This window comes from Euprymna scolopes, chromosome 5, assembly GCF_053919585.1.
Source record: "Euprymna scolopes isolate OS-2025 chromosome 5, ASM5391958v1, whole genome shotgun sequence".
Lineage (NCBI taxonomy): Eukaryota > Metazoa > Mollusca > Cephalopoda > Sepiida > Sepiolidae > Euprymna > Euprymna scolopes.
Genome location: NC_136486.1, coordinates 76,369,280 through 76,513,458, shown reverse-complemented (window position 1 = coordinate 76,513,458; position 144,179 = coordinate 76,369,280). Strand labels below are relative to the sequence as shown.

At 31.3% G+C, this 144,179-nt stretch overlaps 1 protein-coding gene and 3 pseudogenes across 1 annotated transcript; all 4 read left to right on the top strand.

Annotated features, from left to right (window-relative positions):
* Positions 1-38,055: 38,055 nt before the first annotated feature.
* Positions 38,056-38,189, top strand: LOC145277259 (U2 spliceosomal RNA; annotated as a pseudogene).
* Positions 38,190-47,988: 9,799 nt separating this feature from the next.
* LOC145277258 (U2 spliceosomal RNA) lies at positions 47,989-48,122 on the top strand (annotated as a pseudogene).
* A 13,287-nt stretch (positions 48,123-61,409) lies between these two features.
* On the top strand, positions 61,410-61,543 carry LOC145277277 (U2 spliceosomal RNA; annotated as a pseudogene).
* A 2,746-nt stretch (positions 61,544-64,289) lies between these two features.
* On the top strand, positions 64,290-97,399 carry LOC145276865 (protein Wnt-16-like). The gene is made up of 2 exons (XM_080128264.1): positions 64,290-65,780; positions 95,146-97,399. The coding sequence occupies exons 1-2, from the start codon at positions 65,772-65,774 to the stop codon at positions 95,608-95,610; spliced, it is 474 nt and encodes a 157-aa protein (XP_079984390.1). The 5' UTR covers positions 64,290-65,771; the 3' UTR covers positions 95,611-97,399.
* Positions 97,400-144,179: the final 46,780 nt, after the last annotated feature.

Below are 144,179 nucleotides of genomic sequence, written 5' to 3'. Positions count from 1 at the left end.
TTTGGCCTTGATAAGTGCTAATATAGAGAGAAGAGAAACAGGGGTAGAGAGAGAGAGAGAAGATAAAGAGTGTGAGAGAGAGGCAGAAGAGCACTACTGTGCACGTTTGAATTCTCATCCTCGAGTCGCTTATTGGCCTTGATAAGTGCTAATATAGATAGAAGGGAGAGAGGGTGAGAGAGTAGATAAAGAGGGTGAGAGAGAGAAAGAGAAGAGAAAGAGGTCTAGAGAGAGAGAGAGAGAAGAGAGTTAGAGAGAGAGAGAAATATGGTGATAGAGAGAGAGTTAGGAAAGAGGACGCAAGCGGTTCTAATAAAATGTGCATCTATAGGAGATAATGCCTGGGAATGTTTTTGTTGGTTTGAAGCTGCCTCTTCCCCCCCCTTCCCCCACAGTTTAACAGTGGTGTGACGTCAAGAGAAAGAGGGTGAGAGAGAGGGAAGAGTAAGTGGGTGAGAGAGAGAGAGAGAGAGAGAAAGAGAGAGAAAAAAAAGAAAGACGGTGTTGGTTTTGTGAAAAAAGTTGTTATTTACAATTGTTCGCCATTAGTGGATGTTGACGTCACGTCACGTGACATGACTAAGCGTTTTTTTTTTTAAGTATGAATAACATTTTTTGTTTTAATTATAAAGTCTACACTTAATTTTATAGAAAATAATGTATATATAATAGAAAAAAAAATTTACTGGTTTTGTTGGATTCAAGTGGATCCCCCCTCCAGTTTAAGAGATAGGAGGTCACGTGGTAATATACAAAATGGCTAGCGTAAATATAAAGATCGGTTTTATTATCGACGAATATTTTGAAAGCTGTAATTTTTTATTCCTGTACATTTTTTCCTGACATTTTTCGTTAAAACTCTTGTATAAATACTATTTTTAACCAGTTAATTACGTTGGAGACATTGTCATGAAGTTTAATAATATATAGAACGAAGGAGAAGAGAAATTACAAAAGTATCGCAAAAAGAAAGTTGTTATTTACATTTGTTCGCCATTACTGGATGTTGACGTCACGTCACGTCACATGACTAAGCGTTTTTGGATTACGTAATAAAAACATTAAAATGACAGGTTTTTTTGGGGCCCCCCTAGGAGAAAAACGATCAGTTGACCCCTTTCTACTGGTCCGTTTGACGTGAAATTTCGATATTTGTCATCCGGGTGATCAAGGTGCAATATGATACCAAATTTGTCAACTCTGGTTCCGTCTTTTAAAAGTTTTAGCGTTACAAACAAACATACATACACACAGACGTTTCGCTTTTATATATTACTAGCAGGGCTACCCGGCGTTGCTCGGGACCGTATAAACAATGAAAAAACAAAAGCAGATATTGAATATATGTTTTATTCTTAGGGGAGAGGAATCTTTCATCTCTATGTATTATTTGTTTTATCTACCCTAGGACTGGTATTGTTCATGTTTTATCCCTAGCGTAGGTAATTTACAGCATGTATATGAAATTGTTTTACCTTAGGGAGAAGAGAACAGGTAATATACAACATAATGTGTCTATATTACATCCCTGGCAACGCCTAGAAACCAGCTAGAACATGTATTTCAGTCAATCTTTATTACATCCTAGGCTATGCCGGGAAACCAGCTAATCTCTATTTAGTGACTTGACCACCAAAATACCTCCCTAAGTGTGTCCTTTCTTTTGAACTTATTAGATATAGGTATCTAGAAATGTGTATGAAATTTTGTTGAATGCATTGTTCACTATGATTTTCTTATTGTTCTACACAATATCAACTGTAGCGAAATAAAACAGTAAACTTAGTGTAGTGTTAGAATAAAGAGCAAAGGAAAAAATTAGAATCATATTCTGTAATTGCAAATCTAAATTTGCTAGCGTGTACCAGTATTTGCCAGGTTGTGGAAATTTGGAATTTATAACATATGTAGTGGCCTTTTCCTAGATACCTATTGCTAAAAATTATACTTTCATTTTGTTAGAAACATCTCTCTCCGGATGCCCTGCATCATCCAAAATAAAAACAAATATTTTTATAATTGTTTCAGTACATTGCTACACAATGTGAAATTTGTTGACGTTTGTAAAAAAAAAAATCATGAATGTGCTTATATTCCAAAAAAGAAAATATCAGTGCTCAGTATTGAAAATGTTTGAGATTCAAAAGTCTGTAACATTTCTACTAACTTCATAAGATGTCATGTGAGAAACTGAATTGAATATCAAGACATTATCTGAAGCGTTTTTATTTTGGTGTAACATATGTGTTTACAGTGAACCTTAACTTTTAATAAACAGCTTGGTATGCAATGACATAGGCTAAGAATCTTAGACAAAATATATATAAATTGGAAAAATGTGTGAACAAATGAAAAAAAAAATGATCTGCTCCACTTGATGACATCAAGCACAGTAATATTTTTGCGAAGAAAATATGAAATTGATGTTCAGTGATTAGTTTGGATGAATTAGAAAATGTAATTGTTTGATGCATAAAAAATAACTCATTTGCTGTATTTGATATTAAGCAGCAAAATATAGTGATTTGAATATTTAGGAAAACATCAAACCAGATTATGTAAAAAAAAAAAAAAAAAAAAAAAAAAAAAGATGAAATTAGAAAATATATATTTTCTGTTTATGAGTTTTGCCAATCAAAATTTTGTGGCAGAAATTGGGTGATTACCATGTAATTTTATTTTTGTTAAAATTCTTAAATTATTTGAATGTTTATTATAATTTCTAATTAGTGACTTGTTATCATCAAAATCCGCCCCAAAGAGTGTCCTTTCTTTTATTAGGTATCAGAATAGGTATTTCTATCTATATTAGCACTTATCAAGGCTAATAGGCAACTCGAGGATGAGAGTTCAAACGCGCACAGTAGTCAAATTTGGGAAAGAGGATGGAACAACTTTCTCTTCTGCCTCTCTCTCACCCTGTTTCTCTTCTCTCTATATTAGCACTTATCAAGTCCATTGAAAACAAATCGTTGGTCAAAGAAATATAATGAAAATTCTCAGAGTGAAAAAAAAAATGGGATTTTTACAAATCTGGTTTCCAAGTAATAGGAAACATGTACAGCTTCATTTTAACGACAAAATGTAAACTGTACTAATTGTAATGAGAATGTTGAAGGAAATTGGCAAAAAATTGTTAGTCAAATGTTGATCAAATATTATAAGTTTGTGTGATATGCATGAAACGTTTAGAATATGATCTGCTCTCATGCTGAAAGCAAGTAGAGAAACATTGTGAAAAAATGATGTAAAGCTAAGCTAAGCAAACGACCAGTGAATGGAAATGTTTATTATAATGTATCAAGATGAACATATTATCATGAAAAAGCAAATCGAAATAGTGATAGTTATTTGGTGCTTATACGAAACAGGTATCAAGTATTGTCACCAGTGATTTTATTGATGTTAACAGTGCATGTCACTAAAAAATAATGATGGTAGCGAAATTAAGTTTTGTTAATTCTACCCAATATAAAATATATACGCAAAACAAAGTAAACAAAGTTACGGGTTAGTTAATGATAAGTTTAGGTTCGAGAAATAAGCAAAGGAAAAGAAAAAAAAAAGGTACATGTGTTTATATTGTGTAAAATGTTAGTCTGTAAATATTTCAAACTATCAACACTGGTATGTGTAAATCCTAGATACCTATTGTCATAAAGTACCACTTCTTGTTTGATATATCACTCTACATGTTCCCTGCAGCATCCCAGAGAGGTAAATGAGTGTCCACAAAATGAAATAAAACATAGTACTGGAAATAAAATAAAATAAGAATATGTCTGAAAAGAAATAAATGCTGTTTACTATATAAAAAGTTGTTTTCAAGTGTCAAATGGAATTGAATCTTATACAATGTTGGTGGATTATGAAATTGCATGAATGAAATAACATTGGAGAAATAAGAAAAAAGTTTATATATACAATATTTACAAATGTAAGATAAAAGGTGAAGAAGGGCCAAATCCGAGATCTATAAATCGTAAATTTTCAAAGTGAAAACAGTTATTTTTTTTTTTTTTTAGATCTGCTTTCCAAGTAATAGTAACCATGTACAGCTTCATTTTAAATGAAAACTGTACTAATGATAATGTTCATGGTGAAAGGAAATTGGAAAAAAATTAAAAATGTCAGAGGTAAAATGTTTGTGTGGTATGCATGAAACACGTGTAGAAAATGATCTCATGCTGAAAGTAAGAGAAACATAGCTAAAAAATTATGTAAACGCAATAGTAAAATCCTCATTTTTAGGAACATAGTGTGGGGTATGTTGTTTGTTTCAATTGAGAAAGGAAAGTTTAATTTTTAGAATTGGATGTTATAGATCACAAGTTTTATTACAATAAACATTGTGTTCTCTAATTATCAACCAAGTATATTTATTGATAAAAAAAGAAAAGTAATGGACATGTTTATTATAATTTATCAATATTAAATTGTTATCATGAAAAACCAATGGAAAGCGTGTTGGTTATTTCGTGTTCATAAGAAAAAACATCATGGGTTGTCACCAGTGATTTTATGTATGCTAACATTTCGCTGCAAATGTGGTAGCTAAATGTCTTTTTGGTTATTCTACACAAAATAAAATATATACACAAAACAAAGTAAAAGAAATGTCAGGGTTAGTTAATGATAAGCTTAGTACCAAGAAATAAGCACAGAATAAGGAAAAGAAAGATACATTTGTTGATATTGTGTCGATTGGTGAATTTGTTGGTTCATTTTGTTTTATGACATATCAACACTATATCAGGTTATTTCATGCCCAATCTAGTGACATTTTTTTTTCCTAGAATATATTTGTTTATTTAATGTTGGTTTCTATTTAACTCATAATTGGGACCCTAACAGGTACTACTACTCCAGATCAGAGTGGACCTGGTAGCAATAGCAATTAAATGGTGGCTTCACACTTCACAAAGCCCCATGTTTGGATACAGTTTATGGTCATATCTAGGACCTGGTGAATTTGTAAATAATTGAAACGATCAACACTGGCGAGTTAGAATTCTACATACCTATTGTTATATAGTACCAATTTATGTTTTACATATCACTCCACAACGTTGCTGCAGAATCCAGACAGTTGAAAGAGTCTCAAGAAACTGAAAAGCTATTTAGTACTCTTAAATAAAATAACATGCATAAAGAAATCCTAATATAAGACAATAGATGAAAAAGCAATAAAAATTTTGTGTGGAATCAAGTGAAAACAGTTTCTTTGTCAAAGAAATTGCATGAAGATTCTCAGAGACTTTTCCTTCCTCGTTCCCTTCCCTTTTGGTGGAAGGAAACTTTCACAGTGGCTCAGAAGGTGGGCTGAGCACACTTCGTACAAAGGTGGGATGGGTAAATTTCTTTTTCATTTGGTTGCCTGGAGGACAGGCTTAGGCCCCCCCCCCCAAAAAAAAGGTTGGAGCCAGGGAACTTCTCCTCCCAGAAGGGGGAGGGGGGGCCCGGGAAGGCTTCTCTTCCCATATTTTTTGTTTTGTGTAAGGTTGATCTCTTTCCAAAGGGAGTAAGAGGATATCCCTCTCTTAGGAGGAGAGCGAAGGCTCCCTGGGCCTCCCATCCTCCTTCTGAGAGAAGTTCCCCGGCTTCCACATTCATTGCTCAGCCCGCCGTCCAGGCAATCAGAGTCTGATTGTCTGCCGTATATAAAAAGGCGATTTTAGCTTGTCAGGCGGTATGCTCTGCCTAGACCATTTTTCTTCCACCTGTTGACCTTCCCTCCCTGTCATACAATACGCTTAAACAGGATATTTTAATTTATGCAGATTCCATATAGACTTTTAGTTTCCCAGGGTGTATACCGTCCGTTGACCATTTATGTTTAAGAGTTTTCCTTGCCCCTTCTCTGCCCCAGAATGGGAAGGGAGCTCTTTCCCACTGTATGGGGGGGGCGCGGCTTTCTTTTATGGTTATGTGGGGAGCCTTACCTTTACCCCCCTTAAGGTGGTAGGTCTTTTTTGTAAAATTGTTAGTCAAATGTTGATCAAATATTATAAGTTTTTGTGATATGCATGAAACATGTGCAGAATATGATCTGCTCTCATGCTGAAAGCAAGTAGAGAAACATTGTGAAAAAATGATGTAAACCTAAGCTAAGCAAACGACCAGTCAATGGAAATGTTTATTATAATGTATCAACAATAACACATTATCATAGTTATTTGGTGCTTATACGAAACAGGTATCAGGGATTGTCACCATTGATTTTATTTATGTTAACAGTGCATGTCACTACAAATAATGATGGTAGCGAAATTAAGTTTTGTTTATTCTACCTAATATAAAGTATATACACAAAACAAAGTAAACATCTGCTGAATTTGATATTAAGCAGCAAAATATTTCAAAACATAAAAATGTGAAACATAACATGAATACTCTCCATTGTCACTTGTAAACATTGGTCTTGGTAGGCAGTTTATTAGATGCTGAAATAGTGGTCTTGGTATGGTGTGCTTAATATTATTGTATGCAAAATTTAAAAACACAAAAGAGGGTACAATCAATATTGAAAAAGTAACATCTGTCACAGAAAATAGTAATTTATAAATATCAAAAGGAATATTATTCTGTACTTAAAATGTTAAACTTACTGTTAACAATAATTTAAAATGGTGATCAGGATGAGTCCAACAACTTAGTCCTTGAGCTTTCTTATTGGTCATAGTAAAAAGAAATTGTAGTCTTTCAAGTTTGTTGGTCGCATTGGGATTCTTGGAATGTATCAACAGATTCCTGCATATGAATCTTTGTTAATTTCACACAATACAAAATATATATACAAAACAAAGTAAAGCATAGTATAGGGTTAGTTGTGTCCTCTAATTATCAACCAACTATTGCTAAAAAGAGAAAAGCACTGGAAATGTTTCTTATAATGTATCAATATTGAATTGTTCTCATGAAACACAAATCGAAATAGTGATAGTTATTTGGCGCTTATAAGAAACAGGTATCAGGGATTTTGGTGTATCAGATGTTTTTACAGTGAACTTAACTTTCAAGAAACAAATTGGTATGCAATGACATAGGCTAAGAATCTTAGACAAAATATATTCAAATGAAAAAAAATGTTGAACACTTATAACTTTGTATGGACTCTCAAAAACATTTGTAAAAAATGTGTAAACAAATGTAAAAAAAAATGATCCGCTCTACTTGATGACATCAAGCACAGTAATATTTTAGTGAAGAAAATATGAAATTGATGTTCAGTGATTAGTTTGGATGAATGAGAAAATGTAATTGTTTGATGCATAAAAATAACTCATTTGCTGTATTTAATATTAAGCAGCAAAATATAGTGATTTGAATATTTAGGAAAACATCAAACCAGATTATGTAAAAAAAAAAAAGATGAAATTAGAAAATATATATTTTATGCTTATGAGTTTTGCCAATTAAAATGTTGTGGCAGAAATTGGGTGATTACCAAGTAATTTTATTTTGGTAAAATTCTTAAATTATTTCAATGTTTATTATAATTTCTAATTAGTGACTTGTTATCATCAAAATCCGCCCCAAAGAGTGTCCTTTCTTTTATTAGGTATCAGAATAGGTATCCAGATTTCTACTTCTATACAAATGTGATATTGTAGTACAGTAAATGTCAAATTGTTTTTCAAGTATTAGTTTGTAACGTTTGTACTGACTTCATCAGATGTCATGTAAGGAACTGAATTCTATTTAAGACTTTATCTGAAGTGTTTTTATTTTGGTAGATCATGTGTGATTACACTGTAGTAATTGCGCTGATAGCATGTTAACTACAAATGACAAAAGTGAAATCAATTTCTGATTCAGCTACACAATATAAACTAAAGGAAATCAAATTTGCAAAATAAAAGAAAAATGTAGTTATGGGTTAGTTTGGAGTTAGAATAAAAAGCCAACAAAACAGTTAGTTTATATTGTGTAGACTGTTTAATTAACTTTTTTCATTTCTGATAGTATTGAGAGTGGTCAATGAAAACCTTAATTTCTGACAAAATACTGTAATTTTCTTGGATACCCATTCATAAAAAGTACCTTTTTTGTGAAAAAAAAAAACACTCCCCAGATCACCTTCACCACCTAAAACACAAAAACAAAAATATCTTTATTCTTCAAATATTGTGGTTGAGTGGAGGGCGGGCTGAGCACTCCCAAAAAGGTAGGAGCCGGGGAACTTCTCCTCCCAGAAAGGGGGCCCGGGAAGGCTTCCCTGTCCCCATATTTTTTTTTTTTTTGTGTAAGGTTGATCTCTTTCCGAATGGAGTAAGCGGAACCGACAGGGGGGGGGGGTCAATCAACCATACAAAAGGATATCTATCTCTTAGTTGAAAGAGGGAAGGTCTCCCTGTCCTCCCATACCCCTTCTGAGAGAAGTTTCCCCAGCTCTCAGCTTTGGGGGGGGGTAGGAGGGCTTAGCACGCCTTCAAGGCAAATAGTCTGACTGTCTGCCTTATATAAAAAGGCGATTTTAGCTGGTCAGGTGGTATGACCTGCATTGACTATTTTTCCTCCACCTGTTGACCTTCCTTAATATTTATTTTTAATAATAAACACATTTTATTTTAATATTAATATTTATTTGTAATAATAAACACATTATATTATTTTAAATATTAATATTTATTTTTAATAATAAACACATATTATTTTAAATATTAATATTTATTTATAATAATAAACACATTTTATTCTACTTTAAATATTAATATTTATTTTTAATAATAAAAACAATTTTATTTGAATATTAATATGTATTTTTAATAATAAACACATTTTTATTTTAATATTAATATTTATTTTTAATAATGAACACATTTTATTATTTTAAATATTATTATTTATTTTTAATAATAAACACATTTTATGTTATTTTTAATATTAATACTTATTGTTAATAATAAACACCTTTTATTATTGTAAATGTTAATATTTATTTTTAATAATAAACACTTATTTTATTTTAAATATTAATATTAATTTTTAATAATAAACACATGTTATTTTATTTTAAATATTAATATTTACTTTTAATAATAAACACATGTTATTATTTTAAATATTAATATTTATTGTTAATAATAAGCACATTTTATAATTTTAAATAGTAATATTTATATTCATTAATAAACACATTTTATTTTATATTAAATATTAATATTTATTGTTATTAATGAACACATATTTTAAATATTAATAATTATTTTTAATACTAACTCATTTTATTATTGTAAATGTTAATATTTATTTTTAATAATTATTGTTATTTAATAATAATATCTTCTTTTTTTTTACTAAAAAATAAAAAAAAAAAAGACTCGCCATTAGTGGACGGTCAAAAGACAAATATATAACAAATAAATGTAAGCAAAGGCAAGATAAGTTACTTTTCTATCCAACTGGATATATTTTTTGTGTTTTTATTCAATGTAACATATTTATTCAGCTCGAAAAACATACAGTGTTTAGCGATGTATTCGAAAAATGTACATGGGGGGGGGTCGTGAATTTAAAAAAAAAAACGATAGTCTAAAATATTATTTTCGATTTATTGGAAAGAACATAAAATTTCACATTGACCCTGAAAATATCGTAAAAATAGAATCAATAGAAAAATTTTGATAGATTTTAAAATTTAAAAAATTGTAAAATATTGAGTTCGGAAAATTCATTAGTTTAAAAAAAAAATATTTGGGTTTGTATTACTGTACACGTAGATTCAAAAAAGTTGTCAAAAGACAAATATATAACAAATAAATGTTATCAAAGGCAAGATAAGTTACTTTTCTATCCAACTGGATATATTTTTTGTGTTTTTATTCAATGTAACATATTTATTCAGCTCGAAAAACATACAGTGTTTAGCGATGTATTCGAAAAATGTACATGGGGGGGGGGGGGTTCGTGAATTTAAAAAAAAAAACGATAGTCTAAAATATTATTTTCGATTTATTGGAAAGAACATAAAATTTCACATTGACCCTGAAAATATCGTAAAAATAGAATCAATAGAAAAATTTTGATAGATTTTAAAATTTAAAAAATTGTAAAATATTGAGTTCGGAAAATTCATTACTGTTTAAAAAAAAAATATTTGGGTTTGTATTACTGTACACGTAGATTCAAAAAAGTTGTCAAAAGACAAATATATAACAAATAAATGTTATCAAAGGCAACTGGATATATTTTTTGTGTTTTTATTCAATGTAACATATTTATTCAGCTCGAAAAACATACAGTGTTTACTGTTTACCGATGTATTCGAAAAATGTACATGGGGGGGGGTCGTGAATTAAAAAAAAAAACGATAGTCTAAAATATTATTTTCGATTTATTGGAAAGAACATAAAATTTCACATTGACCCTGAAAATATCGTAAAAATAGAATCAATAGAAAAATTTTGATAGATTTTAAAATTTAAAAAATTGTAAAATATTGAGTTCGGAAAATTCATTACTGTTTAAAAAAAATATATTTGGGGTTGTATTACTGTACACGTAGATTCAAAAAAGTTGTCAAAAGACAAATATATAACAAATAAATGTTATCAAAGGCAACTGGATATATTTTTTGTGTTTTTATTCAATGTAACATATTTATTCAGCTCGAAAATCATACAGTGTTTACCGATGTATTCGAAAAATGCCACCCGTTGTTTACAAAGCCATTTGCCGGAAGTGACGGTTTTTTTTTATATAAGTTTTATTCAAACAGGCTTTATTTGAACTTAATGGACTTTTTTTTGTATTTAATAACTGTTTTATTCTTTATGGACTCTTTTTCGAACATCGAAATTGTAAAATTAGTTTTATTTAAAAAAAAAAAAAAAGACGGTGTTGTTTTTTTAATTGAATTCTACACTTTTTCAACAAACTGTTACAGACATAATGGACTGTTTGTCAAACATCGAAATTTTAAAAATAAAGTTTTTAGTTTTATTTAAAAAAAAAAAAAGAAGACGGTGTTGTTTTTTTAATTGAATTCTACACTTTTTCAACAAACTGTTACAGACATAATGGACTACCCCCAACAAAAAACTGCGAATAAAATATATAAAACTCGTAATTTCTGTTTTTAAAGTGGGTTGTTTATTTTCCTTATGAAATATACTTCCAAAATAAACTATTACAGTCGTTTAAAACATAATAGAAGTATTATTTTTTATTTTTTAAAAACAATGTTTACAAAATGTCTAAGCGCGTTTCTCTCGATGGCTTTTAATAATAAAAATGTGGAAACCTTTAAACTGTCGAATATGATTTTTAGGTAAAAAAAAAAAAAAAGACGGTGTTGTTTTTTTAATCGAATTCTAAACTCAACAAACTTTTACAGACATAATGGACTGTTTGTCAAACATCGAAATTTTAAAAATAACGTTTTATGTACTATTCTAGAGTTATCGAATCTATAAAGTCTATTTTTTTATATGCTAGTGCAGAGAGTGATCCGTGCTAGATTAAGAATGGCTTTTAATAATAAAAATGTGGAAACCTTTATACTGTCGAATATGATTTTTAGCATACTGCAATTTTCGTGTACATAAGCGTCCTCATGGAAACGAAATATTTTTACAAAAAAATAGTAGCATTGAGTTAAATAAATAACTGTTGCCAGAATTTATCGAATTTTTATTTTTTAATAGCGTTTTCTTAAAACGAATAGAAAAATAATTTCCCATGAAAAAAAAAAGAAAATGCTATTATAAAGTATAAAAAAAATTTAAAAAAAAAAAAAAATTCTGTAAACATTGAAAAAAAAATATTTGTACCCAAAAAGTATTAGCATATAAGTTAAATAAATAACTGTTGCCAGAAGTTAAATAAATTTTAATAAGTTCTATAAATAAAAAGAAATAAAAATACGTACGTAAAATAAAAAACACACCGAATGGTTTTAAAATGAAAGTGTGTGAGAGAGAGGGGGGGGAGAGAGAAAGCGGTGTATATTGAAGTTAGTTCCTAACCAAAAGCGGTGCATTCGCCATTAGTGGACGTTGACGTCACGTCACGTGACATGACTAAGCGTTTTCAAACGAATAGAAAAATAGAAAGAGGGTGATAGAGAAAGTGAGAGAGAGAGAGAGAGTAAGTGTGAGAGAGAGAGAGACGGTGTTGGTGTTATTTTTAATATTAATACTTATTGTTAATAATAAACACCTTTTATTATTGTAAATGTTAATATTTATTTTTAATAATAAACACTTATTTTATTTTAAATATTAATATTAATTTTTAATAATAAACACATGTTATTTTATTTTAAATATTAATATTTACTTTTAATAATAAACACATGTTATTATTTTAAATATTAATATTTATTGTTAATAATAAGCACATTTTATAATTTTAAATAGTAATATTTATATTCATTAATAAACACATTTTATTTTATATTAAATATTAATATTTATTGTTATTAATGAACACATATTTTAAATATTAATAATTATTTTTAATACTAACTCATTTTATTATTGTAAATGTTAATATTTATTTTTAATAATTATTGTTATTTAATAATAATATCTTCTTTTTTTTTACTAAAAAATAAAAAAAAAAAAGACTCGCCATTAGTGGACGGTCAAAAGACAAATATATAACAAATAAATGTAAGCAAAGGCAAGATAAGTTACTTTTCTATCCAACTGGATATATTTTTTGTGTTTTTATTCAATGTAACATATTTATTCAGCTCGAAAAACATACAGTGTTTAGCGATGTATTCGAAAAATGTACATGGGGGGGGGGGTTCGTGAATTTAAAAAAAAAAACGATAGTCTAAAATATTATTTTCGATTTATTGGAAAGAACATAAAATTTCACATTGACCCTGAAAATATCGTAAAAATAGAATCAATAGAAAAATTTTGATAGATTTTAAAATTTAAAAAATTGTAAAATATTGAGTTCGGAAAATTCATTAGTTTAAAAAAAAAATATTTGGGTTTGTATTACTGTACACGTAGATTCAAAAAAGTTGTCAAAAGACAAATATATAACAAATAAATGTTATCAAAGGCAAGATAAGTTACTTTTCTATCCAACTGGATATATTTTTTGTGTTTTTATTCAATGTAACATATTTATTCAGCTCGAAAAACATACAGTGTTTAGCGATGTATTCGAAAAATGTACATGGGGGGGGGGGTTCGTGAATTTAAAAAAAAAACGATAGTCTAAAATATTATTTTCGATTTATTGGAAAGAACATAAAATTTCACATTGACCCTGAAAATATCGTAAAAATAGAATCAATAGAAAAATTTTGATAGATTTTAAAATTTTAAAAATTGTAAAATATTGAGTTCGGAAAATTCATTACTGTTTAAAAAAAAATATTTGGGTTTGTATTACTGTACACGTAGATTCAAAAAAGTTGTCAAAAGACAAATATATAACAAATAAATGTTATCAAAGGCAACTGGATATATTTTTTGTGTTTTTATTCAATGTAACATATTTATTCAGCTCGAAAAACATACAGTGTTTACTGTTTACCGATGTATTCGAAAAATGTACATGGGGGGGGGGGTCGTGAATTAAAAAAAAAACGATAGTCTAAAATATTATTTTCGATTTATTGGAAAGAACATAAAATTTCACATTGACCCTGAAAATATCGTAAAAATAGAATCAATAGAAAAATTTTGATAGATTTTAAAATTTAAAAAATTGTAAAATATTGAGTTCGGAAAATTCATTACTGTTTAAAAAAAATATATTTGGGGTTGTATTACTGTACACGTAGATTCAAAAAAGTTGTCAAAAGACAAATATATAACAAATAAATGTTATCAAAGGCAACTGGATATATTTTTTGTGTTTTTATTCAATGTAACATATTTATTCAGCTCGAAAATCATACAGTGTTTACCGATGTATTCGAAAAATGCCACCCGTTGTTTACAAAGCCATTTGCCGGAAGTGACGGTTTTTTTTTATATAAGTTTTATTCAAACAGGCTTTATTTGAACTTAATGGACTTTTTTTTGTATTTAATAACTGTTTTATTCTTTATGGACTCTTTTTCGAACATCGAAATTGTAAAATTAGTTTTATTTAAAAAAAAAAAAAAAAGACGGTGTTGTTTTTTTAATTGAATTCTACACTTTTTCAACAAACTGTTACAGACATAATGGACTGTTTGTCAAACATCGAAATTTTAAAAATAAAGTTTTTAGTTTTATTTAAAAAAAAAAAAAGAAGACGGTGTTGTTTTTTTAATTGAATTCTACACTTTTTCAACAAACTGTTACAGACATAATGGACTACCCCCAACAAAAAACTGCGAATAAAATATATAAAACTCGTAATTTCTGTTTTTAAAGTGGGTTGTTTATTTTCCTTATGAAATATACTTCCAAAATAAACTATTACAGTCGTTTAAAACATAATAGAAGTATTATTTTTTATTTTTTAAAAACAATGTTTACAAAATGTCTAAGCGCGTTTCTCTCGATGGCTTTTAATAATAAAAATGTGGAAACCTTTAAACTGTCGAATATGATTTTTAGGTAAAAAAAAAAAAAAAGACGGTGTTGTTTTTTTAATCGAATTCTAAACTCAACAAACTTTTACAGACATAATGGACTGTTTGTCAAACATCGAAATTTTAAAAATAACGTTTTATGTACTATTCTAGAGTTATCGAATCTATAAAGTCTATTTTTTTATATGCTAGTGCAGAGAGTGATCCGTGCTAGATTAAGAATGGCTTTTAATAATAAAAATGTGGAAACCTTTATACTGTCGAATATGATTTTTAGCATACTGCAATTTTCGTGTACATAAGCGTCCTCATGGAAACGAAATATTTTTACAAAAAAATAGTAGCATTGAGTTAAATAAATAACTGTTGCCAGAATTTATCGAATTTTTATTTTTTAATAGCGTTTTCTTAAAACGAATAGAAAAATAATTTCCCATGAAAAAAAAAAGAAAATGCTATTATAAAGTATAAAAAAAATTAAAAAAAAAAAAAAAATTCTGTAAACATTGAAAAAAAAATATTTGTACCCAAAAAGTATTAGCATATAAGTTAAATAAATAACTGTTGCCAGAAGTTAAATAAATTTTAATAAGTTCTATAAATAAAAAGAAATAAAAATACGTACGTAAAATAAAAAACACACCGAATGGTTTTAAAATGAAAGTGTGTGAGAGAGAGGGGGGGAGAGAGAAAGCGGTGTATATTGAAGTTAGTTCCTAACCAAAAGCGGTGCATTCGCCATTAGTGGACGTTGACGTCACGTCACGTGACATGACTAAGCGTTTTCAAACGAATAGAAAAATAGAAAGAGGGTGATAGAGAAAGTGAGAGAGAGAGAGAGAGTAAGTGTGAGAGAGAGAGAGACGGTGTTGGTGTTATTTTTAATATTAATACTTATTGTTAATAATAAACACCTTTTATTATTGTAAATGTTAATATTTATTTTTAATAATAAACACTTATTTTATTTTAAATATTAATATTAATTTTTAATAATAAACACATGTTATTTTATTTTAAATATTAATATTTACTTTTAATAATAAACACATGTTATTATTTTAAATATTAATATTTATTGTTAATAATAAGCACATTTTATAATTTTAAATAGTAATATTTATATTCATTAATAAACACATTTTATTTTATATTAAATATTAATATTTATTGTTATTAATGAACACATATTTTAAATATTAATAATTATTTTTAATACTAACTCATTTTATTATTGTAAATGTTAATATTTATTTTTAATAATTATTGTTATTTAATAATAATATCTTCTTTTTTTTTACTAAAAAATAAAAAAAAAAAAGACTCGCCATTAGTGGACGGTCAAAAGACAAATATATAACAAATAAATGTAAGCAAAGGCAAGATAAGTTACTTTTCTATCCAACTGGATATATTTTTTGTGTTTTTATTCAATGTAACATATTTATTCAGCTCGAAAAACATACAGTGTTTAGCGATGTATTCGAAAAATGTACATGGGGGGGGGGTTCGTGAATTTAAAAAAAAAAACGATAGTCTAAAATATTATTTTCGATTTATTGGAAAGAACATAAAATTTCACATTGACCCTGAAAATATCGTAAAAATAGAATCAATAGAAAAATTTTGATAGATTTTAAAATTTAAAAAATTGTAAAATATTGAGTTCGGAAAATTCATTAGTTTAAAAAAAAAATATTTGGGTTTGTATTACTGTACACGTAGATTCAAAAAAGTTGTCAAAAGACAAATATATAACAAATAAATGTTATCAAAGGCAAGATAAGTTACTTTTCTATCCAACTGGATATATTTTTTGTGTTTTTATTCAATGTAACATATTTATTCAGCTCGAAAAACATGCAGTGTTTAGCGATGTATTCGAAAAATGTACATGGGGGGGGGGGGTTCGTGAATTTAAAAAAAAAACGATAGTCTAAAATATTATTTTCGATTTATTGGAAAGAACATAAAATTTCACATTGACCCTGAAAATATCGTAAAAATAGAATCAATAGAAAAATTTTGATAGATTTTAAAATTTAAAAAATTGTAAAATATTGAGTTCGGAAAATTCATTACTGTTTAAAAAAAAAATATTTGGGTTTGTATTACTGTACACGTAGATTCAAAAAAGTTGTCAAAAGACAAATATATAACAAATAAATGTTATCAAAGGCAACTGGATATATTTTTTGTGTTTTTATTCAATGTAACATATTTATTCAGCTCGAAAAACATACAGTGTTTACTGTTTACCGATGTATTCGAAAAATGTACATGGGGGGGGGTCGTGAATTAAAAAAAAAACGATAGTCTAAAATATTATTTTCGATTTATTGGAAAGAACATAAAATTTCACATTGACCCTGAAAATATCGTAAAAATAGAATCAATAGAAAAATTTTGATAGATTTTAAAATTTAAAAAATTGTAAAATATTGAGTTCGGAAAATTCATTACTGTTTAAAAAAAAAATATTTGGGGTTGTATTACTGTACACGTAGATTCAAAAAAGTTGTCAAAAGACAAATATATAACAAATAAATGTTATCAAAGGCAACTGGATATATTTTTTGTGTTTTTATTCAATGTAACATATTTATTCAGCTCGAAAATCATACAGTGTTTACCGATGTATTCGAAAAATGCCACCCGTTGTTTACAAAGCCATTTGCCGGAAGTGACGGTTTTTTTTTATATAAGTTTTATTCAAACAGGCTTTATTTGAACTTAATGGACTTTTTTTTGTATTTAATAACTGTTTTATTCTTTATGGACTCTTTTTCGAACATCGAAATTGTAAAATTAGTTTTATTTAAAAAAAAAAAAAAAAGACGGTGTTGTTTTTTTAATTGAATTCTACACTTTTTCAACAAACTGTTACAGACATAATGGACTGTTTGTCAAACATCGAAATTTTAAAAATAAAGTTTTTAGTTTTATTTAAAAAAAAAAAAAGAAGACGGTGTTGTTTTTTTAATTGAATTCTACACTTTTTCAACAAACTGTTACAGACATAATGGACTACCCCCAACAAAAAACTGCGAATAAAATATATAAAACTCGTAATTTCTGTTTTTAAAGTGGGTTGTTTATTTTCCTTATGAAATATACTTCCAAAATAAACTATTACAGTCGTTTAAAACATAATAGAAGTATTATTTTTTATTTTTTAAAAACAATGTTTACAAAATGTCTAAGCGCGTTTCTCTCGATGGCTTTTAATAATAAAAATGTGGAAACCTTTAAACTGTCGAATATGATTTTTAGGTAAAAAAAAAAAAAAAGACGGTGTTGTTTTTTTAATCGAATTCTAAACTCAACAAACTTTTACAGACATAATGGACTGTTTGTCAAACATCGAAATTTTAAAAATAACGTTTTATGTACTATTCTAGAGTTATCGAATCTATAAAGTCTATTTTTTTATATGCTAGTGCAGAGAGTGATCCGTGCTAGATTAAGAATGGCTTTTAATAATAAAAATGTGGAAACCTTTATACTGTCGAATATGATTTTTAGCATACTGCAATTTTCGTGTACATAAGCGTCCTCATGGAAACGAAATATTTTTACAAAAAAATAGTAGCATTGAGTTAAATAAATAACTGTTGCCAGAATTTATCGAATTTTTATTTTTTAATAGCGTTTTCTTAAAACGAATAGAAAAATAATTTCCCATGAAAAAAAAAAGAAAATGCTATTATAAAGTATAAAAAAAATTTAAAAAAAAAAAAAAATTCTGTAAACATTGAAAAAAAAATATTTGTACCCAAAAAGTATTAGCATATAAGTTAAATAAATAACTGTTGCCAGAAGTTAAATAAATTTTAATAAGTTCTATAAATAAAAAGAAATAAAAATACGTACGTAAAATAAAAAACACACCGAATGGTTTTAAAATGAAAGTGTGTGAGAGAGAGGGGGGGGAGAGAGAAAGCGGTGTATATTGAAGTTAGTTCCTAACCAAAAGCGGTGCATTCGCCATTAGTGGACGTTGACGTCACGTCACGTGACATGACTAAGCGTTTTCAAACGAATAGAAAAATAGAAAGAGGGTGATAGAGAAAGTGAGAGAGAGAGAGAGAGTAAGTGTGAGAGAGAGAGAGACGGTGTTGGTGTTATTTTTAATATTAATACTTATTGTTAATAATAAACACCTTTTATTATTGTAAATGTTAATATTTATTTTTAATAATAAACACTTATTTTATTTTAAATATTAATATTAATTTTTAATAATAAACACATGTTATTTTATTTTAAATATTAATATTTACTTTTAATAATAAACACATGTTATTATTTTAAATATTAATATTTATTGTTAATAATAAGCACATTTTATAATTTTAAATAGTAATATTTATATTCATTAATAAACACATTTTATTTTATATTAAATATTAATATTTATTGTTATTAATGAACACATATTTTAAATATTAATAATTATTTTTAATACTAACTCATTTTATTATTGTAAATGTTAATATTTATTTTTAATAATTATTGTTATTTAATAATAATATCTTCTTTTTTTTTACTAAAAAATAAAAAAAAAAAAGACTCGCCATTAGTGGACGGTCAAAAGACAAATATATAACAAATAAATGTAAGCAAAGGCAAGATAAGTTACTTTTCTATCCAACTGGATATATTTTTTGTGTTTTTATTCAATGTAACATATTTATTCAGCTCGAAAAACATACAGTGTTTAGCGATGTATTCGAAAAATGTACATGGGGGGGGGGTTCGTGAATTTAAAAAAAAAAACGATAGTCTAAAATATTATTTTCGATTTATTGGAAAGAACATAAAATTTCACATTGACCCTGAAAATATCGTAAAAATAGAATCAATAGAAAAATTTTGATAGATTTTAAAATTTAAAAAATTGTAAAATATTGAGTTCGGAAAATTCATTAGTTTAAAAAAAAAATATTTGGGTTTGTATTACTGTACACGTAGATTCAAAAAAGTTGTCAAAAGACAAATATATAACAAATAAATGTAAGCAAAGGCAAGATAAGTTACTTTTCTATCCAACTGGATATATTTTTTGTGTTTTTATTCAATGTAACATATTTATTCAGCTCGAAAAACATACAGTGTTTAGCGATGTATTCGAAAAATGTACATGGGGGGGGGGGGGGTTCGTGAATTTAAAAAAAAACGATAGTCTAAAATATTATTTTCGATTTATTGGAAAGAACATAAAATTTCACATTGACCCTGAAAATATCGTAAAAATAGAATCAATAGAAAAATTTTGATAGATTTTAAAATTTAAAAAATTGTAAAATATTGAGTTCGGAAAATTCATTACTGTTTAAAAAAAAAATATTTGGGTTTGTATTACTGTACACGTAGATTCAAAAAAGTTGTCAAAAGACAAATATATAACAAATAAATGTTATCAAAGGCAACTGGATATATTTTTTGTGTTTTTATTCAATGTAACATATTTATTCAGCTCGAAAAACATACAGTGTTTACTGTTTACCGATGTATTCGAAAAATGTACATGGGGGGGGTCGTGAATTAAAAAAAAAACGATAGTCTAAAATATTATTTTCGATTTATTGGAAAGAACATAAAATTTCACATTGACCCTGAAAATATCGTAAAAATAGAATCAATAGAAAAATTTTGATAGATTTTAAAATTTAAAAAATTGTAAAATATTGAGTTCGGAAAATTCATTACTGTTTAAAAAAAATATATTTGGGGTTGTATTACTGTACACGTAGATTCAAAAAAGTTGTCAAAAGACAAATATATAACAAATAAATGTTATCAAAGGCAACTGGATATATTTTTTGTGTTTTTATTCAATGTAACATATTTATTCAGCTCGAAAATCATACAGTGTTTACCGATGTATTCGAAAAATGCCACCCGTTGTTTACAAAGCCATTTGCCGGAAGTGACGGTTTTTTTTTATATAAGTTTTATTCAAACAGGCTTTATTTGAACTTAATGGACTTTTTTTTGTATTTAATAACTGTTTTATTCTTTATGGACTCTTTTTCGAACATCGAAATTGTAAAATTAGTTTTATTTAAAAAAAAAAAAAAAAGACGGTGTTGTTTTTTTAATTGAATTCTACACTTTTTCAACAAACTGTTACAGACATAATGGACTGTTTGTCAAACATCGAAATTTTAAAAATAAAGTTTTTAGTTTTATTTAAAAAAAAAAAAAGAAGACGGTGTTGTTTTTTTAATTGAATTCTACACTTTTTCAACAAACTGTTACAGACATAATGGACTACCCCCAACAAAAAACTGCGAATAAAATATATAAAACTCGTAATTTCTGTTTTTAAAGTGGGTTGTTTATTTTCCTTATGAAATATACTTCCAAAATAAACTATTACAGTCGTTTAAAACATAATAGAAGTATTATTTTTTATTTTTTAAAAACAATGTTTACAAAATGTCTAAGCGCGTTTCTCTCGATGGCTTTTAATAATAAAAATGTGGAAACCTTTAAACTGTCGAATATGATTTTTAGGTAAAAAAAAAAAAAAAGACGGTGTTGTTTTTTTAATCGAATTCTAAACTCAACAAACTTTTACAGACATAATGGACTGTTTGTCAAACATCGAAATTTTAAAAATAACGTTTTATGTACTATTCTAGAGTTATCGAATCTATAAAGTCTATTTTTTTATATGCTAGTGCAGAGAGTGATCCGTGCTAGATTAAGAATGGCTTTTAATAATAAAAATGTGGAAACCTTTATACTGTCGAATATGATTTTTAGCATACTGCAATTTTCGTGTACATAAGCGTCCTCATGGAAACGAAATATTTTTACAAAAAAATAGTAGCATTGAGTTAAATAAATAACTGTTGCCAGAATTTATCGAATTTTTATTTTTTAATAGCGTTTTCTTAAAACGAATAGAAAAATAATTTCCCATGAAAAAAAAAAGAAAATGCTATTATAAAGTATAAAAAAAATTTAAAAAAAAAAAAAAATTCTGTAAACATTGAAAAAAAAATATTTGTACCCAAAAAGTATTAGCATATAAGTTAAATAAATAACTGTTGCCAGAAGTTAAATAAATTTTAATAAGTTCTATAAATAAAAAGAAATAAAAATACGTACGTAAAATAAAAAACACACCGAATGGTTTTAAAATGAAAGTGTGTGAGAGAGAGGGGGGGGAGAGAGAAAGCGGTGTATATTGAAGTTAGTTCCTAACCAAAAGCGGTGCATTCGCCATTAGTGGACGTTGACGTCACGTCACGTGACATGACTAAGCGTTTTCAAACGAATAGAAAAATAGAAAGAGGGTGATAGAGAAAGTGAGAGAGAGAGAGAGAGTAAGTGTGAGAGAGAGAGAGACGGTGTTGGTGTTATTTTTAATATTAATACTTATTGTTAATAATAAACACCTTTTATTATTGTAAATGTTAATATTTATTTTTAATAATAAACACTTATTTTATTTTAAATATTAATATTAATTTTTAATAATAAACACATGTTATTTTATTTTAAATATTAATATTTACTTTTAATAATAAACACATGTTATTATTTTAAATATTAATATTTATTGTTAATAATAAGCACATTTTATAATTTTAAATAGTAATATTTATATTCATTAATAAACACATTTTATTTTATATTAAATATTAATATTTATTGTTATTAATGAACACATATTTTAAATATTAATAATTATTTTTAATACTAACTCATTTTATTATTGTAAATGTTAATATTTATTTTTAATAATTATTGTTATTTAATAATAATATCTTCTTTTTTTTTACTAAAAAATAAAAAAAAAAAAGACTCGCCATTAGTGGACGGTCAAAAGACAAATATATAACAAATAAATGTAAGCAAAGGCAAGATAAGTTACTTTTCTATCCAACTGGATATATTTTTTGTGTTTTTATTCAATGTAACATATTTATTCAGCTCGAAAAACATACAGTGTTTAGCGATGTATTCGAAAAATGTACATGGGGGGGGGTTCGTGAATTTAAAAAAAAAAACGATAGTCTAAAATATTATTTTCGATTTATTGGAAAGAACATAAAATTTCACATTGACCCTGAAAATATCGTAAAAATAGAATCAATAGAAAAATTTTGATAGATTTTAAAATTTAAAAAATTGTAAAATATTGAGTTCGGAAAATTCATTAGTTTAAAAAAAAAATATTTGGGTTTGTATTACTGTACACGTAGATTCAAAAAAGTTGTCAAAAGACAAATATATAACAAATAAATGTTATCAAAGGCAAGATAAGTTACTTTTCTATCCAACTGGATATATTTTTTGTGTTTTTATTCAATGTAACATATTTATTCAGCTCGAAAAACATACAGTGTTTAGCGATGTATTCGAAAAATGTACATGGGGGGGGGTTCGTGAATTTAAAAAAAAAACGATAGTCTAAAATATTATTTTCGATTTATTGGAAAGAACATAAAATTTCACATTGACCCTGAAAATATCGTAAAAATAGAATCAATAGAAAAATTTTGATAGATTTTAAAATTTAAAAAATTGTAAAATATTGAGTTCGGAAAATTCATTACTGTTTAAAAAAAAAATATTTGGGTTTGTATTACTGTACACGTAGATTCAAAAAAGTTGTCAAAAGACAAATATATAACAAATAAATGTTATCAAAGGCAACTGGATATATTTTTTGTGTTTTTATTCAATGTAACATATTTATTCAGCTCGAAAAACATACAGTGTTTACTGTTTACCGATGTATTCGAAAAATGTACATGGGGGGGTCGTGAATTAAAAAAAAAACGATAGTCTAAAATATTATTTTCGATTTATTGGAAAGAACATAAAATTTCACATTGACCCTGAAAATATCGTAAAAATAGAATCAATAGAAAAATTTTGATAGATTTTAAAATTTAAAAAATTGTAAAATATTGAGTTCGGAAAATTCATTACTGTTTAAAAAAAAAATATTTGGGGTTGTATTACTGTACACGTAGATTCAAAAAAGTTGTCAAAAGACAAATATATAACAAATAAATGTTATCAAAGGCAACTGGATATATTTTTTGTGTTTTTATTCAATGTAACATATTTATTCAGCTCGAAAATCATACAGTGTTTACCGATGTATTCGAAAAATGCCACCCGTTGTTTACAAAGCCATTTGCCGGAAGTGACGGTTTTTTTTTATATAAGTTTTATTCAAACAGGCTTTATTTGAACTTAATGGACTTTTTTTTGTATTTAATAACTGTTTTATTCTTTATGGACTCTTTTTCGAACATCGAAATTGTAAAATTAGTTTTATTTAAAAAAAAAAAAAAAGACGGTGTTGTTTTTTTAATTGAATTCTACACTTTTTCAACAAACTGTTACAGACATAATGGACTGTTTGTCAAACATCGAAATTTTAAAAATAAAGTTTTTAGTTTTATTTAAAAAAAAAAAAAGAAGACGGTGTTGTTTTTTTAATTGAATTCTACACTTTTTCAACAAACTGTTACAGACATAATGGACTACCCCCAACAAAAAACTGCGAATAAAATATATAAAACTCGTAATTTCTGTTTTTAAAGTGGGTTGTTTATTTTCCTTATGAAATATACTTCCAAAATAAACTATTACAGTCGTTTAAAACATAATAGAAGTATTATTTTTTATTTTTTAAAAACAATGTTTACAAAATGTCTAAGCGCGTTTCTCTCGATGGCTTTTAATAATAAAAATGTGGAAACCTTTAAACTGTCGAATATGATTTTTAGGTAAAAAAAAAAAAAAAAGACGGTGTTGTTTTTTTAATCGAATTCTAAACTCAACAAACTTTTACAGACATAATGGACTGTTTGTCAAACATCGAAATTTTAAAAATAACGTTTTATGTACTATTCTAGAGTTATCGAATCTATAAAGTCTATTTTTTTATATGCTAGTGCAGAGAGTGATCCGTGCTAGATTAAGAATGGCTTTTAATAATAAAAATGTGGAAACCTTTATACTGTCGAATATGATTTTTAGCATACTGCAATTTTCGTGTACATAAGCGTCCTCATGGAAACGAAATATTTTTACAAAAAAATAGTAGCATTGAGTTAAATAAATAACTGTTGCCAGAATTTATCGAATTTTTATTTTTTAATAGCGTTTTCTTAAAACGAATAGAAAAATAATTTCCCATGAAAAAAAAAAGAAAATGCTATTATAAAGTATAAAAAAAATTTAAAAAAAAAAAAAAATTCTGTAAACATTGAAAAAAAAATATTTGTACCCAAAAAGTATTAGCATATAAGTTAAATAAATAACTGTTGCCAGAAGTTAAATAAATTTTAATAAGTTCTATAAATAAAAAGAAATAAAAATACGTACGTAAAATAAAAAACACACCGAATGGTTTTAAAATGAAAGTGTGTGAGAGAGAGGGGGGGGAGAGAGAAAGCGGTGTATATTGAAGTTAGTTCCTAACCAAAAGCGGTGCATTCGCCATTAGTGGACGTTGACGTCACGTCACGTGACATGACTAAGCGTTTTCAAACGAATAGAAAAATAGAAAGAGGGTGATAGAGAAAGTGAGAGAGAGAGAGAGAGTAAGTGTGAGAGAGAGAGAGACGGTGTTGGTGTTATTTTTAATATTAATACTTATTGTTAATAATAAACACCTTTTATTATTGTAAATGTTAATATTTATTTTTAATAATAAACACTTATTTTATTTTAAATATTAATATTAATTTTTAATAATAAACACATGTTATTTTATTTTAAATATTAATATTTACTTTTAATAATAAACACATGTTATTATTTTAAATATTAATATTTATTGTTAATAATAAGCACATTTTATAATTTTAAATAGTAATATTTATATTCATTAATAAACACATTTTATTTTATATTAAATATTAATATTTATTGTTATTAATGAACACATATTTTAAATATTAATAATTATTTTTAATACTAACTCATTTTATTATTGTAAATGTTAATATTTATTTTTAATAATTATTGTTATTTAATAATAATATCTTCTTTTTTTTTACTAAAAAATAAAAAAAAAAAAGACTCGCCATTAGTGGACGGTCAAAAGACAAATATATAACAAATAAATGTAAGCAAAGGCAAGATAAGTTACTTTTCTATCCAACTGGATATATTTTTTGTGTTTTTATTCAATGTAACATATTTATTCAGCTCGAAAAACATACAGTGTTTAGCGATGTATTCGAAAAATGTACATGGGGGGGGGTTCGTGAATTTAAAAAAAAAAACGATAGTCTAAAATATTATTTTCGATTTATTGGAAAGAACATAAAATTTCACATTGACCCTGAAAATATCGTAAAAATAGAATCAATAGAAAAATTTTGATAGATTTTAAAATTTAAAAAATTGTAAAATATTGAGTTCGGAAAATTCATTAGTTTAAAAAAAAAATATTTGGGTTTGTATTACTGTACACGTAGATTCAAAAAAGTTGTCAAAAGACAAATATATAACAAATAAATGTTATCAAAGGCAAGATAAGTTACTTTTCTATCCAACTGGATATATTTTTTGTGTTTTTATTCAATGTAACATATTTATTCAGCTCGAAAAACATACAGTGTTTAGCGATGTATTCGAAAAATGTACATGGGGGGGGGGTTCGTGAATTTAAAAAAAAAACGATAGTCTAAAATATTATTTTCGATTTATTGGAAAGAACATAAAATTTCACATTGACCCTGAAAATATCGTAAAAATAGAATCAATAGAAAAATTTTGATAGATTTTAAAATTTAAAAAATTGTAAAATATTGAGTTCGGAAAATTCATTACTGTTTAAAAAAAAAATATTTGGGTTTGTATTACTGTACACGTAGATTCAAAAAAGTTGTCAAAAGACAAATATATAACAAATAAATGTTATCAAAGGCAACTGGATATATTTTTTGTGTTTTTATTCAATGTAACATATTTATTCAGCTCGAAAAACATACAGTGTTTACTGTTTACCGATGTATTCGAAAAATGTACATGGGGGGGGTCGTGAATTAAAAAAAAAACGATAGTCTAAAATATTATTTTCGATTTATTGGAAAGAACATAAAATTTCACATTGACCCTGAAAATATCGTAAAAATAGAATCAATAGAAAAATTTTGATAGATTTTAAAATTTAAAAAATTGTAAAATATTGAGTTCGGAAAATTCATTACTGTTTAAAAAAAAAATATTTGGGGTTGTATTACTGTACACGTAGATTCAAAAAAGTTGTCAAAAGACAAATATATAACAAATAAATGTTATCAAAGGCAACTGGATATATTTTTTGTGTTTTTATTCAATGTAACATATTTATTCAGCTCGAAAATCATACAGTGTTTACCGATGTATTCGAAAAATGCCACCCGTTGTTTACAAAGCCATTTGCCGGAAGTGACGGTTTTTTTTTATATAAGTTTTATTCAAACAGGCTTTATTTGAACTTAATGGACTTTTTTTGTATTTAATAACTGTTTTATTCTTTATGGACTCTTTTTCGAACATCGAAATTGTAAAATTAGTTTTATTTAAAAAAAAAAAAAAAGACGGTGTTGTTTTTTTAATTGAATTCTACACTTTTTCAACAAACTGTTACAGACATAATGGACTGTTTGTCAAACATCGAAATTTTAAAAATAAAGTTTTTAGTTTTATTTAAAAAAAAAAAAAGAAGACGGTGTTGTTTTTTTAATTGAATTCTACACTTTTTCAACAAACTGTTACAGACATAATGGACTACCCCCAACAAAAAACTGCGAATAAAATATATAAAACTCGTAATTTCTGTTTTTAAAGTGGGTTGTTTATTTTCCTTATGAAATATACTTCCAAAATAAACTATTACAGTCGTTTAAAACATAATAGAAGTATTATTTTTTATTTTTTAAAAACAATGTTTACAAAATGTCTAAGCGCGTTTCTCTCGATGGCTTTTAATAATAAAAATGTGGAAACCTTTAAACTGTCGAATATGATTTTTAGGTAAAAAAAAAAAAAAGACGGTGTTGTTTTTTTAATCGAATTCTAAACTCAACAAACTTTTACAGACATAATGGACTGTTTGTCAAACATCGAAATTTTAAAAATAACGTTTTATGTACTATTCTAGAGTTATCGAATCTATAAAGTCTATTTTTTATATGCTAGTGCAGAGAGTGATCCGTGCTAGATTAAGAATGGCTTTTAATAATAAAAATGTGGAAACCTTTATACTGTCGAATATGATTTTTAGCATACTGCAATTTTCGTGTACATAAGCGTCCTCATGGAAACGAAATATTTTTACAAAAAAATAGTAGCATTGAGTTAAATAAATAACTGTTGCCAGAATTTATCGAATTTTTATTTTTTAATAGCGTTTTCTTAAAACGAATAGAAAAATAATTTCCCATGAAAAAAAAAAGAAAATGCTATTATAAAGTATAAAAAAAATTAAAAAAAAAAAAAAAATTCTGTAAACATTGAAAAAAAAATATTTGTACCCAAAAAGTATTAGCATATAAGTTAAATAAATAACTGTTGCCAGAAGTTAAATAAATTTTAATAAGTTCTATAAATAAAAAGAAATAAAAATACGTACGTAAAATAAAAAACACACCGAATGGTTTTAAAATGAAAGTGTGTGAGAGAGAGGGGGGGGGAGAGAGAAAGCGGTGTATATTGAAGTTAGTTCCTAACCAAAAGCGGTGCATTCGCCATTAGTGGACGTTGACGTCACGTCACGTGACATGACTAAGCGTTTTCAAACGAATAGAAAAATAGAAAGAGGGTGATAGAGAAAGTGAGAGAGAGAGAGAGTAAGTGTGAGAGAGAGAGAGACGGTGTTGGTGTTATTTTTAATATTAATACTTATTGTTAATAATAAACACCTTTTATTATTGTAAATGTTAATATTTATTTTTAATAATAAACACTTATTTTATTTTAAATATTAATATTAATTTTTAATAATAAACACATGTTATTTTATTTTAAATATTAATATTTACTTTTAATAATAAACACATGTTATTATTTTAAATATTAATATTTATTGTTAATAATAAGCACATTTTATAATTTTAAATAGTAATATTTATATTCATTAATAAACACATTTTATTTTATATTAAATATTAATATTTATTGTTATTAATGAACACATATTTTAAATATTAATAATTATTTTTAATACTAACTCATTTTATTATTGTAAATGTTAATATTTATTTTTAATAATTATTGTTATTTAATAATAATATCTTCTTTTTTTTTTACTAAAAAATAAAAAAAAAAGACTCGCCATTAGTGGACGGTCAAAAGACAAATATATAACAAATAAATGTAAGCAAAGGCAAGATAAGTTACTTTTCTATCCAACTGGATATATTTTTTGTGTTTTTATTCAATGTAACATATTTATTCAGCTCGAAAAACATACAGTGTTTAGCGATGTATTCGAAAAATGTACATGGGGGGGGGTTCGTGAATTTAAAAAAAAAAACGATAGTCTAAAATATTATTTTCGATTTATTGGAAAGAACATAAAATTTCACATTGACCCTGAAAATATCGTAAAAATAGAATCAATAGAAAAATTTTGATAGATTTTAAAATTTAAAAAATTGTAAAATATTGAGTTCGGAAAATTCATTAGTTTAAAAAAAAAATATTTGGGTTTGTATTACTGTACACGTAGATTCAAAAAAGTTGTCAAAAGACAAATATATAACAAATAAATGTTATCAAAGGCAAGATAAGTTACTTTTCTATCCAACTGGATATATTTTTTGTGTTTTTATTCAATGTAACATATTTATTCAGCTCGAAAAACATACAGTGTTTAGCGATGTATTCGAAAAATGTACATGGGGGGGGGTTCGTGAATTTAAAAAAAAAACGATAGTCTAAAATATTATTTTCGATTTATTGGAAAGAACATAAAATTTCACATTGACCCTGAAAATATCGTAAAAATAGAATCAATAGAAAAATTTTGATAGATTTTAAAATTTAAAAAATTGTAAAATATTGAGTTCGGAAAATTCATTACTGTTTAAAAAAAAAATATTTGGGTTTGTATTACTGTACACGTAGATTCAAAAAAGTTGTCAAAAGACAAATATATAACAAATAAATGTTATCAAAGGCAACTGGATATATTTTTTGTGTTTTTATTCAATGTAACATATTTATTCAGCTCGAAAAACATACAGTGTTTACTGTTTACCGATGTATTCGAAAAATGTACATGGGGGGGGGTCGTGAATTTAAAAAAAAACGATAGTCTAAAATATTATTTTCGATTTATTGGAAAGAACATAAAATTTCACATTGACCCTGAAAATATCGTAAAAATAGAATCAATAGAAAAATTTTGATAGATTTTAAAATTTAAAAAATTGTAAAATATTGAGTTCGGAAAATTCATTACTGTTTAAAAAAAAAATATTTGGGGTTGTATTACTGTACACGTAGATTCAAAAAAGTTGTCAAAAGACAAATATATAACAAATAAATGTTATCAAAGGCAACTGGATATATTTTTTGTGTTTTTATTCAATGTAACATATTTATTCAGCTCGAAAATCATACAGTGTTTACCGATGTATTCGAAAAATGCCACCCGTTGTTTACAAAGCCATTTGCCGGAAGTGACGGTTTTTTTTTTATATAAGTTTTATTCAAACAGGCTTTATTTGAACTTAATGGACTTTTTTTGTATTTAATAACTGTTTTATTCTTTATGGACTCTTTTTCGAACATCGAAATTGTAAAATTAGTTTTATTTAAAAAAAAAAAAAAAAGACGGTGTTGTTTTTTTAATTGAATTCTACACTTTTTCAACAAACTGTTACAGACATAATGGACTGTTTGTCAAACATCGAAATTTTAAAAATAAAGTTTTTAGTTTTATTTAAAAAAAAAAAAAGAAGACGGTGTTGTTTTTTTAATTGAATTCTACACTTTTTCAACAAACTGTTACAGACATAATGGACTACCCCCAACAAAAAACTGCGAATAAAATATATAAAACTCGTAATTTCTGTTTTTAAAGTGGGTTGTTTATTTTCCTTATGAAATATACTTCCAAAATAAACTATTACAGTCGTTTAAAACATAATAGAAGTATTATTTTTTATTTTTTAAAAACAATGTTTACAAAATGTCTAAGCGCGTTTCTCTCGATGGCTTTTAATAATAAAAATGTGGAAACCTTTAAACTGTCGAATATGATTTTTAGGTAAAAAAAAAAAAAAAGACGGTGTTGTTTTTTTAATCGAATTCTAAACTCAACAAACTTTTACAGACATAATGGACTGTTTGTCAAACATCGAAATTTTAAAAATAACGTTTTATGTACTATTCTAGAGTTATCGAATCTATAAAGTCTATTTTTTTATATGCTAGTGCAGAGAGTGATCCGTGCTAGATTAAGAATGGCTTTTAATAATAAAAATGTGGAAACCTTTATACTGTCGAATATGATTTTTAGCATACTGCAATTTTCGTGTACATAAGCGTCCTCATGGAAACGAAATATTTTTACAAAAAAATAGTAGCATTGAGTTAAATAAATAACTGTTGCCAGAATTTATCGAATTTTTATTTTTTAATAGCGTTTTCTTAAAACGAATAGAAAAATAATTTCCCATGAAAAAAAAAAGAAAATGCTATTATAAAGTATAAAAAAAATTTAAAAAAAAAAAAAAATTCTGTAAACATTGAAAAAAAAATATTTGTACCCAAAAAGTATTAGCATATAAGTTAAATAAATAACTGTTGCCAGAAGTTAAATAAATTTTAATAAGTTCTATAAATAAAAAGAAATAAAAATACGTACGTAAAATAAAAAACACACCGAATGGTTTTAAAATGAAAGTGTGTGAGAGAGAGGGGGGGGAGAGAGAAAGCGGTGTATATTGAAGTTAGTTCCTAACCAAAAGCGGTGCATTCGCCATTAGTGGACGTTGACGTCACGTCACGTGACATGACTAAGCGTTTTCAAACGAATAGAAAAATAGAAAGAGGGTGATAGAGAAAGTGAGAGAGAGAGAGAGAGTAAGTGTGAGAGAGAGAGAGACGGTGTTGGTTTTACTCCTCCCCCCTTCCAGCTTAAGAGGTATGAGGTCACGTGGTAATATACAAAATGGCTAATTATTTTATATTACATAAATATTACGATATTTTTATTATCGTCTAATATTTTGAAAGCTGAATTTTTTTATTCCTGTTCATTTTTTCCTGACATTTTTCGTTAAAACTCTTGTATAAATAATATTTTTAACCAGGTAATCACGATGGAAACATTGGCATAAAGTTAAATATTGGATATAACTAAGGCAAAGAGAAAAATGCAAAAGTATCGAAGACAGAACTTATTTACAATTGTTCGCCATTAGTGGTCGTTGACGTCACGTCACGTGACATGACTAAACGTTTTTTTTTTTTACGTATGAATTACATTGGATCATTCAAGAATTACGTAATAAAAAGCATTACAATGACAGTTTTTTTTGGGACCCCCTTGGAGATAACTGATACGTTTACCCCTTTCTCCTCGTCCGTTTGACGTGAAATTTCGATATTTGTCATCCGGGACACGGGGCTTCGATATGATACCAAATTTATCAAGTCTGGTTGTGTGTTTCAAAAGTTTTAGCGTTACATACAAACATACAAACTCACAGATTTTTGCCTTTTATATATATAGACTAGCAGGGCTACCCGGCGTTGCTCGGGACCGTATAAACAATGAAAAAACAAAAGCAGATATTGAACATATGTTTGATTCTTAGGGGAGAGGAATCTTTCATCTCTATGTATTATTTGTTTTATCTACCCTAGGACTGATATTGTTCATGTTTTATCCCTAGCATAGGTAATTTACAGCATGTATATGAAATTGTTTTACCTTAGGGAGAAGAGAACAGGTAATATACAACATAATGTGTCTATATTACATCCCTGGCAACGCCTAGAAACCAGCTAGAACATGTATTTCAGTCAATCTTTATTATATCCTGGGCTATGCCGGGAAACCAGCTAATCTCTTTTTAGTGACTTGACCACCAAAATACCTCCCTAAGTGTGTCCTTTCTTTTGAACTTATTAGATATAGGTATCTAGAAATGTGTGTGAAATTTTGTTGAATGCATTGTTCACTATGACTTTCTTATTGTTCTACACAATATCAACTGTAGCGAAATAACACAGTAAACTTAGTGTAGTGTTAGAATAAAGAGCAAAGGAAAAAATTAGAATCATATTTTGTAATTGCAAATCTAAATTTGCTAGCATGTACCAGTATTTGCCAGGTTGTGGAAATTTGGAACTTATAACATATGTAGTGGCCTTTTCCTAGATACCTATTGCTAAAAATTATACTTTCATTTTGTTAGAAAAATCTCTCTTCAGATGCCCTGCATCATTCAAAATAAAAACAAATATTTTTATAATTGTTTCAGTATATTGCTACACAATGTGAAAGTTTTTAACGTTTGTAAAAAAAATCATGAATGTGCTTATATTGCAAAAAAGAAAATATCAGTGCACAGTATTGAAAGTGTTTGAGATTCAAAAGTCTGTAACATTTCTACTAACTTCATAAGATGTCATGTGAGAAACTGAATTGAATATCAAGACATTATCTGAAGCGTTTTTATTTTGGTGTAACATATGTGTTTACAGTGAACCTTAACTTTTAATAAACAGATTGGTATGCAATGACATAGGCTAAGAATCTTTAAAATATATATAAATTGGAAAAATGTGTGAACAAATGAAAAAAAAATGATCCGCTCCACTTGATGACATCAAGCACAGTAATATTTTAGTGAAGAAAATATGAAATTGATGTTCAGTGATTAGTTTGGATGAATGAGAAAATGTAATTGTTTGATGCATAAAAATAACTCAGTTGCTGTATTTGATATTAAGCAGCAAAATATAGTGATTTGAATATTTGGGAAAACATCAAACCAGATTATGTAAAAAGAAAAAAAAAAGATGAAATTAGAAAATATATATTTTATGTTTATGAGTTCTGCCAATCAAAATTTTGTGGCAGAAATTGGGTGATTACCATGCAATTTTATTTTGGTAAAATTCTTAAATTATTAGAATGTTTATTATAATTTCTAATTAGTGACTTGTTATAATCAAAATCCGCCCTAAAGAGTGTCCTTTCTTTTATTAGGTATCAGAGTAGGTATCAAGATTTCTACTTCTATACAAATGTGATATTTCAGATCTGTACATAAAAAATTTGTTGAATATATAGGTTGAGAATTGTTCTGTGTCGCTCTCTCTCACACACACACGCATTCTCACTTTTATAGATATAATAGATAGATTACTCTAGATATATTTCCATATGTCTGAATACCCTATATACAAATTTTCAAATCTGTAGATAAAAAAATTTGTTGAGTATATAGGTTGAAAATTGTTCTCTCTCTCTCACACACACATTCTCAATTTTAGAGATATAATAGATAGATTATGCTAGATATATTTCCATATGTCTGAATACCCTATATACAAATTTTCTAATCTGTAGATCAAATATTTGTTGAATATATAGGTTGAAAATTGTTCTTACTCTCTCTCTCTCTCTCTCTGGCTACCTCACACACACATTCTAACTTTTATAGATATAATAGATAGATTATGCTAGATATATTTCCATATGTGTGAATACCCTATATACAAATTTTCTAATTTGTAGATAAAAAATTTGTAGAGTGCATAGGTTGAGAATTGTTCTCTCTATCTCTCACACACACACATTCTAACTTTTAAAGATATAATAGATTATGCTAGATATATTTCGATATTTCTGAATACCCTATATATAAAAATTTGTTGAATGTATAGGTTGAGAACTGTTCTCTCTCTCTCTCTCTCTCTCTCGCTCACACACACACACATTCTCACTTTTATAGATATAATAGAAAGATTATCCTAGATATATTTCTATTTGTATGAATACTCTATATACAAATTTTAAAATCTGTAGATAAAGAATTTGTTGAGTATATGGGTTGAGAATTGTTCTCTCTCTCTCTCTCTCTCTCTCTCTCTCTCACACACACACACACATTCTCACTTTTATAGATATAATAGATTATGCTAGATATATTTCCATATGTCTGAATACCCTATATACAAATTTTCAAATCTGTAGATAAAAAATTTGTTGAGTATATAGGTTGAGAATTGTTCTCTCTCTCTCTATCACACACATTCTCACTTTTATAGATATAATAGACAGATTATGCCAGATATATTAAAATATGTCTGAATGCCCAATATACAAATTTTGAAATCTGTAGATAAAAAATGTGTTGTATACATAGGTTGACAATTGTCCTCTCTCTCACACACACACACATTCTCACTTTTATACATATAATAGATAGATTATGCGAGATATATTTCTATATGTCTGAACACCCTATATACAAATGTTCAAATCTGTGGATAAAAAATTTGTTGAATGTATAGGTTGAGAATTTTTATCTCTCTCTTTTTCTCTCTCTCTCTCTCTCGCTATCTCACACACACGCATTCTCACTTTTATAGATAAAATAGATAGATTATGCTAGATATATTTCCATATGTCTGAATACCCTATATACAAAGTTTCAAATCTGTAGATAAAAAATTTGTTGAATATATAGGTTTAGAATTGTTCTCTCTCTCTCTCACACACACATTCTAACTTTTGTAGTTATAATAGATAGATTATGCTAGATATATTTCCATATGTCTGAATACCCTATATACAAATTTTCTAAACTGTAGGTAAAAAATTTGTTGAGTATGTAGGTTAAGAATTGTTCTCTCTCTCTCACACACACACACACACACACAAGTTCTCACTTTTATAGATATAATAGATAGATTATGCTAGATATATTTCTATATGTCTGCCTACCCTATATACAAATTTCCAAATCTGTGCCCAAAAATGTGTGGAATATATAGGTTGAGAATTGTTCTCTCTCTCTCTCTCTCACACATATTCTCACTTTTATAGGTTATATAGGTTGAGAATTTTTTGCTCTTTCCATCACTCACATTCACACTTTTATAGATATAATACATAGATTATGCCAGATATATTTACATATGTCTGAATACCCAATATACACATTTTCAAATCTGTAGATAAAAAATTAGTTGAATATATAGGTTGAGAATTGTTCTCTCTCTCTCTCTTTCTCTCTCTCACACACACATTCTCACTTTTATAGATATAATAGATAGATTATGCTAGATATATTTCCATACGTCTGAATACCCTATATCCAAATTTTCTAATATGTAGATAAAAAATTTGTTGAATATATAGGGTGAGAATTTTCCTTCCTCTCTTTCTCTCTCTCTATTTCTCACACACACACAAGCTGAAAATTGTTCTCTCTCTCTCTCTGACTCTCTCTCTCTCTCTCACACACACACACATGGTCATTTTATAGATATAATAGATAGGTTATGCTAGATATATTTCTATATGTCTGAATACCCTATATACAAATTTTTAAATCTGTAGATAAAAAATTTGTTGAGTATATAGGTTGAGAATTGTTCTTTCTCTCTCTCTCACACACACATTCTCACTTTTATAGATATAATAGATTATGCTAGATATATTTCCAAATGTCTGAATACCCTATATACAAATTTTCAAATCTGTAAAGATAGAATTTGTTGAATATATAGGTTGAGAATTGTTCTCTCTCTCTCTCTCTTTCACACACATTCTCACTTTTATAGATATAATAGATAGATTATGCTAGATATATTTCCTTATGTCTGAATACCCTATATACAAATTATCAAATCTGTAGATACAAAATTTGTTGAGTATATAGGTTGAGAATTGTTCTCTCTCTCTCTCTCTCTCTCTCTCTCTCACTCACTCACTCACTCACTCACACACACACACACACATTCTACCTTTTATAGATATAATAGATTATGCTAGATATATTTCCATATGTCTGAATACCCTGTATACAAATTTTCAGATCTGTACATAAAAATTAGTTGAATATATAGGTTGAGAATTGTTCTCTCTCTCTCTCTTCTCTCTCTCTCTTTCACACACATTCTCACTTTTCTAGATATAATAGATAGATTATGCTAGATATATTTCCATATGTCTGAATACCCTATATACAAATTTTCTAATCGGTAGATAAAAAATTTGTTGAATATATACGGTGAGAATTGTACTTACTCTCTCTCTCTCTCTCTCTCTCTCTCTCTCTCTCACGCACACATTCTCACTTTTATGGATATAATAGATAGATTATGCTGGATATATTTCCATATGTCTGAATACCCTATATACAAATGGTCAAATCTGTAGATAACAAATTTATTGAATAGATAGGTTGAGAATTGTTCTCTCTCTCTCTCTCTCGCAACCTTACACACACAACCACACGCAAACATTCTGACTTTTATAGATATAATAGATCGATTATGCTAGATATATTTCCATATGTCTGAATACCCAATATACAAATTTTCAAATCTGTAGGTAAAAAATTTGTTGAATATATAGGTTGAGAATTGTTCTCTCTCTCTCACACACTCACATTCTCACTTTTATAGATATAATGATAGATTATGCTAGATATATTTCTATATGTCTGAATACCCTATATACAAAGTTTAAAATCCGTAGATAAAAATACGTTGAGTATATAGGTTGAGAATTGTTCTCTCTCTCTCTCTTACGCACACACACACACACACACACACACACACACATTTTCACTTTTATAGATATAATAGATAGATTATGCTAGATATATTTCCATATGTCTGAATACCCTATATACAAATTTTCAAATCTGTAGATAAAAAATGTATTGAATATATAGGTTGAGAATTGTTGTCTCTCTCTCTCTCTCTCTCTCTCTCTCTCTCTCTCTGGCTACCTCACACACACACACATTTTCACTTTTATAGATATAATAGATAGATTATGCTAGATATATTTCCATATGTCTGAATACCCTATATACAAACTTTCAAATCTGTAGATATAAAATTTGTTGAGTATATAGGTTGAGAATTGTTCTCTCTCTCTCACACGAAACTGTGCGCTCGGCTTCTTCCCCCCCTTCCCACCCCAAATGCTTGGGAAACTGTGCACTGTTTTTGTTGGTTTTCAAGCTGCCTCTTCCCCCCCCCCACACACACACAGTTTAACAGTAGTAGGAGGTCAAGAGAAAGAGGGTGAGAGAGAGAGAAGAGTAAGTTGGTGAGAGAGAGAGAAAAGAGAAAGAGGGTGTTGGTTTTATATTTTTATTATCGTCTAATATTTTGAAAGCTGAATTTCTAATAAAATGTGCATCTATAGGAGATAATGCCTGGGAATGTGTTCCCCCCCCCCACAGTTTAACAGTGGTGTGACGTCAAGAGAAAGAGGGTGAAAGAGAGGGAAGAGTAAGTGGGTGAGAGAGAGAAAGAGAGAGAAAAAAAAAGAAAGACGGTGTTGGTTTTGTGAAAAAAGTTGTTATTTACAATTGTTCGCATTCTTGGCCTTTTGGTCAAGATCAAAGTGTAGTATCTGTTCTTCAGATGCTGCACTTCTATTTCTTGTTCTCTTTCGGTGGAGGAGAAATCCTCCACGACTGAGACAATTTTTATTTTTGTACCTTTTCTCCACGTTAAAAAACGACCCTGGTGTCTAACTCTGTCCCGTGGGGAGGCATAGTAAATAGGTACAATTGTTCGCCATTAGTGGATGTTGACGTCACGTCACGTGACATGACTAAGCGTTTTTTTTTTTTAGTATGAATAACATTTTTTGTTTTAATTATAAAGTCTACACTTAATTTTATAGAAAATGATGTATATATAATAGAAAAAAAAATTACTGGTTTTGTTGGATTCAAGTGGATCCCCCCCCTCCAGTTTAAGAGATAGCAGGTCACGTGGTAATATACAAAATGGCTAGCGTAAATATAAAGATCGGTTTTTTTATCGACGAATATTTTGAAAGCTGAATTTTTTTTTAATCCTGTACATTTTTTCCTGATATTTTTCGTTAAAACTCTTGTATAAATACTATTTTTAACCAGTTAAATACGTTGGAGACATTGTCATGGAGTTTAATAATCTCTAGAACAAAGCAGAAGAGAAATTACAAAAGTATCGGTAAAACAAAGTGTTTGTTTACATTTGTTCGCCATTACTGGATGTTGACGTCACGTCACGTGACATGACTAAGCGTTTTTGGATTATGTAATACTAGCAGGGCTACCCGGCGTTGCTCGGGACCGTATAAACAATGAAAAAACAAAAGCAGATATTGAACATATGTTTGATTCTTAGGGGAGAGGAATCTTTCATCTCTATGTATTATTTGTTTTATCTACCCTAGGACTGATATTGTTCATGTTTTATCCCTAGCATAGGTAATTTACAGCATGTATATGAAATTGTTTTACCTTAGGGAGAAGAGAACAGGTAATATACAACATAATGTGTCTATATTACATCCCTGGCAACGCCTAGAAACCAGCTAGAACATGTATTTCAGTCAATCTTTATTACATCCTGGGCTATGCCGGGAAACCAGCTAATCTCTATTTAGTGACTTGACCACCAAAATACCTCCCTAAGTGTGTCCTTTCTTTTGAACTTATTAGATATAGGTATCTAGAAATGTGTGTGAAATTTTGTTGAATGCATTGTTCACTATGATTTTCTTATTGTTCTACACAATATCAACTGTAGCGAAATAAAACAGTAAACTTAGTGTAGTGTTAGAATAAAGAGCAAAGGAAAAAATTAGAATCATATTCTGTAATTGCAAATCTAAATTTGCTAGCGTGTACCAGTATTTGCCAGGTTGTGGAAATTTGGAATTTATAACGTATGTAGTGGCCTTTTCCTAGATACCTATTGCTAAAAATTATACTTTCATTTTGTTAGAAAAATCTCTCTTCGGATGCCCTGCATCATCCAAAATAAAAACAAATATTTTTATAATTGTTTCAGTACATTGCTACACATTGTGAAATTTGTTGACGTTTGTAAAAAAAAATCATGAATGTGCTTATATTCCAAAAAAGAAAATATCAGTGCACAGTATTGAAAGTGTTTGAGATTCAAAAGTCTGTAACATTTCTACTAACTTCATAAGATGTCATGTGAGAAACTTAATTGAATATCAAGACATTATCTGAAGCGTTTTTATTTTGGTGTAACGTATGTGTTTACAGTGAACCGTAACTTTTAATAAACAGCTTGGTATGCAATGACATAGGCTAAGAATCTTAGACAAAATATATATAAATTGGAAAAATGTGTGAACAAATGAAAAAAAAATGATCCGCTCCACTTGATGACATCAAGCACAGTAATATTTTAGTGAAGAAAATATGAAATTGATGTTCAGTGATTAGTTTGGATGAATGAGAAAATGTAATTGTTTGATGCATAAAAAATAACTCATTTGCTGTATTTGATATTAAGCAGCAAAATATAGTGATTTGAATATTAAGGAAAACATCAAATCAGATTATATAAAAAAAAAGATGAAATTAGAAAATATATATTTTCTGTTTATGAGTTTTGCCAATCAAAATTTTGTGGCAGAAATTGGGTGATTACCATGCAATTTTATTTTGATAAAATTCTTAAATTATTTCAATGTTTATTATAATTTCTTATTAGTGACTTGTTATCATCAAAATCCGCCCCAAAGAGTGTCCTTTCTTTTATTAGGTATCAGAATAGGTATCCAGATTTCTACTTCTATACAAATGTGATATTTCGGATCTGTAGATAAACAATTTGTTGCATATATAAGCTGAGAATTGTTCTCTCTCATTCTCTCTCTCACACACCCACACATTCTCACTTTTATAGATATAATAGATAAATTATGCTAGATATATTTCCATGTGTCTGAATAATCTATATACAAATTTTCAAATCTGTAGATAAAAAATTTGTTGAGTATATAGGTTGAGAATTGTTCTCTCTCTCTCTCTCTCCTCTCACGCATGCTCACTTTTATAGATATAATAGATAGATTATGCTAGATATATTTCCATATGTCTGAATACACTATATAAAAATTTTCTAATCTGTAGATAAAAATTTGTTGAATATAAAGGGTGAGAATTGTTCTTACTCTCTCTCTCTCACACACAGACATATTCTCACTTTTATAGACATAATAGATAGATTATGCTAGATATATTTCCATATGTCTGAATACCCTATATACCAATTTTCAAATCTGTAGATAAAAAATTTGTTGAATATATAGGTTGAGAATTGTTCTCTCGCTCTGTCTCTCTCTCTCTTGCTACCTCACACACACACGCAAACATTCTCACTTTTATAGATATAATAGATAGATTATGCTAGATATATTTCCATATGTCTGAATACCCTATATACAAATTATCTAATCTGTAGATAAAAAATTTGTTGATTATATAGGTTGAGAATTGCTCTCTCTCTCACAGACACACACATTTTCACTTTTGTAGATATAATAGATAGATTATGCTAGATATATTTCCGTATGTATGAATACCCTTTATAACAAATTTAAAATCTGTAGATAAAAAATTTGTTGAATATATAGGTTAAGAATTGTTCTCTCTCTCTCTCTCTACCTCACACACACCCACACACACAAACATTCTGACTTTTATAGATATAATAGATAGATTATGCTAGATATATTCCATATGTCTGAATACCCTATATACAAATTTTCTAATCTGTAGATAAAAAATTTGTTGAATATTTTCAACCCTTATCCTCGAGTGGCGTCTGGGCCTTGATAAGTAGTAATGCGTATTTAGCAAAATATAAATATATATATATATAACAAATTTACTGAATTTCCATTACTAACGATTACTGTATTGTCCAATTGACTACTGCGCTTTTCAACCCTTATCCTCGAGTGGCCTCTGGGCCTTGAGAAGTAGTAATTACTAACGATTACTATATTGACCAATGGACTACTGCACTTTTTAACCCTTATCCTCGGGTGGCCTCTGGGCCTTATTGTCCAATTGACTACTGTGGACTTTTTAACTCTTATGCTCGAGTGGCCTCTGGGCCTTGATAAGTGGAAATGACCAAGTAACAAAAAATAGGTATATAACAAATTTACTGAATTTCCATTACTAACGATTACTATATTGTCCAATTGACTACTGTGCACTTTTCAATCCTTATCCTCGAGTGGCCTCTGGGCCTTGATAAATGGTAATGCGTATGTAACAAAATATACATATATATAACAAATTTACTGAATTTCCATTACTAACGATTACTATATTGTCCAATTGACTACTGCACTTTTAAACGCTTATCCTCGAGTGGCCTCTGGGCCTTGATAAGTGGTAATACCATCGAGTGGCCTCTGGGCCTTAATAAGTGGTTGTGCCTAAGTAACAAAAAATAGGTATATTACAAATATCCCGCATTTCCATTACAACCGACTACTACGGTGCACTTTTCAATCCTTATCCTCGAGTGGCCTGTGGGCTTTGATAAGTGGTAATGCGTATTTAACAAAATATTAATATATATATAACAAATTTACTGAATTTCCATTACTAACAATTACTATATTTTGTCCAATTGACTACTGCACTTTTCAACACTTATCCTCTAGTGGCCTCTGGGCCTTGATAAGTGGTAATGCCTATCTAAACAAAATATAAATATATATATAACAAATTTCCCGACTTTCCATTACTAACGATTACTATGTTGTCCAATTAACTACTGCCATTTTCAACTCTTATCCTCGAGTGGCCTCTGGGCCTTGATAAGCGGTCATATATATTTTTTACAAAATAAAAAAAAAGGTTGGAGTCGCTGAATAACTCATCCTCCCGTTAAAGCGGTTCCATCCTCTTTCCCCAATTTGACTACTGTGCACTTTTCAACTCTCGTCCTCGAGTGGACTATGGGCCTTGATAAGTGGTAATACATATTTTATGAAAAATATATATATATATATATATATATATATATATATATATAACAAAATAGGTTGGAGTTGCTGAATAACTCATCCTCCTGTTAAAGCGGTTCCATCCTCTTTCCCAAATTTGACTACTGTGGACTTTTTAACTCTCATCCTCGAGTGGCCTATGGGCCTTGATAAGTGGTAATACATATTTTTTTATAAATATATATATATATATACCAAAACAGGTGTGAGTCGCTGAATAATTCATCCTTCTATTAAAGCGATTAAATCCTCTTTCCCAAATTTGACTACTGTGCACTTTTAAACTCTCATCCTCGTGTGGCCTATGGGCCTTGATAAGTGGTAATATATAGTTTGTACAAAATATATATATATATATATATATATATATATATAACAAAATAGGTTGGAGTCGCTGAATCACTCATCCTCCCGTTAAAGCGGTTCCATCCTCTTTCCCGAATTTGACTAATGTGCACTTTTCAACTCTTATCCTCGAGTAGCCTATGGGCCTTGATAAGTGGTAATATATTTTTGTTATAAATATATATATATATATATATATATATATATAAAAAATAGGTTGGAGTCGCTGAATAACTCATCCTCCCGTTAAAGCGGTTCCATCCTCTTTCCCGAATTTTACTACTATGCACTTTTCAACTCTCATCCTCGAGTGGCCTATTGTCCTTGATAAGTGGTAATATATATTTTTTAATAAAAGTATATATATATATATATATATAAAAAAATAGGTTGGAGTTGCTGAATAACTCATCCTCCCGTTAAAGCGGTTCCATCCTCTTTACCGTATTTTTTATACAGTGCACTATTCAACTCTCATCCTCGAGTGGCCTATTGTCCTTGATAAGTGGTAATATATATTTTTTAATAAATATAGATATAAATATATATATAAAAAAACAGGTTGGAGTCGCTGAATAACTCATCCTCCCGTGAAAGCGGTTCCATCCTCTTTCCCGAATTTGACTACTGTGCACTTTTCAACTCTAATCCTCGAGTGTCCTATGGGCCTTGATAAGTAGTAATATATATTTTTTACAAAAATATATACATACATATATATAACAAAATAGGTTGGAGTCACTGAATAATTCATCCTCCTCTTAAAGCGGTTCCATCATCTTTGCCGAATTTGACTACTGTGCACTTTTAAACTCTCATCCTCGTGTGGCCTATGGGCCTTGATAAGTGGTAATATATATATATGTCGCTCTCTCTCACACACACACGCATTCTCACTTTTATAGATATAATAGATAGATTACTCTAGATATATTTCCATATGTCTGAATACCCTATATACAAATTTTCAAATCTGTAGATAAAAAAATTTGTTGAGTATATAGGTTGAAAATTGTTCTCTCTCTCTCACACACACATTCTCAATTTTAGAGATATAATAGATAGATTATGCTAGATATATTTCCATATGTCTGAATACCCTATATACAAATTTTCTAATCTGTAGATCAAATATTTGTTGAATATATAGGTTGAAAATTGTTCTTACTCTCTCTCTCTCTCTCTCTGGCTACCTCACACACACATTCTAACTTTTATAGATATAATAGATAGATTATGCTAGATATATTTCCATATGTGTGAATACCCTATATACAAATTTTCTAATTTGTAGATAAAAAATTTGTAGAGTGCATAGGTTGAGAATTGTTCTCTCTATCTCTCACACACACACATTCTAACTTTTAAAGATATAATAGATTATGCTAGATATATTTCGATATTTCTGAATACCCTATATATAAAAATTTGTTGAATGTATAGGTTGAGAACTGTTCTCTCTCTCTCTCTCTCTCTCTCGCTCACACACACACACATTCTCACTTTTATAGATATAATAGAAAGATTATCCTAGATATATTTCTATTTGTATGAATACTCTATATACAAATTTTAAAATCTGTAGATAAAGAATTTGTTGAGTATATGGGTTGAGAATTGTTCTCTCTCTCTCTCTCTCTCTCTCTCACACACACACACACATTCTCACTTTTATAGATATAATAGATTATGCTAGATATATTTCCATATGTCTGAATACCCTATATACAAATTTTCAAATCTGTAGATAAAAAATTTGTTGAGTATATAGGTTGAGAATTGTTCTCTCTCTCTCTATCACACACATTCTCACTTTTATAGATATAATAGACAGATTATGCCAGATATATTAAAATATGTCTGAATGCCCAATATACAAATTTTGAAATCTGTAGATAAAAAATGTGTTGTATACATAGGTTGACAATTGTCCTCTCTCTCACACACACACACATTCTCACTTTTATACATATAATAGATAGATTATGCGAGATATATTTCTATATGTCTGAACACCCTATATACAAATGTTCAAATCTGTGGATAAAAAATTTGTTGAATGTATAGGTTGAGAATTTTTATCTCTCTCTTTTTCTCTCTCTCTCTCTCGCTATCTCACACACACGCATTCTCACTTTTATAGATAAAATAGATAGATTATGCTAGATATATTTCCATATGTCTGAATACCCTATATACAAAGTTTCAAATCTGTAGATAAAAAATTTGTTGAATATATAGGTTTAGAATTGTTCTCTCTCTCTCTCACACACACATTCTAACTTTTGTAGTTATAATAGATAGATTATGCTAGATATATTTCCATATGTCTGAATACCCTATATACAAATTTTCTAAACTGTAGGTAAAAAATTTGTTGAGTATGTAGGTTAAGAATTGTTCTCTCTCTCTCACACACACACACACACACACAAGTTCTCACTTTTATAGATATAATAGATAGATTATGCTAGATATATTTCTATATGTCTGCCTACCCTATATACAAATTTCCAAATCTGTGCCCAAAAATGTGTGGAATATATAGGTTGAGAATTGTTCTCTCTCTCTCTCTCTCACACATATTCTCACTTTTATAGGTTATATAGGTTGAGAATTTTTTGCTCTTTCCATCACTCACATTCACACTTTTATAGATATAATACATAGATTATGCCAGATATATTTACATATGTCTGAATACCCAATATACACATTTTCAAATCTGTAGATAAAAAATTAGTTGAATATATAGGTTGAGAATTGTTCTCTCTCTCTCTCTTTCTCTCTCTCACACACACATTCTCACTTTTATAGATATAATAGATAGATTATGCTAGATATATTTCCATACGTCTGAATACCCTATATCCAAATTTTCTAATATGTAGATAAAAAATTTGTTGAATATATAGGGTGAGAATTTTCCTTCCTCTCTTTCTCTCTCTCTATTTCTCACACACACACAAGCTGAAAATTGTTCTCTCTCTCTCTCTCTGACTCTCTCTCTCTCTCTCACACACACACACATGGTCATTTTATAGATATAATAGATAGGTTATGCTAGATATATTTCTATATGTCTGAATACCCTATATACAAATTTTTAAATCTGTAGATAAAAAATTTGTTGAGTATATAGGTTGAGAATTGTTCTTTCTCTCTCTCTCACACACACATTCTCACTTTTATAGATATAATAGATTATGCTAGATATATTTCCAAATGTCTGAATACCCTATATACAAATTTTCAAATCTGTAAAGATAGAATTTGTTGAATATATAGGTTGAGAATTGTTCTCTCTCTCTCTCTCTTTCACACACATTCTCACTTTTATAGATATAATAGATAGATTATGCTAGATATATTTCCTTATGTCTGAATACCCTATATACAAATTATCAAATCTGTAGATACAAAATTTGTTGAGTATATAGGTTGAGAATTGTTCTCTCTCTCTCTCTCTCTCTCTCTCTCTCTCACTCACTCACTCACTCACTCACACACACACACACACATTCTACCTTTTATAGATATAATAGATTATGCTAGATATATTTCCATATGTCTGAATACCCTGTATACAAATTTTCAGATCTGTACATAAAAATTAGTTGAATATATAGGTTGAGAATTGTTCTCTCTCTCTCTCTTCTCTCTCTCTCTTTCACACACATTCTCACTTTTCTAGATATAATAGATAGATTATGCTAGATATATTTCCATATGTCTGAATACCCTATATACAAATTTTCTAATCGGTAGATAAAAAATTTGTTGAATATATACGGTGAGAATTGTACTTACTCTCTCTCTCTCTCTCTCTCTCTCTCTCTCTCTCTCTCACGCACACATTCTCACTTTTATGGATATAATAGATAGATTATGCTGGATATATTTCCATATGTCTGAATACCCTATATACAAATGGTCAAATCTGTAGATAACAAATTTATTGAATAGATAGGTTGAGAATTGTTCTCTCTCTCTCTCTCTCGCAACCTTACACACACAACCACACGCAAACATTCTGACTTTTATAGATATAATAGATCGATTATGCTAGATATATTTCCATATGTCTGAATACCCAATATACAAATTTTCAAATCTGTAGGTAAAAAATTTGTTGAATATATAGGTTGAGAATTGTTCTCTCTCTCTCACACACTCACATTCTCACTTTTATAGATATAATGATAGATTATGCTAGATATATTTCTATATGTCTGAATACCCTATATACAAAGTTTAAAATCCGTAGATAAAAATACGTTGAGTATATAGGTTGAGAATTGTTCTCTCTCTCTCTCTTACGCACACACACACACACACACACACACACACACATTTTCACTTTTATAGATATAATAGATAGATTATGCTAGATATATTTCCATATGTCTGAATACCCTATATACAAATTTTCAAATCTGTAGATAAAAAATGTATTGAATATATAGGTTGAGAATTGTTGTCTCTCTCTCTCTCTCTCTCTCTCTCTCTCTCTCTGGCTACCTCACACACACACACATTTTCACTTTTATAGATATAATAGATAGATTATGCTAGATATATTTCCATATGTCTGAATACCCTATATACAAACTTTCAAATCTGTAGATATAAAATTTGTTGAGTATATAGGTTGAGAATTGTTCTCTCTCTCTCTCACACGAAACTGTGCGCTCGGCTTCTTCCCCCCCTTCCCACCCCAAATGCTTGGGAAACTGTGCACTGTTTTTGTTGGTTTTCAAGCTGCCTCTTCCCCCCCCCACACACACACAGTTTAACAGTAGTAGGAGGTCAAGAGAAAGAGGGTGAGAGAGAGAGAAGAGTAAGTTGGTGAGAGAGAGAGAAAAGAGAAAGAGGGTGTTGGTTTTATATTTTTATTATCGTCTAATATTTTGAAAGCTGAATTTCTAATAAAATGTGCATCTATAGGAGATAATGCCTGGGAATGTGTTCCCCCCCCCCACAGTTTAACAGTGGTGTGACGTCAAGAGAAAGAGGGTGAGAGAGAGGGAAGAGTAAGTGGGTGAGAGAGAGAAAGAGAGAGAAAAAAAAAGAAAGACGGTGTTGGTTTTGTGAAAAAAGTTGTTATTTACAATTGTTCGCATTCTTGGCCTTTTGGTCAAGATCAAAGTGTAGTATCTGTTCTTCAGATGCTGCACTTCTATTTCTTGTTCTCTTTCGGTGGAGGAGAAATCCTCCACGACTGAGACAATTTTTATTTTTGTACCTTTTCTCCACGTTAAAAAACGACCCTGGTGTCTAACTCTGTCCCGTGGGGAGGCATAGTAAATAGGTACAATTGTTCGCCATTAGTGGATGTTGACGTCACGTCACGTGACATGACTAAGCGTTTTTTTTTTTTAGTATGAATAACATTTTTTGTTTTAATTATAAAGTCTACACTTAATTTTATAGAAAATGATGTATATATAATAGAAAAAAAAAATTACTGGTTTTGTTGGATTCAAGTGGATCCCCCCCCTCCAGTTTAAGAGATAGCAGGTCACGTGGTAATATACAAAATGGCTAGCGTAAATATAAAGATCGGTTTTTTTATCGACGAATATTTTGAAAGCTGAATTTTTTTTTAATCCTGTACATTTTTTCCTGATATTTTTCGTTAAAACTCTTGTATAAATACTATTTTTAACCAGTTAAATACGTTGGAGACATTGTCATGGAGTTTAATAATCTCTAGAACAAAGCAGAAGAGAAATTACAAAAGTATCGGTAAAACAAAGTGTTTGTTTACATTTGTTCGCCATTACTGGATGTTGACGTCACGTCACGTGACATGACTAAGCGTTTTTGGATTATGTAATACTAGCAGGGCTACCCGGCGTTGCTCGGGACCGTATAAACAATGAAAAAACAAAAGCAGATATTGAACATATGTTTGATTCTTAGGGGAGAGGAATCTTTCATCTCTATGTATTATTTGTTTTATCTACCCTAGGACTGATATTGTTCATGTTTTATCCCTAGCATAGGTAATTTACAGCATGTATATGAAATTGTTTTACCTTAGGGAGAAGAGAACAGGTAATATACAACATAATGTGTCTATATTACATCCCTGGCAACGCCTAGAAACCAGCTAGAACATGTATTTCAGTCAATCTTTATTACATCCTGGGCTATGCCGGGAAACCAGCTAATCTCTATTTAGTGACTTGACCACCAAAATACCTCCCTAAGTGTGTCCTTTCTTTTGAACTTATTAGATATAGGTATCTAGAAATGTGTGTGAAATTTTGTTGAATGCATTGTTCACTATGATTTTCTTATTGTTCTACACAATATCAACTGTAGCGAAATAAAACAGTAAACTTAGTGTAGTGTTAGAATAAAGAGCAAAGGAAAAAATTAGAATCATATTCTGTAATTGCAAATCTAAATTTGCTAGCGTGTACCAGTATTTGCCAGGTTGTGGAAATTTGGAATTTATAACGTATGTAGTGGCCTTTTCCTAGATACCTATTGCTAAAAATTATACTTTCATTTTGTTAGAAAAATCTCTCTTCGGATGCCCTGCATCATCCAAAATAAAAACAAATATTTTTATAATTGTTTCAGTACATTGCTACACATTGTGAAATTTGTTGACGTTTGTAAAAAAAAATCATGAATGTGCTTATATTCCAAAAAAGAAAATATCAGTGCACAGTATTGAAAGTGTTTGAGATTCAAAAGTCTGTAACATTTCTACTAACTTCATAAGATGTCATGTGAGAAACTTAATTGAATATCAAGACATTATCTGAAGCGTTTTTATTTTGGTGTAACGTATGTGTTTACAGTGAACCGTAACTTTTAATAAACAGCTTGGTATGCAATGACATAGGCTAAGAATCTTAGACAAAATATATATAAATTGGAAAAATGTGTGAACAAATGAAAAAAAAATGATCCGCTCCACTTGATGACATCAAGCACAGTAATATTTTAGTGAAGAAAATATGAAATTGATGTTCAGTGATTAGTTTGGATGAATGAGAAAATGTAATTGTTTGATGCATAAAAAATAACTCATTTGCTGTATTTGATATTAAGCAGCAAAATATAGTGATTTGAATATTAAGGAAAACATCAAATCAGATTATATAAAAAAAAAGATGAAATTAGAAAATATATATTTTCTGTTTATGAGTTTTGCCAATCAAAATTTTGTGGCAGAAATTGGGTGATTACCATGCAATTTTATTTTGATAAAATTCTTAAATTATTTCAATGTTTATTATAATTTCTTATTAGTGACTTGTTATCATCAAAATCCGCCCCAAAGAGTGTCCTTTCTTTTATTAGGTATCAGAATAGGTATCCAGATTTCTACTTCTATACAAATGTGATATTTCGGATCTGTAGATAAACAATTTGTTGCATATATAAGCTGAGAATTGTTCTCTCTCATTCTCTCTCTCACACACCCACACATTCTCACTTTTATAGATATAATAGATAAATTATGCTAGATATATTTCCATGTGTCTGAATAATCTATATACAAATTTTCAAATCTGTAGATAAAAAATTTGTTGAGTATATAGGTTGAGAATTGTTCTCTCTCTCTCTCTCTCCTCTCACGCATGCTCACTTTTATAGATATAATAGATAGATTATGCTAGATATATTTCCATATGTCTGAATACACTATATAAAAATTTTCTAATCTGTAGATAAAAATTTGTTGAATATAAAGGGTGAGAATTGTTCTTACTCTCTCTCTCTCACACACAGACATATTCTCACTTTTATAGACATAATAGATAGATTATGCTAGATATATTTCCATATGTCTGAATACCCTATATACCAATTTTCAAATCTGTAGATAAAAAATTTGTTGAATATATAGGTTGAGAATTGTTCTCTCGCTCTGTCTCTCTCTCTCTTGCTACCTCACACACACACGCAAACATTCTCACTTTTATAGATATAATAGATAGATTATGCTAGATATATTTCCATATGTCTGAATACCCTATATACAAATTATCTAATCTGTAGATAAAAAATTTGTTGATTATATAGGTTGAGAATTGCTCTCTCTCTCACAGACACACACATTTTCACTTTTGTAGATATAATAGATAGATTATGCTAGATATATTTCCGTATGTATGAATACCCTTTATAACAAATTTAAAATCTGTAGATAAAAAATTTGTTGAATATATAGGTTAAGAATTGTTCTCTCTCTCTCTCTCTACCTCACACACACCCACACACACAAACATTCTGACTTTTATAGATATAATAGATAGATTATGCTAGATATATTCCATATGTCTGAATACCCTATATACAAATTTTCTAATCTGTAGATAAAAAATTTGTTGAATATTTTCAACCCTTATCCTCGAGTGGCGTCTGGGCCTTGATAAGTAGTAATGCGTATTTAGCAAAATATAAATATATATATATATAACAAATTTACTGAATTTCCATTACTAACGATTACTGTATTGTCCAATTGACTACTGCGCTTTTCAACCCTTATCCTCGAGTGGCCTCTGGGCCTTGAGAAGTAGTAATTACTAACGATTACTATATTGACCAATGGACTACTGCACTTTTTAACCCTTATCCTCGGGTGGCCTCTGGGCCTTATTGTCCAATTGACTATTGTGGACTTTTTAACTCTTATGCTCGAGTGGCCTCTGGGCCTTGATAAGTGGAAATGACCAAGTAACAAAAAATAGGTATATAACAAATTTACTGAATTTCCATTACTAACGATTACTATATTGTCCAATTGACTACTGTGCACTTTTCAATCCTTATCCTCGAGTGGCCTCTGGGCCTTGATAAATGGTAATGCGTATGTAACAAAATATACATATATATAACAAATTTACTGAATTTCCATTACTAACGATTACTATATTGTCCAATTGACTACTGCACTTTTAAACGCTTATCCTCGAGTGGCCTCTGGGCCTTGATAAGTGGTAATACCATCGAGTGGCCTCTGGGCCTTAATAAGTGGTTGTGCCTAAGTAACAAAAAATAGGTATATTACAAATATCCCGCATTTCCATTACAACCGACTACTACGGTGCACTTTTCAATCCTTATCCTCGAGTGGCCTGTGGGCTTTGATAAGTGGTAATGCGTATTTAACAAAATATTAATATATATATAACAAATTTACTGAATTTCCATTACTAACAATTACTATATTTTGTCCAATTGACTACTGCACTTTTCAACACTTATCCTCTAGTGGCCTCTGGGCCTTGATAAGTGGTAATGCCTATCTAAACAAAATATAAATATATATATAACAAATTTCCCGACTTTCCATTACTAACGATTACTATGTTGTCCAATTAACTACTGCCATTTTCAACTCTTATCCTCGAGTGGCCTCTGGGCCTTGATAAGTGGTCATATATATTTTTTACAAAATAAAAAAAAAGGTTGGAGTCGCTGAATAACTCATCCTCCCGTTAAAGCGGTTCCATCCTCTTTCCCCAATTTGACTACTGTGCACTTTTCAACTCTCGTCCTCGAGTGGACTATGGGCCTTGATAAGTGGTAATACATATTTTATGAAAAATATATATATATATATATATATATATATATATATATATATATATATATAACAAAATAGGTTGGAGTTGCTGAATAACTCATCCTCCTGTTAAAGCGGTTCCATCCTCTTTCCCAAATTTGACTACTGTGGACTTTTTAACTCTCATCCTCGAGTGGCCTATGGGCCTTGATAAGTGGTAATACATATTTTTTTATAAATATATATATATATATACCAAAACAGGTGTGAGTCGCTGAATAATTCATCCTTCTATTAAAGCGATTAAATCCTCTTTCCCAAATTTGACTACTGTGCACTTTTAAACTCTCATCCTCGTGTGGCCTATGGGCCTTGATAAGTGGTAATATATAGTTTGTACAAAATATATATATATATATATATATATATATATATAACAAAATAGGTTGGAGTCGCTGAATCACTCATCCTCCCGTTAAAGCGGTTCCATCCTCTTTCCCGAATTTGACTAATGTGCACTTTTCAACTCTTATCCTCGAGTAGCCTATGGGCCTTGATAAGTGGTAATATATTTTTGTTATAAATATATATATATATATATATATATATATATAAAAAATAGGTTGGAGTCGCTGAATAACTCATCCTCCCGTTAAAGCGGTTCCATCCTCTTTCCCGAATTTTACTACTATGCACTTTTCAACTCTCATCCTCGAGTGGCCTATTGTCCTTGATAAGTGGTAATATATATTTTTTAATAAAAGTATATATATATATATATATATAAAAAAATAGGTTGGAGTTGCTGAATAACTCATCCTCCCGTTAAAGCGGTTCCATCCTCCTTACCGTATTTTTTATACAGTGCACTATTCAACTCTCATCCTCGAGTGGCCTATTGTCCTTGATAAGTGGTAATATATATTTTTTAATAAATATAGATATAAATATATATATAAAAAAACAGGTTGGAGTCGCTGAATAACTCATCCTCCCGTGAAAGCGGTTCCATCCTCTTTCCCGAATTTGACTACTGTGCACTTTTCAACTCTAATCCTCGAGTGTCCTATGGGCCTTGATAAGTAGTAATATATATTTTTTACAAAAATATATACATACATATATATAACAAAATAGGTTGGAGTCACTGAATAATTCATCCTCCTCTTAAAGCGGTTCCATCATCTTTGCCGAATTTGACTACTGTGCACTTTTAAACTCTCATCCTCGTGTGGCCTATGGGCCTTGATAAGTGGTAATATATATTTAAAAATAAATATAGATATAAATATATATATACCAAAATAGGTTGGAGTCGCTGAATAACTCATCCTCCCGTTAAAGCGGTTCCATCCTCTTTCCCAGATTTGACTGCTGTGCACTTTTCAACTCTAATCCTCGAGTGTCCTATGGGCCTTGATAAGTAGTAATATATATTTTTTACAAAAATATATACATACATATATGTAACAAAATAGGTTGGAGTCACTGAATAATTCATCCTCCTCTTAAAGCGGTTCCGTCATCTTTGCCGAATTTGACTACTGTGCACTTTTAAACTTTCATCCTCGAGTGGCCTATAGGCCTTGATAAGTGGTAATAGTTTGTACAATAGTTTGTACAATATATATATCTATATATATATATTACAAAATAGGTAAGAGAGAGAGAAGAGGGTGAGAGAGAGAGAAGAGAAAGAGGTAGAGAGAGAAGAGGGTGAGAGAGAGCAGAGAAGAGGGTGAGAGAGAGCAGAGAAAGAGGGTGAGAGAGAAAGAGGGTGAGAGAAGTGAAAGAGGTAGAGAGAGAAGAGGGTAAGAGAGAAAGAGGGTGAGAGAGAGAAGAGGGTGAGAGAGAGAGAGGTAGTGAGAGAGAGAGATAAGAGAAAGAGGTAGAGAGAGAGAGAAGAGGGTAAGACAGAGAGAGAGAGGGGTAGTGAGAGAGAGATAAGAGAAAGAGGTAGAGAGAGAGAGAGAAGAGGGTGAGGGAGAAAGAAGAGGGTGAGAGAGAGCAGAGGGAGAGAGAGAGAAGAGAAATAGGTAGAGAGAGAGAGATGAAGGTGAGAGAGAGCAGGGAAAGAGGGTGATAGAGAAGAGAAAGAGGTAGAGAGAGAGAGAGAGAAGGGTGAGAGAGAGCAGAAAAAGAGGGTGAGAGAGAGAGAAAGAGGGTCAGAGAGAGAGAGAAGAGAAAAAGGTGTACACAGAGAGTGAGAGAGAGAAGAGGGTAAGAGAGAGAGAGAGAAGAGGGTGCGAGAGAGAAGAGAAAGAGGTAGAGAGAGAGAAGCGGGTGAGAGAGAGAGAAGAGGGTGCGAGAGAGAAGAGAAAAAGGTAGAGAGAGAGAAGAGGGTGAGAGAGAGAGAAAGAGGATGAGAGAGAGAAGAGAAAGAGAGAGAGAGAAGAGGGTGATAGAGAAAGAGAGTGAGAGAGAGAAGAGAAAGAGAGAGAGAGAGAGAGAAAGAGGGTGAGAGAAGAGGGTAAATGTGCATCTTTTTTTATAGTAGGTAATGCTTGGGAGACTGTGCACATTGCCTCCTCCCCCCTCCCCCCTATAAACGCGGTTCCATTCATAAGAAAACAAACTCGTATAAAAGTAATTTTCGTGTATTTAAGCGGCCTTATACTGATAGCCACCCCTCCCCCTTCCAGTTTAACAGAGTTAGGAGGTAAAAACAAAATGGCTAAAGCCTTGTTTACATGGTAAACTATAGCAAAGAGCATAGTCATCTTTCTTCGCCGGTAAAAAACTTCAAGCAAAAATAAAAACATTTTCCCTACGTCAATTTTTATGTAATTTTGGGATTCTTCTTTTTGAAGTGCGATAAATCCGTTGGTAATAACGGTTCGACTCTTAAACTAATATTTAACTGTGTTATAGTATCAATGATACTCCTCGCAGGCAGCTTTAATGTACGTCAGAGGCTCAGCGTAGCCGACATTTTACTGAGCTGACGTCACGTCACGTGACAGCTAATGAATAATGTTAAAATGACAGGTTTTTTGGGGGGCCCCCCTGGGAGAAAAATGATCAGTTAACCCCCTTCTAGTTGTCCGTTTGACGTGAAATTTCGATATTTGTCATCCGGGTGATCAAGGTGCAATATGCTACCTAATTTGTCAACTTTGGTTGTGTCTGTCAAAAGTTTTAGCGTTACAAACAAACATACATACATACATACATACACACCGATTTTTGCCTTTTATATATATAGACTAGCAGGGCTACCCGGCGTTGCTCGGGACCGTATAAACAATGAAAAAACAAAAGCAGATATTGAACATATGTTTGATTCTTAGGGGAGAGGAATCTTTCATCTCTATGTATTATTTGTTTTATCTACCCTAGGACTGATATTGTTCATGTTTTATCCCTAGCATAGGTAATTTACAGCATGTATATGAAATTGTTTTACCTTAGGGAGAAGAGAACAGGTAATATACAACATAATGTGTCTATATTACATCCCTGGCAACGCCTAGAAACCAGCTAGAACATGTATTTCAGTCAATCTTTATTATATCCTGGGCTATGCCGGGAAACCAGCTAATCTCTTTTTAGTGACTTGACCACCAAAATACCTCCCTAAGTGTGTCCTTTCTTTTGAACTTATTAGATATAGGTATCTAGAAATGTGTGTGAAATTTTGTTGAATGCATTGTTCACTATGATTTTCTTATTGTTCTACACAATATCAACTGTAGCGAAATAACACAGTAAACTTAGTGTAGTGTTAGAATAAAGAGCAAAGGAAAAAATTAGAATCATATTTTGTAATTGCAAATCTAAATTTGCTAGCATGTACCAGTATTTGCCAGGTTGTGGAAATTTGGAACTTATAACATATGTAGTGGCCTTTTCCTAGATACCTATTGCTAAAAATTATACTTTCATTTTGTTAGAAAAATCTCTCTTCAGATGCCCTGCATCATTCAAAATAAAAACAAATATTTTTATAATTGTTTCAGTGTATTGCTACACAATGTGAAAGTTTTTAACGTTTGTAAAAAAAATCATGAATGTGCTTATATTGCAAAAAAGAAAATATCAGTGCACAGTATTGAAAGTGTTTGAGATTCAAAAGTCTGTAACATTTCTACTAACTTCATAAGATGTCATGTGAGAAACTGAATTGAATATCAAGACATTATCTGAAGCGTTTTTATTTTGGTGTAACATATGTGTTTACAGTGAACCTTAACTTTTAATAAACAGATTGGTATGCAATGACATAGGCTAAGAATCTTTAAAATATATATAAATTGGAAAAATGTGTGAACAAATGAAAAAAAAATGATCCGCTCCACTTGATGACATCAAGCACAGTAATATTTTAGTGAAGAAAATATGAAATTGATGTTCAGTGATTAGTTTGGATGAATGAGAAAATGTAATTGTTTGATGCATAAAAATAACTCAGTTGCTGTATTTGATATTAAGCAGCAAAATATAGTGATTTGAATATTTGGGAAAACATCAAACCAGATTATGTAAAAAGAAAAAAAAAAGATGAAATTAGAAAATATATATTATATGTTTATGAGTTCTGCCAATCAAAATTTTGTGGCAGAAATTGGGTGATTACCATGCAATTTTATTTTGGTAAAATTCTTAAATTATTTGAATGTTTATTATAATTTCTAATTAGTGACTTGTTATAATCAAAATCCGCCCTAAAGAGTGTCCTTTCTTTTATTAGGTATCAGAGTAGGTATCAAGATTTCTACTTCTATACAAATGTGATATTTCAGATCTGTACATAAAAAATTTGTTGAATATATAGGTTGAGAATTGTTCTGTGTCGCTCTCTCTCACACACACACGCATTCTCACTTTTATAGATATAATAGATAGATTACTCTAGATATATTTCCATATGTCTGAATACCCTATATACAAATTTTCAAATCTGTAGATAAAAAAATTTGTTGAGTATATAGGTTGAAAATTGTTCTCTCTCTCTCTCTCACACACACATTCTCAATTTTAGAGATATAATAGATAGATTATGCTAGATATATTTCCATATGTCTGAATACCCTATATACAAATTTTCTAATCTGTAGATCAAATATTTGTTGAATTTATAGGTTGAAAATTGTTCTTACTCTCTCTCTCTCTCTCTCTGGCTACCTCACACACACATTCTAACTTTTATAGATATAATAGATAGATTATGCTAGATATATTTCCATATGTGTGAATACCCTATATACAAATTTTCTAATTTGTAGATAAAAAATTTGTAGAGTGCATAGGTTGAGAATTGTTCTCTCTATCTCTCACACACACACATTCTAACTTTTAATGATATAATAGATTATGCTAGATATATTTCGATATTTCTGAATACCCTATATATAAAAATTTGTTGAATGTATAGGTTGAGAACTGTTCTCTCTCTCTCTCTCTCTCTCTCGCTCACACACACACACATTCTCACTTTTATAGATATAATAGAAAGATTATCCTAGATATATTTCTATTTGTATGAATACTCTATATACAAATTTTAAAATCTGTAGATAAAGAATTTGTTGAGTATATGGGTTGAGAATTGTTCTCTCTCTCTCTCTCTCACACACACACACACATTCTCACTTTTATAGATATAATAGATTATGCTAGATATATTTCCATATGTCTGAATACCCTATATACAAATTTTCAAATCTGTAGATAAAAAATTTGTTGAGTATATAGGTTGAGAATTGTCCTCTCTCTCTCTATCACACACATTCTCACTTTTATAGATATAATAGACAGATTATGCCAGATATATTGAAATATGTCTGAATGCCCAATGTACAAATTTTGAAATCTGTAGATAAAAAATTTGTTGTATACATAGGTTGACAATTGTCCTCTCTCTCACACACACACACATTCTCACTTTTATACATATAATAGATAGATTATGCTAGATATATTTCTATATGTCTGAACACCCTATATACAAATGTTCAAATCTGTGGATAAAAAATTTGTTGAATGTATAGGTTGAGAATTTTTATCTCTCTCTTTTTCTCTCTCTCTCTCTCGCTATCTCACACACACGCATTCTCACTTTTATAGATAAAATAGATAGATTATGCTAGATATATTTCCATATGTCTGAATACCCTATATACAAAGTTTCAAATCTGTAGATAAAAAATTTGTTGAATATATAGGTTTAGAATTGTTCTCTCTCTCTCTCTCACACACACATTCTAACTTTTGTAGTTATAATAGATAGATTATGCTAGATATATTTCCATATGTCTGAATACCCTATATACAAATTTTCTAAACTGTAGGTAAAAAATTTGTTGAGTATGTAGGTTAAGAATTGTTCTCTCTCTCTCTCACACACACACACACAAGTTCTCACTTTTATAGATATAATAGATAGATTATGCTAGATATATTTCTATATGTCTGCCTACCCTATATACAAATTTCCAAATCTGTGCCCAAAAATGTGTGGAATATATAGGTTGAGAATTGTTCTCTCTCTCTCTCTCTCTCTCACACATATTCTCACTTTTATAGGTTATATAGGTTGAGAATTTTTTGCTCTTTCCATCACTCACATTCACACTTTTATAGATATAATACATAGATTATGCCAGATATATTTACATATGTCTGAATACCCAATATACACATTTTCAAATCTGTAGATAAAAAATTAGTTGAATATATAGGTTGAGAATTGTTCTCTCTCTCTCTCTTTCTCTCTCTCTCACACACACATTCTCACTTTTATAGATATAATAGATAGATTATGCTAGATATATTTCCATACGTCTGAATACCCTATATCCAAATTTTCTAATATGTAGATAAAAAATTTGTTGAATATATAGGGTGAGAATTTTCCTTCCTCTCTTTCTCTCTCTCTCTTTCTCACACACACACAAGCTGAAAATTGTTCTCTCTCTCTCTCTCTGACTCTCTCTCTCTCTCACACACACACACATGGTCATTTTATAGATATAATAGATAGGTTATGCTAGATATATTTCTATATGTCTGAATACCCTATATACAAATTTTTAAATCTGTAGATAAAAAATTTGTTGAGTATATAGGTTGAGAATTGTTCTTTCTCTCTCTCTCACACACACATTCTCACTTTTATAGATATAATAGATTATGCTAGATATATTTCCAAATGTCTGAATACCCTATATACAAATTTTCAAATCTGTAAAGATAGAATTTGTTGAATATATAGGTTGAGAATTGTTCTCTCTCTCTCTCTTTCACACACATTCTCACTTTTATAGATATAATAGATAGATTATGCTAGATATATTTCCTTATGTCTGAATACCCTATATACAAATTATCAAATCTGTAGATACAAAATTTGTTGAGTATATAGGTTGAGAATTGTTCTCTCTCTCTCTCTCTCTCACTCACTCACTCACTCACACACACACACACACATTCTACCTTTTATAGATATAATAGATTATGCTAGATATATTTCCATATGTCTGAATACCCTGTATACAAATTTTCAGATCTGTACATAAAAATTAGTTGAATATATAGGTTGAGAATTGTTCTCTCTCTCTCTTCTCTCTCTCTCTTTCACACACATTCTCACTTTTCTAGATATAATAGATAGATTATGCTAGATATATTTCCATATGTCTGAATACCCTATATACAAATTTTCTAATCGGTAGATAAAAAATTTGTTGAATATATAGGGTGAGAATTGTACTTACTCTCTCTCTCTCTCTCTCTCTCTCTCTCTCACGCACACATTCTCACTTTTATGGATATAATAGATAGATTATGCTGGATATATTTCCATATGTCTGAATACCCTATATACAAATGGTCAAATCTGTAGATAACAAATTTATTGAATAGATAGGTTGAGAATTGTTCTCTCTCTCTCTCTCGCAACCTTACACACACAACCACACGCAAACATTCTGACTTTTATAGATATAATAGATCGATTATGCTAGATATATTTCCATATGTCTGAATACCCAATATACAAATTTTCAAATCTGTAGGTAAAAAATTTGTTGAATATATAGGTTGAGAATTGTTCTCTCTCTCTCACACACTCACATTCTCACTTTTATAGATATAATGTATAGATTATGCTAGATATATTTCTATATGTCTGAATACCCTATATACAAAGTTTAAAATCCGTAGATAAAAATACGTTGAGTATATAGGTTGAGAATTGTTCTCTCTCTCTCTTACGCACACACACACACACACACACACATTTTCACTTTTATAGATATAATAGATAGATTATGCTAGATATATTTCCATATGTCTGAATACCCTATATACAAATTTTCAAATCTGTAGATAAAAAATGTATTGAATATATAGGTTGAGAATTGTTGTCTCTCTCTCTCTCTCTCTCTCTCTCTCTCTCTCTCTCTCTGGCTACCTCACACACACACACATTTTCACTTTTATAGATATAATAGATAGATTATGCTAGATATATTTCCATATGTCTGAATACCCTATATACAAACTTTCAAATCTGTAGATAAAAAATTTGTTGAGTATATAGGTTGAGAATTGTTCTCTCTCTCTCACACACGAAACTGTGCGCTCGGCTTCTTCCCCCCCTTCCCACCCCAAATGCTTGGGAAACTGTGCACTGTTTTTGTTGGTTTTCAAGCTGCCTCTTCCCCCCCCCCCACACACACAGTTTAACAGTAGTAGGAGGTCAAGAGAAAGAGGGTGAGAGAGAGAGAAGAGTAAGTTGGTGAGAGAGAGAGAGAAAAGAGAAAGAGGGTGTTGGTTTTATATTTTTATTATCGTCTAATATTTTGAAAGCTGAATTTCTAATAAAATGTGCATCTATAGGAGATAATGCCTGGGAATGTGTTCCCCCCCCCCACAGTTTAACAGTGGTGTGACGTCAAGAGAAAGAGGGTGAGAGAGAGGGAAGAGTAAGTGGGTGAGAGAGAGAAAAAAAAGAAAGACGGTGTTGGTTTTGTGAAAAAAGTTGTTATTTACAATTGTTCGCATTCTTGGCCTTTTGGTCAAGATCAAAGTGTAGTATCTGTTCTTCAGATGCTGCACTTCTATTTCTTGTTCTCTTTCGGTGGAGGAGAAATCCTCCACGACTGAGACAATTTTTATTTTTGTACCTATCTCCACGTTAAAAAACGACCCTGGTGTCTAACTCTGTCCCGTGGGGAGGCATAGTAAATAGGTACAATTGTTCGCCATTAGTGGATGTTGACGTCACGTCACGTGACATGACTAAGCGTTTTTTTTTTTTAGTATGAATAACATTTTTTGTTATAATTATAAAGTCTACACTTAATTTTATAGAAAATGATGTATATATAATAGAAAAAAAAAATTACTGGTTTTGTTGGATTCAAGTGGATCCCCCCCCCTCCAGTTTAAGAGATAGCAGGTCACGTGGTAATATACAAAATGGCTAGCGTAAATATAAAGATCGGTTTTTTTATCGACGAATATTTTGAAAGCTGAATTTTTTTTTATTCCTGTACATTTTTTCCTGATATTTTTCGTTAAAACTCTTGTATAAATACTATTTTTAACCAGTTAAATACGTTGGAGACATTGTCATGGAGTTTAATAATCTCTAGAACAAAGCAGAAGAGAAATTACAAAAGTATCGGTAAAACAAAGTGTTTGTTTACATTTGTTCGCCATTACTGGATGTTGACGTCACGTCACGTGACATGACTAAGCGTTTTTGGATTATGTAATATTAACATTAAAATGACAGGTTTTTTGGGGGGCCCCCCTAGGAGAGAAATGATCAGTTCACCCCCTTTTAATGGTCCGTTTGGTGTGGAATTTCGATATTTGTCATGCGGGTGATCAAGGTTCAATATGATACATAATTTGTCAACTTTGGTTGTGTCTGTCAAAAGTTTGAGCTGACGTCACGTCACGTGACACGTATTGAATAACGTTAAAATGACAGGTTTTTTGGGGGGCCCCCCTAGGAGAAAAACGATCAGTTGACCCCTTTCTACTGGTCCGTTTGACGTGAAATTTCGATATTTGTCATCCGGGTGATCAAGGTGCAATATGATACCAAATTTGTCAACTCTGGTTCCGTCTTTCAAAAGTTTTAGCGTTACAAACAAACATACATACATACATACATACACACCGATTTTTGCCTTTTATATATATAGATTATATGATTATGATTATGATTATGATTATATATTCTCAATGTTTAATGTATATATAGTGTTATTTTATTAGCTTTATTTTGTATAGTTTGTGTTCTTATATTTTATTCTTTCTCATATTAATATTATTATCGAATCAGAAGTGGGTGATTGTTTAGTGCGGGATGTCTGTAGTGGTATTTTTTCTTTTTCTTTTCCTCCCTCGTCCTCTCTTTTATGATCTTTATACGTATTTACAATGCTTCCCCACGGAACAGAATTAGACATCAGGGTCGTTTTTTAACGTGGAGAAAAGGTTTTAAAAAATCTTTGTAGTAAGCAGTAGTCAAGGCCACTGAATTAAATTTAAATGTTAAAATCATGGTGTCGATTAGCTGATAAATTTATTTTATAAACTTAGTTATCGGGTATTGTTAATAGATATTATATTATTGTTTTATATTTAGTAAAGCCTTCTTTAGTGTAAATGATTTCGTCTCATGTTGTTTATTTATATTAATATTATTTATTTTTCAAAATATTATCATTATAATTATTGTTGTTATTTTTTATTTATTTTTTTCTCTTTTTCCTCTTCCTCTTTTTTGGGGGTGTTGTTGTGTATATACACCTGTGAAATCAAGGTTTTAGCATACTAATGTACACACACACACACATACACACACACATACACACACACGAACGCAGTAAATGTAATAGTTAAGTTTTATCGACTCTTAGATTATGTGCGAGCGTGTGTGTAGCCATGGTTACCAAGGGTTTAGCAAAGCAATGTACACACACACGCAGTAAATGTACATGTGCACACATGAGACACATGTACATACAGTGGCTGTGTAATTTATTTAGATGGACATGTTTCTTATTATTGTATTGTTTTAATTATTATTATTATTATTATTATTATATACACACGTGCATATATATATATATATATATATATATATATATATATATATATATATATATATATATATATCGGCAAGAATGTGAGCTCAATATAGAAACGTTGTTTTAATTTGAATAAAATAAAATACGCATCAAGTGCGTTTGAAACCAAATCACAACATAATATTAGGAAAATAAACAAATATTTTATTTGTTTGAATTTCTCACAAATATATTTCGGAGGTAGACTTCATCTTCAGTGTGTTCTTTGTTTCTTTTTCCCCCTTTTCTTCTTCCTTATCATGTTGTAAATTTGGAGGAAGAAGTCTGCATAGAGCCGCGTGTTGTATCTGGCGATTGTATTTTGAAATGTTTGAACTATATATATATATATATATATATATATATATATATATATATATATATATATATATATATATATATATATTATATATATATATATATATATATATAAAAGATGTAGTTTTAATGTATTTATCATCTTCTTCGAGTTTTAGCCACTTTATTTTATTTATCAAGAGAAATATTATAAAATATTTACATCGTAGATTAATCTATTTTCATATTAAACTTAAAATTTTAGCATCTCTTAAAAATTATAATAAGATTTTAAAATTAAATCCTTATTTTTAATTAAAACCAAGTTCTTATCAACAAATATAACCAAAATTATCGTTAACGAAATTTAGCATATTGCACACGTTTCCATAAGAACAGACAATACATTTAAAAAGCCTCGCGCCCTTACCTATCCCCCTCTCATGCCTGGCTTTTACTGATTTCTTACTTTCAAACGTATATAACACGTGGGCGTTCTTACATAATTTAAGTAACGAAAAGCACTTTCATTATAATTGATTAAACTTCTCTCTTAAAAAAAACATACATGTCTCGTCGCTTTGTTTTAAGAATAAGTCCCCAATACTTTTTTCCTTTCTTTCTCTTCTTTCTATGATTTCTATTTTTTTATTCGGTCTGTGTGTGACCCGATGGGGACTAGGCGATGCCGAGTGACCTTGCTAGTCGACACGAATTCAGAGGAATGCGCACGGCTGAATTCTAATGATGATGATGATGATGATGGTTTGATGTTTGTTTAAACAGAAATGTCTATGGGATTTTGTCAGAAAGAGAAAAACAAATGATAATTGTTCTTATCTTATTGCTGTTATCAACGAAAGTGTTGTTTTTAAAACCTCTGTGAACGATAGGAAGAGTCCCAGACGTTTTAGCTGATAGCTTAAGGTGAGGGTCGCTGCCAAGCATTGTTCGAATTGGAGTGACTAATCACCCCTAATTTGATAATAAGTAGAAAAACCTCAGTGCAGGTGGGGGTTAAGGTTTGGTAGAGTTATAAGCTCTAAGAGAAAGAAAGAAAGGTGTTTGTAACCACTCTGTGGAGGAGAGGTGGGGAGGGAAGGGGTTGGATTTAGAAAAAGGAATTCTGAACAGAGAAGAGTTGTAGCCATCAAATCGAACGGCTGGGCTAGTCAAGCGCTCCCAAATTGGGAGCCCTTCAGGGCCTGGTGTTATGATTGTGTTAATGGGAACTCTGTGACTTTACTGGTCTGGTCTTACATCGTTCACTGCTATAGTCAGTCGCCTCAAATTAGACAGTAGTTGTTATGAAGTAATGAAAACAATAAATAGTCTGTTACTGTTATAACCCTGAGTTTTGTTTGTTGTGGTGAGGACTCTTGATTTTGCAGCAAGCCGCAAGGACCAGCGGAGTGATTGATGTACCCGGACACATGGAAAGAAAGACGATTCGATCGAGAGGCAAAGCGCCTCTCCATGAAAACACAGTGGGTAAGGACGATCAACAGGCCAACTTATAACGAGAAAAGGTACGATCAAGGGACACCTGCCACATCGGGTGGAATCCGACGAGGTTAAGGACATCCTGGTGTGCCCGGTGTGGTTGTAACGGTGGGTATGCTGCAATGCTGCATTGCTGCAGGTATCGGTATCGTCATCGTTATAAATGGTGCCGTGAGCCAAGATATCACATCTCTATAAGATGTTCACGGGCGAGTTACCACGAACGCATATATAAATGGTGCCATTAAGCCAGAATAAAACCCTGAGAAGATATGGGCTGTTTCAACAAAACAAAACCAAAACAAAAGAAAATGATGAAAACTAGACACAAAGAATGCTAGACTTTGCAAAGAAAAGAACAAAAAGAGATAATCATAATCATGAAAAAAAAAACGCACACAAAGCAAAGATTGAAAAAGAAACGAACTCAAAAAGAAAAATAACAACAAAAATCTCGAACATGAAACGAAGATGAAGAAGGTAAGGACGGTTCATTTTCTCCTTTTGTCTGTGTCAGTGTCACCTGGATAGGTAAAGTTTGTTGTCTTGGTTGAGACATATTTGTAATATGTAATGTATTGTTGATTTTCTTCCCCGCCCCTCGAAGGAAATGTGTAAATGTGTATTTGTCTGAATCATGAGTCTAAAAACAGTTGTATCCACAGGAATACATATGGAGATATAGACAGAGGAAACGGATTGATATGTCGCCGTACGTACACGCATATGTTGTCATTGTACAAGCGAGAGAGAGAGAGAGAGAGAGAGAGAGAGAGAGAGGGGGGGGCAGAGAGATAGAGAAATGAGAAAAAGAAAAAGAGGCAAGTCCCCTTGAAAGGCATAGCCGTAAACAGATTTTAGTAGATATGATAAAGAGGAAGGTAGGGAAGGAAGAGTCAATCCTTGAATCAGGCTTAACATGAAGGGAAATTCAGTGGCCGTTGGCCGTGTGATTGAAAAAAAAAAAGAGATAAACAGAGACTAGAAGTGAATAAAGAAAAGTAATAAGCAGAATGAAGAGAGCGATAGATAGATAGATAGATAGATAGATAGATAGATAGATAGATAGATAGATAGATAGATAGATAGATAGATAGATAGATATGGCGAACAGGTTTGGAAAAAAGAAAAAAAGAAAGAAAAGAACTAAGACAGAAAGAGAGCGACAGTTGACAGTTTTAGAAGAAAAATATTGCGATCGTTTTTGTAGTTTCTGAAATTGAATTGGTTTGTGTGAAAAAAAAAACGAAATGTGTGACTTTGTATATTTTAAATCGTGGTCTATTGTTATAGATCGGCATGGACCATCAAGAGATAGTGAGGAATAAATAAGGAATTTCACGAAGTTACCGGTTGATTGGGGGAAACGCATAGTCGGTTGTGTCATGTGGGCGGCGGATTGAGATGCAAGGGAAAAATGTGTCGAGAAAGCCAGAAAGAATTGGCTAAACAAAACCCCGCGGAGGGTGTGTGAAAAAGTGCAGAGTGCACTGTGTATGAGCTATAAAAGTAGGGACGGAGAAATGTGCAAGGTGCACTGGCCGTAAAGGCATGAAGAAATGTAATGGAAATGCGGCGAGGGGGTCGAAAAGAACTGTCCCAAAGGGGATGCAAACCCTGTGGAGGGTGCGTGAAAAAGTGCGGAAGGCACTGTGCGTATAATACATGGAGTTTGACGGTAGATTTAATGAGACACTGGGTGTGTCTGCGTGAGATGCCATGGAAAAGGCATGTGAGAATATGAATATCATGGATATGTGATCTCTCCGCCCGGTCCGCAGTGCATGACAGACACTGTAACCCACTGGTGAACGGGAGAACTCTTGAGAATAATGCAGCATGAGATAGAATGCTCAATAAGTGAGAGAGAGAGAGAGAGAGAGAGAGAGAGAGAAAGACGCTCATGCCAAGATAACCTGAAGAATGGTTGGAAAAGGAGAACCAAACAGGGATTAAGAGAAGTATACCGATCCTTAGAGAAATAGAAACCGGCGGTATCAATGCTGTTCTGATTTTGTAACGAATAGAAGTTCTCATAAGAATAAATAAAAAATGAAGTAATGATTTGCCTGAGACATTTAGAATGTCAAATAAAGGGACGTTTGGTTGGAGAATTTTATTAAAATTAAAGAGAACAAATGAAAATTGATAGAACCGTGGTTTGATTGAAGAAAAAAATAAATAAAGGGAACTGTTTCGTCTATTTTAATATTTGTATTGAAATGTACTAATTTAAAAAAAAAAAATTTTTTTAGATGAGGACTGATAACGTGTGTAATTGTTGTGTAGCATTCTCACCTGCGTTGAATAGAAAATCATTTGGTGTGAAAACTTTCATGAAAGGTGGATAATAGATTGTTGGAAGTGATGTTAAGGCATTTAAACTGCCGAATAGTAAGTCATTTGGCCTGAGAGTTTTTAAAGGGTGTGAGGTGGTAAATTGGTTGGAAGTGGCATTAAAACATTTAGGCTGGAAAAGAAAAAAATCATTTAGCCTGAGAATTTACATAAAAATGAAATCAATCGCATGGTAAATAGTTTTGAAGCATTTAAACTGTCAAGTAGAATGTTTTAAGAAACTAACGGTGCTGATAGTATTCCATTTTGAAAAATATTAAATATGCAGTCGTTGAGAAGGCTTTGAAATTGTGAAAGTATGAAATATCATTGGAAATTTTCCCTGATGCCAAGAGGTGTGCATTAGCCGAGGAAGTGAGTTATTTCTCTTCGTGTAAAAATTGAGTGAAAAAAAATAAATAAATAAAATAAGATACAAAAATAGGTTGAAAAATTGGATGTGTGTAAAAATAATCCCCCAGCAAACAATTTTAGAGTAGAATTAAATAGGCAGAAAGGCCTAGAACCAATTGAGATCTCAGGTGACACAGTATTTTGGGACAGCAAATGGCGATTGTAGATGGGCTGATCCTTCCCAGTTACCAAACAAAATTATGGTTGAACTAGGACTGAAAATGAAAATCTAAAAAAAAAAAAGAGAGATTGTTTTGCATGCATATAGACCAAGTCCGAAACAAAAAAAAAAATTAAAAATGAAGAAAACAAAACGTTCTGCATGCACATGGTCTGATGGGTTGTAGTTAAAGGGAAGAAAAAAAATGTTTTGCATGCACATAGATTAAGTTGTGGAGATGGACTGAAAGTAAATAAAAAAAAAAGTGAAAGAAACCCCATGTTTTGCATGTACATGGTTTGATGAGTTACAGTTGAAGGACTGACAATAAAGAAGAGAAACTGTTTTGCATGTACGTAGTTGCAGTCACCTTAAAAGGACTAGTAAAGTGAAAAGAAAAAGAGGAATTAACTTCTTCTGGAAAAAAATAATGCATGTGTAGATGAATATAGAATCCCTGACTCAGAAACTGTTGAGGTTGCAATTGAACTTTTTACTTGGGGTTTATATTAGGTATTTTGTTTCTTTGTTTTTCTGGCAGGGCTGAGTGGAAATGCTGCAATGGCTGCATTTCCCCATAAGGATGGAAGGGATATGACACTAATTGGTGTCATGAATGCATGCAGCGAGGTGCATATTGCGGTGAGAGTGGGTGTTTGACCGGACGGGATGGGGTGAAGGGGTGCAGAGAAATGCAAAACCTTAACTAGGAAAATAACCAGCCGCCGATGTGTCATTGTAAGCTTGTTAGACGGAAAGCAGATGTTGTGTTGCCTAAAAAAAAAGGGAGACAGATTTGGAATTATCTACATGCCAAAACAGATGGTCTTGTTTTTCAAATAGAGGAAGGGATGGCAGAAGAGGGGGTGTTGATGTCTGGTTGGGGCTCGGGTGTCATTTACAAAGTAAAGGACAAAACAGGTAGGGGACGAGATGTGACCCGATGAGGACTGGGCGATGCCGAGTGACCTTGCTAGTCGACACGAATTCAGAGGAATGCGCACGGCTGAATTCTAATGATGATGATGATGATGATGGTTTGATGTTTGTTTAAACAGAAATGTCTATGGGATTTTGTCAGAAAGAGAAAAACAAATGATAATTGTTCTTATCTTATTGCTGTTATCAACGAAAGTGTTGTTTTTAAAACCTCTGTGAACAATAGGAAGAGTCCCAGACGTTTTAGCTGATAGCTTAAGGTGAGGGTCGCTGCCAAGCATTGTTCGAATTGGAGTGACTAATCACCCCTAATTTGATAATAAGCAGAAAAACCTCAGTGCAGGTGGGGGTTAAGGTTTGGTAGAGTTATAAGCTCTAAGAGAAAGAAAGAAAGGTGTTTGTAACCACTCTGTGAAGGAAAGGTGGGGGGGAGGGGTTGGATTTAGAAAAAGGAATTCTGAACAGAGAAGAGTTGTAGCCATCAAATCGAACGGCTGGGCTAGTCAAGCGCTCCCAAATTGGGAGCCCTTCAGGGCCTGGTGTTATGATTTTGTTAATGGGAACTCTGTGACTTTACTGGTCTGGTCTTACATCGTTCACTGCTATAGTCAGTCGCCTCAAATTAGACAGTAGTTGTTATGAAGTAATGAAAACAATAAATAGTTTGTTACTGTTATAACCTGGAGTTCTGTTTGTTGTGGTGAGGACTCTTGATTTTGCAGCAAGCCTCAAGGACCAGCGGAGTGATTGATGTACCCGGGGACTACCTACACATGGAAAGAAAGGCGATTTGATCGAGAGGCAAAGCGCCTCTCCATGAAAACACAGTGGGTAAGGACTATCAACAGGCCAACTTATAACAAGACAATGTATGATCAAGGGACCCCTGCTACATCGGGTGGAATCCGACGAGGTTACGGACACCCTGGTGTGCCTGGTGTGGTTGTAACTGTAGGAATGCTGCAGGTATCAGTATCGTCATCGTTATATGTGTGAGCCCTTTCTAGTCTTGCACAAAAACACATGTTCACATCTCAAGCTATTTTTCTTGTCATATACATACGCGCACACAAACATACACGCGCATGTACACAAATGTACATATATTCACGTTCACGTGCATACACTCACATTCATGTGCATATACACACTCGCTAACGTACACACATGTATGCACACATACGCGCACACGTATGTACACATGGGCAACGTCACTTCCCCTTTGAAGGAAATCCACACATGCGCAAAAGAACACCGGAAACAACTATAAAAGCAAGAGACTTAGCTCTCGAGCTGAGCGGTCGACAGGCCATTCGCCCCTTCTGGGGCGTGCGCACCCGCGCACCTCACACCACCTGCTACTATGCGTGGGGCAAGAGTCAACAGACAGTACGTACACTTTATACGCTTTCTCTCTCCATGAACTGGATTGACTTTCTCACTCTTTTTTCCCTTTTGCTTTGGTCCATCAACCAGACAAGTTCGCGTCCACAGCTAGTGGCCTGAAGACATTTCCACATGGACAAGTACCAACACGTGCGCGCAGTTTTACTGATGTCAACCCTCTATCTTTTTCTTTGTCTACACGCTGGATTGCCATTTCTCGTTCCACTACATTACTCACTCCTCTTTCCACGCGTGGACAACTGGACATGAACACGAGTTACACCTAAAACATTCATTTTTTAACAAAAAATAAACGACATGTTTATTTTATTCAGCAATTGAGTTTTGTTTCCTTCTTTCCATTCGTTTCATTATTTTCTTTTGCAGCGAGTTAGGATATTTATATCCTGGCCCGCAACAGGTCTTCATTTCTTTTATTCGGTTTCCATTTTCATTAAATGACTGGTCTCGAATAAAACCAGAGATCTCCCCTGACGATGTCTTTTAAAACTGAATTAGCAAATTTGTTGTAGTTTTGCCGTAGATAATTTTATTTATCTAAATTAAATAACACACTATGCTGCTCTTTTTAATTGAGCACTATCAACAACTTTGTTAAAACTCAATGGTGTTTACTTTGGATATTTTTTACCGCGATTATATATCTGTGTGTGTGTGTGTGTGTGTGTGTGTGTGTGTGTGTGTGTGTGTGTGTGTGTGTGTGTTACCGATAATCTAAAAAAAAGTACTGGTTCGATAGCTTGGTATAGCATTTTCATTGTACTATGCGCGCTTTTATATATCGCCTTTAAATTATAACGTTATACTTAATTTTTATTTAATAACTTTAGTGGTTTTCTTTGTAACGATGTTGCTATTTTTATATGGGGAAATATCACCGCCGGTAATTCACCAATCACGTGACATTGATATAACATTAAACTTTCACAATGTTTGTTTAGGCTGTCGGATGAATGTATACATACATATTTTCACATTAATCACTGTAGAATATCAGTAAACCGTTTTTATTATGCTTATTTAGCATCGTATAAAATTCATTCTTTAAATAAATATGTTCATAAAATGAGTATTAAAAATATTTGACATAAGAATCGTTAAAAATTTAATCGATAAAAAAGTTGCTTGTACAATTCACCCCTTATATTTTTTCGCCTTTTTACAATTTTTAAATCTACTGAAAGAAAATGCAAAAATAAATTATAAATATTTAATGATTTTTAGGGGGTGCTCAGTTTCTAATAAACTCTTCTGGTAAATCTATCCCCCATTTTTGAACCACTCGATGGATACAAGAAACCGATTTATTGAAGAGTCTGTTAAATTGTTTGAGGACAATTTTGCTAATTGTGGTTAATTTCTATTTCAATTATCTAAATTATTTCGAATGAAATGAGTTTTAGGATTTATATCCAAACATAAATATTATTTTTACTTAACAAATAAGAGTAAGACACTAAGCTATAACAAGTTTCATCGTGAAACCTCAAACTTCTGTATCAACTTACGTTGTATTAGAAACTGAGTGACCCCTAAAAATCTTTAAATATTGAATTTTTGGCATTAAAAAAAGTTAGCTGAATCTGGTGTCTAATCAATAATAATCTGCTGCAAATATTGAAAAAAGAAAACGAAAAGATCCTCTCCAAATCATACCGGCAATAAATTGGTTTCGTGTTTCCATTTAGTGTTTCCAATAAGGAGGATCGATTTATTAGAACTTTATATTAGAAACTGGGCGCCCTTTAAAAATCTTAAATATTAAATTTTTGGCATTTTATTGTAATTTGTTAGTTTGCAATTGCTACTAATCCGCTCAAAAAATGAAAAAAAAAAAAAAAAAGAGGAAATAAAAAGATGGTACTCTTGCAGAATTTTGCTCAATTATGGCTCGGGCTCAACCGGCAATCACCAGATTAAGCCGACCGTTGTTCAATTGTTGAAACGTTTAATCGACATTTTTTTTGTTTTTTTTTTTGGGGGGGGGGGATAAAAAATGCAATTTTTAAATTACTTTTTGAGTGATGGAGCATTTTTTTCTGTTTATTTTTTCTTTTTTTAGCATTTAATAATTTGTAAATTTTTATGAAAAACTTTTTTGTACTTTCACCTAACAATTTACAGTTTTCATAAAAGGCATTCATCTTTTCTTATAAATTTTATAAACAACTTCTGTTTACAAAAATAAAAGTAAACTTTTACTGCTAATTTTCTTTAATAAAAAACTTACGTTCACTTCACAATTTACGAACATTCATCTCTTCTTGAAAAAACAACAACTTTTGTTGATAAAAAAATTGGAAAAATAATAAAAGTAAATAAACAATATAAAATGCCATTTTACTTGAGGAATATATATATATATATATATATATATATATATATATATATATATATATATATATATATATATATATATATATATATATATTCATGTTAGGTTTTTTGTTAAGTTTTTATTTATTGTATTTCTATTTTTCCGGGGGTTTTTTTTGTTGTTTTGTTTTGTTTTGAAATTCGTCTGCATCTGTTACTTTATTCGGCTTCTCCCGGTGACTGCCGGTCGAGCCCGAACCATAATTGACAGAAAATCCTGAGAATCATGGTCAAATTCTGCAAGAGTACCAAAAAATATATGTTGGGTGTTCATTGTAGAGGTTGTGCTTCTTGTAGAGGGGCGCTTCTTCGTTATCGTAGTAAGATCTGACAGCCTAAAAGTTGATTTTCATAAAAAAACAATGATAACTACTTACATTTTTTATCAATTTCAACAATAAGCAATGTTATCTTCCTAATTGTCATGTTAAGTCTTCCATGATTCAACTAAAATGATTTAGGCTATGTTTGCTGTGTCACGTGTCTTGTGACGTAAACACAAAAGAAATAGCTAACATTTCTAATTTCTTCGAAATTTTCTTTAATAATTAATTTTTTACTGATCATTTTTTCGTAACTTTTTGATATTTTCATTACTGTGATACGGTGATTCAGTAGAAATTATTGATTTCACTTGAAAATCAATACTTCGATTTCCGAATTTCGCTACAATAATGAAGAAGCACCAAAATGTTTACGAACATTCTCATTAATTATATTTGAAAGCAATATTTTTCTCCAAAAAATGTGCGAAAATAAGGATATTTATTTGAATAAAAACAAGTTTGCCAAACTATTTCCTTTTTTAAAACTTATCCTACAATTTTTTATATTCTTTTCTCCTTTCTTCCTTCCGAATTATCATCGGGTTCCCACTTACTTTGTTGGTTTTTTCTTTTTTTTATTCAGTTTGCGTTTCAATTTTCCCATCGATTTATTGTTGATAAAACAATATTCTTTCATACAAAAAGAAAATTGGTTAAATTTTTTTAATTTACAGGATTTTCAAGTACAAGCTCACATATATATCCATAGTAAAATTAAACCCTGTTTTCCCTCTGTCAACCTCAGGAAGAACGGGCAGCGCACGTGCATTGAATGATTCCACTTCATGAAACACATTTAGAATGTTTTAAAATAGGTTTTAAAAATACACATACTTTTATATTGACAAATTTTCAATGTCTTTTGTGCGTCCTCTTAGTGTACGGGAAACTTGAAAACTAAATTGCCAAATGGAATCAGAAATATTTACCAACTTCAGTTAATTTTCACGGGTATAAATTTTTAAAGGGTACTTATTTTTAAAGAGTATTAATTTTTTTTATTTTTGAGGGGTGTTAATTTTTAAAGGGTATTCATTTTTAATGGGTATTCATTTTTGAGGGGTGTTAATTTTTATGGCTATTAATTTTTAAAGGGTAGTAATTTTTCAGGGATGTTAATTTTTAAAGGGTACTAATTTCTAAAGGGTATTAATTTTTAAAGTGTACCAATTTTCAAAGGGTATTAATTTTCCAGGTGTGTTAATTTTTAAAGGGTATTAATTTTTAAAGATTATTAATTTAAAGGGTATTAATTTATGAAGGTTATACATTTTTCAGGGGTATTAATTTTTAAAGGGTAATTATTTTTAAAGGGTATTAATTTTAAGAGATGTTAATTTTAAAAGGGTATTAATTTTTCAGGGGTGTTATTTTTTAAAGGGTATTAAATTTTAAAGGGTTTTGATTTTTAAAGGGTATTAATTTTTCAGTGGTATTAATTTTTAAAGAATATTAATTTTAAAGGGTATTAATTTTTCAGGAGTGTTAATTTTTACAGGCTAATAATTTTTAAAGGGTGTTAATTATTAAATGGTATTAATTTTTAAAGGGTATTAATTTTTCAGGGGTATTAATTTTTAAAGGGTATTAATTTTTCAGGGGTGTTAATTCGAAAGGGTATTAATTTTAAAGGGTATTAATCTTTAAGGGTATACATTTTGCAGGGGTATTTATTTTTAAAGGGTATTAATTTTCGAAGGCTGTTTACTTTTAAAGGGTATTAATTTTTAAATGTTAATTAATACCCTCTAAAAATTAATAATCTTTAAAAAATTAATAATCTTTAAAAATTAATACTCTATAAAAATTAGCACCCCTGAAAAATTAATACCCTGTAAAAATTAATACAGTTTAAAAATAAACAGGCCTGAAAATTTAATACCCTTTAAACATTAATACCCCTAAAAATTAATACCTTTATTTTTAAAGAGTAGTAATTTTTCAGAAGTGTTAATTTTTAAAGTGTATTATTTTTTAAAGATTATTAATTTTAATGGGTATTAGTTTTTTAGGCGTGTTAATTTTTAAAGGGTATTCATTTTTCAGGGGTCTTAATTTTTTTCAGGGGTATTAATTTTTAAAGAGTAATTATTTTTCAGTGCTGTTTATTTTTAAAAGGTATTTTTAAGGTTATTAATTTTTAAAGGGTAGTAATTTCTATGAAGTCTTGATTTGAAAAGTGTATTATTTTTTAAAGAGTATTAATTTTTAATGGGTATTATTTTTCAGGCGTGTTAATTTTTAAAGGGTATTATTTTTTAGGGGTGTAAATTTTTAAAGGGTATTAATGTTTCAGGTGTGTTAATGTTTAAAGTGTATTTATTTTCGGGGGTATTAATTTTTAAAGGGTATTAATTGTTCAGGGTGTTAATTTTTTCAGGGATATTAATTAAAATATTAATTTTTAAAGAGTAATTATTTTTCAGTGCTATTTATTTTTAAAAGGTATTAATTTTAAGATTATTAATTTTTAAAGGGTAGTAATTTCTCAGGTGTCTTGATTTGAAAAGTGTATTATTTTTTAAAGAGTATTAATTTTTAATGGGTATTAATTTTCAGACGTGTTTATTTTTCAAGGGTATTAATTTCTCAGTGGTGCTCATTTTTAAAGAGTATCTTTTTTAAAGGGTAATATATTTTAAAGTGTGTTAATTTTTAAGGGGTGTTAATTTTTAAGGCTATTAATTTTTTAGTGGTGTTAATTTTTAAAGAGTATTAATTTTTATATGGTATTAATTTTTAAAAGGTATTAATTTTTCGGTGCTGTTAATTTTTATGGATATTAATTTTTAAAAGGTACTAATTTACAGGGATTAATGTTTCAGATGTGTTTATTTTTAAAGGCTATTAATTTTTAAAGGGTACTCATTTTTCAGGGTATTAATTTTTAAAGGGTATTAATTTTTCAGACCTGTTTATTTTTTAAAATGTATTAATTTTCAAAGGGTATCAATTTTTCAGGGGTATTAATTTTAAATTTTCTAGGTATTAAGTTTTAAAGGGTATTCTCCTCTAGGATCCTCCGACCACTCCGTCGTATCAGTTAAGATAAAAACGAAATGTAAGAAGCCCCCAGACGTACCCCTCCACCGTACTGTATACCGATACTCTATGGCTGACTGGGATAGCTTCCGTACATTCATATCTGATTTACCTCTGCACTCCATGTTTAAAAAGGATGTGTCCTCTATAGTATCAGATCTGACCGAATGGTTAATTGAAGGCATAGACCAATTCATACCATCTAAAAAATTTCAACAAAAACCTAACAGCCAGCCATGGTTCTCCCCAGAATGTGCTGCTGCTATCGCGCACAGAAATCACTTTTTCCATAGCTACTAACGTAATAGATGCACTGAAACTAAAGCTGCTTTCAGGTCTGCCAGCAACCACTGTAAAAGAGTAATAAAAAATGCAAGAGAGCTATATGCCCAGTCTGTTAAATCCAAGCTAGCTGATCAGCGGCTTGGATCCCACCAGTTTTGGCAAATAACAAATAGGATCCTGAACAGAAGTGTGCGTTCTATCCCAACCATTATCAATGGACCAGAAGTCATCTCGTCAGCATCAGACAAGGCCAAACTATTTGCAAAGAACTTTGCAGCTAATTCTACCCTATGCGACGAAGGCCATCAACTCCCCATATTTCCTCCTATAACACAGAACAAGCTAGGTAACATACAAATATCCGTGCATGAGGTCGCCAAGCTAATAAAGAACCTAGATTCCAGTAAAGCAACTGGCCCTGATGGCATCCCAATTATAGTGTTAAAAAAGCTTCAACCAGAACTTGCTCCCATACTTACGAAACTATTTAAGCGCTGCCTTAAGGAGAAGTGCTTTCCGACTCCCTGGAAGACCTCTTCAGTTTGCCCTATATTTAAGAATTCAGGTGATAAGTCATCTCCCTCTCAATACAGACCTATAAGTCTCCTGTGTGTTATGAGTAAGTTGCTGGAATCCATATTAAATAGAGAAATAGTCAACCACCTCAGCAGGAATAACCTTCTTAGTGACACACAATATGGTTTCCGCTCTGCAAGATCTACCGCAGATGTGCTGACGGTTATATCCCACAGGATAAGTGAATCTTTTGACAAAGGCTTCCTTTCTAGGGCAATTGCTCTTGACATATCAAAGGCCTTTGACAAGGTATGGCATAAGGGTCTACTTCATAAGATTTCCAGCTACGGTATAATTGGAAATGTTTTCTCAATCATTAAATCATTTCTCTCCGATAGGCTCATAAGAGTAGTGGTCGATGGACAAAAATCGGAGGCCTACAATATAAATGCTGGAGTCCCCCAGGGGTCAATCCTGGGCCCAACTCTCTTCCTGATCTACATCAATGACCTCCCTAAACACATACTTAAATCATTCGTTGACATCTATGCTGATGACACGACCATCTACGGCAACACATCAAAGGCTGTAAATGACAAAGTTCTCTCTGATTCTCTCTCCTCTGATCTCGAGCGCATGGTTCAGTGGGGGAAGATGTGGCTGGTTACCTTTAATGCATCCAAAACCAAACTCCTATCCTTACATCATCAACGCTCTGATCCCCAGCTGGCATCAATTGTGATGGATGGCTCTCGTCTGAGTGAGGCTCCGTGTTTTGACAAGCTTCTGGGTTTGACCTTTACTCCTGATCTGAAATGGAACACGTAGTCTGTTGCCAAGGTCGCTGGAAAGATGGTGGGATCCTTCTACCGCTCCAGAAGATATCTCACTACTGATGCAATTCTCTATCTATATAAAAGCCAAGTACGTCCAAGGATGGAATACTGTTGCCATATCTGGGCAGGAGCTGCTAAAAACAGCCTATCCTGCCTTGACAGAGTACAAAATAGACTTCGTGGCTTAGTGGGGGATGCTCTTTTCTCTACCCTGCAACCTCTCTCCCACAGAAGAGACGTTGCGAGCCTGTCCTTGTTTTATCGTTATTTCCATGGCAGGTGCTCGTCTGAACTCCAATCTCTGGTCCCCCTCTCGCCAATCTTTCATGAAAAACACCCGTCTAGCTGAATCCACTGTGAAAATTTTCCCCACTCTATATCTGTGCCTAAATCAAAACGCAGATTCCATGAACAAAGCTTCTTTCTTAGAACTGCACGCCTGTGGAACTCTGTTCCGTCTGCCTGCTTCCCTCCGGACTGCAACTTGGATGTCTTCAAGTCCAATGTTAACAAATTCCTAATGAACCGCCCCCTTAAGTAAACACTTCAGCAAATCTCCTCACTAACTTAATGTACTTGCAATAACCCTTATCCCTGAGTGGCTTCCGGGCCTTGATAAGCGGTGATCACTGTGTAAAAAAAAAAAAAAAAAAATTTATTTTTAAGGGGTGTTAAGTTTTAAAGGGTATTAATTTTTAAAGGGTAATAATTTTTAAAGGGTATTAATTTTTCAGGGGTGTTACTTTTTAAGGGTATTAATTTTTCAGTGGTGTTAATTTGTAAATTGTATTAATTTTTAACAGCTATTAATTTTTCAGTGGTGTTAATTTTTAGGGTATTAATTTTTAAAAGGTACTAATTTAAAGGGTATTAATGTTTCAGGTGTGTCAATTTTTTAAGGCTATTAATTTTTAAAGGGTATTAATTTTTCAGGGGTATTAAATTTTAAAGGGTATTAATTTTTCAGGGCTGTTTATTTTTAAAGTGTAGTCATTTTTAAAGGGCATTAATTTTTCAGGGGTGTTAATTTTTAAAGGGTATTAATTTTAAAAGAGTATTAATTTTTCAAAGGTATTAATTTTTCAGGGGTGTTAATTTTTAAAGGGTATCAATTTTTCAGCGGTGTTAATTTTTAAAAGGAATTAACTTTTAATGATATTAATTTTTCAGGGTTGTTAATACGTAAGGGTATAAATTTTTAAAGGGTGTTTATTTTTAAGGGTAATGATTTTTAAGGGGCAATAATTTTTAAAGGCATATATTTTGCAGGGCTGGTTATTTTTAAAGTGTATAAATTAGTTAATGGTATTAATTTTTCAAGGGTGTTCATTTTAAAAAGGTATTAAATTTTAAAGTGTATTAATTTTTAAAGTGTATTAATTTTTCAGGGGTATTAATTTTTAAAGAATATTAATGGTTAAAGTGTATTAATTTTTCAGGGGAGTTAATTTTTAAAGGCTAATAATTTTATAGGGTGTTAATTTTTAAATGGTATTAATTTTTAAAGGATATTAATTTTTCAGGGGTATTAATTTTTACAGGGTATTAATTTTTCAGGAGTATTAATTTTCAAAGGGTATTAATTTTTAATGCATATTAATTTTTAAGTTATGTTAATTTTTAAAGATATTAAATTTTAAAGAATATTAATAATTCAGGTTAATTTTTAAAGGGTATTAATTTTTAAAGGGTATTAATTTTAAAAGATATAAATTTTTCAGGGGAGTTAATTTGTAAGGGAATTCAGTTTTAAAGTGTATTAATTTTAAAATGTATTAATTTTTCAGGGTTATTAATTATTAAAGAGTATTAATTTTTCAGGGCTGTTTAATTTTAAAGGGTATTAATTTTTAAAGGTTATTAATTTTTAAAGTGTAATAATTTTTCAGAAGTCTTGATTTTTCAAGTGTATCATTTTTCAAAGAGTGTTAATTTTTAATGGGCATTAATTTTAAGGCGTGATAATTTTTAAAGGGTATTTTTTAGGGGTGTTTATTTTTAAATGGTATTAATTTCTCAGTGGTGTTAATTTTTAAAGAGTATTAATTTTTAAATGCTAATAATTTTGTAAAAAGTATTAATTTTTAAGGTGGTGTTAATTTTTAAGGGTATTAATTTTTTAGGGGTGTTAATTTTTAAAGGGTATTATTTTTTAAATGGTATTAATTTTGAAAAGGTATTAATTTTTCAGTTGTGTTAATTTTTAAAGCATTAATTTTTAAAAGGTACTAATTTAAAGAGTATTAATGTTTCAGGTGTGTTAATGTTTAACGGCTATTAATTTTTAAAGTGTATTAATTTTTCAGGGATATTAATTTTTCAGGCCTGTTTATTTTAAAAGTGTATTAATTTTTAATGGGTATAATTTTTCAGGGGTGTTAACGTTTAAAAGGTATTAATTTTTTACAGAGTATTAATTTTAAAAGGGTATTCATTTTTAAGGGTGTTAATTTTTCGGGGGTGTTTATTTTTAAAGGGTATTAATTTTTACATGGTATTAGTTTTTAAAGGGTATTAACTTTTTAGGGATGTTAATCTTTAAGGGTATTAATTTTTCAGGGGTGTTAATTTTTAAAGTGTATTATTTTTTAAAGGTATTAATTTTTAATTGGTATTACTTTTTCAGGCGTATTATTTTTAAAGGGTATTAATTGTTCAGGGGTGTTTATTTGTAAACGGTATTAACTTCTCAGTTGTGTTAATTTTTAAAGAGTATTAATTTTTAAAGGGTAATAATTTTTAAAGGATAATTATTTTTAAGGGGTGTTTATTTTTAGGGTAATAATTTTTAGGAGTATTTTAAAGGGTATTAATTTTTAAATGGAATTAATTTTTAAAAGGTATTTATTTTTCAGTGGTGTTAATTTTTAAGGGCATTAATTTTTAAAAGGTACTAATTTAAAGGGTACTAATGTTTCAGGTGTGTCAATTTTTAAAGGCTATTAATTTTTAAAGGGTATTAATTTTTCAAGGGTATTAATTTTAAAGGGTATTAATTTTTCAGGCCTGTTTATTTTTAATGTGTATTAATTTTTAAAGGTTATTGATATTTCAGGTGTGTTAATTATTAAGGGTATTAATTTTGCAGGGGTGTTAATTTTTAAAGGTATTAATTTTTAAATGATGTTAATTGGTAAGTGTATTAATTTTTAAAGGGTATTTTTATTTAACGGTTTTAATTTTTAAGGTGTATTAATTTTTAAAAGGCATTAATTTTTCATGTGTGTTAATTTTTAAGGGTATTAATTTTTAAAGGGAATTAATTTTAAGAGTATTAATTTCTCAGGGTTTTAATTTTTAAGGCTATTAATTTTTAAGAGTATTAATTTTTAAAGGGTATTACTTTTATTATTTTTAGGGGTGTTAATTTTTAAGGTTATTAATTTTTCAGGGTGTTTACTTTTAAATGGTATTAATTTGTAAAGGGTTTTAATTTTTCAGGGGTGTTAATTTTTAAGGGTATTAATTTTTAAAGGGTATTAATTTTTAAAGGGTATTAATTTTAAGAGTATTAATTTTTCAGGGGGTTAATTTTTAAGGGTATTACTTTGTCAGGGGTGTTATTTTTTAAAGGGTATTGATTTTTAAAAGTAATTAATTTTTCAGGGGTGTTAATTTGTAAGGGTAATTATTTTTAAAGGGTATTGATTTTTAAGGGTAATAATTTTTAAGGGGTATTAATTTTTATAGAGTATAAATTTTTCAAGGCTGTTTATTTTTAAAGTTTATTAATTTTTTAACGGTAATAATTTTTCAGGGGTGTTAATTTTTAAAGACTATTAATTTTTAAAGAGTATTAATTTTTAAAGGGTATTAAGTTTTTAGGGGTGTTTATTTTAAAGATTATTAATTTTTCAGGGGTGTTAATTTTTAAGTGGTATTAATTTTTAAAGGGTTTTAATTTTTCAGGGGTGTTAATTTTTAAGGGTAATGATTTTTAAAGGGTATCAATTGTAAGAGTATTAATTTTTCAGGAGTTTAATTTTTAAAGGCTATTAATTTTTAAAGAGTATGAATTTTTCAGGTGTATTTATTTGTAAAGGTTATTAATTTTTAAAGGGTATTAATTTTTAAAGGGTAATGATTTTTCATGGGTGATGATTTTTAAAGGGTATTAATTTTTATACGGTGTTAATTTTGGAAAGGTGTTTATTTTTAAAGAGTAATAATGTTTAAAGGGTATTCATTTTGAGAGGGTACTAATTTTTCAGGGGTATTAATTTCAGGGGTATTAATTTGTAATGGGCATTAATTTTTCAAGCGCATTAATTTTTAAATGGTATTAATTTTTTAGGGGTATTAATTTTTAAAGGGTACTAATTTTTCAGGGGTGTGAATTTTTAAGGGTATTAATTTTTAAAGGGTATTAATTTTAAGAGTATGAATTTTTCAGGAGTTTAATTTTTAAAGGCTATTAATGTTTAAAGTGTATTAATTTTTAAGGGTATTAATTATTAAAGGGTATATATTTTTAAATTGTGTTTATTTTTCATGGGTGATGATTTTTAAGGGTATTAACTTTTAAAGGGTATTCATTTTAAGGGTATTAATTTTTCAGGGGGTGTTAATTTTTTAAGGGTATTAATTTTTCAGGGGGTGTTAATTTTTAAAGGCCATTAATTTTTAAAGGGTGTTAATTTTTCAGGTGTATTAATTTTAACGGTTATTGATTTTTAAAGGATATTAATTTTTAAAGGGTAATTATTTGTCATGGGTGATAATTTTTAAAGGGTATTAATATTTAAAGGTTGTTAATTTTTAAAGGGTGTTAATTTTGCAAGTGTGTTTATTTTTAAAGGGTATTCATTTTTAAAGGCTACTAACTTCAGGGGTGTTAATTTGTAAGGGTATTTATTTTTAAAGGGTATTAATTTTTAAATGTATAAATTTTTCAGGGGTATTAATATTTAGATGGTATTAATTTTTCAGGGATGTTTATTTTTAAGGGTATTAATTTTTAAATGGTATTTATTTTTAAAGTGTATTAATTTTTAAAGGATATTACTTTTTCAGGGGTGTAATTGTTAAAGGGTATTAATTTTAAGGGTATTAATTTTTCAGGGGTTTAATTTTTAATGGGTATTAATTTTTCAGGGGTGTTAATTTCTAAAGGGTATTAATTTTTAAAGGGCATTAATTTTAAGGGTATTAATTTTTAAAGGGCATTAATTTTTCAGGGGTGTTAATTTTTAAGGGTATTAATTTGTAAAGGGTATTAATTATTCAGGGGCGTTAATTTTTAAAGCTATTAATTTTTAAGGGTATTAATATTTCAGGAGTGTTAATTTTTAAAGGGTATTAATTTTTAAAAGTTATTAATTTTTAAAGGTTATTAATTTTTAAGGGCATTAATTTTTAAAGGGTAATGATTTTTCAGTGATGTGAATTTTTAAAGGATATTAATTTTAAAGGATGTTCATTGTTAAATGGTATTAATTTTTTAATGGTATTAATTTTTCAGGGGTGTTAATTTTTATAGGGTAGCAATTTTTAAAGGGTATTTGTCAGGGGTGTTAATTTTTAAAGAGTATTAATTTTTAAAGGGTATTAATTTTTCAGGTGTGTTAATTTTTAAAGGGTATTAATTTTTAAAGGGTATTAATTTTTAAGGGTATTAATCTTTCTGGGTATTAAGTTTTAAAGTGTATTTATTTATAAGGGGTGTTAATTTTTAAAGGGTATTAATTTTTAAAGGTTATTAATTTTTAAAGGGTAATAATTTTTCAGGGGTGTTAATTTTTAAATGGGATTAATTTTTAAAGGGTATTAATTTTTCAGTTATGTATTGTTTGAAATGTTTTGGCCAATGAATTTTTAGATCTGTTTTTGTTGTTGTTTGTGGTGTGTTGTTTTTTGTAATTTCTTTGTCAGTTGGTGAGTGTGTATGTTCATGTATTGGACTAGGAGAAATGTGTAATTTTTCGTCTATGAATGCAGGTTTAAGTCTGTCTATTGCAATAGTGTCTTTTTTATCTCTTTTTAAAATGGTAAAGTACTTTTCACTTCTGTCGAGAACTAGATAAGGTCCAGAATAATTTGGACGGAGTGTTTTTTTTTTTTTTATTGCGTTGTTCCTGATAAAAAAGTATTTACAGGTGTGAATACCGCTTGGAACGAAAATGTTTGTGTCTGGCTTTTTGTTTGGGGTGAATTTTAATCGTAACATTTTATGTTTTAAATCCGTTGTTGTTGTTGGGGAAATGTCTGTATTGTTTTTGCAGAATTATCCAGGTAAAATCAGTGCTGATCCGAAAACTAATTCTGCAAGTATGCTCTGCAAATCTTCCTTCACAGTGTTGCGAATTGCTAGGCAAATTGTCTGACCAGTCCGCTTTGTTTTCGTTCATAACCAAAGATGCTTTAATTGTCTATGAAACCGTTCCATCATACCATTTGCACAAGGGTGGTAGACAGTAGTTTTAATGTGTTTTGTTCCCAACAAATGGTTGAATTCATCGAAAAGAGTTGATTGAAACTGTGAGCCCCTGTCCGTTGTGATTATGGAGGGTACTCCGAAAATCGCTATCCAATCTTGAAAATTGCTCTGGCTATTGTTGCAGCTGATATGTCTTTCACTGGTATTGCTGTCGGCCATCTACTGAATCTATCGACTATAGTAAGGATGCGGGTGTGTCCTTTTGAAGTGGCCAAGGGTCCAACCAAGTCGATATGAACATGAGTAAACCTAGCATCTGGTACACTGAAAGTTCCTGAAGGTGATTTTGTGTGCCTGTGAACTTTCTTTTTTTGGCAAGGAATGCAAGTTTTAGTCCAACTACGGATGTCCGTATTCATATTTGGCAAACAAAACGTTCCCCTTATTAATTTCATGGTGGCGCATTTTCCTGGGTGGGACAAATTGTGGAAGTGCTTGAAAACTTGTCGTCTGAGGCTGGGTGAAATATAAGGGCGAGGGTGTTTTTGTGAAACGTCGCAATAGAAATTTGTTGTTCCGAACGGTGTCTGCATTTCTTTCAGCTGCAGTGAAGTTTTGTCCATTATAGCTGGAAGCGTGATACCGGTTAATTGCTTTTGTGCTATTAATTCCATACTTAGTGGAGTGGAATTTACAGAAACAATTGTTGTGCAAGATAAAGCGTCAGCTACAACATTTTCCTGTCCTTTTACATACCGTATATCGGTAGAATATTGATCTATATATTAAAGATGTTGAATTTCTCGTGGACCGTATTTGTCGACATGTGTGTGTAGAGCAAATATTAGGGGTTTATGGTTCGTATAGATGGAAAATTTTCTGCCTTCGATTTTCTGCCTTTCAATTTACTTTGCAATTAAGCACTTTAAACATCTGTTTAAAGTGCTTAATTGCAAAGTAAATTGCAAATAACTCTCTCGAGAAAGTGCTATATTTAGTCTGCGCTTTGTTTAACTTGGCAGAGAAGAATGAAATAGGGGTCATTTTGTTGTCAGAAATTTGGTGAATGACAGCTCCTACTGCTATTTCCGATACATCCATCGTAAATGTAAGTTCCATTGTATTGCTATCTTGGATATATGTAAGTTTGGTGAAGTTTGCCAAAGCAGTTTTCGATTGTTCGAAGGCCTGTAATGCAGGTCCTTCCAAAACTAACTGTTGGCTTTTGCTTCGTTTTTTTAACAAGTCTGTTTAAGGTGCGAGTAATGTGGAACAGTTAGGCAAAAAACGTCGGTAATAGTTAATTATGGCAACAAAACGACGTACTTGTCTGACAGATGTTGGTAGAGGGAAATTTGAAATGGCACTTACATTTCCCGGCAAAGAGGAGATTCCATCCTTGTCGATTAAATGTCTGAGAAAATTAACTTCCTGGTGGCCAAAAACACATTTATCGGTGTTTAGTTTCAGACCGAAATGTGACAACCTTTCAAAAGTTTGTTCCAGGTGTAGCCAGTGTTCTTTGAGGTTTCTGCTGACGATTAAAACGTCGTCCGCATATGCGAATATGAACGGCAAACCTCTGAAAACCTTGTCAATCAAATGTTAGAAAGTTTGACAGGCGTTTCTAAGCCTGAAAGCATCCTTAGGATCTCATTAAGGCCAAATGGTGTGGTCAGTGCAGTTTTATGAATGTCTTCTTCTGCGACTGGAATTTGAAAATATGCCTGAATGAGGTCGTAAATTGTCCGTCCGTTGGCGAAGTCATGGATATGGGGAATAGGATATCTATCCGGAACTGTTTTTGTGTTTAAGCGTCTAAAATCTCCGTACGGGCGCCATATGGTGTTGTCAGCTTTCTGTACCATGTGAAGTGGTGATGACCAAGCACTTTTTGAGGGCCGTATTATCCCCATGTGGAGTAGGTTTTGAAACTAGGATTTTGCCAATTTGTATTTATCCGGTTTCAAGCGACTGGGGGTTGAATAAACGGGTGGTCCTGTGGTCTTAATATAGTGCTTAGCGCTATGCTTGATGGGGTCCATATTTTTAAACGGCTGGGAAAGTTGAGGAAATTTTTGGAATAACCGGCGGACGTGTAAATCTTTGGGTAGGGCAGCGCTGATTCCGGTGGTTAAAAATTTCGAGTTAGTTCCTCTCACCAAAATCTTCATTTCGTTGTCTGTCAATGTGTGATGAGTCATGTCGACGGACAGGTTGAAATGGGCTAAAAAGTCTGCCCCCAAAATTGGAGTGGTCCCGCTGGTTATGGTGAAATTCCAAAAAAAAATTCCTTCACATTCCCAGGTTTAAGTTTAAAGTTTTCTCTTTAAAGTTTGGGTATTTTTGTACCATTGGCGGCTTGTAGGCTGAAAAATTGGGTCCCTTTTGGGTGGTTATGCGGTGTCGGTATGACACTGATTTCTGCTCCGGTGTCTATTAAAAAGTTATATCCGAGGATTTTGTCATGGATATAAAACAGACAACCTTTTTTCTGTGCTCCAGCTACAGTCGTCGTCGTTACTAGCTGGAAGATTCGTTTCTCTGCGCTGGTTTTTTGAACGCACGTGTAGTGCATTTCCTCGCGTCGACGCCGAATCTCCTGTGGTAGAAGCAAACATCTTGTCTATCTCGTGACGTGGATCGGTTTTGGCTTAAACTTCGCCTGTACCTTTGTCGCGTGTTGTTGTAGTTTCTGGGATAATGTCAACACGTTTGAAGTACGTCAGCTAGCTGCTTTGAAAGCTTTTCAACCGTAGACTTTAATTCGGCTAATTCTTTGTCTCGGTTTTGGTCAGGTTGCCGTTGGTGGGCGTATACTTGTTGGCTCTGGGAACTTTCATGAATTCTGTCGGCTATGTCGGCGAACTTTTCTGTTGCTGTCTCCTCTGACATTGGAGTGAGGATTTGCTTGGTAGTTGGGGGTAATTTACCCAACCAGAGACTCCTCATTATGCTGTCCGACATTTTATTGTCTTCCAGCAAGGCTTTCATATGGCAAAGTAGTTGAGAAGCCGTACGCTCTCCTAACTCAACTTGCGTGAAAAAGTTACGAACCATGGCTTCATTGGAAACACCAGTTCGTTGCAGGATTGCTTGCTTCAGCGTGACGTACGGTCTTTCCTCAGGTACATTTTCGAGAACGTCTGTGACTTCTTCTACCATCTCCAACGGCAGTTTTTCCACTAGGTAACAATAATGCGCTCGTTGTGACATCACCCATTTAGCGTCAAATATGGCCTGTAATTGGACGAACCATATTTTTGTATTTGTCGGGTTGAAGAGTAGAATGTTTAATGCCATGGTTTCGTTGTAGGAGTCCGTCTGTTGAAGTTCCATTTTTTTCTTTTTTGTGGAAATTTTTATATTTCAATTTCTTTTGCGCGGTTTGAAAATGTTCCTCCACGTGGTTGAAAAATTGTTTTTTTGTTTGTTTTTTTTTTTTTTTAGAGAAAAATTATTTTTCGTACGTGCCGTGGATTTGTGTGGAAGAGTTTAGTTTACATCGCGTGTTTCGTTCAAACACATTCATTTCATTTTAAATTAAGGAGTCACCATCGTTTGTTGCGGACCAGGATATAATAATCCTAACTCGCTACAAAAGAAAATAATGAAAAGAATGTATTGGTGAGAAGAAACACAATGGTTGAAATAAATAACTTATTTATTTTTCATGGAAAAATAAAGTCTCTTGTGAATAATGTTCTGTTCTGTGGTATGAAAGGGATGAGAGAAACCACATGATGAAATTACTTAACGGTCCCAGAAAATGTTTGTCGAACCTGGTGGTTGACGTTGGTCGTGAAAGAAATCATGGCGACTTGTTTCGACGGTGGAAAAAACGGGAGAAGGATAGGGCAAAGGAATGTGAGTCGTCAAATGTTCGCACTGGTTAAAAACAGTAGTAGTATCTCATGTGTTTAACAACACGTGTGTTGCCATAGACGCCAGGAGTGTCGGAATTTATCCTGCTTCCAGATAAATTTGACGCTAAAGTAACTAAGCTGAAAAAAAAGGATGAAATAAAAGAGGGGGAGGGGGTAAAGAATAAAATATAAATGTCTTGTTTTGAAACGAAGAAGAAACTTTATTTACAATGAGTTGTAAATTTTTCCCTTTGCAGGCATTAAACTTAAACGCCAACGTAGCACATGAAAAAAGTAACATGTAATGAAAAAATAACAACACTGCTGGTTCTTATAAAGAAGTTGTGTGTATCCATTAACGAATACAACAAGAATGTACAAAATAGTAGTATCTCCTAATCACACTCGCATATGAAATTAATTTTAGGAGCGTACTCACAATTGAAAGCCTGTTAGGCACGTGCCTTTTTCTTTTTTTGTTTAAAGTTCTTTTAGAATTTTCCTTCCTTGCATGAAAACCGTAGACACACATGTATTACAGGAGCAAGACCTCGTCGCTTGTCCGGATAGGAAATTCCATAATACCTTGTCACGTAAAAGGTATTTTCTTTAAATTCCACTCCTTGTAAAATAAATACGTGCAAAACCGTAGTCACGTAAATAGTTTCCAGAAGTCTGTCTCATCACAGCCGGGTATTAATTTCTTGCCGGGTTTACTTCTTTCAAGGAGGGCTCTTCAAAATTCCATTTTCAGCGCCGGGCAATGAACACATTTACTCTCCATGACAGCAGAATATCACAAAGAGAACAAAATACGCGCTGAGCTCGTGACGTCATTACAGAGCTAGCATTTCCCTTTTCTCCAAATTAAAGGGAGTTTCGTACAAACCGAAAATATACGAAATTAAAATCATAATGGACACAAAACACAAAAAATCATATATAAGGACCAGATAAACAATAATAAATGTAAACAGGAGGGATGCACCATTATTGGTCCAAAAATATTCCAACATTCTCCCCCAACAGGAAATGGCAGTCAACCTATAGTTGGATGACACCTGTAAAATTTACATTCCAAAAATTTTTTTCTTTATATATACATATACTACACAATGTATGGCCAGGAGCTCTCCAGGAAACACATATTAGAACAAAAAAGCAGAGAAATTCAAATAGGCTTATTCTACAAAAAATTCACATGAAAACATTCATGTTTTAGATTAGAACAGAGGAGTACATAAACAAATTCATAAATTTAAAACTAATGCTACGATGCTAGGTCACAACAGAAGTTTGAACTGAGAATATTATGCCAGGTAATTAACTATTTGCATATAAGTGTATAAAGGTTTGAGAAGTTCACTTACCATCCAACCTCCTCATCCTTCTATTATCTCTGGCCAACACCAAAATATCTCAGCTCCCTCGTAACCACAAGAGCCCAGTGAGATCAACACCGGTGCTACAAGAGGGACGAATCCAATCAACCCTATGCTTGGATGAGTTCTTCAACTCGGTGGAATAAAATAAAATTGCAACCCAAATTTTGCACAAATTATTAAAGGCAATTACAGCTTTAAACGCCTGCATAGCTATATACATATAGCTAAACAAACAAAGTTGAGTGTAGGTGTCAGAAACACCTAGGCAGCTGGAGATATGGAAGACTCCTATCATGGAGAGATCCAATCTTCTTGTGCTCAGCACTAAAACAAACATCTCAGCATTAGAAAAATCACTTCTAACTAAGCATAAGATGATTCTGAGCGCCTCAGAAACACCCCTGGACAAATCAAGCTTGACTTCGATAGCTCTTGCAATACTGCAGTAGGCTACGTCAAGGCAGATCTCCACAAAATATTCAAAAACAAAAACACCTGCATATGACTCCTAAGCAGGAACCGTTCCACCTAAAGGAGCCACTTCATAGAATGAGGGTTCTGCAAGTGTTCCCTGCACAACATATCCTACACTCTCGTAGGAACTCGGAGAAGCTGAACTACACATCATGTAGTCAGCAAATTCAACAGGAACCCTCATGGGATTCTTTAACGAGTTACACTCAACCTGAAACTGGATGCCCCAGTCCAACTTGAGTTCATGTAACTCTTCAAAAACCATTATCTTCTTGGTTTTTTCACGTTCACAGGTGGATATAGTGCTTTCTGCCCTATACCCTTGATGGAGAATTTCTCTCCCAGTGCTAACATTAGCACTTAAAGTGCACAAAGCTTGCACTTTCACACAGGATAGACTCCTGTCCTTTAACCACTGACCATTGTCAGAACCACATGACTGGAGTAATATCCCACCGTCATGATTAAATTCCTCGGTATTCTGACAAGGTTGTGGAAGATAATCACACATGAGAGTTTTCGAACTCACATGGTTAGAGGGCAAAACAATTCCAACATCCCATGGAAATCCCTCCATAAATGTCACAATATTCATGCCCACACTTAACAAGTCGTGGACACGAGTGGTATCATTCATGATACCTGGGAATCTCACTTCCAATACCTTCTTTAAAATACTACAGGCAAACTGCCCGCCAGAAAAATCAAACTTCAGCACCTGACTACACAGATCCTCTGAAGTGGCACTTGCAACACTGCTTTCAGACTGTGATGCAACATCTTCCAAGCCAAACTTGCCAGCACTCAGCAAACAGTTTTCAGAGTCTGGACATTCGGGCTTAGTAGTCGGAAACTCGCCAAGCATCTCCCTAGGGGTTTCAAATATCTCAGGGTTGCATAAGGAATCACACTCTACACTATCTGCCAACCTCGAAAGAATGAATTGAACCTGGGACGAGAACACTACAACATTAACCGCATCCGCTTCTACAAGCGAACAGTCCACATCCTCACGTAAGGAACGATCACCCAACAACTCTGTAATATTATCTACCGATAACAACCATTCATTGACATAGGCCTTCATCGTCATAAAATAAGGCTGAGGTAATTCCCTCTGCAACCGCAACAAATCCAAGACGGCGATAATTTTCCCCAAGTAAAACTTTCGCTTCTTTACAAGGAATCCGGAAGAACGAGTGACCAACATCGTGCAACGTTTTTTTCTTTTCTCAAAAATATGGAATAACTCCAAACAAATACAAAAAATAGGCGTTCAAGAATTATACACAAAAAAATGCACACACAAAGGTTACAAGGGTATTCGCATAAAATTCCTTCCTCATAGCACAAACAAAACAAGACCAAAACAGCATATGGAGCTGTGAAAATATCAAGGGATACAATCCCCAGTTACAAATTAAAAGAGTCACTATGATTCAAAATTAAAATTAAGTGAATTTAAAATTCAAACTTTTATACGGAAGTTAATTCACTGGAAAATGAATAATAGCGTTTAACACTCTTATAGCAATATCCTCACTGAAATGTAACCTAGAAAAAGAGTGGGAACAGAGTTTAAATATACAACTACGTCGGGGGAGGTTACGTACCACTATGTCACATGTGTATCTTCAAAGGAATTCAAATAACCAAATGCAAATACGGACTAAGAAAGAAAAAGGGGCTTGTCATTTCACAAACTCTTAGAATAACAGTCTGCAAAGCAAATGGGTATAAACTCGCTATAGAAAATTATAATAAATATCTTCAACAAATAATATATTTCTAATAATGTTGTCCGGTTAATTCACAACCTGGAAACATTTAACACATGTGAGAGAACGCACGTGTTTATTAAATCAAATAATGGGGTATATACTTATTCTTTTTTTTTAATATATTAAGGAAAAATACCAACATATAACTAACACCGGTTTTGGACACAGCGTCTCTATTTACTAGGCTCCCCACGAGGGTATAATTAGATAAAAGTCGTTTCTTAAAGTGGGAAAAATCCAGCTTCCGAAAAATATCGAACACGCTGACTTAGGATGAAAAATAAAATTACCTCAGTCTAGTAGGATTTCTTATTCGCTGACTAGGGACAGAAAATACTATAGTTTCTCCCAACGTAACTCGCAATACCCGTGGAAATTCAACTAAAAGTAAAATGTAAATTATTCTGAAATAGGGCTACGAAAGTTACAACTCCAATTCTAAAGACTAGAAAATGGAAAGAGTATACGTATCGCTTAATCTTTTTATTAAGAAAAATATTTATGAAAAGTTGTGCGTAAAATATTACTCAGATATAAATAAAGACACTAGCCGTACATACATGCTAAATTCGGGAATTTTTATTAAGCGAAAGTCGAATGTTGGAAACACTAAATTACATTACACGTTTCCCAAATTCCGGACATAGCAGTCGTCGAATATTTTAGGGGGACGTTGAGAGACGCGCTAAGTTACGAGTGGGAAGGGAACGCAGGTACAGGAACTAATTAGACAGTCGTTGTGGACGAGGAAGTAACAGAAACGTGTCTCGAAATAGAAGGGGGGCATACGCGTCTATCATAAAAGGCGTATAGTAACTTAGTTCGCTAAATTATTTGAAATAACTGACAACTTAATTTGAAGAGTATTCTGAAATAAGGGAATACGAGTTTGTAAAATGCCTTCAAATAACGGAAGCAATTTACAGTGGTCGAACGAATCTAAGTGACGTTGATAGCATCAGGTAGCGAAGTTAACAGAAATTTCAAGAGGTTAAATTCAATCCTAACTTGAAAGAAAATGAATTAAAGCGTATCTATTAGAAAAGGGTACACAATAACGGACAAAAAATGGCTAAATGTATTTAATATAGAAAAAGTTTGCAAAATGCATTTACCGAAAGAGAATTAGCGTATCTCGATAAAAAAGGGAATAATAAATTTGCCTAATGCATTTAATATGGGACAAAGTTTGCCTAATGCTTTCAAACAAAAGCAGAAACTTTCCAACTACCTCTACATAAAGGGGAGCAATTTGCAAAATGTCGGAAAACAATTTGCAAAATGCCCCCAAATAAAAGCAGAAATTTCCTAAACTACTTTTAAATAAGGGAAGAGGAATTTGCAAGATGTCGGAAAACAATTTGCAAAATGCCCACAAATAAAGGTAGAAATTTTCCAACTACTCTTAAACAAAGAAAAATTTGCAAAATGTCGGAATTTATCCTGCTTCCAGATAAATTCGACGCTAAAGTAACTAAGCTGAAAAAAAAAGGATGAAATAAAAGAGGAGGAGGGGGTAAAGAATAAAATATAAATGTCTTGTTTTGAAACGAAGAAGAAACTTTATTTACAATAAGTTGTAAATTTTTCCCTTTGCAGGCATTAAACTTAAACGCCAACGTAGCACATGAAAAAAGTAACATGTAATGAAAAAATAACAACACTGCTGGTTCTTATAAAGAAGTTGTGTGTATCCATTAACGAATACAACAAGAATGTACAAAATAGTAGTATCTCCTAATCACACTCGCATATGAAATTAATTTTAGGAGCGTACTCACAATTGAAAGCCTGTTAGGCACGTGCCTTTTTCTTTTTTTTTTTTTTGTTTAAAGTTCTTTTAGAATTTTCCTTGCATGAAAACTGTAGACACACATGTATTACAGGAGCAAGACCTCGTCGCTTGTCCAGATAGGAAATTCCATAATACCTTGTCACATAAAAGGTATTTTCTTTAAATTCCACTCCTTGTAAAATAAATACGTGCAAAACCGTAGTCACGTAAATAGTTTCCAGAAGTCTGTCTCGTCACAGCCGGGTATTAATTTCTTGTCGGGTTTACTTCTTTCAAGGAGGCTCTTCAAAATTCCATTTTCAGCGCCGGGCAATGAACACGTTCACTCTCCACGACAGCAGAATTTCAAAAAGAGAACGAAATACGCGCTGAGCTTGTGACGTCATTACAGAGCTAGCATTTCCCTTTTCTCCAAATTAAAGGGAGTTTCGTACAAACCGAAAATATACGAAACTAAAATCATAAAGGACACAAAACACAAAAAATCATATATAAGAACCAGATAAACAATAATAAATGTAAACAGGGGGGATGCACCATTATTGGTACAAAAAAAAAAATTCCAACAGGAGTGAAAAAGAGGATTAATGTGGATGCTGATTCTTTTTATATCCTACTACCGTGAGTCAGCATTTTTGTTGTGACGTCATAGCTCGGGTGCGTGCGCACAATGTGTGTGTGTGTGTATGCATATATATGCTTGTGAGTGTGTGCATGGAGATGTGTATACGCGTGCGTGTGTGTGCATATGTGCGTGAGTAAATGTGGGTGTGTGTATGTGAGGAAAAACATGTTCAAACAATTATAAAATAATTATTAAATAGAACATTATAATGTTTTTCTTATCAATGCTTCTACAGAATTCGAACATAACCAAACCGATTTTTTCCAAATTCAAGCTCAATGACTTACCCCTATTTTAAACTAGGGGAATAGGGGCTTAGCTCGCATTTCTCGAATGGGCCTAATTTTTGTTATTATCAAAGTGCCATTGTCACTTAGTTATTTACTTTTGCCATTTTTACTGGTGCCATTTTTACCGAGCACCGTCAAAATGTATCTAGCATAAAAGTGTGGAAAATCTCAAAGTCCACTAATTCATTGAAGTTTTTTCGTCAGGTTTGTCAGTGCTGATGGACCGGACAAAAGCCAAAATTTAATTTTTATTTTGTTTTTTTTTTGTTTTTTTTTGACACAAGTAAAATAAATAGTTTAATAACAACAAATAGTCATTATTTTATCTTGAGTACCAATAGTGGAAAATGTTTTTTTAAGGAATCGTTTTTGGAATCAAAAATTAGACTCAGATTTTTCGACTCCAATTTCGATACCTGATTTTTTCCGATTCCTGATTCCGATTCTTGCCCAACACAAATATATATGTTCAATTATCTACAATCTCATAGAATATATAAGAATATACAGAGATGAAAGTCTCTAAAATATTTCATTAAATTATCATCAAATGCAATCATTTACTTTTATTTATAAATTACTTTAACCACTTTTTTTTTTTTTTCTTTTTCACAGATTGTTGCAAAGCAAATGAAAACGCAGTGCCGCTGTCATGGCGTGTCGGGTTCCTGTGCCGTGAAAACCTGTTGGCGAAGTTTACCCACATTTCATGAAATAGGAAGCCATTTGAAAAAACTCTATGAACATGCTGTTGCTGTTAAATGTAGATCGCATAAAAAATTACGGCACCGTGAGAAAATGAAACGGCACATTCCAATTTCTCATGATGTTTTAGTTTACATGCATCGTTCGCAAAACTATTGTCGATCTGATCCGAGCCGTGGTGTTATGGGAACGAGGGGACGGTTATGCAATAAAACAGTGGAAGGACCTGGAAGTTGTAATTTACTTTGTTGTGGTCGTGGCTATAATACACAGGTTTTGCGTTATGTGAACCGCTGCCATTGTAAATTCCATTGGTGCTGCTACGTTACTTGTGAATCGTGTGAAACAATGCGAGACATACACACGTGTAAGTGAAACACAGAAATCATCAAATGCTGCGAATGCATTTGATTTCTTTTCATTGGAACACAACTAATTAACGCTAGTCCAACAGATCAGCGAAGACAATTTCAGATATAGCAAGGAACAAAAACAAAAAGATATATGAGAGAAAAGCAGCTGAATAAAAATGGATACAAAGACAAAGTTGATTTTTTTTCCTTGCTAAGTATTCATGGATATAATCGCTAAAGTACAAGAAATGTATAGATTTAGTCCTTGGGCCTCTGTCGCCCCAATCCCACTTCTCGGAAATCTAGACGTTGGTGCATTCAAAAATATCATGAAAGTTCACCCTGGTTGACTATCAGTTGTTGAACTGGTCCAGGTTTGATATTGAAAATGGGAGATTGTTTTAATGATTTCTTTCAAACTAAATACACATGCATGTACGGTTTAATTTTTATGAAAATAAAAGAAATACAGAAACATCTGACAATCAAAAATGTTTTCATTAAATTTCTTGAATATAGAGAAACATTTTTATGAAAACTGAAAAAAAAATTTCAATGTGAAAGAAAAGATTTGTGTTCTACAAACTTTTCGAGTGGAAATCATCGATATTTTCAAAATTGTTAGTTTTCTCATTTGTATTTATTATATTAGTTGTATTTGCGAAAGTAAAAAGTTTTCAAATTTGACATTATTGCTTACATTTGCAGTTAATTTGAGTAAAAAAAACAACAAAAAACAGATTCTATTTCTAAAAAGTACATTAAAAATATTATTTTAATGGGTTGAAAAGACTATACTGTAATTGTTTAATTGCTTGTATAAAATCATATAAGTAGAATTTGTAACGATCGTCTCAAATGGACACAATCATGAAGCATGCAAAAATTTACACAATTCTTTTCTTTAGTGACTTTATTTCAAGAAGAAAAAATAAATTGAAAGCTTGTTAAAGTAAGCGTTTATTATAAAATGGTTTGTACAGATAAAAAGAAAGCCTTTTGAATGTATGAAATTTAAGATTGTGCTTATCGCATTACTGCTCAAGCTTATCCAACTACACATTATTTCTTATTCACAGCCAAAGATTAAAAAATAAGTAACAGAAAATTTAATGGCAAAATATGGTTTGTTAACATTTCTACCTATAATTGCAATCAGTTCCATTTCATTTGTACACCCCACTGCTGTCAATTTCAATCCACAATGTATCGAATGTTGATTTAGGGCAGAAGAATAATATCACTGTTTGGTGTTGCATTTTTTATTGCAAATTAGAGTGATGGCTTTAATGGTGAAAAGAATAACAAACAACATTATAGGAGTCCATTTCATCCGAGCATTTGCATTCAATAGAAAAGGTCAGATTTTATTTGTATTTACTGTGCTGCTCTCGCATGTTTATAAGTGCTAAAAAGGGACTTCATTTGTAGGGGGTGGGGTTACAACTATTAGATCTACACCTGCTTATCAAAATCAAATCTGGAATCGAATCTTTTCTCGGCATTTTTTTTTGTTTTGTTTTGTTTTTTTAACAGTAAGTTGTTGTTAAAAGCTTCAGCTTTCTAACCTTCTTGACGGTCAATTTTTCGTCTGTTAATTCGTTTTCATTGAACAATAAGAAAAACGTTTTCATTTTCTTAAAGTTTGTATTAATATGTATGTTTAAGAGTGAGCCAATGAAATCTCTTTTGAAGGAAGAAGTTGAACTGGCTCTATATGATCTAGTTGGTTTTGATATAAAGTGTTTAAAATTTGGAGATTATAATTTATGGAAAGAATAAAATAGACACCGCCAAAAATGGCCGAAAAATCAAGTTGTTGTTGTTTTTTTAAAACGAAATTATATTTATTAAAATCCATTATTTCTGAGTAACTTTTTTTTTTTCCAGAAAGATAAAACCCTGAATTTTATCATATAGAAAGCAGAATAATGTAAAACTTTTTCTACCATTTTTAATTAAATTTTAAATGTTAAATTTCCCCCAAAAGTTAACAATTGATATTTTGGTGCTAGTGCACTTATTGATCCGCGCTATTTTTTAAATCGTATTTCAATTTTAATTAAAGTTTTATGATATGTTTTTTTATTCAATTGTAAGGTTGAAGTATAGAAACACCCTCCCCCTCCCCATGTTAAAAATGGCTTTTTAAATAATAACGTTATTATTTAAGCACGGATCAATAAGTGCACTAGTACCGACATTTTTTGTCTTGCAGAAAAAACGTATATAAATAGTTAAAAAAAAAAAAAAAACGTTTTTGAAAGAATTAATTTGTTTATTTCTTGTCTAACTAAGATTTAGGGTGATTTTCTATGAGAATATGCAAAAATATTATAAGTACCTGGATTTCAAATAATTCCACTTATTCATATAGGCAACCAGTTACTTCGCGTCGATTTGATATAATGTTTACATTTGTACTTGATAAAAAGCAGACTACGGAAGACAAAAAAAACTTATTTTTCAGTGACGAAAATTTCAGTGTATTATTAACGCTGAGGCTGGCCAGTACCAGATGGGTGATCATTTGTATGAATTTGGTTTTTAATGTGTATGTGTGTGGGGGTCAGGCTCCCCAAAATGGGGGGGGGGTTTAAAGCAGAATAAAAAAAAAATATTTCAGCGCGTTTGGTCCACCGTAGTCGAAAGGCGGCAAACATTTTCAAACGGGATCGAAAAAATTATGATATTTTTAACACAAAGGGCACAATATTTATCGATTTTTTTATCGATTCTTCAAAGTATTCCCTGTTTAATAATGGTCATGCATTATTCGGCTCGCTAAAAAAAAAATTGCTAATTTATTTATCAAAGATTTTAAAATGGCTTTTTTCGTATAAATATTTTTAAAAAATTTTTGTTGTTTTGCTTATCTTAAATTAATTATTTTACTTAACATATTCACCGAATTTCACGCTTCAAAACTCAAAAGCGGAATAATTAAACACAATCGAATTTCTGATATTCAGACGGCAAAATAAGGTATGCAAACAAGTTTTTTTTTTTTTTTTTTTAATCTTGATCCTGTCCCTTACAACAACACAATATGTTTTGTTCAGTTTCAAATGATTATTTTAAATTTATTTGGAGCCCACTCAAAACAAGGTGGGGGGAGGATTGTAAGCAAATATATATATATATATATATATATATATATATATATATATATATATATATATATATATATATATATATATATATATATGACTATTATAAAGTTCATTCTTTTCTTAACAATCGCTGAAAATTTCGTATTGATTGGATAATTACCTGATTTTTGGTAGATTTTTAAAAAGACGGTCTGTCAAAAAGTACGGACCTGCCCCACCCCCAGTTTTGGCGGTGCCTAGAATAAAAGCTTTCAAAAAATAATTTTTATCGAAACTGTTTCATTCACAATTTTCATTCTCTAGTCGTCTCTATCTTTTGTTAAATATGATATTTTGATTAATGCAGATTTCGTATTTATTATTATATTATATTATATTATATTATACTATATTATATTATATTCGACCCAATATATAGTGTACGAGCCTTTTTCAAGTCTCACACAAAAACACACATTCACATTTCAAGCTATGTCATATACATACGCGCACACAAACATACGCGCCCACGTCACACATTTACACATATTCACGTTCGCGTACATACACTCACATTCACGTGTATATACACACACGCTAACGCACACGTATTTAATCACACACGCGCACACGTACGCACACATGGACGACGTCACTTCCGCTTTCTAAGGAAATATACACATGCGCAAATGACCACCGGAAACGAGTATAAAACAAAGAGACAAGCTGTTTCTAACCCTTTTTTTAACCAGAGAGAAAGGGAGGCGCACGCTCGTGCGCGTCACGCCCACTTACAACTATGTATGGGGCACGAGCTAACAGACCGTATGTACACATTCCCACTCTTTCTCTCTCTATCTACTACTGGTCCCTGAGAACACCTTCGCGTAGCTGACTATTAACTGATGTCAACTCTTTTTGTCTACAAGCTGGACTATCATTCTCATTTCTTCCTACAACACTCATTTCTCTTCCCACGCGTGAACAAACGATAGTGAGATGAACACACATTTCCTTTTCTTCTACAACACCAACCCCGCAACGAGCATTGGTTACACTCGCGCGGACATGAACACATGTTATAACTAAAACGTTCATTCTTTCAACAGCAAATAAACGACGTTTATCTTATCCATCAATTGAGTCTTTGTTTCCTTCAATTCCATTCGTTTCATTATTCTTTTGTAACGGAATTGGGGTATTTATATATCCTAGTCCTTTACAATAGTAATGATTTAAAAGGTTTAAAAAAAGAAATGACTCGTGCTCCACCGAGAATCGAAATCAAATGTTTAGCTGACGGTTTACTTTTTCCTTTGGCGTTAATGCCTGAGCTATGAAGACATGTTTGCTACAAGACTAAAAATTAAAACATGAATCAATAGCTATACGTTACGTATGCATATTCGTAATGCTGTCGTTCGACCTTCACCTGGTAAATTCCATTTTTTTTTTATACTTTTGCACAGATTTTCCCTAGCATGGGTTCGAATACCCTAAGTTTCATATCTGTAGACCAAAACTGACTGAGGAGTTTGGTAGGCAATTTGTTTTAAACAAATATATGTATGCATACATAAATATATATATAGAAAGAGGTTTGAGGTTTGCGTTTGCTATAAGCTTTTTACGCAAATATTACGCAAGTATAAATCATCTAGAATATCTGCATGAATATAATTACACGTAATAGTTAACTAAAGATGATCATCTCATAAAACGGAGAAAAAAACTAATAGGGAATTAATTAAAATGAAAGTTTAAAAGAATATGCAAATTAGCTAGATCTTTTGCAAATTAATGCAATTTCACGACCCATATACACAGGATGCAAAAAGAAAGTCCGCACTTGTAATTTTTTCAAAAACTGCAAATTTAATTTAAATTTAATGTAACTGTTTAAACAAACTATACCTCATTTGATTCGCCTTTTATTCTTCTATAATTTTACCTGTTCATGTTTGACTTTTAATTGAAATATTCTAGTGTTCAAGTCAATTTAAAAAAATAACTTCAAATTGAGGAGGCAAAAGGAAAGTTCGCACAATGGAAAATTGTTATTTAAATGTAAGTTTAGGACATTAATGCAACACAAATAAAACAGGAACGCAATGAACTAGTAGTAGCATAGCCCTTCTGCAATTTGACAGCTTGTAATCATTTGGGAATTCCTTGAATTAGACTGCAGCAATATTCCGGGGAAAGGGCATCTCACTTTTCTTTAATTTTTGTCCAAAGTTCTTCCAAATTTGAAATTTTATCATTGCGTAGCTGTTGCTTGATGTAATGCCACACGTTTTCGATAGGATTGAGGTCTGGAGATTGTGCAGGCCAATCCAAACACGGAATATCATGCTCTTCCAGGAACCTCTTGACATTGCCAGCTGTGTGAATGGGAGCATTATCCTGCATTAAGATGGGATTATCATCCAAATTCCGACCAAAGTAGGGTAGAAAATGCTCAGTCAACATATTAATGTACTTAGTCGAATTAATTCGACCTTGCGAGCGAACTATATGCCCTGGACTATTGGTACTAATAATGCCCCACATCAAAACTGAACCTCCACCACCTTGCAGCGTTGAAACTGAGCACCTAGAATTAAATTCTTTGTCTTTCCCCTGACAAACGTACTGCCTACCATCACTGCCTAGCCTATTGAACTTGTTTTCATCGCTAAAAAGCACTTTTGACCAATATGAAGAGCTATGATCTTCATTGAAGTCCAGACGGCGCTTTCTGTTCTTTACAGAAATCATTGGCTTGCATCTTGCAACATATCCTCGCAAATTAAATTCCTTTAATCTGTTCTTGACAGTAGAAAAAGAGCACTTTTTAACAAGACTGCGCTGTTATTGGATTTGGGGAGCCGTTTCAAATCTGTTTCTTAGGTTGTGGATCTGGACAGCATTGTTTTCCCTGTTAGAAGTAACTCTAGTATGACCAGATTTAGAGGCATCATGAACACTGCCGGTGTTTTGGTGCTTTTGCACAGTCTTTCATGCCGTTTTCTCATCACATTTCAATCTGCGGCCGATTTCTCGATTGGATAAACAAGAAAGGTGAATATTAATGAGCTCCTGACGATCACTAAGAGAAAGTCGTGACATATGGACTAAATGTTACATTGTATAACCTGAAACAACTACAATTAGGATTAGAGATGCTTTGTTGCCTGTTGGTGGATATTTGAAACTGATTTAGGGGGGATAATTTAAGCTGATTTTAAGCAAATTTGTTGCTGCAGACTTTCTTTTTTTCCTCCTCAATTTGAAGTTATTTTTTTAAATTGACATGAACACTAGAATATTTCAATTAAAAGTAAAAACATCAGTTGGAGGCAGTGTTCCTCGAGCGTGGCGCGCCGCATGAACTCCTTTTAGACAATGACACAGCTTTCTGCAGCAATATGTTCCAAGCATTTGCATGTAAATGGGGAGTTCACTTGCGATTCCGTTGTGCATACGCTCCAGCCGGGAATGGCATAGCGGAGCGATGTCACCGTACAGTGAAACGAATAGCGGCTAGAATGTGTTGTCCCATACAGGAGGCTGTCTACTGGTATAACATCACACCAAGAGACGACACATCTCTCTCCACTGCGCCTGCCAACAGGATTTATCAATACGAAGTTCGAGTAAAGGAGACCAATCTCGCAACTGCGTCCCCAGGTCCCAAGAACAACTTTTACCAGGTTGGAGATCGCGTATGGGTCAAAAGACCGCAAAATCGATGTACCACGAGGTTCGGCAAGGGTGAGGTGACCAAGGTGATCAGCCCTCAGTCGATTTTGGTGGACGGTGTGCCTCGTCACGTGAAGGATTTGCGCCCTCGCAATTATGTTGTTACATCGGAGGAAGAGGGAGACTCAGACAGTATGATGTCTTCTGAAAGGACAGAGAGTATGATGCAGGACGACGGAGAGGATTTTGAGCCATATAATGTACATACTGAAGAAGCGGAGGAAGGACCACCCGTCTTGCCTTTACGAAGGAGTACCCGTCAGAGACGAATACTGCCCCCCTGCCCTGATTGTGAAACACCGCCTATGGAGCAGACTGGTGGCAATAATGGCGATGAGGAGGATGGCAGGGAGGAAGTGCTGCCTCCGGTTCTTCGGAGAAGTACCAGACAGAGACGACTTCCCCCCTGCCCCATTTGTGATCATGAGATCAGGGGGGAGTGTAGCAGAAGTAGCAATAACTAAAATGAGGGGAAAAAGAGCTTACCTCGGGTACGTCTGTTGTGTCACCGGTTGGGGGGAAAGAGAATTCCAAGATGGCGTCCGGGGGTTTTTATTAGCGTTCACCCCATGCAACTCTCGGAAAATCACGTTTCTTTCTCATGTGATTATGCAAATAGATAATTCCCGGCCACTATAAAAGCAGGAGGCTAGAGACGAGTCGGCAGTGTCCTGCAAATTGTGTGTGTGGGTGTTTCTGGCGATTGGAGTGTGTCTTCTTTTACCACGGTTATCACGGACAGGAATTCCCTCTCTTCTGGAGGTGGGCGATATTGACTATTTTGAAGTTGTACTGTTGCTGACAGAACATTTATTTTTTTTGCCTACTACATTTTTGTTTCACAAAGTATGTGTCATTTTTTAAATGATCTTTCCCTGCTGATTGAAGTAATGGCTGAAACGTCCTATGTAATCCTAGAAGGACTTTTAGTTAATAATGAAGACAACGAAAAGAAGTCTCATTTTAACATTTAATAAACAACTTTATTTGTCATTCTCGTTAGTAGCTTAGGTAAGAGAGAGAAGCATATTGGTAAGAGAGTTCATTATTCGTTCTTGCTTGTAGTAGTCGTGAAAAGAGTTTGTTGAAAGATAAAAGTGTTCAATGCGTTTAAAGATAGAATTAATATGATGCCAGCTAGTTGAAGGAGAGAATAGTTCAGTCCACACGTGTTTATAGCTAGTAGTCGCCGGAACAAAGGAAAACGATTACAGGAGAAAGAAATGTATGTTCAGTATGTTGATGCGTTGTTGAGTGTGTGTGTGTGTGTGTGTGTGTGTGTGTGTGTGTCAACGAGAGTAGTCCTGTAGAATGATAAAGTTCGTGGAAATAAATGGTAGAAGAGAGCCATAGCTAGCTTATAGTACTCGCGTTTAGCCTGGGGGGGGGGGCTGAAGCCCCAGTCAATGTGTGCTTCTGGGCAAGGCAGCAAGAAAAAAATTAAGGTTCGTGATTTTGCCTTTTATATACTCGGTCACGTGATAGAGAGCTGGCTTGTGATTGGACAAGCCAGGAGGAAATGGATTTCAAATCTCGTCGAGAGAAGTAGATCCTTCCTATGATAGAGTGGGTGTTGGCTGCTACAGATATCCCCCTTGTTGGAAAGGTTTTTGGAAGAAAACCAAAAATGTTTATCAAAATAAAAGAAAGGTTCTTTTGTGTGTGTCTGTTGTAATTTAAAAACTTCGAAGTAGTGAAGATTTTGTAATATGTCTATTTGTGACAATTGCTTGTAAAATCCATTCTTTTTGTGTAAGCACGAGGCTTGATGCTTGTGACTGTGTTCAAATTTGTTTTGTAGAATTGAATATAATTTCTTTAAATTTGAACGATTCCAGTGGAATTTGAAGTCGTTAAGTTGCTCGTTGCTAAATGTCGAATTGATTTGTTGACGAGTTTACTTCGGTGGAGGTTGTGAAAAATAAATGTGTCGAGTGTGTTCTTCTGTGAAGAGTGTTTTGTATGGCTAATCGACAGTAACGCGCTTTTGTTTGACTCGACTGTTGAGTAAACAGTTATTTATTTTTTCTGTGAAGAAAAAAAAATTTTGCTTTTCTAAGAAAATAATTTTGTTTTGTAAGATAATTTTGAGAGGGAATGTTTTTTTGTAGCAGAGAATGTTTGCGCCAAGTTTGTAAATGGAGTTGAGTTGACCCATGTTTTTGTTGTTGTTGTCATATGCATAAGGCAAGGAGTTAGTAATAGAAAAAGTTAGCACGCAAAACAGTGAAAGTCCAGGCCAGATATTAGAATTTTTCGTACATTAAGAAAGCGTTAACATTTTTTTCCCCTCTAACCAAGTTCCATCCGGTTCTCGAGAACTCGACAGCTCAACTCCCTCAAACATCTTAACTCCCGGCCTTATATTATCTCATTTTATACAAATTAATGTGCAATCGAACCTGCTGATTCGGCACCTTCTCGTCTCCCATCGCTCGGGTTTCGAGTACACACATGCAGTCCACCTCCGTGACTGCAGTCACACTCAATTTTCACTACACTTTGTTTTGTTCGTGACGAGTATGCGGGAAAACCGATTTTTTGATAACAAATAAGGCTGTCGTAGAAGGTTACATATTCTGGGGTCACCAGATATTGAGATAAGACAAAACGGAATGAAGTTGCGTGTTCATATCACGTCGGGGTCATCATTTTAGTTAATAATGAAGACAACGAAAAGAAGTCTCATTTTAACATTTAATTAACAACTTTATTTGTTATTCTCGTTAGTAGCTTAGGTAAGAGAGAGAAACGTATTAGTAAGAGAGTTCATTATTCGTGCTTGCTTCTAGTAGTTGTGAAAAGAGTTTGTTGAAAGAGAGATAAAAGTGTTGTATGTGTTTAAAGATAGAATTAATATCATGTCGGCTTGTTGAAGGAGGGAATAGTTCAGTCCACACGTGTTTATATCTAGTAATTGCCCGAACAAAGGAAACCGATTACAGGAGAAAGAGAGGGCAAAGGTTTTCAATGTGTTGATGTGCTGTCGAGAGTGTGTGTGTGCGTGTGTCGATGAGAGTAGTCCTGTAGAATGATAAGGTTTGTGTGGGTACAGCGCGTGGAAATAAATGGTAGAAGAGAGCCATAGCTAGCTTATAGTACTCGCGTTCAGCCGGGGCTGAAGCCCCAGTTGATGTGTGCTGCTGGGCAAAGCAGCGAGAAAAAGAATTAAAGGTTCGTGATTTCGCCTTTTATAAACTCCATCACGTGATAGAGAGCTTGTGATTGGACAAGCCAAGAGAAAATGGATTTCAAATCTCGTCGAGAGAAGTAGCTCCTGCCTGTGATGTAGCAGATGTCGGCTGCTACAGATTCTTAAACCACTGTATCCCGATCTGGGGGGGGGTAATTGCTTATTGCTGGAGGGGCCCTTTCTGGTGAATGCTGACAGAACTGCCCAAACAATTTTTAAATGGCCAGAGTTCTGCTCCTGTAGATGTGCTGGTTTTACTTTCACGACCTTCTCGATATTTTCCTGCAGTTATAAGGAAGCTCCGGGTTTTTTCTTTTGTTTGTTTTTTTTTTTACATCGGCTCCAAAGGCAAAAAGAGTATAAGGTCATGAAATGACATTTTGACTATTGACTGAGATTATGGCTAAAACGTGATGTGTAGACGCAGGAGGTCAACCTCCCAGGTCGATGCCATCCGTTTTTCGGACAGAGTAAGTTTTTTGCTTACTGCCGGAGAAAAGCTTACTGTGAGATGCTGACAGGTTGGTGCACGGATATTTGAAGTGCAAGGGAGGGAGCAAAAAATGCTGTGTTTCTACCTGATGTGAGCACGCCGGGTTAAAATCAATGTTTATGGTATCTTTTTTTTTTTTTTTCAAATTGTTAGATGACAGTAAGTATCTTTAAAATAAATAAAATTGTAACTGTTTTATTCTTGTTTTGTTTTGTTTTAGTATAACAAAAAAAATAAAAATAGGAATCGTGTTATATCTTTTTATTAAATTGTTAGGTGAACGTGTAGAATAGTTTTAAAATTCCCTGTCCGAGCAATAATAACAATAATAAAATCACCACCACGAAAAACAAGAATAAAAATAAAGCCCAGTTCGTATTCTGTTAATCTTAAAAAAGATAAGTACGACGACACTAAAAAATGTGAGCTTTTGCTGTATTCTCAAGAAGATTATTAAAAAAATCTCTCTTTTTTTTCTTTTCTTTTGAAAATTCAGTTTTACAGAGAGTTTTAAAAAAATCTTTTAAAAAAGGGTAAAAATGGAACCCAATGTTATTCCTTCATATTTTGACGTAAACAATGAAAATAACGCGATTTTGAAAATTCTCTCAAAAATCAAATTCAATTTCGTTCATTTTTTACAGACCTTTTAACAAATAAAATAATAACTGGATACTTGTACAGTTTATATTATTTTAATTGGAATTCATTGAGATGAGTATTATTTATTAATTTTATTTATTGCGAACTAATATCCTCATCTTTTATTAGTTGTTTCACGACATTTCAGTCAACTATCCTTCTGGCCTTCGGCAGGTGGTAACCGCGACGGATATGAACTGTGAATTTTCTGACTGCATTCACTGCAATTACTGCCTTCCATAGTTGTTGTCGTTTCACTACGTTTTGGCCAAGTAAGCTTCTGGCCAGCTTTGGGTAGGATTGAAACCGCTATCTTCAGACAATTCTCACCTGGAACCGTAGAAATTCGACGTCTCTATCAACTGCGCCACGGGCCCCGAAGTTTCCGTGCAAATACGTCAGAGTCGATTGTCCAGGTAGTTATCCTGCTCAGCTCGAAAAACGAGTAATGTTGAGCGGCAAAAATATAATTTTCCTTTTAGACGGGTTGTACGTGTTTGTGCCATGTTGCTGGAATGACAGGCAAAGAGAAAATGAGGAAAAGAGAGTTTAAGTGCACGAAGTCATGTTAGCGTTTCTACGTCCCACAAGACGAAGTCAGCAGCATGTTGTTTACCGGTAAAAATGCATCTTGAATTGGCTGGACTGGACTGACTAGAATTTAGGCGCGGCGCCTTTTATATGCCTTGGGTGGCTCCAGCAAGACTGTCAGAAAAGATTTGAGAAATGTATTTTTTTTTCGAGCGCGGATTGGATAGAAAATGGACATCCTCTGCCATGTGGTATGCTCTGTATTACGTCCGCACGAAAAGGCAAAGTTTTACTTTTTATTTCCATAGAATTTGCGTGGGTGTATATGACATGCGCATAATTGAAATGTTATTTATTTTAATTTCTCTGGTGTATTGCTACAGTTCAGTAGCATAGCTGGGTAGGGCCGGAGAGGGCGGTCCAGGTCCACCTCAAATAACAGCCAAAGAGAGGTGACAAAATTCCACCCCCTAAAAATTTTCCAACCAGGCTAACATGCGAAAATACTCAGAAATAGATTGTTTTTTATCATATATATTATGTAATTTTAATTTTTAAAACTCTTTCCGAAAATATTATAAACTTTTAAAATAAATTAATTAATCATTCAAGAATCTTTTTGCTGATTTTTATTGAAACCCCCAAACTTGTATTGTTTAAGTTTTTAATATTTGAAATTAAAGTTTAAAAAATGAAATGAGTGTCATCAAATGATGACACACATTTAATTCTTTTAACTGTGAAAAAAATTAGAAAAATACGATTAAGTTGTTGTATATATATAAATTAGTATGAATTATAATGTATATATATATAAATTATTATGAATTATAATATATATATATATATATATATATATATAAATTATTATGAATTATAATATATATATATTATTACGAATTATAATCTATGATATAAAGCTGAATTATAATATATATAAACCAGTATGAATTATGAATTATAATATATATATAAAAAATTATAAATTATAATATATATATATATTTATGAATTAAAATATATACATGAATTATTATAAATTATAAAATATATATATATAAATTATTATGAATTACAATATATATATAAATAATTATGAATAATAATAAATATATAAATCATTATCAATTATAATATATATATATATATATATATATATATATATATAAATTATTAGGAATTATAATATATATATATTATTACGAATTATAATCTATAATATAAAGCTGAATGTATGTGTGTGTCTGTCTGTCTGTCTCGGTGTGTGTGTGTTTGTGTGTGTGTGTGTGTGTGTGTGTGTGTGTGTGTGTGTGTGTGTGTGTGTGTGTGTGTGTGTGTGGTCATGAATAGGCTCCTATATGGTTGACTATTTTAAAAACTGATTACATCTAATGATAGATGTATCGAGACACAGAAATGGGTATGTGTAATCTGGCAGAACGGTGGTTCATTAAAATTTTGGGGTCTGCGTTCGCGCCTGGTCCACAAAGTATGGAAATGAAAAATTTAAAAATTAAAAACAAAACGTTTACAAGTGTTTTTGATATAGATGTACATAAGAATGCTTTGATAAGTATGTTTTAACTTAAATAGGGATGGTATAATAAAATTGTGGGGTCTGCATTCGCGCCTGGCCTCCATAGAATGGAAATAGGCATAAACTTTAATAAAGAATTTTCATATCTATCTATATATCTGTACGTATACTTTGATAATTATGTTTCAGTTTAAAGAAATATGGTATAATAAAATTATGGGGTGTTCGTTTGCGCATGACCTCCATGGAATGGTAATATGTCACAAAGTTTAACAAGGTTTTTTATATAGATCCACAGAATATTATGACAAGTGTTTCAGTGTTAACAGGTATGGTATAATAAATTATGGGGTTTATCTATTTTATTTTTACTTTCATAAAATTTTGCTTTGGTTTTGATACCCGCAAATTCGAAGCTATCTCTTTACAACCTTTCTTTTCATAACCTATCATACTTTAATAAATCAGAGTCCATTTTATATAGGCTGTTTTTTAACCCAGCCAACGACGGGTACTTTTTTTAGTATATATATATATATAAATCATTATGAATTATAATACATATATATATCATTATGAATTATAATATATATATATATATAAATTATTATGAATTATAATATATATAAACCAGTATGAATTATGAATTATAAATATATATATATATATCAACATTTTGAATTATAACATATATATATAAATAATAATGAATTACAATATATATATAAATTATTATGAATTATAATATATATAGAAATCATTATGAATTATAACATATATATAAATCATTATGAATTATAATATATATATTAATCATTATGAATTATAATATGTATACATAAATCATCATGAATTATAATATATATATGTTAATCATTATGAATAATAATATATATAAATCATTATGAATTATAATATATATATATATAAATAATTATGAATAATAGTATATATAAATCATTATGAATTATATATATATATAAATCATTATGAATTATAATATATATATAAATCATTATGAATTATAATATATAAATCATTATGAACTATAATATATATATACATCATGATAAATTATAATATATATCATTATAAATTATAATATATATATAAATCATTATTAATAATAATATATATATAAATCATTACGCATTATAATGTATATATAAATCATTATGAATATATATATATATATACCTTATTCTGAATTATAATATATATAAATCATGATGAATTAAAATATATACATTAATTATTATAAATTATAAAATATATATATTTAAAATCATTATAAATTAAATATAAATCATTATGAATTATAATATATATATACATAAATCATTATAAATTATAATACATGTATAAATCATTATGAATTATAATATATATATAAATCATTATGAATTATAATATATATATAACTTATTATGTATTATAATATATATATATAATTATGAATTATAATATATATATATAAATCATTATGACTTATAATATATATATAAATCATTATCAATTATAATATATATATAAACCAATATGAATTATAATATATATATATATAAATTATTATGAATTATAATATATATATAAATCATTATGAATTATAATATATATATATAAATCATTATGAATTATAATATATATATTTAAATCATGATGAAATATAATATATATATAAATCGTTATGAATTATATATACATAAATCATTATGAATTATAATATATATATTAATCATTATGAATTATAATATATATATAAATCATTATGAATTATAATATATATATAAATCATTATGAATTATGATATATATATATATATATATATATGCAAACGATTATGAATTATAATATATACCTATAAATCATTATGAATTATAATATATATATATAAATCATTACGAATTATAATATATACATAAATAATTATGAATTATAATATATATATAAATGATAATCAATTATAATATATATATAAATGATAATCAATTATAATATATATAAATAATTATGAATTATAAGATATATATATAAATCATTATGAATTATAATATATATATATAAATCATTATCAACTATAATACATATACATCATTATGAATTATAATATATTTATAAATTATTATGAATTATAATATATATAGAAATCATTATGAATTATAATATATATATAAATCATTATGAATTATAATATATATATAGATCATTATGAATTATAATATATATATAGATCATTATGAATCATAATATATATATAGATCATTATGAATTATAATATATATATAGATCATTATGAATCATATATATAAATCATTATGAATTATAATATATATATATATATAAATCATTATGAATTATAATATCACATTATGAATTATATAATATAATATCACATTATATATATAATATCACATTATGAATTATAATATATATGCATAAATCATTAAGAATTATAATATATATATAAATCATTATGAATTATAATATGTATATAAATCATTCTTAATAATAATATGTATATAAATTATTATGAATTATAATATGTATATAAATCATTATGAATTATAATATGTATATAAATCATTATGAATTATAACATATACATATTAATATAGATATAAAGCGTTATGAATTATAATACATATATATAAATCATTATGAATTATAAGATATATATAAACATTATGAATTGTAATATATATATAAGTTATTAGGAATTATAATATGTATATAAATCATTATGAATTATAATATATATATAAATCATTATGAATTATAATATATATAAATCATTATGAATTATAATATATATATAAATCATTATGAATTATAATATATACATAAATCATTATGAATTATAATATATATATAAATCATTATGAATTATAATATATATATAAATCATTATGAATTATAATATATATATAAATCATTATGAATTATAATATATATATATATATATATAATTATTGATTGTAATATATATATATAAATCATTATGATTTATAATATATATATAAATCATTATGAATTATAATATCTATATATAAATCAATATGAATTATAATATATCTATATATAAATTATTATGAATTATAATATGTATATATATATATATATCACATTATGAATTATAATATATATACATAAATCATTATGAATTATAATCTATATATATATGAAAATGTAAATGTTGGTTCGTTCTAAAATAATAAAACCCTATTTCTACGTTACCAATTTATTTGAAATTTTCAGACAACCCATCTTTAGAGTCGAGGTATGTTTTTATGTTATTGAAATAAATTTACCTCGCGAATTATTAAAATATTAAATAAAATAAATATATTTTTTTAACCGTTACTGCGAATCTGTTCTGTTGTAAAACTGAACTTCCTGTTCGATTCATTTCACAGCCACAAATTGACGAAAGATTTCATTTTCTGTTAACTCGATAAGTAAAAAAAAAAAAAAAAATTACTCATGCAGAGAGTGATCCGTGCTGAAATAATAATGTTATTATTTAAAAAGCCATTCTTAAAATGGGGAGGGGAGGGTGTTTTGTACCTATTCTGTACTTTAACCTTACAATTGAATAAAAACATATAAAACTTTAATTAAACGTGGAAAACGATTTTAAAAAAATAGCGCGGATCACTCTGTATTAGCACACACACACACACACACACACACACACACACACACACACACACACACACACAAAATAATAATCCCATATTTTAAAAATTTAAATTCATTTATGTACTTACCAATTTTTTTAATTTTATTTATGTTAAGGCTTTTCACTCATGAAACATTACGTTTTAATTGTTTAGTTTATTTTCACGGCATTGTTTACATAAAAAAGTTTATTTTAACTTTTTCTAAACTGTTTCATTTTTACGACATGCCTAAACACCCTAACCCCCTCCCATGTTAAAAAAAAAACGCCCTTCCATAAACCTCGAAAGCCGTTCTTAACATGGGGAAGTTAGGGTGTTTATAATATGCTGGGGCGAGTCGTAAAATTAACGAAGTTGCTATCTATTATTTATTGCAAAAATTGCTTGAAATTTATTTATTTGACAAAAAAATTACATTTTGGTACTGCTTGGGCGTTGAGTTCCATGGCGACCAGTAGAAAAAAATAATAGTCTCCCACCTCATCCCGCACGTAACATATTTTATTTACTGACGTTGTCGTAACTAAACGATTATTTGTCACATTTACAAACATTTATTTATTTATTTATTTTGAAAAAAGTTTTACTTTTTATGAATATTAAAAGAAAAATCGGTACTCATGCAGAGAGTGATCCATGCTGAAATAATAACGTTATTATTTAAAAAGCCATTCTTAACATGGGGAGGGGAGGGTGTTTTGTACCTATTCTGTACTTTAACCTTGCAATTGATTAAAAAAAAAACACGATTTAAAAAATAGCGCGGGTCACTCTCTGCATTAGCACCGAAAAATGTTACTAAACATTTATTAATAATTTCTCACTTTTACAAACATTTGATTTTAAATTTCTTTTTAAATGACGACTTTTATCGACTTTTTTTTTAAATATCCCCCCCCATGGTGTTTATTCCGAAATCCGTTGTTAACATGGAGAGGTTGGGGGTGTTTATTCTGAAAGCCGTTCTTAACAGTTGTGGAGGTGAACCTAATGTAAAAAAAATAAATAAATAAATTTAAAAAAAAAACTAAATCATTTACTGATAACTTCTCACTTTTACAAATATTTTTTTAATTTACATGCGCGGATGAACAAATTGTTGAATAGTGCGAAAACAAAACATTTAGGTCTACCGCCACAATTTTCTTTTTTAAATGACGACTTTTATTGATAAATAAATTTACTTCTCCGCAACTTTTATTGATAAATAAATCTACTTCTCTGCCACGGGCACTGAACCCCTCCTTTTTTTTTTTTTAATAGTATTTTCGGGTGGGTATGCTGACAACAAATATCAGTTAAATTTTGCAAATATTCCCCCCCCCCCTCCAAAAGTGGTGTTTATTCCGGAAGCTGTTCTCAAGATGAGGAGGTTGGGGGGTGATTATAAGGTGGACCTAATCTAAAAAAAAAACAAGTTGTTTATGCGCACATAAGCAACTATTTTTTTATTAACTTTTTTTTTTTACTTTTTTATTTAAAAATTAGTAAATTTCAATGAATAGAATAATAAATCATTTATCATTAATATGGTTTTTTGGTTTTGTGTTGAATGAAACTTTTTTTTTTCATTACAACAATAATGAACCAATTTAAATCTTCCGGCATGCGTTTAAGGGTTACGAAATTATCAATAAATCGTTTAGTTACTAAGCCAACGTCAGTAAATAAAAAAAATGTTACGTGCGCATGCATTAGCCTTGACTGGGGGGGGGGCTAAGTGAGCGACCATTAAATAATTATGCTGGTCGCCATGGAACTCAACGCCCAAGGAGTACCTAAAGTGGCACTTATGCACTTATGTTACCGTGCTATTTTTTAAAATAGTATTTTCCTGTTAAATTCAAATTTTACAATATGTTTTTCTTTTATTAATTTGTTAAGTGAAAGTACAGATAACCCGGTCGGTTTCTAATGCGAGGAAAATCACCCCCCCCCCAAAAAAAGGGGGTACTCTGGATAATAACAAAGCATTAAAATTGCCTCAGTCTCGAAAGATTTCTTCTCTACTGAACGAGGAAAAAAACGGTGAAGTGTAGTTCACCTTCTGTTTCTCTCCCCCTCTCTCAATATCTCTCTCTATCCATCACTTGCATCACTTGTGGGAAATTGGGTACGAAAAAGTGCCAGCTGGTCAGAGTTAAGGGCAAAATTCTTTGACTTTTAACTTCTGTAATTTCTGTAATTTTATTTCATCAAAAGAATAGTTAGTTTAAAAGGTTTTTGCAGATATTCAAATTATAAGAATTCCATTCGACTGAGTGAATGAGCTATTCTTGCAGGTCAATACAAAGATGCCCATGAACTTAACGCTATAATTAAATGTAAAATTCCAAGTGAGGTAGTCAAATACAAATCCATCGACACTGTTGTGAAAGCAGATAAAGTGGTTAATTATCCAACAGTTATATTTGCCAGGGATGCCACCGCATGTATTGCAACTGAAATTTGGTGTACTAATTATCATGTTGTGAAATATAAACCAATCCAAGCTTTGCAATGGCACATAGCTTGCAGTAAAAAAAAAAAAATAACAAACAATATCATAGAAACAGCAATCTTAACAGGACCTTTCACAGATGAATATATCTTCATTCCATGCATTCCTATGATTCCACCGGATACATCATTACACTTTAGCAAATTGCACTTTCCAATTTTATTGTCATTTGCAATAACCATCAACAAAGCACAGGGAACAATCTTTACAATTGTGGGCTTTACAGTTACACACTGACTGTTTTTTCACATGGATAATTTATGTTACATATTCAAGAGTCACCAAACCGGAAAATCTCTATATCAGCTAAGAAAATGGAACAACAAAAACTGTGTACCCATGCAAAATGGAAATTTAAACCTATAAGAAACATGCTTTTTCTCATTTTGGAACTTTTTCCATTGCGCCAATTTGAGCCACAGCAACGCGTGGCAGGGTAGAGCTAGTATATATATATATATCTCTATATAAATAAAATGAACTCATTTTTTCCCGTCGGATTTTGACATTAATAGGATTAAAAATCAAGATATTTCATGCAAATATAATATGCACAAACGGCAGAACAATATCTGAGGTGTGTTATAGGCTTATTATTTCTCAAATTCCTCGATAATCTTAGTTTTCTATACTTTTTCTGCTGAGAAGTCACGGCCAAAATCGGTTAAGATCAATGGAAGTGGTAAAATATTTTCTCTCTGATAAATTCCTCCTCCCCCTGCCACCACTTAACACCATTTGGGGATCGTTCACAAGGAACAGTTGAGAAGAGAACACCGGTTTGGATTCGTAGTTCTTTCAGGTGAAGTTATTTAAAATCACTAAACTAAGCTGCAGTGCTCTGTGGCGTAGTGGCTAGCGTGCTGGACAATTCACATTATATTTTCACGTTCGCGCCGACCTACCGTAGTCGTTTTTTTTTTTGTTTTTTTTCCTAAACAACTGGAATGACTTTTCTTGGTGGCCGAATTGTTAACGTTGCAGATGTTTTTTTTTTGTTTTGTTTTTTTCACACTTTATTTTCCTACTTTTACTCATGACTCCGGGTTTGATCCTTCCTACTTACCTACCATAACATTTTTTAAAACTCCCCCCCCCCCGTCCCGGAAACAAACACTCGGGCAACGCCGGGTACCCCCGCTAGTATATATATATATATTTTTATACTATGAAAAGGTTAGTAATTACAATTAAGAATAGGAAATTGGGGAAAACAATTTTTGTAACTTGTCTTCTTCCTAAGATTAAGGGTGGTGGTGTTTGATCAACACTGCTGGGGAGCCATGATGTAATACACTGTTTTGTTTTTAAATCCCCGAAACAGTGTTTCATGGTAAACAACTGATGATCCCTTGAAAAATATAAAAAATATAAAAAAAAAAAAAAAGAAATTGGTATTATAGTAAATTTGAGAGTTGATGCAGTGATTGCAGGTGATTAAATGACTTACTGACTAGATGTTTTTTTAATGAATGATAAAAAATAATTTTTTGTGTGGTTTCAAATGTTAAAAACTTCAAAGACTATATATTGAGTATTTGAATATGTATGGCTAGGTTTCCTTCCTCTTATTTGGATACTTTTCTGGTACCAAAGGTACTAAAGTTTTTTTGTTTTTTTTCTGATAAAATACAAAAATAATTATCAAATAACTTTTTTAAATATGGTCACTAAAACTAGATTGCAAGCTAGGTCTGGGCAGTCCTCAGAACTAGTGAGTTCCCCTAGGGCTTACCACCCAAGGAGGTCGGAGATGTCTCGACAGGGTCAAGCCGTTGTCATTAGTAATATAGAAGTAGGAACTCCTTCTTTCGAAGTGGCAAATGGGACTTGTTCGGCCGAAAATAATTTTAAGGTTGCTCCTTGTGGAGCACCCTTATGTAAAACTTGTAATATTCTCATAACATCTAAAGAATATAAGTCAAATGTGACTAATAAAATTTACTATGTTGTAAATCATTCTAAAGAAGATTTGTCATGTAGGTCCCAAAATTTGGTCTACCTGTTGTCCTGTAAAAACTGTAATTTACAATACATAGGAGAAACTGTAATGCCTCTAAATAAACGCATGAATTTGCATAGGACTAGCACTAAGGGATGTATTCATGTTGTTAAACATTTTAAAGAAACCTGTAGTCAGTCGTCTTTTTCCGTACAAATAATTGAAAAATTTAAATGTAATGGATATAATAGTCTAGGTAATGTAGATAACGATATCCTAAAATAAGAACAAAAAAAAATTGTAATTAACTTTGTATGGACATAATAAACGCTTTAAAATAAGTTAAACCACTAAGAACTTAGCCAGTTAGGTAGAAAACGGACACTTAGAAAATCGATTTTATTTAAAAAAAAAAAAAAAAAAACATTAAACAAGTAAAAGTATTTTTTAAAAAATATTATGGGGGGGGGCTATAGTTTATTTTTAAAAACAATATCTTCTTCAAGAACGATCATAAAATGTGTTTTCAATCGATATTTAATCAATAAGGGACCAGTTTTCCTACCTAGCGAAAGGGGACGAGTTTTCCCGAGACAAGTTTTCCCGAGACGAGTTTTCCGGAGACGAGTTTTCCGGAGACGAGTTTTCCCGGGACGAGTTTTCCTAAATTCATCTAAAACATATAACTTTCATGGGTGTAGGAGATTTATAGATGACCTTATATGCATAAACGATAATGATGAATTCGAAAAAAATAAACATCTTATATATCCAAACGAACTAAAATTAAATTGTGAACATAGAGGACAACAGGCTACATTTCTGGATTTAGATATAAAAATTGAGGATGGAATTTTTCTTTATAAAATATTTGATAAAAGAAACGCTTTCCCCTTTAAAATAGTACGTATGCCCCATAAAGATAGCACCTGCCCCGTTTTTGTGTTTTTGTGTTTTATGTCAGAGTTTTTGAGAATAGCTCGCGTTACTCTAAAATTAACAGATTTTATACCACCAGTTTCTAGCTTAGTAATAAGGATGATAAAACAAGGTGGAGATAAAAATAAAATATTTAAACAGTTAAATAAAGCATTTGTTCGTTATCCTGATGCTTTTGAATCGTTTAAGATAAACCAGACTATATTGATAAAGGAAATCCAAAACTATATTAGCAATGTATAAATGTATTTATAATTACATATAATAAATTTATATAGTTAAAAAAAAAAAAAAAAAATGTATATATGTAAAAATAAAATATTTTTAACCTTTATATATCTAATTTTAAATAAATAAGAATGTAAATATACAAACTACTAACTATAGTGGGGGTGATAAGTAGTTAAATGGATTAATCCAAATCTTATAAATACAAGACTGATAAATTAAAAAATTAAAAAATGTATCCATTTTAAATGTGGAAATTGATGAATCGCACAGGTAAGAAATTCATTTTTATACTATGAAAAGGTTAGTAATTACAATTAAGAATAGGAAATTGGGGAAAACAATTTTTGTAACTTGTCTTCTTCCTAAGATTAAGGGTGGTGGTGTTTGATCAACACTGCTGGGGAGCCATGATGTAATACACTGTTTTGTTTTTAAATCCCCGAAACAGTGTTTCATGGTAAACAACTGATGATCCCTTAAAAAAAAAAAAAAAAAAAATTGGTATTATAGTAAATTTGAGAGTTGATGCAGTGATTGCAGGTGATTAAATGACTTACTGACTAGATGTTTTTTTTAATGAATGATAAAAAATAATTTTTTGTGTGGTTTCAAATGTTAAAAACTTCAAAGACTATATATATATATATATATATATATTATAATAAACTATAAATGATTTAAATATTGGTCAAATCCTATTTCAATCATCTAAATTGTTTTTAAACAACTTATTTTTCTTAAAGTATATTTTAGTAAAAAAATAAAAATCGTTCTATGAAAGCTAGCTAGACCGAATACTTTTATTATACTCCATATTTTCAAACTGAAACATGCTCATTACAATTTTCTTAAACTTTGAGACATATTTCCATCGTATGGAGGCTGTGCGCGGATACAAGCTCAATAATTTTATTATACCATTTGTCTTTAAAATGAAACATACTTATTAAAGTCTACTTATGTGAATAAATATAAAATATAAAGTATAAAATGAACTTGTTAAACTTTGTGATATATTTTCATTCTATAGAGGCCTGGCGTATCTGCAGACCCCACGATTTTATTATACTATCCCTGTTCAAATTAAGACATACTTATCAATTATTATACCCCCCCCCCAAAAAAAAAAAAAATTCTCCCAACTAGGTAGCCAGAAAGTCGATGCTCATGTGACGTTGACCACAAAATAGCTTTCAGGAAGTCCCCAACCCTAAAATAAGCTTTCAGGCTTCAAAAAAATGATCCCCCCCAAACTAGGTGGCCGGAAAGTGGGAGTTCAGTTCGTTAAATTTATAAAGAAAAGTGATCCAACACTTTTTGATAAAGTAATTTTTTCATATGAAAACCATTTCTCTGCTACAGTTTTGAATGTTATATTCGTTTTCAGCACTCCCGAAAACCTACAAAAGTCTAAATTGTAGTTTTTTTGGAGTTGGAAACATTCTTGACATTGACAGAAAATAATAATTTTTGTTGGGGCACGTGGGTTTTCCCCTGTTTTAATTCCAGTAGTTGAAGGTTAAATGAGCTTGATTTTAGATATGTTAAAAATTTGAAATTTAAGTGTCTAATTTTGCAAAAACAAAAAAAAATATAATTTAAGTATTTGTAAATTGTTTTTCTAAATTTACAGAGCATTTATCCAAATGCAAAATTTGAATGTCCTATTTTAAGTTAATATTGTTGTAACTTCAAAAACAAATGTCCAGTTTCCTAATGTAAATAACATTTTTTGGAAGTCTTGAGGCGCTGTACACTTTTTCGCTCTGTCGATCAATTGCTAGGATGTGTTAGTAAAGCATATAGATCTTACAGTGAAGAAATTATCCACAACTCACATGCTGATGCAGTGAAGCCGGTGATACAGAGGTTCAACCAGTTTGTGAAAGCTCTGTGTGATGTCGAAGAAAGCGAGGAGACAAGAGGCGACGCACAATCGGTTGCCAGCTATATGCGACTTTTCTTTCATTGCATTCATTGCATTCTGGAGTGATGTTTTACAAGAGGTCGACATAGCTCAAAAGTATATGCAAACACCACGTATTACCCTGGACATGGTTGCTACCAAACTAAGGGCTCTGAAGGTTTTTTTTGTTTTTTTTTTGTTTTTTTTTTGTTTTTTTGGAAAAGCAGCGTACGAATGTTGTTGACAATACTGTCCAGCAAGCACTTGCTAATATATCTTAAGGAGAAAATAATTAAAACATTAAAATGTGAAGAACTTGATATTTCTACAGAGAGGAGAATCAGAAGAAAGAACAGAATGCCAGGAGAAGAGATGCTGTATTGTCATTGCAGCAAGAGACTAAGAAAGCAATGTTAGAGTTTCTGGGGCGTTTCCATATCGAGTTGGATACCAGCGCCCAGGCAGTGAATGACATTTTGTTGACTTTTTCTGCCATTCATATTATCATATTATTTGTGCTGGCAAGAAAGAAATATTTTTTGAAATATTTCTGTTGCCAAGCTCACAGCTGTGTATAATGAGCTATCTGAAGAAGACCTTTGTTTAGAAATTCCACGTTTAAGGCGACACCTACAAGCAGCCGAAATAAACTTGGAGAAAGCTAAGCACTGGACTGGACTGGACTGCAATTCCTAGTTTATCATCAAGTGGTATTTTGTTGAGTCATTGTCGTATCTTACGTTGGCTCTAAAATTCTTTCTGCCAATATGTGTTTCTGTGGCCTCGTGTGAAAGAAGTTTCTCCCAAATGAAACTTATACAAAATTACCTCCGGTCAACCATGAGACTGTCGGATTTGGCTGTTCCGTAGGCACCTCCAAAAGTTACTACAGAATTAACCCCCCCCCCCCCCCGTATATGTTAAACGATGTAACTTTATTATAAATTAATATTATCAATATTACTTTTGGGTACTAGTGCAGAGATAGCAGTATCAGAATTTTGGGGGAATTTTTGACACCCCTAACAGAAAACTGCGAATAAAATATAGAAAACTCGTAATTTCTCTTTCTAAAGTGGGTTATTTATTTTCTTTATAGAATATGCTTCCAAAATAAACTATTTAAGTTGTTTAAAAAATAATAGAAATATTATTTTTCATTGTTTAAAAAACAGTGTTTACAAAGTGCGTGCGTGCGCTCTGGGAGCCATTTTGTTACGTAATGAAATCAATTGATTTTTATGAGATGAATATTTTTCAATTTTTAAACTTTAAAAATCTATCAAAATTTTCCTATTCGTTCAATTGTTACGTTTTTTTCAGGGTGAATGTAAAATTTTATGCTCTTTCCGATAAACTGAATATAATATTTTACACAAACGTTGTTTTATAAATTCACCCCCCCCCCCATTTTGAAATGTCTATGAGAATTTTAATAATTAATTTTGGTCGACACGTTTTATATATCACAAATTGAAGATAAAACATGAATAAATAAAATACTCAAATTTAAAACAACAAAAAAATATCACTTATCTGTAAATTTACCGGTAAAGTCCAAAATGTAAATCCTTCTTTTTTCGATAACCACGTGGTTTTTTTTTTTTTTGTTTTTTTGTTTTTTACGTGGAAGCTTAATTTTTGTTTAGAATTTTCCAGTCATTATTTTTCGGTCAGTGTATATTTTTATATTTAATTCCTGGTTTCCTTTTTTTTCGATATAAAAAAAAAAGACAAAACCCTATAATGCAGATTTATAGTATAATAAATAAAAAAAATTCAGGTATTTCTTTAAGATACTAAAAAAAAAAAAATTACATTGCATATCTTCGTCATTTCGTAATCCGTGTAAATCCAAAAATGAAAAATCCCAGTTTTCATGTACGATAGCGTAAAGGCGCCCACATTAAAAAAAAGGACGATGTTATCTCCCTTTATTCATATAGGGTCAATATGAAGCCACCCTCGAAAATTCCTTTAAAATTACGGCCAAATCTGTTCATTGCAATGTGGCCATAAAGTGGGTGCCCATTTGACGTCACATCATTATAGAAAAGTGACCCCCCACTTTGTGACCATTTGTAAAAATTTTTATCTTGGAAACTACTAGTTTCGTTTGCCGTATATATAAATGGTTATTTCCGTTTTCAGCGCCTCCGAAAACCTTTAAAAGTGGAAAATTTGAAGGAATATAATCCAATATCGAGATTATTAAGGTTTCTGAATTAGTGTTTTTTTTTTACACTTATAGGCTTCCTTATATTTGTAAGTGATAATTTTAACACTTATAGGCTTCCTTATATTTGTAAGTGATTTTAACAATTTTAACACTTATAGGCTTCCTTATATTTGTAAGTGATAATTTTAACAATTTTAACACTTATAGGCTTCCTTATATTTGTAAGTGATAATTTTAACATCCGGTGTCTTTACAACTTTCTTGAAAGACACGTTGGAAAAATCCTTCCATTTAAAAAATACATGGATTATAATACATAAATATGAATAAATTCTCATACAGGAAGATTAAAAGAAAGCATATCTTACTCATGGAGCAGGTGAGTGATATTTTGCCGTTTAAAATATATATCGTAAGATTCAACTGTGTTATTTGTTCGACATTCCGTGAAATGTTAAGTGAAGAAATCGAAGGAAAAATAAATAAAATTGTTTATTTCTCTATTAAAGCTTTTATGATATTAAAATTTGGTCTTTGCTCGTTTTATTGAAATAAAATTTACGGGTTTAAATTACGTTTTCATATTGTTATAATCTGATAGAAAGATAGGTGTCTATTCAAAATGGCGACTCGGCTGAAAATTCCCCCAAAATTCTGATACTGCTAGTGCAGAGAGTGATCCGGACGTAAATAATAAGATTATCATTTAAAAAGCCGTTCTTAACATGGGGAGGGGAGGGTGTTTTGTACCTATTCTATACTTCAACCTTACAATTGAATAAAAAAAAAACATCTCATAAAACTTTAATTAAACTTGGAAATACGATTTTAAAAATAGCACGGATCACTCTTTGCATTAGCACCTACTTTTGTACCATTAAAAGAAGGCAAAATAAACTATTAATAATTTTTTTAATTTTTTTCATTATACGAAAATAATGAAATTGCGAGACGAAAATCGTGTTTACATAATTGGCGCTTTAAAATAACGTTCCCATGTAGTAAGCATTTCGAACGTGAAAACATGCCCGTGTTTAATAAATCTAGCAAAAATCAACTAATGGTCAAGTTTTCGTGAAATTTTCGATACTTATCCACTTTAGAATTAAATGACATAATGCAGTTTCCGTAATGCAGTTTCGAGGGGGAATATTTTTTTAGTACGTGTCCCCTCCCCCATATTTATTTTTCGAAATTTGCACAAAATATATTTAAATCTATTGGAATTTCTATTTATTATGAAACATAAGAGTTCAAATAAGTAAAAAATATTTATTTTTTAAAAGTTTAAATACACGTATTGAATAAAAATTTACCTTGAAGTTGCAATTAAAAAATGATATAAATTTAATATATACTATAGTAATTGTCTGTATTTTTGAGATGAGGAGTTTTCATTGATTGAGATTGTCTGACTGACTTCCTCATCTTGGTTGTTATTGTCACAACGTTTCGGCCGTTTTGCCCTCCGGCCTTCGTCAGGTGTTTTGTATCGAACTGTAATCAGTTGAATTACCAAGAAAAAGAAACTTAAATTAATTAATTTTTAAAAGATTAAAACGATTAAAATTTCATTATTTCAAAATGTTCCGTTACAACATAGATTTTTAATCAATTGTGTTTAAATCTTTTTTAAATATTATGTTTTAATATAAACATGGCTGTTGTAAGCTATTTTATCTGCAGATTAAAACCGATTTGAAAATATTATTGCACAAATATTAAGCATTTTGTAGGCCTCCCTCATATTTTATTTGTCTCTTTTTACCGAACAAAATAGGGAAGCCGTAGTTAACCAAATTAACATTCAGTAAAACCGTATTTCATATTTAATATACAAATGTTTATAATATTATTAATCGTTAAACTGTGTAAATCGTAAACCCTAACAAAATTATAACAAAGATTAATTATTAATTGCAGTTTAAAGAAGATAAACAAAGGTTTTAAAAAATCATTAAGTCGCTTCTGCTTTTCCATAGTTCGTATAGTTAATACAAGTCTGACGTAACGAAATCATGCTTTTTTTCACATTGTTTTGAAGGTATATACTGCTCTGTCTATTGAAAACGAACTTAAAAGACAAATAGATTTTGACAATGTCATTGACAAGTTTGCGTTGAACCTCTGTATCACCGGCTTCACTGCATCAGCATGTGAGTTGTTTTTTTTTTTGTTTTTTTTTTTTACAAAGGCATCACCACATTATCAAGGCCCAGAGGCCACTCAAGGATAAGGGTTAAAGAGTGTACAGTAGAAATTGGTCAATATAGTAATCATTAGTAATGAAAATTTGGTAAATTTAATAACTTATATGGAACGGCTCATCAAGAACTTATTTACTTTAGACTTGAACACAACCATATTGTATTCAGCAGGAAAGCAGGAAAACGGAAGACAATTCCACAGGCGTGCAGTTCTAAGAAAGAAGCTTTGTTCATGGAATCTACGTTTAGGTTTAGGCACAGATAAAGAGTGGGGGAAATTATTGATAGTGTTTACAGCTAGACGAGTGTTTCTTGTGAAAGTTTGGCGAGGGGGGACCATAGATTGAAGCTCAGTTGAACACTTTCCATGAAAATAACGATACATCAGAGACAAACTCGCAACATCTCTTCTGTGAGATAGAGGTTGCAAGGAGGAGAAAAGGACATCTCCTACGAGGCTACGAAGTCTATTTTGAACTCTATCAAGGCAGGACAAGTCCTTTCTAGCAGCTCTTGCCCAGATGTGGCAACAGTATTCCATCCTTGGACGTACCTGGCTCTTATATAGGTAGAGAATAGCATCAGCAGTGAGATATCTACTGGATCGATAGAAAGATCCCACCATTTTTCCAGCGGCCTTGGCAACAGATTTGATATACGTGTTCCATTTAAGATCAGGAGTAATGGTCAAGCCCAGAAGCTTGTCAAAACTTGAGGCCTCCTGAAGACGAGAGCCATTCATTTCAATTGATGACAAATGTGAATTAGAATGTTGATGATGTAAAGAGAGAAGCTTGGTTTTAGATGCATTAAAAGTAACCAGCCACTCCTTTCCCCATTGTACTACGTGCTCAAGATCAGAGGAGAGAGAATTGGAGAGAACTTGGTCGTTTACTGTCTTAGATGTGCTACCATAAATGGTAGTGTCGTCAGCATAAATGTCTACAAATGATGTAAGGATATGATTTGGAAGATCATTAATGTAGATCAGGAAAAGAGTTGGGCCCAGGATGGATCCCTGAGGGACACCGGCATTAATACTGTGAGCTTCTGATTTTTGCCCCTCAACTACTACTCTTATGAACCTATCAGAAAGAAATGATTTAATAATTGAGAAGACTTTTCCAGCTATACCATAGCTAGAGATCTTATGAAGTAAACCTTTATGCCATACCCTATCAAAGGCTTTAGATATGTCAAGAGCAATTGCCCTACAAAGATTGCCACCGTCGAGAGATTTGCTAATCCTATGCGATATAACTGTAAGGACATCTGCTGTAGATCTAGCAGAACGGAAACCATATTGAGTGTCACTAAGAAGGTTATTTTTGTTGAGATGTTTGATTACTTCTGTATTTAACACAGATTCTAGCAACTTACTCATGACGCACAGGAGACTTATTGGCCTGTACTGAGAGGGGGATGAGTGATCACCTGAATTCTTAAATACAGGGCATACTGATGAGATTTTCCAAGGAGATGGGAAACTATTCTCCTTAAGACAACGTTTAAACAGTTTTGTAAGTATGGGCGCTAATTCAGGTTGAAGTTTTTTGAGTACTATAATTGGAATACCATCAGGGCCAGTTGCTTTACTCGAATCAAGGTTTTTGATTAGCTTCGCAACATCACGTACAGATATACGTATATCACATAGCGTGTTTTCTGATACAGGAGGAAATATTGGGGGTTGGCGGTCTTGGTCGCAAAGGGTAGAATTAGCTGCAAAGTTCTTGACAAAGAGTTTGGCTTTGTCTGATGCTGACGAGATTACCTCAGGTCCATTGATAATAGTTGGGATGGAGCACACGCTTCTGTTCAGGATTCTGTTTGCTATTTGCCAAAACTGGTGGGAACCAAGCCGCTGCTCAGCTACTTTGGACTTAACAGATTGAGCATACAACTCTCTTGCGTTCCTTATTACTTTCTTACAATGGTTGCTGGCAGTCCTGAAAACGGCTTTAGTTTCCATACATCTATTACGTTTGAAGCAGTGGAAAAAGTGATTTCTGTGCGCAATGGCAGCAGCACATTCTGGAGAGAACCATGGCTGGCTGTTAGGTTTTTGCTGAAACTTTTTAGAGGGTATGAAATGGTCAATACCTACAATTAACCATTCAGTTAGGTCTAATACTATAGAGGACACATCCTTTTTAAACATGGAATGCAGAGGTAGATCAGATATAAATGTACGGAAGCTATCCCAGTCAGCCTTAGTGTATCGATATACTGTACGATGAAGAGGTACGTCTGGGGACTTATTACATTTCATTTTTATCTTAATTGATACAACAGAGTGGTCGGAAGATCCAAGAGGCGACAGAACAGAAACTGAACATAGTTCAGGGCAAGTTGTGAGAAAAAGGTAGGTTCCTGAACAATCTGAGTGAGGTCATAGGCAATGGAGAAATCATGACAGAAGCTCCCCTCATCATCGGTCTTGTTTGAGTGGGTCAACCATTCGACGTTGTGAACATTGAAGTCTCCACATACGTGAATGTTAGCTGAAGGATAAGTAGAAAGGACTTGGTCAATTTTCTCAGATATGCTTTGGAAGATAGTAACTCCGCTGTTGTGGGGGCGATAGAGAGTAAATATAAATGCAGTAGTGTGAGCTAAAGCAACCCGGAAGCACATATAGGGTAAGTTAGGATCTTCCCTGGAGATGTCCCTACCACATGGAAAGCTATCTTTAATATAGGCACATATTCCATGCCCATGGCGATCTTGGGGGTCAGATTTAGAAGTTAAGTTAGAGTATCCTGAAATTGCAAACTCATCTAGGGAAATAGCCTGTCCAATGCCAGTTTCACTTAAAAATAAAAGGTCTGGTTTAGTCTCCTGTAATTGGGTTTCAACCTCTGGAAGGTTAGAACGAAGACCCCTGATGTTGGAGAAGGAGACATGGTAGTAGGGGTCTACGTTGGAAGTTGGAGAACCGGGTTTAATCGTGTATTTTTTCTAGAAACTTGTCATGATGAAATTTTGGAATTTGTGGACTAGGTCGACAGATTTACTTAGAGCAGGACAGAGAGGGGAAACTAAGAGAGAAAAAGAAACGAAGAATTTTTTTTTTTTTTTTTTTTTTGTAGCACATGATAAGGTAAAGCCGTAACAATTACCCACTAGTATGGCATCGAGAGGCCCCACCAGAAGCTACTGCATGGTCCAGATTCCATTCACCAAATGGCAATACAGAAGCCCCAGTACTTTGCACCTGCTGATAGGACAGCCTCCTTAGTAGTTAATCCAAGGTTCGGGTCCCTGACTATCAGGCGGATAACGTCAGCCCAGACAAAACGTTTACCTCCAGCACCCTTACTAGTGACATAGCTACAAGGATAGACATAGAAACAGAAAATTTCCACCAATTCTGCCAACTGTTCGCGCAAAAATACTGCCAACCTAGAAAACAGCTTTTTCTTCTCCCTTTGTCAGAAAAATCACTCATTTAAAAAATGAGGACTGAGGGACAAATAAGAAGAAGCGAGAGTAACAGGAGCTGCCGATAACGCATCCACAATGCGTTTTCTACTCTGATAACAAGAAAACATTAATTCTAGGACTATAATATCGAAGGAATATTCTTTTGTGAATTGCCGTGTTTAGTATTTAGATGTTCTGGAAGTGAACATTTGCTTTTAATGATCAAAGTACGATGGGGTGTAGCGTTTTATGTAATGTTACGATATTAAATAAAAATATTTTATGTAATGTTACGATATTAAATAAAAATATTTTTGTAATGTTACGATATTACATAAAAATATTTTATATATTGTGCAACGGACCAGAGTATAATACCCTAGCTCGCCACAAGAAAATAATGAAACGAATGGAATTGAAGGAAACAAAGACTCAATTGATGGATAAGATAAACGTCGTTTATTTGCTGTTGAAAAATTGAACGTTTTAGTTATAACATGTGTTCATGTCCGCGCGTATGTAACCAATGTTCGTTGCGGGGTTGGTGTTGTAGAAGAATAGGAAATGTGTGTTCATCTCAAGTTCGGGTCACTATCGTTTGTTCGCGCGTGGGAATTGCAGTGAGTGTTGAAGTGGAAATGAGAATGATAGTCCAGCGTGTAGACAAAGAAGAGGATATGAGAGTTGACGTCAGTTAGTAGTCAGCTACGCGAAGGTGTTCTCAGAATAGAGAGAGAAAGAGTGGGAATGTGTACATACAGTCTGTTAGCTCGTGCCCCATACATAGTAGTAAGTGGGCGTGACGCGCGCGAGCGTGCGCCTCCCGAAAGGGAGGCGGCTGGTTAGCCCAACCTCTCTGATCGAGAGTTGGTCATAAAAAGGGTTAGAAACAGCTTGTCTCTTTGTTTTATACTCGTTTCCGGTGGTCATTTGCGCATGTGTATATTTCCTTAGAAAGCGGAAGTGACGTCGTCCATGTGTGCGTGCGTGTGCGCGTGTGTGAGTACATACGTGTGCATTAGCGTGTGTATATACACGTGAATGTGAGTGTATGTAAGCGATCGTGAATATATGCACGTGTGTGTACGTGGGCGCGTATGTTTGTGTGTGTGTATGTATATGACATAGCTTGAAATGTGAATGTGTGTTTTTGTGTGAGACTTGAAAAAGGCTCGTACAATACTCCCCTTCCTAGGAAAAAAAATACATGCAATGTATATATATTTATGTATATATTTATGTATATATATATATATATATATATATATATATATATATATATATATATTTTTTTTGTGAGTAATGTTTTCGGCAGGTGACTTTTTGTTCTGTTTTTTTTTTTTTTTTTTTTTGCTGTTGGTGTGGTTGTTTGAAAAACGTCAAAAAGAACGGAATGTCAAAAACGGAGTGTGTTCTTAAAAAAAAAGTATTTACTTACGCGTGGAAAATGTGTTTACTCTTTTTTAGGCTGACATTTGTTTGTTTGGTTTTTTTGTTGTGTGCTGGCATGTGCAAAGAGTTGCTTGGACAGAGAAGTGAATTGTTTGTTTGGAAGGAAATTTTTTTTTGTTTCGTGGTGACGTCGTGTGTGTGTCCAGTTGACGGTATCTTCGCATGTGAGTCTGCGGTAATATGTGCATCGTTTGGACTGGCGCTAGTCAAGCATTCGTTCTTGTTGAACGATGAGTTTGGTTGCCGTTGTCTTTGCATGTGCGTCTGCGGTAGTGTGTGTACATTGTCTGTACGGGCGTTTGTTGTGCATTCGTTCGTGGTTGCCGGCTGTCAACGAAACTTCCAAGTTATGAGTTTATCAGCGTGCGTGGTGCATCTCAACTCATATTGGTGATTCAACTTCTTCCTATGTGTTGAGAGGGATGTCCTGTTTCTTTGTTGTTGCGTCTGCTGTGCGGGAGGGAATTGCATAGGCCTTTGTGATTTGCTCCTCGCGTTTGTTGCAGGGTAATGTCAGGAAACGTGAAAATGTTTGTCGAGCTCGAATTTGTTTTGAAAATTCGGTAAGAAGTGTACAGCTCCATGTTCGTTTTCTGCCGAGTCTGACGAGGGTTTCGTCATTGTTGTTCATTGAGGTACTTGTCGGTAGTAGGTCACTTTTTTTCCTTTGTTGTTTAGTTCGTTTTTTCTTTATCAAATAAAACGCGCGTCTTGCTCAAAACAATTAATTTCAAAAAAGGTAGGGTTGCCATGCTTGTTCGTTTTCGCGTCAGTCGGGCGCCAGTTTGTTGTGGACTTGTGGCATAGGAGGAAATGCGTGCTCCTCTCGCGTTCTGAGGGAAAATTAATTGTCGCGAGGAAGAAACGAACGACATGTTAAATTGAATTAAACGAACAGAAATTTCTTTCGTGAAAGAAACAAGTGAAAGAAAAGGTACCACACGTACGTGCGTGCATCTCTCGTTGTTCACTGGTAAGAAGAAAAGTGTATTTTTTTGGCGTGCGTCTCTCGTTGTTAGCTGGTGAGAAAGAGTCTATACTTTGCCGTGCGTCTCTCGTTGTTAGCTGGTTTATTGTTATAGAGAGAGAGTCTGTGTGTGTGTATGAGTGCTTCGTTCAACCTCATCCATTTCATTTAAATAAAGGGGTCACCATATTTGTAATGGACCCTAGCTCGCCACAAGAAAATAATGAAACGAATGGAATTGAAGGAAACAAAGACTCAATTGATGGATAAGATAAACGTCGTTTATTTGCTGTTGAAAGAATGAACGTTTTAGTTATAACATGTGTTCATGTCCGCGCGTATGTAACCAATGTTCATTGCAGGGTTGGTGTTGTAGAAGAATAGGAAATGTGTGTTCATCTCAAGTTCGGGTCACTATCGTTTGTTCGCGCGTGGGAATTGCAGTGAGTGTTGAAGTGGAAATGAGAATGATAGTCCAGCGTTTAGACAAAGAAGAGGATATGGGAGTTGACATCATTAATAGTCAGCTACGCTAAGGTGTTCTCAGGGACCAGCAGTAGATAGAGAGAGAAAGAGTGGGAATGTGTACATACAGTCTGTTAGCTCATGCCCCATACATAGTAGTAAGTGGGCGTGACGCGCACGAGCGTGCGCCTCCTGAAAGAGAGGCGGCTGGTTAGCCCAACCTCCCTGATCGAGAGTTGGTCATAAAAAGGGTTAGAAACAGCTTGTCTCTTTGTTTTATACTCGTTTCCGGTGGTCATTTGCGCATGTGTATATTTCCTTAGAAAGCGGAAGTGACGTCGTTCATGTGTGCGTTCGTGTGTGCGTGTGTGAGTACATACGTGTGCGTTAGCGTGTGTGTATATACACGTGAATGTGAGTGTATGTAAGCGAACGTGAATATATGTACGTGTGTGTACGTGGGCGCGTATGTTTGTGTGTGCGTATGTATATGACAGCTTGAAATGTGAATGTGTGTTTTTGTGTGAGACTTGAAAAAGGCTCGTACAAATGTTACGATATTAAATAAAAATATCTTTGTAATGTTACGATATTGAATAAAAATATTTTTGTAATGTTACGATATTGAAAAAAATATTTTTGTATGTGTAACGATATTGAATAAAAATATTTTTGTAATGTTACGATATTGAAAAAAATATTTTTGTAATGTAACGATATTGAATAAAAATATTTTTGTAATGTTACTATATTAAAGAAAAATATTTTTATAATGTTACGATATTAAATAAAAATATTTTTGTAATGTTACGATATTGAATAAAAATATTTTTGTAATGTAACGATATTGAAAAAAATATTTTTTTAATGTAACGATATTGAATAAAAATATTTTTGCAATGTTACTATATTAAATAAAAATATTTTCGTAATATTACTATATTAAATAAAAATATATTTTAATGTTACGATATTGAATAAAAATATTTTTGTAATGTTACGATATTAGATAAAGATATTTTTGTAATGTTACGATATTAGATAAAAATATTTTTGTAATGTTACGATATTAAATATAAATATTTTTATAATGTTACGATATTAAAGAAAAATATTTTTGTAAAGTTACGATATTAAAATAAAATATTTTTGTAATGTTACGATATTAAATAATAATATTTTTTGTAATGTTACGATATTGAATAAAAATATATTTGTAATGTTACGATATTGAATAAAAATATTTTTGTAATGTTAGTATATTGAATAAAAATATTTTTGTAATGTAACGATATTGAATAAAAATATTTTTTGTAATGTTACGATATTGAATAAAAATATTTTTGTAATGTAACGATATTGAATAAAAATATTTTTGTAATATTACGATATTAAATAAAAATATTTTTGTAATGTTACGATATTGAATAAAAATATTTTTGTAATGTTAAGATATTAAATAAAAATATTTTTGTAATGTTACGATATTAAATAAAAATATTTTTTGTAATGTTACGATATTGAATATAAATATATTTGTAATGTTACGATATTAAATAAAAATATTTTTTGTAATGTTACGATATTAAAGAAAATATTTTTTTAATGTTACGATATTAAAGAAAAATATTTTCGTAATGTTACGATATTAAATAAAAATATTTTTTTAATGTTACGATATTAAATAAAAATATTTTTGTAATGTTACGATATTAAATAAAAATATTTTTGTAATGTTGATTGTTGCGATATTAAATAAAAATATTTTTGGTTTTCTTTGACTTCGCTTTATAACACTCTATTCTATTTATTTTTTGTTTTTGTTTTATATAAATATAACTACAAACCAGAATGAAAAATGGAAGAAACAAAACTTTCTTTTACTTTTACACGTCTTCTTTCAAATTTGATATGATGAAATAATTCTGTAAAAATAGAATAAATGTTTTTTCGGTATTCATGAGTTTTTGTTACCGCGATTTTTCTGAACTTTAACGAGCGTTTCCGAGCAGATATCGGGAAGAATCGGGATATGCCATGCAGAAACGCGATGAAAACCAAAAACCCAAATAACGCAAAAAAAGAGTTACTCATATATATATATATATATATATATATATATATATATATATATATATATATATATATATATATATATATATATTAAGGAGAAAATAATTAAAACACCACTGGTAATGTTAAATTTTTATTTTAACAAAAAAAAAAAAAAAAAAGAAGTAAAAGAATTTAAACAAGATATGAAAAAGAAATTGTAGAATTTATGAAACTTTTTAATTAAATTTTTTTATATTATTGGGTGTGTAGAACTGATCTCAGGCCACATACTACTACCATGAAGAAAAGTCATTGTTTCTTTAATCCTCTCTTTCTCTAAAAGTACTGAACTAACCAAGATACCCAAAAATCTATTCTCTTTTCTCTTCTGCTGTTACTGCTCGCTCACCCACTCTCTCTCTCTCTCTCTCTCTCTCTCTCTCTCTCTCTCTCTCTCTCTCTCTCGCTCGCTCGCTCTTTGACCGATGATTGACCTAAAAGGATGAGTCAGTCAGTCTCCAGGTTTCTACGTTGTCACACGTGTCCTACGAAGAGCAGACACAGAATTCTAAAAGTATGTAAAAACTAAGAAAATAAAATATTCCTCTCAAGCTAATATTTGTATCCACTTTGTCAGTTATAACAACCAATAAACAAATATTATAGGTGCAAGTCTATAAATGGTCCACAAGTAACCTTTTTTACTACAAAAATCTGAAAAAAAAATCTTTATAATGTACGTACTTGTCACTGCATGAAAATGTCATATTCCAAAAATTACGTAAATCAATCAAGTAGTTTTTTTTTTTATTTAAGAAAATCAAATAATATCGGACGTTTAATCAAAGATTTTCCACGCGCCATCTTGCTTGAGAGATAACGCCACTAGCGACCCCTGGCAGAAATATGGGTCAAAAAGGGCAGTACATGCAGACCATCGAATATTTTATCAATCAAGTACTTTTTTTTTTTTTTTAAGAAAATCAAATTTTACGATTTCTAGGGATAATAAATAAATAAATTGACTTCTTTTAATAAAGAGAATGTGGAAAACACTAGTTTTTTTTTGTTCGTCTGCAAACAGACTTTAATAAGTGAAGTACTTTTTTTTTTAAAGAAAAAACAAACTTTACGATTTTTAGGGATTATAAATAAATAAATTGACTTCTCTTAATAAAGAGATTTTTTTTTACATGGGGATGACCACTTATCAAGGCCTGTAAGCCACTCGGGGATAAGGGTTATTTTGTGTACAATAATCAATAGGATAATATTGTAGTAATAGTTGGTATTGGAGATTTGATAAAGCGTCTTACTTAAGGGGGTGATTAATCAGGAATTTGTTTATGTTTGACTTGAAGACGTCCAAGTTGTAGTCAGGTGGGAAACAGGTAAACGGAAAAGAATTCCACAGGCGTGTACTTCTCAGAAAAAAGCTATGTTTATGGAATCTACGTTTTCATTTAGGCACAGATAAAGAGTGGGGGAACTTACTGACAGTGGTTTTAGCTAGACGGGTGTTTATCATGAACGATTGGCGAGGGGGGACCAGAGATTGGAGCTCGGATGAGCACTTGCTATGGAAATAACGAGAAAACAAAGACAGGCTCGCAACGTCTCTTCTGTGGGAGAGAGGTTGCAGGGAAGAGAAGAGAGCATCCCCCACTAAGCCACAAAGTCTATTTTGTACTTTGTCAAGGCAGGATAGGCTGTTTTTTGAAGCTCCAGCCCAGATGTGGCAGCAGTACTCCATCTTTGGACGTACTTGGCTTTTATAGAGATAGAGAATTGCATCAGTAGTGAGATATCTCCTGGAGCGGTAGAAGGATCCTACCATTTTCCCAGTGGCCCGGGCAACAGACTTTATATACATATTTCAGATCAGGAGTAAAGGTCAAACCCAGGAGCTTGTCAAAACATGAAGCCATCCATTTCAATTGATGCTAGATGAGGAACAGAGCGTTGATGATGTAAAGTTAGAAGCTTGGTTTTAGATGCATTAAAAGTAACCAGCCATCTCTTCCCCCACTGAACGACGCGCTCAAGATCAGAGATAGCTTTGTCATTTACGGCCTTTGATGTGTTGCTGTAGATGGTCGTGTCATCAGCATAGATGTCAATGAATGATTTTAGTATGTGTTTTGGGAGATCATTGATGTAGATCAGGAAGAGAGTTGGGCCCAGGATGGACCCCTGGGAGACTCCAGCATTAATACTGTGGGCCTCAGATTTCTGCCCATCAACCACTACTCTTATGAACCTATCAGAGAGAAATGATTTAATTATCGAGAAAACATTTCCAGTTATACCGTAGCTGGAAATCTTGTGAAGTAGGCCCTTATGCCAAACCTTATCGAAGGCCTTTGATATGTCAAGAGCAATTACCCTAGAAAGGAAGCCTTTGTCGAGAGATTCACTAATCCTATGGGATATAACTGTTAGCACATCAGCTGTAGATCTAGCAGAATGGAAACCATATTGCATGTCACTGAGGAGGTTATTTCTGCTGAGGTGGTTGACTACTTCTTTATTTAATATGGATTCCAGTAACTTACTCATGACACACAAGAGACTTATTGGTCTGTACTGAGAGGGGGATGATTTATCACCTGAGTTCTTAAATACAGGGCATACTGACGAGGTTTTCCAGGGTGTTGGAAAGCACTTATCCTTAAGGCAATGCTTAAACAGTTTTGTAAGTATGGGGCAAGTTCTGGTCGAAGCTTTTTCAACACTATAATTGGAATGCCGTCTGGGCCAGTTGCTTTACTGGAATCAAGGTTCTTGATTAGTTTGGCGACATCGTGCACAGATATTTGTATGTTGGATAGGGTGTTGTCTGTTGTAGGAGGAAATACGGGGAGTTGATGCTCTTCATCACAGAGGGTAGAGTTAGCTGCAAAGTTCTTTGCGAATAGTTTGGCCTTGTCTGATGCTGATGAGATGACCTCAGGTCCATTGATGATGGTTGGGATGGAACGCACACTTCTGTTCAGGATCCTGTTTGCTATTTGCCAAAACTAGTGGAAACCAAGCCTTTGGATTTATGTGTCTTTGGGTTTGTATTACTGTACACATAGATTCGAAAAAGTTGTCAAAAAACAAATAAATGTTCTCAAAGGTAAGATAAGTTACTTTTCTACTTAACTGGATAATTTTTTAGTGTTTTTATTCAATGTAACATGTTTATTCAGTTCGAAGCACATACGGGTTCTCTGTTGAACACGGTATGTTTGGGAAAATGAGTTAAAAATAAAAAATATACAAAATACTGTTAAAAACCCACCGAATATATGTCATCCTCTGTCACGGTAACATATTGAGCGACTTTCTAACAGTATATTGTCTAGTTTTTTTATTTATAACCCCTTTTCCCAAACTTCCCGTGTGAAAGAGAGAGTCGGGCGCCATTTTAAATTTTCCAATACATCGGTAACCACTGTATGTTTTTCGAGCTGAATAAACATGTTACATTAAATAAAAACGCTAGAAAATTATCCAGTTAGGTAGAAAAGTAACTTATCTTGCCTTTGATAACATTTATTTGTTCTCCATTTGTTTTTTGACAACTTTTTCGAATCTATGTCTACAGTAATACAAACCCAAAAAGGGTTTTCGACATTCAAGAAAAAAAACAAAGTAAAAATAGTCGATGGTCTACCCTCCACATTATCTTTATTAAAAGACACATTCTCTTTATTAAAAGAAGTCAATTTATTTTATCCCTAAAAATCGTAAAAAAAATTTTTCTTCAAAAATAAAAAAAAAGGGGGGGGTCCAAGTAAAGAATAGATGCCCTGTAGCAAACGACGCCACCTGGCGGTGCCCGGCGCACATTTCAACTAACACCGGTGATTCGACCTTGACATTGGAACAAGCATATGGCGTCGGTTTTTTGTAAACACGTCTAATAGCAAACATGCTCGAATATTCGCCAGCAATTTTTTTTTTTTTTTTTAATATATTTACAAAACTTTTGAAGATTTAAAAGAAAAAGTATATATTTAAAAAACATTTTTTTTTAAGTAAGTAACAAAACGAACGTATGTAAATAAAAGATATTTAAATAAATGGGTGTCTTTTTCTGTTTCGGATTTTTGCGACTAAGATTGATTTTTATGTACCGTGTCTTTTTTTTTTTTTTTTTTTGGCGGGGGGTTCTGTGTGCGTTTTTAAGACAATTCAATATTAACTTCAGCGACAATTAATATATTTTGAAAATAATATTTTTAAATATTAAATTTTGACGAATATTCGCGAGCAAGATTATTTTTTTTAAATAAAAGATATTTCAATAAATGGGTGTCTTTCTGAGTGCGTGTTTAATGTATTTACAGAACTTTTTAATAACTGTTTTATTCTTTTTATCAAACAAAAATAGAACTTTTATAATGACATATATTATGAACTGTTTTTCAAACATCGAAATTTTTAAATTAAAGTTAGTTTTATTTTAAAAAAAAAAATAAAATAAAAAAGACCAGGTGTTTTGTTTTTTTTTCAATTAAATTATAAACTTTATTTGAACTTTGAACAAACTTTTACAGACATAAAAAATAGACTTTATAGATATTTTATAATAATTTTTTTTAAATATTTTTAACGAAAAATTTGTTTTTATCATTTCATTGTTGAATAAAATTTCAAAGTAATAAATGGCGAAAAAACAAAAGATCTCGAAAAGAAAAAACACCTCGTCTTTTTTTTTTTTAATAAAACTTTAATTTTAAAATTTCGATGTTTGAAAAACAGTCCATATATATATTAATATTTCATTATAAAAGTTCTATTTTTGTTTGATAAAAAGAATAAAACAGTAAAAAAACAAAAAAAAAGTCCATTAAGTTCAAATAATGATTGTATAATAAAACTTATAAAAAAAAGGTTGGTACTGGTCGCGATTAGAGTTCCCTGCCGAACACCCTAAAAAACACTGACTTCTCCCTACGCATGAGTAAAGGACATGTTTTAGTTGCCATAGTAACTAAACGATCATGAATTTTTATCGACTTTGTTTTACTGTTTATGAATATTGAAATAAAATACATTACTACACATTTATTAATAATATCTCACTTTTAACCACTTTTATCGACTTTTTTTTTTTTACTGTTTTACTGTTTGTGTGTCACTTTTATCGACTTTTTCTTTTCTTTTTTAGGTATTCCGGCATAAAGCTCGAGACAATAGTCTCTAACCCCCTTTCACAACAAAAGGAACTAACTTCCCTATACACCGCTTTTGGTTACTATGGGAGCTAATTTTTGTGATGATTCGATTTTTAATAATAAACACATTTTATTATTTTTAATATTAATATTTATTTTTAATAATAAACACATTTTATTTTATTTTAAACAATATACAGGACATTTTAAAAGTAAAACAACATCTCTCCTGTGCAAAAACATCCGACATTGATGCGTACACTTATTGCAAATGCTTTGATTTGCGTTTTCATTCTGTTATTTATTTGTAACAGGGTGTCTTTGAGAGAATACTCCAAAAAACACAGGTCAGCTGCAGGTATAACATCATCAACAATTTTCTCCATGAGTGCAGCAGAACGCGTACGATTTTTCGATTAATTAGCGGCAAGGATACTAATAATTTGCGCGGGTTTTCAGATCGAATAATAATTAAAAAAAAAAAATCAACAACAATAATAAAAAAAATCAACAATAATAATAATAAAAAAAAATCAACAATAATAAAAAACAAAATAGATTTTATTGGTTTATTCCTCGAATCACAAAAATTAATAAATATGTGATTATATTGTTTATACTTTAAAAAAAAAAATCCTGTATATTGTAGACTATAATAAATGTTTGAAGCCAAATCTTTCAGCAAAAAAGGCCAAATTCAAAGACAAAACCACATTTTTTAGATAAAAAAAGGCCAAAAAAGTCAAATTTTAACTTTTTCTTTAATAATTACTATTAAACAAATATTGTTTTACTTTTAAAATGGGTACTCCTCCTGCAGTATTTTACCCACCGATTTCACGATCTTAGCCGAGCGTTGACGAACGCTTTCAGCGTTAACGCCGACGAAAGCCGAGAATTCGGAGCTACGGTGCAAGAACACTAAAAGTATGTGAATAGCAACAACATTACAAGGAAAAGATATTACACACACAACACAAAATGGATAAAATTAATACACAAAAATTTGGATAAAATAAATCACAAACACTTACCGTAAGTTTTTTTAAAGTAAAATAAATTTATTTTGTTGAATATTTATTTTTTTTTTTTGGTTCATTTTGTTTTCCGATAGCTTTTTTTTGGGGGGGGCGGGGTAAGCAACAGTAATTAAACACTTCAATGTTTTTTTTGTTTGTTTGTTTTTAACAAAACGTTATTAAACAGTAACAACAATGTTTTTTTTGTTTTTTTTTTTCAGTAATGTTTGTAGGGGGGGACAACAATTACTGTTTATCTTTAGTTCCAACTGGAAGATTTTCTACTGACTGTAGAGGCAAAGTAAAGGAGCAAAGGGTTTTCAGAGGATGTGGAAAGAAGCTCGTTCCCAAACCGGGTAGCCTTCCGCGATTTGATTTATTATGGAGACAAAAGGGTTGTGTCCAAATTTTTGTCTCCACATAAATATGCTTATAAATAAATATGTTTCCAACAGCTCCCGGGTTTTTTTTTTTTTATCGCTAAATTAAATAGCTGAAATGAAAGGCTGTGTATTTTTACTTTGAACAATAAAATAACTGAAATGAAACGCTGTGTGTAATTTCAATGAAAATTATTCGTCTGCTGCGCGTTCGTTTGAAGCGCCCTGATTGGCTGATAGAGTATCGTACCGCTCGCCATGTTCCGGCGTTTTCCGACGGATGTCGATCAACGCTCGGCTAAGATCGTGAAATCGGTGGGTAAAATACTGCAGGAGTACCTTAAAATGTCCTGTATATTGTTTAAAATAATAAAATGTGTTTATTATTAAAAATCGAATCATCACAAAAATTAACTGTTCCCATAGTAACCAAAAGCGGTGTATAGGGAAGTTAGTTCCTTTTGTTGTGAAAGGGGGTTAGAGACTATTGTCTCGAGCTTTATGCCGGAAACGTTATTATTTAAAAAGCCATTCTTAACATGGGGAGGGTGTTTTGTACCTATTCTCTACTTTAACCTTACAATTGAATAAAAAAAACATTAAACTTTAATTAAGCTTAGAAATACGATTTAAAATATAGCGCGGATCATTAGTGCACTAGCACCCATTTTTTTATTAATAAATGTTTAGTAATTATTTTTCTTTTAATATTCATAAACAGTAAAAACGTTGTCATTTAAAAAGAAAATGTTATTTAAAAAAGAAAAGAAAAAGTCGATAAAAGTGACACATAAACAGTAAAAAAAAAAAAAAAAAAAAAAAAAAAAAAGTCGATAAAAATGCTTAAAAACAAAGGCGATAAAAGTGAGATATTATGCAAATTCGCCTAAAAAGTAGAATCTCATTTTACGGAATTAGCTAAGAGTGTTAATTTACAATAACACCTATGGCACCACACCATTGGCACTTCTGCATGTCAGTAACATGAAGCGAATGCGTGTAATTTAGTTTCAAGAACCGCCGACAGATGGCGTTTGTCAGCCAAAGAACCGGGGTCGATAACTATTGTTGTAATGAAAAAAAAAAGGTTTCATTCAACACACAAAACTAAAAACACATAGAAATGAAAAAAAGTTGGGAAATTATTTTGATATTCATTTTAAGAAAATGCTATTAAAAAAGAAAAGGAAAAAGTCGATAAAAGTGACACATAAACAGTAAAACAAAAGTCGATAAAAGTGATTAAAAGTGAGATATTATTAATAAATGTGTAGTAAAACAAAGTCGATAAAAATTCATGATCGTTTAGTTATTATGGCAATCAAAACATGTCCTTTGCTCATGCGTAGGGAAAAGTCAGTGTTTTTTTTAGGGTGTTCGGCAGGGAACTCTAATCGCGACCAGTACCAAAAGGTTTATTCTATACGGTTTGGGCCATTTTTTTTTTTTTTTTTTTTGACGTTTTTAATACAATTCAATATTTATTTAAAGTGCGATGTATGTCGGTGGTCAGTGAAGGAGAAATCCTTCTAGGCCGAGGCAATTTTTATGCATAATAAAATCACAAGTATAAACAATCGAAATTTAAAAAAATATATATTATTTTATTCGCATATCTTTTCATAACTTTTATTTTTATAAAGATGAAATGTAGTATCACAAGATAGAAATCTTTTTATAATTTTTATTTTTATTAAAAAAAAACGCACTCAGAAAGACAGTCAAAGACACCCATTTATTTAAATATCTTTTATTTTTAAAAATATCTTGCTCGCGAATATTCGTCAAAATTTAATATTTAAAATTATTATTTTCAAAATATATTAATTGTCGCTGAAGTTAATGTTTTAAAGAATAATTAAATAATTATTGAATTGTCACACACGCAGACCCCTCCCCCCCAAAAAACACGGTACATAAAAATCAATCTTGGTCGCAAAAATCCGAAACAGAAAGAGACACCCATTTATTTAAATATCTTTCGTTTGTTACTTACTTTAGAAAATGTTTTGTAAATATATACTTTTTCATTTAAATCTTCAAAAGTTTTGTAAATATATTTTTTTAAAAATTGCTGGCGAATATTCGAGCATGTTTGCTATTTGACGTGTTTACAAACAACCGACGCCATATGCTTGTGCCAATGTCAAGGTCGAATCACTGGTGTTAGTTGAAATGTGCGCCGGGCACCGCCAGGCGGCGTCGTCTGCTACAGGGTATCTATTCTTTACTTGGTCCAAAAAAAGTACTTCGCTTATTAAAGTCTGTTTTCAGACGAACAAAAAAAAACTAGTGTTTTCCACATTCTCTTTATTAAAAGAAGTCAATTTATTTATTTATTATCCCTAGAAATCGTAAAATTTGATTTTCTTAAAAAAAAAAAAAAAAAAAAGTATTTGATTGATAAAATATTCGATGGTATGCATGTACTGCCCTTGTTGACCCATATTTCTGCCAGAGGTCGCTAGTGGTGTTATCTCTCAAACAAGATGGCGCGTGGAAAATCTTCGATTAAACGTCCGATAATATTTGATTTTCTTAAATAAAAAAAAAACTACTTGATCGATTTACGTGATTTTTAGAATATGACATTTTCATGCAGTGACAAGTATATATTATTATATATATATGACAAGTGACATTATAAAGATTTTTTTTCAGATTTTTGTAGTAAAAAAGATTACTTGTGGGCCATTTATAGACTTGCTCCTATTATTGTTGTTTAGGGGCCATTGTTTTTATTTGTTTTTTTTGGGGGGGGGGGTCTGAGGAGGACATTGTTATGATTTTTTTTTTTTTTTTCTTGTTAGTTATTCATTTTTTGTCGATGGTTAGTGGTCATGTTTATGTTTTTGCTTGTTTGTTGGTACACATGCACTTATTGATCCGTGCTGAAATAATAACGTTATTATTTAAAAAGCCTTTCTTAACATGGGGAGGGTGTTTTGTACCTATTCTCTACTTTAACCTTACAATTGAATTAAAAAAAAATATCATAAAACTTTAATTAAACTTGGAAATACGAGTTAATAAATAACGCGGATCAGTAAGTGCATTAGCACCTGTTTGTTCTCATTTTTTTTTTTTTTAATGATCTTTTTTAAATGTAGATGGTAAGGTGGTTGTCAAATTTTCTTTTGCTGCAAGACCAGACGAGAACCGCGAAAAAGGGCGTAGAGAAAGTGGAAGAAAGCTGAGGGTATTATTGACATTACCTGGTTCATTATACAGCCGATTATACTTTGAATTTCTGTCTCCACATGAACTTTATTAGGTAGCTTTGTTGCTTTGCTTCCTCCACATTCTCTCGGCGTGGTTCGTTGTCGCCTGTGTAGTAAGGTCAACAAAGTTTATAGATTTATTATCTTAATTATCGGGAAACTTTGGCAAAAAAGAACTTTATTAAAGGTTAAACTTTAGGTATCCCCCAAAACAATGTGAAAAACGGAGCGCATGTTCCCGTGACGTCAGACTTGTGTTAACTATACGAACTATGGAAAAGCAGAAGCGACTTAATGATTTTTAAAACCTTTGTTTCTTCTTCTTTAAACTGCAATTAATAATTAATATTTGTTATAATTTTGTTAGGTTTTAAGATTTACACAGTTTAACGATTAATAATATTATAAATATTTGTATATTAAATATGAAATACAGTTTTACTGAATGTTTCTTTGGTTACCTATGGGCTTCCATATATTGTTCGGTAAAAAGAGACAAACAAAATATGAGGGAGGCATACAAAATGCTTAATATTTGTGCAATAATATTTTCAAATCGGTTTTAATCTGGCGATAAAATAGCTGACACGAGCCATGTTTATGTAAAAACTTAATATTTAAAAAAAAATAAATACAATTAATTAAAAATCTATGTTGTAACGGAACATTTTGAAATAATGGAATTTTAATCGTTTTAATCTTTTGAAAATTAATTAATGTTTACGAAGTTTCTTTTTCTTGGTAATTCAACTGATTATAGTATATATTAATTCGAAAAAACACTATTAAAAAAAAACATAATATTAAATTTATATCATTTTTTAATTGCAACTTCAAGGTAAATCTTTGTCCAATACGTGTATTTAAACTTTGTTGGAAAAAAAAAAGTCATATATTGAGAGTAGCTAACCTGAAGTGAGGTTGCGAAAAAAAATACAATCTTCTTCATGACCTCCTTCTCGGGTCTTGTCACCAGAGTAACATAAAAAGAAAGGAATGAAGAACTCTTCAAAATGGAGGAAGGTTTTTATAACCATTGCCTTAATCTATTAGTATAAATAACCATAAGACTATTGTTCTTCTTGACTGTTGGAAGAGCATCCTAACCTCTGGCAGCTACACCCAGGTAAGCTATGTATTATTCACTACACTCTCCCAACAAAAGAAAAAAAAAGTGCATTTTATATATATACTAGCGAGGGGTACCCGGCGTTGCCCGGGTGTTTGTAGGTGTGTGTGAAAAAAAACAGGTGCCCGTGAAAAAAAAAAAAAGAAGCTTTTACGACGCGCAGTTGGAAAATAGTAAAGTGTGAAAAAAAAAAAAAGCTTTTACGACGCGCAGTTGGAAAATAGTAAAGTGTGAAAAAAAAAAAAAAAGCTTTTACGACGCGCAGTTGGAAAATAGTAAAGTGTGAAAAAAAAAAAAAAGCTTTTACGACGCGCAGTTGGAAAATAGTAAAGTGTGAAAAAAAAAAAAACAGGTGCTCGTTTTTGATTGACATGACGGCGATAAGTATTCAGCACTTCAGCAGTCAGAATTTTGTGCTGGACAGTTTTTAATGAGGTCAATAAATCGGTTTGTTTGTTTTCAAAAACCCACTTCCCCGTCTGATATGACGAAG